The 144,179-nt window shown below is 48.0% G+C and overlaps 2 protein-coding genes across 4 annotated transcripts; one reads left to right on the top strand and one right to left on the bottom strand.

The window, feature by feature from the left end:
• Nucleotides 1–56,101: 56,101 nt before the first annotated feature.
• Nucleotides 56,102–103,537, bottom strand: LOC119460555 (T-complex protein 1 subunit alpha-like). The gene is made up of 12 exons (XM_037721488.2): nt 103,371–103,537; nt 100,237–100,322; nt 99,915–100,043; nt 95,976–96,073; nt 92,947–93,057; nt 91,119–91,300; nt 87,459–87,585; nt 84,776–84,951; nt 79,731–79,854; nt 71,678–71,870; nt 64,158–64,321; nt 56,102–56,447 (listed from the first exon to the last, which is right to left on the bottom strand). The coding sequence occupies exons 1-12, from the start codon at nt 103,438–103,440 to the stop codon at nt 56,258–56,260; spliced, it is 1,650 nt and encodes a 549-aa protein (XP_037577416.1). The 5' UTR covers nt 103,441–103,537; the 3' UTR covers nt 56,102–56,257.
• A 268-nt stretch (nt 103,538–103,805) lies between these two features.
• LOC119460554 (tRNA-uridine aminocarboxypropyltransferase 1) lies at nt 103,806–139,848 on the top strand. 3 transcript variants are annotated; one of them, XM_049655155.1, is made up of 6 exons: nt 103,806–104,206; nt 104,713–104,850; nt 106,453–106,598; nt 116,562–116,608; nt 117,895–118,085; nt 139,128–139,848. In XM_049655155.1, exons 1-6 carry the CDS (start codon nt 103,991–103,993, stop codon nt 139,146–139,148), a joined length of 759 nt encoding a protein of 252 aa, XP_049511112.1. In that variant the 5' UTR covers nt 103,806–103,990; the 3' UTR covers nt 139,149–139,848. The 3 variants fall into 3 exon arrangements, with proteins under 3 accessions (XP_049511112.1, XP_037577415.1, XP_049511113.1); XM_037721487.2 differs by having other exon boundaries at nt 103,808–104,206; nt 117,880–118,085; XM_049655156.1 differs by lacking the exon at nt 103,806–104,206 and adding an exon at nt 104,263–104,638 and having other exon boundaries at nt 117,880–118,085.
• The last annotated feature ends 4,331 nt before the right edge of the window (nt 139,849–144,179 follow it).

Genomic DNA, 144,179 nt, shown 5'->3' with positions numbered 1-144,179 from the left:
CTGCGCTTTGAGTAGCGCCGCCTGCGATGCAGTCGTGGAGTTGTCCTCGATACGTAGCCGCCGGAATCGTCGTCGTCGTCATCGATGGACCGCGACCTGGAATGCGATCTGGAACGCGATCTGGAACGGCGTCTTGCCCTGCTTCGCGTTGGCGAGCTAAGAGTGTTGTACATATCATCGATGGATCTTGCGAGGCGTTCCATGCTGTCGTGCAGAGCTCTTTTGCCCCTGCGCCCGGAAGAAGAGGAGCGGGACAGACGGGCGATGAGCGGCGTCACTGCCGCGGGTGTCGGAACTGGACTGGCCGTCACGTGAACAACCGGAGAGGAAGGTGGAGGCGGGGCGGCTTCATCTGCGGCTCTGTTGACCACGATCGTGGTCTTCGATATGACGGGTGGGCACGACCGCTGCGCTGAGGGCGCAGGCGCGTACTCGGGGTCATCTTCCATCGGCACGGCGGAAATTCCAATTTCATGCTGCGGCCTGACACGAGTGTCCAAGTAGTTTAGACCTCGTTCGAGCATAGCTAGTGGCACTACGGGCACGTAATTTGGTTTCAGCAGCTGGTACCCAGGAGGCGGAGAAACATCGCGGGCATTCTCGTAGACAGGTTCCTCGCACGTGTAGTGCTTGTACTCCTCCTTCACGACTGTCTGGTCATCCGACATAACGGCAGCGTCCATATATTTCAGAGCCTCTGGTGGATCCATCAGGGTCGACTTATCGGCGTACGTTTTCGTTTCTGTCCTTTCCCAGATAACCTCAGGCTTAATGTCCAGCGGAGCGCAAGGGTAGTTCAACTGTGGATGAGAGTAGGTGTACTGTGCGTTCGGACACACGGTCTGCGACATGGACCCTGCGGGAGCTGACGCCATGCAGCCGTAGGCCAGACACTGTTGGTATGCCGGACACGCATGGGCTGGGCAAGTCGTGGTGTTCGTCAAAGACGGTGACTGTATCGCGCCAGCGAATTCCTGCTCTAGCACAATTGTTTGCTTCTTGTCGCCGTCTTTCTTGCCAAGTTCCTTCCCAACGTCAAGGTCGGAAATCTTACCACCGGGGCCCACAAACTCTAAGATGATCTTCCGGTCCTTTTTTGACTTCTCCCCGTCACGCTTCCGCACGTGTTCAATGGTGCGCACTTCGCCAAAGCCCCCAGCAGGCGTAGCCCCTTCTCCAAGGATCTCGTCGATGAGCCTCATTTTGAGGTGATTGAGCTTCCGCAAGTTGGCTTTAATCTCATCTGCCATACTCGAACGTGAGCCCACAGGCTGGCTCTGAAGCGCTCTTCGTGTTGTTTCCAGCTGAGAAAGTAGGCGCATTTTGTTGTCCAAGTCCATTGCAACAGCACCGAATGCGCTTCCTGGAGTCTGGCTGCCGGGGATATCTGGCGGAAACGGCCCGTAGAATGCAGCCGGCATCATGGGTGGCATGGGTGACACGGGCGGTGTCATCATTTGTGGCAAGGGTGACATGGGCATCATTGGTGACAGCGGAGGCGCCATCATTGCGGGCATCTGAGCCGCGGCTGCGAGCAGGTGCTGCTGTTGCGCGATCACGTCGTGCGGCGACATACCATACGCGACTTGCGCCACATTCTCGGTGGCGGCCTTCTCGATATCGGCGAGATGCATAAGTTGCTGCTTGGCCAGCATCTGCGACGTCATGTTCGGGTCGGTCATGCTGACGCTCACCTTGGGTATGCGCTGCTCCATCTCCTCGCGCTGCTTCTTGACCTTGTCGAGGAGCTCCTTCTTCTTCTTCTCCTCGGCCTTCTTGGCCTGCTCCTTCTTGTCGAGCTCGTCGCGCATCTTGACCATGTCCTCGAGGCTGTCGCCGGGCCCAATCATTTTGGCCAGGTGGAACTCGTCGTCTCCCACCTTCTTAAAACGCCTGAGGCCCTCGACGCGCTTGTCGTGGTCCCTCGCGTTGGCAAGCTGGTCGAAGTAGTGTATCTTGAGGTCGATGAACTCCTTGAGCTTGTCCTTGGACATGTTTTTGGTGGCAAGCGCGATCTCATCCTCGCTGAGCCGCTTGAATGTCTCCAGTCCGAGCCTGCGGTCTTCCTCCTTCTCGGTGCCCATCATGCGGTCCCACACGAGCACCTTGCGGTCCATGATGTCTCGCAGCTTCTTGCGCTCGATGTCCTTCTCTGTTGGTGGCGACAGTTCGGCTAACGGCGTCGCGGGAGGAGCACCGCCGCCCCTTCCCGGGGAAGCGGCCCCTCCGCGGCCTCCACGGCCGGGCGAGCCACGGCCGGGGCTCGCCCGGCCCTTGCCCGGCGGCAGCGCCGGCGCCGAGCGGCCGGGCCCCTTCTTCGACATGGCCGCTTAGGCTGCGCGGTCCATGCGGCCGCGTGTAAACACGGCCTGGCACAGGCGCCCGCCGCCTATTCCATCAGGCTCCCAATGGGCGCTGCGCGAGCGCCCCCATGTGGTTTTCATTACGGCACACCAGGATCCCGTCTCGGATGATTATGAATACATTTATTCCCGCTTGTCAGACAAAATCATTCTTTCGAATATCTAGAGCTATATGTCTACACGTTCAGTGGTCTTAATTACTGACGAAGGTGGCCGAAAGTACTCTGCACTTTCATTCAATTCGTGCGTGTTTTTCTCAACGAACAGGGGGTCATTTCCCGTCACCTCTGCGTTGACAGGGGAAGGCTGATCCAGTTGTCTGATCGGGCACATTTCGCGTGTCCGAACTTACATCATAATAACTGTCATCCTCAAGGAAATGGGTGCAGACACACATTGTCAAGCCATCGTTGCGCTTTTAGGCATCACGGAAGTACTGCTAGATGCTCGAGCATGCATATGCGTTCAGAGGGTATGGACCATTTAAATAAAATTTCGTCGGTCCTTCCACTCCGTGAAGATGGTTAACCAGCGAAGCTGAAACGTGCGGCCCCGGTGTTTATCACTGGGTTAATTCCGAGGGTTCATTAAAGTATTTCTCAATTATGAGATTATACACACGTTCGGCTGCGAGGGAGAGAACGACGTCACTGACGGTATGCCTGCAGTCCGCCGTTGTCGCTTGCGTTAGATGTCTCGAGTTTGCTCGGCGGAGTGGTTAGCAGCATTCTTCCGCCATTGCCGCTTGCGATTCTGCGAAATTAAATTTCTTCAAAATTAAATCTGTCCGTTGCGTAAGACAATGAATGGCTCATACCCCCTTAAGCAATGGCTCATACCCCCGTTAACGCGGCCTCCACATTACGACGACAGAAGAAAAGTGAAATTCTACGCTGGAATGATGAGCGGCAACGCAGCCAGCTGTGGAAGAAGACGACGACGACGAACGCGGGAGGAGTGACACGAGCGCGTGCCGAGCACGAGCGCAACCCGAAGGGCGCCAACGAGCCAGCTGCGGAAGACGACGACGACGCTCGAGCCAATGCTGATGATGATTGTTTTCTGTGGACAGGTGATTTCGCCTAGCCATATGCAATTTCGCCTAGACATATAAAGCTTCGCTTTAAAACGCAAACCAACCACTCGATGTGTCACGCTCAGCAATTGCTGTTGTGGCCATATTAACAGAGCGGCTACCAGGTAACTAAATATTTTAGCTTGATCTAGTCCGACGAAAACGTTATGGCGGTTTAAAGAGGTATGCAAACCATCTTGAGGAACGGGAAACTCGCTCAGAATTCTACAATGCAAACAGCCAGAAATAACTTTCGTAGCGTTTGTTGCAGGTATCATCATCATCATCGTCGTCGTCATCATGTTTCTTGGTTAAGGAAGAAGTTGCCAATTATTACTCACTTGATATCCATGAGAGCTCTTTTAATTTCAAAAATTTCTGTTAATAATTTCCTCTCACCTTACTTTTCAGAAAAATATTTTTACTTTCGTGAAGCCGCCTAGTGTCCGATTCCCGACCAATCCCCCAACAATGGATTGTTCCATTTCACTAAGAAACAAACAACAAATCAACTTGTACCCGCATGGTATTTCATCTCGTGTCCGCAAAATGTGTTCATGCTGAGTCCCTGACACATGACACCATGAAGGGCACTTTGGCCACACAAAAATCAAATATAATTGCAAAGATGTCAAATACGGCAAAAATGGCAAAAAGGAAGTTGATATGAAGTCCCAGGAAATGTAGAAAAGAAGTAATACTTGAAAAGAACACGCAGCAAAGAAATCGCAACAGACGTGGCACCCATAGCAAAGTAACCTAGATGCTTCAATCCACTCGCGCTCTCTGGTCACAACGTATTTGCGTAAATGAACAAGAATTTGGCCCGACCACATCGATTAAACAGGCTGATCGACAGTGCAATAGGTAATTACGAAAACCAACTGGGGACAGCGTCTGCCTAGCACCCAACTCCTCAATGGCAAAGCAGTCTTACACCACTGCGGCATCTTCAATAATTACTGACAAGGTGCTCGCAAATGCTTTGTCAAAAGAAGCTCTTCAACTTGCTGTCTTATACTAAACAGTACTATTGGGACTGTTGTGCACAAAGACTGTTTCCTATAATTTTGCGACTTGCGAGAGGGTTTATCATATCACCACCAGCTGGGCGTCTCGTGATGCTGCTGCCTGTCGCAGCCGGTTACTACATTTAGCCCCAGTAGCAAACCGGACGCCCCTGCATTTCCTCTTCTTGCTTTTTCTATCACTTTGCAGCTGCAGCAAGCGCGGTCATCTTGGAGAGACATGAAGTGTAGAGACATGATGAGTTCAGAAGAACAGGAGAAGTTTGTATCCTGTGGTAGATACTACATAGGTCAGACCAGCAGGTGCATTAGTGAAGCTTGAGAGAACACAGAAACAGAGTTAAAGATGTATCAGGTGACGGTTTTCTAGTATTTCACTGGAAAACGGGTGCATGCCACCCCCTTCTTGAATATAACGCGAATACAGCAGGAGTAAATCTGAGACTGTAAGGTTAATCATAGAAACCGAGCGGATTTTATCTGCCGCGTACCAATGCGTCAGTCAACGTTCCTTGTCATTGTCTACTAAAGAACTGGAATACTTGCGCTTGCCTTGGGAGGGCTACATCCGCAATGCAGTACTCACGCTTGTTACGTAGCGATAACGCTGTGCAAAGCCATGCACACGCTCAAGTGCAGCAACATACGCCCCCTTGCTCGGGGCTATATAATCTACTGTTTTCTTCAATAAACGTTCTTTCCCACACCCGTCTCGAGCGTGCTACAACGCTTTAGTTTTTTTTTTAATTCTCTTCATGCTTCCTTGCAGTACAAGAGAGGAGCATTGAAATCGCTGTGCACGTGGTCCTGGTTTGGTAAAAGTACAGCAGGTTCTTGATACCACTTCGTTGTTGAAAGTTAGCGCCTGTGTGTGTTTGTGTACTTGTTCTTTCTGCAGTACACACTTCACGCCGCTGCAGATCCTCTTCCACTATGGGGGTGAAGAAAGAGTGCGGTCTACGTGCTAGACCGGAAGCTCAGTTCGCATGGATAGCTGAACATCTTCGTGAAAATGCATCTCTTTCATATATCCCACGCACCGTAAACTTTTGAAACTGATAGGTAGCCGCAGCTGCCAACACTCCATCATAAGCAAGACAGTGCACAGTCAGAGCGATGTAGCATACTGCGGAACTATAAAGAATTTTACATCGAAGCTGTTGAGGGGAATTCCAATACGGTTTACGTGGCAGCGGCATTGAAGGTCGGCGGTGTTGGTGGCATCAAACGTCGACCAATGAGCCGCCAGCAACGCACACAGCCTGCGTTAGAGTCCTGAAGTGGTCGTGCATGTATAAGCGACTAGGGCATCGGTAAGAACGCGCAGCTAGACGCCGGAGTCGTCCTGCAGTGGGCATAAAAATAGGCTGCTGCTGAGGATGATGATGATGATGATGATCAAACAATGACACACACACACAAAAAGAACATGCTCTTCTAATAGGTATGCCTTTCTATGAAACGGAGCCATATCAGAAGTAGTAATTTGATTTCCTTTCTGGTCGGTCATTGCACGGCCATCTATGCGAGTAATAAGTATACAAAGTTTAATTTGAATATCTTAAGTACAAAAAGAGTTATGCTTCTTGGCGTATGAAAAAAAAGGCACAGGCCTGCGCGGCACACACAGCACAGTCACAGCGTAAGCTGGTGGAGCTGCTCAAGAGTAGCTCCAATTTGGGCACCACGCACAACAGGGTCTTCGCGGCAGTCTGTTCGCCTCGTTTTGACGACAACAATCTGAACTGTCCGCCCGGCGTCGACGGCGAGCTGAGGCTTGTAATGCTCTCTGCACAGTAGTCTGCTGAGCCCGATCGAGCCTTACAACTGCAACTTACATGTCGGGCGCGCCGCGTTTGCAGGCACCTTAACTAGATGGCGCCACTATACTGGCGGAGGCTCGGCAGCTCGGGAGCACGTTGATTGCGTGCCTCGTCTGAATCACATATCGTCGTCTGCGCCTGCGGACGCTGCGTTTGCAGGCATCTTACCTAGATGGCGCCACCATACTGGCGGAGGCTCGAGTCGTCTCCCCCTGCTTGCTTGCATTAAGGCTATTTTCCGCGGCCCGATAGCAAGCGCATGCGTGGCTCAGTGGTAGAGTATCCGGCTCCCACGCAGCAGGGCGCGGGTTCGATCCCGCCTGGGATCGAACCCGAAAAAAGTACCCGGATCGGGTACTTTTTTTCGCGTTTCCGGCGATAGCGGTTACGCGGCGGACGCCGGCGGCGGCGGCATCATCGCGACCCGAAACGGCTATTGGAATGAGCCCATAACAGCTCACGCTGTAAAATTGTTCTGAGAAAGTCAACAAAAATGATTTTAAACACATGCTGCACTATTATTATTGATATTTATTAATTTCTGGGTTATACCTGCCAAAACCACGATCTAATGATGAGACACGCCGTAGTGGTGGACTCCTGATTAATTTGGCCACCAGGGGTTCTTTAACGTACCTCCAATGCACGGGACACGCGCGTTTTTGCATTTCGCCCCCATCGAAATGCGGCCGCCAACTCGTGCTTAGTAGCGCAACAACATAGCCGCTGAGCCACCGCGGCGGGTCGGCCCTGCAACGTCCATAAAAACATTTAGCATCGAGAGCTAAAATTCACAATAGCTTGTCTCCGCCTGATTCTTGTTTTTCCCTAATCTTACTTTTAGTTTTGCAGCATAAGCAGCGTAAAGAGAGGCCTTCACGTTGAGCGGCCAATGAATCGTGAGACAAGCTTTTGTTGTGAAAAGCGCGGGTACTAATATAGCTGGTTTCGGGAAATAAAGTGCGCCTCCTTTTTTTTTTTTCTTTTTCATTGCTGAAATGACAGAGCGCGTCAGATACAGCAAAACTTGACAGTCGGAAGGCTCGCATAGGTGTTCTTCGTTTCCATTCATCTTATTGTAGCACTCACTCAGGGCAAGAGAATGTTTTACAGAATGCCAAGACTGATTGTTTCCTTCCAGTGCAGAGCTTAATTTCATAATACTTCAATCACCCTCCACATTAATTACCGAGTTAAAACGCACTTCCTAATGGACTCCTGTCATCGGGTCTTTTGCACACAGTGACCTCTTTGTATTAATCCCTGGTTTCCATCGTATTTGCAGTCCGAAGTTAACCATACTGTATATCTGCTAGTATAAATAAGAAAACTACAGCGTATAAACACAACAAAGAAAGGCAATTCCATGTTCCTTGAAAGCGCAAAAATCCTGGAGAGAGTAAACAACACGTTTCAAACGTGGTTCGTCCCCCAACTGAGAGCTCATGTTAATCACAGATGAAAACAAGCTGCGAACGCGTTTAAGTGAGCATAACTTGTTTGAAGTTATTATAAATGTTGGTCAAAGATGAAAATACTGCACACTTGAAACATTTTATTGTTACACATGAAACCGGTACCTTCACTTTCGATTTTACAGACAATAAATAGTTATATAGGGTTACCAGTTTCGCTAATTCGAACCTCGTTATAACGAGGTGGCATTGGCCACAAAAAATACCTTCGCTATATTCGATATTTGTTATAAGCATACACGCAGACATAGTAGAAAAAAAATCGCCATCATATCTATGCAAAAGGAACGCGAGCTCCGATGGGTAAGCAAAATGCCTCTTGCGTGCTTTTATGACCCGTCGGCGTATTGCCGTCCCCAGATGCAACTGGAGGAACCATAAATACAGTATTTGCCGCGTATAACCCGCGCCCTCGTATAACTCGAGCGCTCAATCACAACACCCCGGAAGTCAGTCAGTCAAATAACTTTATTTAAAGGCCCTGCTAGTTTGTGGGACGGGTAAATAGTCCCGCCTAGGTGACGGCCAGGAGCTCTTGAGCCCTGGCGGCTTCCTCGGCCCGCTGGACAGCCCAAAGTTGATTGTCAAGGGCAGAGCTGAGCAACACAGTCTCCCAGCGCACGCGGAGGCGATCGCGAGAGGCTGCATCCCTATTATTATAGAAAAGAAAAATTCGCGCGATTAACTCGCAGAAATAACTGCACGCATCGCTCAAATCTTTACAAAAATGAATGCAGAAACACCCTAGAGGGACTCATCAGATAGTGCGCAAGCATTATTTCCAGTCACTCATCTTGTGCAACGAATGATTGATTGAGTGGCCCAGTTACGCACACCGCGGCTCACTGTGTCGAGGATGACGCAAAGTGCTGCAAGTATTGCCATGTTATTGCAAATATTACACAACATGTCCAGTGCATTTCTTCTCTTTGTCCCAGTCTTTGTGAACGCTGCACGAACCGAAAGATGTATTGCAATGACCTGTTGCAATTACCTAATTGGAGAGCCTAATTAGCCGTAATTAATCTCAATGGGCTACATTAGTGTGATTCTAATTAATATGAAATAGGGTTAAGTAATGTAATAATCATTATTCTTAATTACCAATAGTATTGATTGGACTTAAGTAACGTAATCGTGATTAATCTTAATTAGGCTTAATTCATCTTAATTACCCTGAATTATATTTACTTTAATGTTAATCCGTCTAAATCGCCAATAAACCGTTTTATTGGCGAGCAGGAACGTAACCTCGAACCAGCGCGCAGCGCCGCTCTCCACCTCGATGTTCACGGATGGTTCGGTCCTCCTCAACGGGTCAGCAGCAGAGGCGTGCGCAGTCCTAGCCCTTGCCCGTCACAACGCTTCCTTTTGCAGCGAGCTCCGCTGCAGCTGAGCTCGCGGGGCTGCCGACCTCCTTGCTGAGGAACCTCCCCAGCAGCCGGTGTTGTACGACTCTAAGCCAGCGCCCTGGTCAACCCTCGGCGTCCAGGACTTACAGGGGCGCTGCTGCTTGCCAAGCTAAAGGCTCTTGCCACCACCGGAATCACTATATCTTTCGACTGGCTGCTCTCGCACGCCGGGATAGCCGGTAACCTACGCCAAAGCTGCCCACCACGATGGAGTCCCGGTTACCAAAGCGGTAGCGGCCTGGGACACCAGACATCGGCTACGGTGCCTGCTCACTGACTCCATCCACCCGGACCCCGAGTGGTTAGTGGCAAGGCTCCCAAGCCGCTTCCAAAGAACGGCCTCCCAGAAGAGATCGCTCCACGCTCCTGCGCTTACGGACCGGCTGCTATACGCCAAGGGCCGCACCACGTCACCTGCCTGAAAGAGGTGCGGAGACCCCGAGACTCTGGAGCACCTTGTCTGTGCCCGCCCATCCTTGGCGCAGGAAAGCTCCATAGTCATCGCCACTCACAGACGCCACGGCCTTCCAACGGGCACAGCGACTGGCCTGCTATTCCCAGTGCGTCCCCAGCTCCCTGTGCTGCGAAGCCTGCTGGGGTTTGTGGATTCAACTGGAATCGCCACCTTGTGAGCGCTGGCCCCTTTGCCGAGGCCTGACCTGCCGCACATGGTGGAGTAGTATATCCCTCCCTCTATCCATTTTCACTTCCCCTGACGACGCTTCGCCGTGCTCCCTCAGGGGTTGCAGAATTCGTTAGATCATCATCATCTCTCCTCCTCGCACTGGTATGTGTGAATCGCCGTTTCCACCAGCAGCAGCTTGGAACCACGACCTACTGGAACTACAGACCTGCACAGATGTCCAGCTTCTATGGGAGCAGCTTGCGCCCACTTTCGTTCAACCGATGGCCATAGGTGGCGCTTTTATAACCTGTTCGTCTGCTACTCGGCGGGTGGCTGCCAACAACCGCGCTCGTCGTTCCTTCGACCGCACCGTCTCTTATCTCCACACGGCTCTGACCTTTATGCGCCGTGCATTCGCCGCTCAGTTTCCGTTGAAGCGATAGACCGCACGTACCTTCGCCCGCTGCGCGGCGTATGCGCTCGCTGCCAGCGTTTTGACAGTCGTTGGCTGCAGTCATTCAGTGTGATCTATTCATGTTTGTGCGCGCTCACATCGCGCTTGTTCATTCAGTTAGTAATAGTCGGGATACATTTTCCAACGCACGCTACACATGCAATGCTGCCCAGATCGGCAGTGCAGCACTACAGGTGTGTCCCTTCGCACGCGCTGCCCACGGTAAGCGCTTCTCATCAACACCACCGTTTCACACGCGCCTTCTCGTGGTCATCGAGTCTCTCTTCATGTCGGTCTACTTACGCCGCAGCACACCTGCTTACTTAATCAGCTCATGTTTACTACAATTCATATTGCTACCAAGGCCGCTCACCTTACTTCGTATGACATTGGTGTGTTGCTATCGCATTCATTGCTTCGCCCTTAGGGCGAAACTGTGACATTTTTTTTTCCTATACTGCGAAGGCAACGGGAGGAAATGTTATCGTCTGCCGGCTGTACTCGTTGTTTTCCTTTCTTGCACCGCTCTTCCTACTGTACCTCGTGATTGAAATGAGAAGCAATCATTCGCACATTTTGCTTTCTTTTTTATTTTCGTGAATTTATGCATTTACAAACAATGTAAACGATCTGTGGCTGCAGAAATAGCGGCACGAGCACTTGAACAGATTAAGACTTAGAGATTGACTCCAACCAAATAAGGAAATTTACTAGCCCGACGTTTCGGAAACAATTCGGCTCCTTCTTCAGGGGGTATTCTTCGAAGGTGGCGGTGTGCCGCTTTTAAAAGGTCCGTCGTAACAAAGGAGAGGAAGGGGGAGAGAGCGTAAGGTGCGGAGACACTTGGCAGGGCACCTGCTCTGCGTCGTTGACGAAGTCAACGACGGACCTTTTAAAAGCGGCACACCGCCACCTCCGAAGAATACCCCCTGAAGAAGGAGCCGAATTGGTTCCGAAACGTCGGGCTAGTAACTTTCCTTATTTGGTTGGAGTCAATCTCTAAGTCTTAATCAATTTTCCCAAGCAGACGGGTAATTCTGTCGAAATGTTTAGCTACGAGCACTGGAACAGTTCGCAGAAGCAGACAACAGCGAACAGGTTATAACTAGCGCCACTCTGCTCGTACTTTCTGTCCCTAGCGGCAAAAGGGGTGAACTAGACCAGGCGTGCTGGAGCAGGGAGATCTGTGCAGGTCTGTAGTTCAGTAAGTAGGTCGTGCTTGGAACGGTGTCGGTGTCATTGCGAATTAGAGCGATTCCGACGTGCTCCGTCTGATTGCTGCGTGTCACATGACTCAAGATTAACGGGCTACCACTGTGCTGTATTCGGCTGCAAAAGTAACATTAGGAAGCGAACGTGAAGTGCATCTTCAGCCGCGGCGACATCGTGGACTCCACCGCTGTGGGTGCAGACAAGCGTCCGCTTTGGATTGCCAGCATAAACAGAAAAGACTTGACGCCATCAGCTTCATCGCGCGTATGTTCAAAATATTTTGTTTCCAGTGAGCGGACGGCGACGAGCTCGGCACCCATGATGAAACTGGAATATCAACGAAAGGTGCGTATTCGAGCCTGTCAAATAGTGCATGCAAATGGACGAAGTCAACTATTTCATCGTGCACGTACATTAAAGTTATATAATAATAATAATAAAAATGTCACAGTTTCGCCCTAAGGGCGAAGCAATGAATGCAATAGCAACACAGCAATGTCATACGAAGTAAGGTGAGCGGCTTTGGTAGCAATGTGAATTGTAGTAAACATGAGCTGATTAAGTAAGCAGGTGTGCTGCGCCGTAAGTAGACCGACATGAAGAGAGACTCGATGACCACGAGAAGGCGCGTGTGAAACGGTGGTGTTGATAAGCGCTTCCCGTGGGCAGCGCGTGCGAAGGGACACACCTGTAGCGCTGCACTGCCGATCTGGGCAGCATTGCATGTGTAGCTTGCGTTGGAAAATGTGGCCCGACTATTACTAACTGAATGAACAAGCGTGGTGTGAGCGCGCACAAACAAACACGAATAGATCACACTGAATGACTGCAGACAACGACACTCAAAACGCTGGCAGCAAGCATACGCCGCCGCGGGCGAAGGTACGTGCTGTCTATCGCTTCAACGGAAACTGAGCGGCGAATGCACGGCGCATATAATTAAAGGTCAGAGCCGTGTGGAGATAAGAGACGGTGCGGACGAGCGACGAGCGCAGTTGTTGGCAGAGTCCCCCCCCCCCCCCCCCCCCCCCCCGCTCCCTCCGGCGCTGGCTTCCTGCTTCCTTGCTTGCGCGTGGGAGATGAGTGTGTTCGCTCTCCGTGATAGCGCGCGTCCCCGCACGCTTCCGCTCGGGCATACGGCGCGCGGTGAAGATTTTATCTATAAAGAACCTGACGGCGACGGCGACGCCGACGGCAGAAATCCGGTTGAAGTATCCATATAATTGCTATCGCAATAATAATAATAATAATAATAATAATAATAATAATAATAATAATAATAATAATAATAATAATAAAAATGTCACAGTTTCGCCCTAAGGGCGAAGCAATGAATGCGATAGCAACACAGCTATATGTCATACGATGTAAGGTGAGCGGCTTTGGTAGCAATATGAATTGTAGTAAACATGAGCTGATTAAGTAAGCAGGTGTGCTGCGGCGTAAGTAGACAGACATGAAGAGAGACTCGATGACCACGAGAAGGCGCGTGTGAAACGGTGGTGTTGATGAGAAGCGCTTCCCGTGGGCAGCGCGCGTGCGAAGGGACACACCTGTAGCGCTGCACTGCCGATCCGGGCAGCATTACATGTGTAGCGTGCGTTGGAAAATGTGGCCCGACTATTACTAACTGAATGAACAAGCGTGGTGTGAGCGCGCACAAACAAACATGAATAGATCCACACTGAATGACTGCAGACAACGACTGTCAAAACGCTGGCAGCAAGCAGCGGGCGAAGGTACGTGCGGTCTATCGCTTCAACAGAAACTGAGCGTGCATAAAGGTCAGAGCCGTGTGGAGATAAGAGACGGTGCGGCGAGCGACGAGCGCGGTTGCTGGCAGAGGAAAAGTGCGCCCCCCGCTCCCTCCGGCGCTGGCTGCCCGCTTCCTTGCTTGCGCGTGGGAGAGATAAGAGACCGTGCGGTCGAGCGACGAGCGCGGTTGTTGGCAGAGTAAAGTGCCCCCCCCCCCCCCCCCCCCGCTCCCTCCGGCGCTCGCTTCCCGCTTCGTTGCTTGCGCGTGGGAGATTGAGTGCGTTCGCTCTCCGTGATAGCGCGCGTCCCCGCACGCTTCCGCTCGGGCATACGGCGCGCGGTGACGATTTTATCTATACGGAACCTCACGGCGACGGCGACGGCGACGACGACGGCAGAAATCCGGTTGAAGTGTCCATATAATTGCTATCGCAATAATAATAATAATAATAATAATAATAATAATAATAATAATAATAATAATAATGTAGGAGGACGTGACGGCGGCTGACGAGCCGTGCCGTCGTTCCCTACTCAAAAGGGCGAAGGCGGCGAGCCGAGCGGCGGCTGCGACGAGCAGCGTGGCTGGCTTCTAGAACGACACTGCGCGTGCCGAGCTTGATCCTCGAGCACGCGCTGTGCTTCTTTATTTTTCACTTCGACAGTCGGTGCCAAGGCACCGGCTGAGAGCGCCGACCAAAGCGCCCCGCGTTGCGGTGTCGGTGGGCGCTACAGGGCCCTCCGCCCAGACGGAACGTCGAAATGGCAAGCCAATTGAATCGCGATTGAAAAATGTCCGTAGCCAGTCCGAGTTGTCAACGTGAAGGTATCGGGTCGCCACCACCACTCAGGCGGGCGGCACTGGGAGCTCCGCAACGGCGAATGGTGCGTCGACGGTACCAGCGTGAGCGTTGCCGAAGGCGTATCACTGACCGCACCGTTGCATGGCGTGTAGGGTGCGCGCACGAGCGATGGAGTTGAAGTGCTGGACGGGCCACGACGCGTGTCTTGGAGGTGGACGCGGCGCACCCTGTCGGAAGGCGAACACGATTCGGCGCAGCTAGCGACGGGGTGCACCGCGAGTAATCAACGGGCTGGCCAGGCAAAAGGGGATCAAGGTCCGCACGAGTGTCCGGTGGTTCCATCGGTCCATCGCAAAAGCAGGGAAAGGGACGACGCCGTGAGGCGCTCAGCGACAAGGCGCGAACGTCCGCGGAGGCAGCACAGGTGAAGACCCGGATGCGCTGGGCAGGTGGAGTGACCTGTGCCAACTGCGCTGAAGACTGCGCTGACCGCTGAAGCTGTGGCCCGTTCGATGTCGGGTGTCGCAGAAGGTTGTGGTGGCTACCCTGCCGGCGGTGGCGATAGCCGGCAGGGTCGGAGGCAGTGAGATCGGCACGATGCCGAGCTCGAGCCCGGCTCAGCGGACTGCGTGGACGGGTCGGGTGTCATTGTCGGAGGAGCGATGGCGTGCGGCACGGGAGCCGGCGTTGGGTCGGCGATGTCTCCACTGCCACGTGTCATCGTCGGTGGCAATAAAGGCGATGACGACGGGCGCAGACACGCTTGGTGCTGGCCGTGAGGGTGCTGCCGGAGATTGACCGTGTGGTCAACCTCTGGAAGAGGGCTGTAGGCAGCGCCGTAGAACCGACTGCCGCAGTTCGTCGCGGGCCAGGCGATGGAACGCCGAGCTGGAGAGCAAGCGGCAGGACGTCGAGGAGTACCGCGTGCTCCTGGATGTGGTTCATCTCCAGAACCGCCTCGAACTGGGCGAACCATGCGCCGACGTAGCTGGACGAGAACGGCGACAGTGGTGGGTCGAACTGTGGCTCCGGCCAGGTGGCGGCCCGTCGCTCGGTGCAAGGCGCGTTCTCCCGGGTCACCACTGTAGGAGGACGCGGCTGACGAGCCGTGCCATCGTTCCCTACTCGGAAGGGCGCAGGCGGCGAGCCGAGTGCCGGCTGCGACGACCAGCGTGGCTGACTTCTAGAACGACACTGCGCGTTGTTGTTGTTGTTGTTGTTGCCTCAAAACATGGCTCGTACCCACGAGGGGGATTGGCCACACTGGATAAAATAAAACATGCACCTAACAACGAACAAAATGGTAAATGTGAATAATCAAAATTAAGAATTTGGTAACTCCTTAACACAGATTTTAAGATGTCCTATACATAAATTAACTAAATAGAAATTAAGAGAAAACTAACTACAAAAATAAACATAAAATAACATGTCCCACGGTCGGTGCCCTAGCAGCGTAACCTTCCGGATGCTTCAATAAATTTGTCAACAGCAGTGATCATCGAACCCTGACTTGTGCCTAATTGACAGGCCCCAAAAGACAAAATGTTTGGCGTTGTAAGTGCCAAACCCAGATTACTGCTTGGAAATAACAGAAACATTCTACGGAGGGAGGAGAAGCGGTGGCAAGAAAGAAAGAAATGGTCAATAGTCTCCGGTTGATTACAAAACGAGCAGAGGTCAGTGATTGATAAACCGGATCTATGAAGATAAAAATTTAGGCGGGGAACTCTGCAGCGGAAAGTTGACAGCGTCACCTCACATTGGCGTGAAAGGCACTTGCTCGTGTTCCACCGAAATTTTAAATGTTGAAAATCGTCTGAAGAAAGTATGGACGAGTCATGGCAACTCAGCAATAAAAGGCGTTTAAATCTAGCTCCTGTTATAAAAGAGAAATCAGGAAGAATATTTATGACCGGACCATTTAGTGCGCGTGCCGAGCTTGGGCCTCGCGCACGTGCTGTGCTTCTTTATTTTTACTGAGAGCGCCGACCAAAGCGCCCCGCGTTGCGGCGTCGGTGGGCTCCATAATAATAATAATAATAATAATAATAATAATAATAATAATAATAATAATAATATAATAATAATAATAATAATAATAATAAATTTATTGCCACAACAGGTATTCAGAGTTATCATCAGGCCTGTCTAAGCCAACAAGGGCTTGTGGGACAGGGCCCTGCAGATTTAGCAAGGCAATACAAAAATAGGAGAACATTCAGATATCAAAGAAACGCTGTTACGTAAAGTGCGCGCAACATTACATTTGGAAGCGCAAATTTATTACAACAGTAAAAAGAGTTCAAGCTTTACCCATAACAAAAACCTATAAACTAAGAAACAGACACACAAACTGCAAAAACAATTGCCACATTTGTGCATTTGTAACCACACAGTGTGCATTTGTAACAGATTTAACCTAAAGAGTACGGATCATGTTTTTCAGTAATCTTTTCGAAGTTACCGAGTAAATATCCTCCGGTAAATTGTTAAATAGGTTAGGAACGTACACACATCATCGTGCCTCACGATATCTAGTTGAGGAACGAGGCACAGAAATAAAACGCAAAACCGAACGGAGCATGCGTGCAGGTTTATGCTCAACTTTGAAATCAGAGTCCCAAAAATGACGTAGCACCACTGTTTGAACAAACAACGAGCGGAAAGAAGGAAGACTTACGGCGGTAAATATATTTTCCGATGAAAGTGTTGTGCGGGACGCGAGCGTGGCTGGAAATCAGCAGACAGAAGCGAGTAGTGCGTCCCTGAAGAACAAGCAACAACTGACTTTTATTTTCTAATCGTACAGCCTCTACAGCTCGGTTGCGCACCCTCGCACCACTTCCCATTCCCGCACACAACGCGATAAGATTTCCCCGAGTCAAAGATGGGAAAGGGTGTCTGGCTGCTGCTGTGCGACCGTGAGGCCGCCACAAAAGTAACGGCGAGTTATACACTGCACTTTGGAGCATGTTTTTTAAAAGAGCGTCCAACCGGCTCTCCCAGCGCGCAGAACAGAAAGCCAAAATTGTGACGCCGTACCTTAATATTCCATACGCAAGAGTGTGCACAATTGTTTTTTTTTAAAGAAAAGGGAACTATACTTTTACAGTGATAAAGTACCCAGGCAACACTTCGGAGTTTACTACATACATACGCTAAATGAGTTTCCCACGACAGGTTTGAGTCCACCCATGTACTACTACTACTACTGCTACTGCTACTGCTACTGCTACTGCTACTACTACTACTACTGCTACTGCTACTGCTACTCCTCCTCCTCCTCCTCCTCCTCCTACTACTACTACTACTACTACTACTACTACTACTACTACTACTACTACTACTACTAAGAGTAACTGTTGCTTTTTCAGCTCACTCGTGTCGCGAGGTGCCCGTGCACAGGCACCACTCGAGACCTTAAGAGTGCGCATATACTGCCAACGCGTTGCGTGTGTCTGGTTGATAGTGGAATTTTAGCTGCCACTGTGATCAGGTAGTTTTATACATGTTAACGGCCCTTCAGGTCTATTTATTTTACTGTTGTTTATTTTGTGAAGCTTGGTGCCCGAATGCCAGATAAGCAATACTTAAAAAATCGTAGCCCGAAAACTTTAGCAACACGAAAGCTAGCGAAATAAGGGGCATATTCTGAAACGTTCTACTTGGGCGATAGTTCGCCTAGGCCACAATTTCGCCTTCAGGCGTATGCTGATTGGCTGGTTGAGCAAAACTGAATGAGCTGAATGGCTGGTTAAGCCCGACGTCATTTAAATTTTGCTGGAACGTATCAGAATACGTTCCTAAGTTTCCTCGGAGCTTCGCATTTACCGGTATTGGGATGTGCGCTGGTGCGGCACAAAGCGTGGCACACGGAAACTCCTCTGAGACCGGAAGAGAGCGGTGTGGATCAGAGCTGATATTCTAGTTGACGCTAAGAGAAAAAACAATTGAGTTGGGCAGGTCATGTAATGCGTAGGGCAGATAACCGGTGGAGCTACAGAATGGGTGCCAAGGGGGGGCGCTGTTGAGGACGACAGAATTGGGGTCATGAAATAGGAAATTTGCAGGCGCAAGTAGGAATGAGCTAGCGCAAGACAGGGGTAATTGGAGATCGCTGGGAGAGGCCTTCGTCCTGCAGTGGACGCAATAAATAGGCTGATGATGATGCGGAAGACGTACCCGATTATAGATATAGGTAAGACAAAAGCATTCAGTGGCACTTGCTATGCCAATGAATATGTGCCCAATTACACGACTTGGGTCACGGAGTAAGTCCATTTTTGACCAATGTCGCAAAATGAGTATAACAGTGCTCAGCGATTCAAACGCGATTGTCGACCCGCATGTGGAAAATGCAGTCACAATGCGTCACAAAGGCCCTCGCTTTCCTCGTATACCAAAATGCACCAGCTTGGTTTTCCCAGCGCTCCCCAGCGGCTCAAGAACCGCCGACCACTATGCGAGCCGATTGTCGCGTTTGAATCACCTAGGAAAAAATAAAATAAATTATGGAGTTTTACGTGCCAAAACCACAATCTGATTATGAGGCATGCCGTAGTGGGGGCGGATTCCGGAATAATATGGACCACCTGGCGTTCTTTAATGTGCACCTAAATCTAAGTACACGGGTGCTTTTGCCGAGGACTGTACCCGAACAAACGAGCGGGGTAATAGGCAAGAAGTCGGCAACAGAAAATTCAAGTCGACTACAAAGCATTGCATAAAAGTACATTCCATTTGCGTCCTTCTGTGCAAACAATTCCGTCATTAGCGTTTTGCATAGCATTTACATATAAAATATGCGCAAACATTAAAGCTTTGCTTAACACCTATACCCTCGTAAGCGTGGGTTCCGTGCAAACAGTAAGGAAACCGAAGCAACGTAAATCTCAGAATGACCGCTACAGATTGTTTTTAGTTTCATTGCATAATTTCAACCCATCTGTTTAACCGCCGGCTTCTTGGCCAATCCCCCGTGGTGGGTGTGCGCCATGGCATAGGAAGCAAGCAAGATTGTTTTTAAAGGTGTTTTCAGCAATACGGTGTCTCGTTACATTGCTTGAATGCTAACTGCATTTACGTCGACAGCCATCGTGAGATGAATTGCGCCGGGTTTTTCTTGTATCTTGCTGAGCATACGCACTGATGAGCATGCCTGTTCGCTAGTGCTTCATATCACCAGCATGCGAAGTGTTACGACAGACCTGAGAATGCAAGCAAGTAATGTTGACCATGTTATTGTTATGCGCACCATTAGGTGCGCACGTATTGCTGTTACGGTTGTCCTACATTAACGATGACCACTGAGGCGCCACTTTAAAGGAAAAAAGCATGATAGTGCGGACTAAAAGGTACGACCTTGGCGAGTTCTTTGGGTATATTACTGCCAACGGTAATTTACTAGCACTCGCAAAATCGCTTCGCAATTTTCTCGCCAGACTGTTCAGCAATTCTAAAGGAACGAGCGAAGGTGGACAGATAATGTTTTAGGGAGGCAACAAAGAGCTCGTTATTGCCTAGCCTCATCTAAGCGGTGCTGGGCAGGAGAGGCTGTGGATGAACACACAAAGCCATCGAGGTAAGATGAGCGGTTGACTCCCCCTTCGCTTCTAGCATAAATCGAAACCCTGTGCCCCAAGAAAAGGCACGTAACGGAAACCGAGCAATATCCGTGTGCATTGACCTGGTATGAAGGTTAATAAGTTAACTGCAAGCAATTTATGATGTGTAGCCTGTTGAACTCGAGGAGGGCGACAGAAGGCCGGTCGGCGTCGCGGACGTCGAAGTGCTGTAAACGTTTCCCGGAACCTTGTACATGGTTGTGCGCGTATAGGATGTCGCCTGAGGCATCTGCTGCGACATCTGGCGCCAAGCTCCAATCTCATTCGCCAGCTGCGTCTCAACCTGTATCAAGCGCCTGATCTTGTCTTCCGCCTGGATGAGGCTGTCAAAGTACGCCTTGTCGGACGTGGTGTCAAGTGTTCTGTACTGGGCCAGCTCGTTGGCCAGCTGGCCCTCGAGGTTGATCAGTTGCCACAATTTGTTTTCGGCTTCGAACACGTTCTGCATGGCGATCTGACCTTGCAGCCCACCCTGCTGGATCGCCTTGCGAGCCATGATGACCTCGTTGGAGGCCTGGATGACCCTCTGCACCAGTTCACGGATCCGGTTCGCCACTTGGACGATCTGCGAATCGTTCTGGTTCGCCCTAGACGGTGAGCCCTCCCTGATGGTACGGACGCTACGGCAGAGCCACCCCCAAAGTGAAGGACTCTCTTTATTACCGGCGCTGGTGCGACGCCTACCTGAAGACTTGGATCTTCGCCTCTGGCGGCGAGGAGGTGGGTCGTCGGACTCTGAGTAGTCATCGTACTCATCGTAAGATGCGTCGTCATCATAGTAGTCGTCATCGTAGCGGCCCTGACGCCGCCCTGCGCCCTGGGCGTATTCGGACGACAGAGAACTCAGTGAATTGAGGATGTCATCGACCGAGTTGGCAATCCTCTGTAGACTCTCCTCGCAGCTTTTGGCGAAGCGTGTGTCACTTGACGAGCTCTGCTTCACCTCAACAGTTTGCACGTGAATCTGTGGCGACGGAGTCGGCCGCGGTTCCGATGCAGCTGCCGTCTGTATTGCAGCCATCTGCAAAGGCTGTGGCGGCTGCACGGAAGCTTCCTGCCCTTGCATTTGCGACTGCTCCGCCGGCTGAACTATTTCGGTTTCCACGCCTTGCTCGGGCCGGTTAACGATGATGGTTGTCTTGGAGACCATCTGGGGCTTGCTAGATGGAGGCGGGAGCGGTGCTTCCTCGTTGTCGTCGTCGTCGTCATACAGGTCTTCTGGGAATAGATCCTCTGCCTCGACGCCCACGTCGATGGCCTCGGGAGCGAAACTGAAATTTCCTTGTGCGATTATGTCGAATTCCAAAGGCAAGCAAGGCGGCGGCGTGAAGCACTGCGACTGCAGCACGGAGTAGGTAGGGGTAGAGAATGCTGGCTGCGGGTAGTACACATCTTCAGGCGGCGGCGGCGGCATTTCTTCGTGGTAGTGCGGCGCATTGTCTGGGAAGAAGTCGATATGCCGTTCGTAATGAATGCAGTGTTGGCCCATGTCCGGCGGTGGCCCGTAGTCGTCACCGGGAGGACCGCCCATGCTCCTCCTATCAGGGGGCCTCTCCCAAAGGACTTCGGGACGGGACTCTTCTGGCAGGGGGCACAGGTCGGTAGTCCCCGTGCACATGCCCTGAGCGTCAAATCGAGATATCGAGGCGGTCACCACGTGTGTATCAGCTTCGCTGTAGTCAGGTAGCTCCACAATGATCTTTTTCGGCTCTTTCTTCCCCTTCTTCCCTTTCTTAGCATCTGTTGTCAGATCATCAACCTTTTCCCGCTCATGTTTTTCTGGCCGAAGGTCGGAAACAATTTCTGACGTCAGGTCCGCTTTGCTTCCAAGTATTTCGTCTATGACCTTCATCTGCAGCCGGTTTATCTTGCGCAGTCGGTTCCTCACTTCGTCGGCCATGCTCGTGCTTGAATCAGGCGGGTAATGGTTCTGCAAAACGCCCCTGGCCGATTCCAGCTGAGTAAGTAGCTTCAGTTTTTGATCAATATCGGAGACCTTGGAATCTTTTTCTTTGTCGGTGCCTCTTACATCCGCCATGGAAGACTTGGACGGAAGCCTGGATGGATACTGTCCAGGTGCCTTGGTGAACTTCATGGTGCCGTCAGCATCATAAAGAGCTGTCATTTCCTCCGCTGTGAGAGGTTTGTGTTCACTTCCAATGTGAGAGCCTTGAGGCATGGTGCCCATAAGGTCTTGCATTCCCTGCGTGCCTGAGGGGGAGAACATGCGACTCGTGGACGCCGCTTGGCCGCCCGAAGCCATCATCAGCGCTCGCATTTGCTCTGGAGTCATGGCGAGAGGCAAACCGCGGGGACGCATGCCAGGCATCATCCGAGGCATCATGGCTTGCATTCCGTACATGGCTTGCGCTTGGACGTCACGCTGATTCTGGGCTTCTTTCGCCGCTTTCTCTTCTTCCTCTTTTTTCTTTTCTTCTTCTCTTCTTCTTCTTTCGCCTTCTTGTCTTCTTCTTCTTTCGACTTCTTCTCTTCTTCTTCTTTCTTCTTCTTCTTCTTTTCTTCTTCCTCCTTTTTTTCGTCTTCCTCCGCTCGCTTCTTCTTTGCCAGCGCGGCTTCCGCTTCGGCCTCTTCGAGGAACACGTGCTGTGGTCCGACCGCTTTGGCCAACTCCAGTTCACTTTCGCACACCTGCCTGAACTTCTTGAGCCCCTCAGCCCTGTGCTTCGGGGTGGCCTCGCCAGCCAGCTGGTCGAAGTACTGAATCTTGAGGTCGATGAACTCCTTGAGCCTGTTCTTGGAGACTGTTCTCCTGGCCAGGTCGACTTCTTCGTCGCTCAGCTTGCGGAAATGTTCGAAGCTCAGGCCGCGTTCCTCGTCCTTGGTGGTGCCCATCATGCGATCCCACTCAGAAACCTTCTTAGCCATGAGGTCCTGGAACATCCTCTTCTGCTCGTTCACGGGTGGCGGAGGCGGCGGCGGCGGCGGCGGAGGCGGAACATCGGGTGGAGTCGCCGCGCCGCGTCCCGGCGACGCCCGTCCGGGCGTGCCGCGGCCTGGGCTGCCCCGGCCGCCACGGCCGGGGCTGGCGCCTCGCGGAGGTGGACCACGCGGCGGCGGGCCCCGAGGGGACGGGCCCCGGCCAGGCGGAGGTCTCGGCGGCATCCTTGCTCTCTGTCACGGCTGCGCGGGAACGCTCATGCTTGCCTCCGTGGACAAGTCCCGCGGCGACGGCGGCCGCTCATCTTGGCGACGGTGGGCGGCAACTAACAACGCCAACCCGGCTGTCGCTACCGGGCGGCCCTTGTTCCTCGCCAGGAAAGGCGGTGAATCAAGCCAAGGCTGCTGTCGATGACGGTCGTGCTTCGTGGAAAGAAACGCATGTGGACGAAGAAGGCGTGCTCTGCCGAGAGAAAAAGAAAACATCCCCCGCTGTGTGCGCGTGCCTTGAAGGCTCATCATCATTTGCCTTTCCCCCCACCACTTTGCGGGATCTGTATTGCCGAGTAGTAGAAAACGCTGGGTGTGTGCCAGTTTTGGCCTATTAAACCCCCACAATCGGTATGTGCCACTGGGCCCGAACCAGCAGAAAAGTGAACAGGTGCGCAGAAAGAAGTGCTGCAAACGAGCGAGGAGGGTTGACGTACAAAGAAGTGAAGTCGGAAACAAAAGCAGTGGAGCGTGCAGAAAGAAATAAAGTGAACAATCTTTTAGATACGATCCCCTTACATAAATAAGTTTTGAGTTCATAATAACTTTTAATAAGTGTAGCTCTTCTAACAGTTGTCGCGATTTTGCGGCATACCTAACCTGAGCTCATGAATAGAAACGGGACCAAGCGAGAGGAATACTCACGTCACGTGTAGTCATTCGGCAAAAACGCGTCAGGGTGTCGCCATCTCTGACTGCGAAAACAACGCTTTGCGCATGGCGCTTCCGATGAAAGTGAACAATCCAATAAGCGCACGTGGCTGCGTCCATTCAGGTGAATAAATTGAAGTCGCCACCTCTGCAATATTTACATAAGATGCAAGACGGTTCTCCTGCCAAGTCTGAGTTTGTTCTGTAAGAAAATATGCGAATTGAAGACATTGTTTTGTGCTATATGCCTGTCTCAGTTGTTTTTTAAACAAACTTACATATCTCACCCAGTGGATCTAATGGTGTGATAGTAATCTTGGATGTTCTTACCTCGCTTAGAAGTATTTTTAACTGCAGTTCGAATCTTCTTCTTCTGGCAAAAAATTCAGGCTGTAGGAGGTTTTAATATCCTTTTCAGTCACGAATTGTGATCGACTGTCGATAACTGTATGACATTTACACAATTTTATGCCAAGGTGCTGTAGACTCCATTAAGAGCAAGTCAAGGAGGTAAATGACTCTTTATGCATCTTATAAGTCACCCTAATTACAGAGTGACTAAGTATCTAATTATTGTGCACTTAGTGATGATGCGTTTCTTCAAAAAAGGAATTGAATCACTAGCGCGAATTACTTGCACAAGTTAATTATTGGTTGCAAGTATTTCTTTTAAGAAAAAGAATTCTTTCGCAATTGCTACAGAAACGTCCCACGTCACACCTTCCATCAAACACTGTAGTGCCTTCTCCAAAACGGTCTTCGGTAGCGATAGATTTTCCTTGGAAGTAAAATGAAGGTATATACTTGAGGTGAGCAGAAGGTTCAACTTACCCTCAGCTTAATTTTTGTGGCCTATTCCTTGCCACAACTGCACAGAAATGACAAAATTAAGTCGCGTCTGCAAATGTGTACACCGTGACTCAAGGGGTTATGAAGTTCTGCTGAGCTCATATTGAGTGCGGTCAATAGGATAACGAATACCTCGTGCTGAATATACGCAATAAACTTCTAATTATTTCAATACAGTTCATATTGCGATCATTCTATTTTCATAAAAACAGAAAATTTTTATTTTCTCCGGAAATTTTATTTCATTGCAGACTACAGGTATTATATATAATTCAAAATTATTTTTTTTCTGTTAGTGGCGAGGTTATTTTAATAGGATTGATCTCTTCAAGGTAATGTAATGATTTTGTCCTGCCTTCCATATCTTTATTGTCAGGAATACTATGAGCGTATTAATTTTTGTTCGTTTCTTTAACATTCTCAATTAAAACTTGTGTCCACCTTCACCAGCCACGTAAGTCTAAGTAAACAGATATCTTGCGTAAGGCCAATTAAGCTGAATTTCTGCAAAAGGTGCACCTGTTCACTGGGCCAGTCGAGTCACTCAGAGCATGGCTAGATACAGATATAAAGTGAATACTTTAATATTTGACGTAGTGCCGGGTGTATATCCTTTTCTGATGTGTTCTATGTAGCGTGGTTATCTATACTTGTATATATGGTCTCCAGACTGATCTTTCGGGGAATTTGATATTTCATGCTCCCTGAAAACTGCGTTCAGGAAGGGTGTAAAAGTTACACCAATAAAGGAGTGAAATATGTAAACTGAAGGGAGAAGTCATATTACAGTGAAGAAATCGAAAAATTCGGGAAAATAAAAGGCATTTTAGACGTGCCATATTTTTTGTGTTTCACAAAAAAATGCAATGTGTACTTTAGCAGACACCTAAATTAAACGAGATAGAACATATCAAGTTTACTGAATAGAGTTCTAATTGAAAGTCGTCTGAGCTTAAATTTAAATTCAGCGCCCAGCTTTATTACTCAAACTAAAAAAAAAAAGTTCAAGTAATGCTTAATTCTATCTGAATTCATTCTAGGAAGCAAGTGCAATTCGAACTTTATTAAAACGGTGCTAATATTTTTGCAAGTCTTGTTCATTCACCTTATCTTACTGCTCAATAACTCTTTTATTCCCGGTCATTTCTGTTCAAGTTCACTTTCCTGAAGTCTTTCTCGGCCTATGCCACTGTGGGTACGTGCCAGGTTTTGAATGCTCACCATGATCATGATCCTCATGATCAAAATTCCCATACATGCTGGGGATCATCCGACTTTCGTTTATTTTGTTTTAAATGTAAAAATGAAAACGAAGGTAGGCCTCCTTTGATGCCGGCTGAACCAAATTCATTACTTCGGCAAGAATAAAGAAGTCGAAGAAAAGAAGAAAACATAAAGAAGCCCTATACACACGAACATAAGTCAAAAGCATACAAGCAAGAAGAAGGGGAAATCGAAGGGCCCAATTTTTGTTGACCACGACAGTATAAAGCCAACAGACAGTGAAGCCAAGGCAAACAAAGGGGATATTATTACTGTGGTTAAAAGAGCCAGTGCCTCAAATCTGGCAGCATTGATGCCATTAGGTACCATACGAGGGTTTATTAGTCACGTGCCTGCGCCTAAGTTCACCTGTTACGTGACGCTGGCTAACACTCCCAAGTGTCAAGCCATAAAATAAGAACTGTCGAAGTGGGTGGAGAAAAATGATGTACTGGAGGAACTACAGAATGGGTGGGTTCAGTCCAGGCAGACGCTTAGAGGGTAATATGTTTGTACTAACTCAGTGCATAGAGATTTCAGTAGCTCAGAATAGACCTTCATCGATATCATTTCTAGATAACCCGTCGTGGTTGCTTAGTGGCTATGGTGTTGGGCTGCTAAGCACGAGGTCGCGGGATCGAATCCCGGCCAGGGCGGTCGCATTTCGATGGGCGCGAAATGCGAAAACACCCGTGTACTTAGATTAAGGTGCACGTTAAAGAACCCCCGGTGGTCGAAATTTTCCGGAGTCCCCCACTACGGTGTGCCTCATAATCAGATCGTGGTTTTGGCACGTAAAACCCCATAATTTAATAAATTTCTAGATATTAAAGGAGCCTATGACAACGAAGACAGAGAATTGTTATGGGATATTATTAAGCACGAAGGCATAGTAAATGACGATTAGGTGGAGCTGCTGAGTAAGATATATAGAGACGACCGAGTACAAGTTGTATGGGAAGGCCAAAAAGGTAATGAAATGGTGGAAATTCACCAAGGATTGAAGCAAGGATGTCCTCTGTCTCCGTTGTTGTTCACGCTTTATGTCAAGGGCATAGAAAGACGACTGGAAAACAGCGAATTAGGGTTTGATTTATCATACATGCGTAATGGAAAAATGATGCAACAGAAGGTCCCTGGACGATGTAGGCAGACGACACTGTGCTACTATAGCGGACAATAAAAAAGATTTACAGATACTTTCAAATATCCGTGGCAACGCAGTGACAAATCTAGGCCTTAAGTTTAGCATAGAGAAATCACGAATTATGATCGTTAATGAAGAGACGAGTAATTACGTGGAGTCAATTCAACAGCAAGTCATACCCATAGTCAAGCAATATAAGTACCTCGGCGTACACATAAACGAAGGAATCATTACTCAAGCAACCACCAAGATAATCTGAAAATAAAGGGGAAGCGGAATGCAGCAATAATGAAACACAGAACACTGTGAGGCCACAATAAGTATGAGGTGGTGCCTGGAATCTACAAAGGAGTAATGGTGTCAGCGCTAACGTTCGCAAATGCCGTTATATACTTAAAATCGGATATCTTGTCGGAGTTGGAAGTTAACCAAAGATCAGTTGGCCGGTTGGCTTTGGGAGCCCACGGTAGAACCACTAATGAGGCAGTGCAGGGTAACAAGGGTTGGGCCTCTTTTGAAGTCAGGGAAGCACAGAGCAAAATTAGTTTTGAGGAAAGACTATGGAACATGGATGAAAATAAATGGGTGGCTAAAGTGCACAAGCATCTGTACCTGAAAAGCGTGGACACAGAATGGAGGAAGAGGTCAAGAAAGTTGGCAACCAAGTACAGGATAATCGAAACTGTAAATAGACAACCAGGAGTCATCAGAAAGAAAGTCACAGAAATAGAGACAGTGAATTGGATGCAAAGAATGGAAACAAAAAGGACCATGAAAATTTACAAGAATGCGAAGAAAGAAATTAGAAGGGAAAACCTGTACGATAACACAAAGGGCAGTGCCTTGCTATTTGAGGCTCGAGCCGGTTGCCTAAGGACGAAAACATATCGGAACAAATATTCGGAACTAGATGAGACATGTGCATGCTGCAGTAGATCCAGAAACCACTCAGCACATCCTAATGGAATGCGACGGGATTCACCCCCCCCCCCCCCAAAAAAAAAAAAAAAAAAAAAAAAAAACACTCAGTGAGAACAGTTGGTAACGTACACTGGTAACGTAACGTGGTTGCGCTCCCGTGTGTCACTTCGTGTCCGCTTCATATCCAGTGTCCGTTTCATCCCTGTGGCGTCTTAGAGTACTTAGCACAAGAAAAAATGAATGCACCCCAACTAGACCAATTCATAGCTGTTCTAAACGTACACCTTCCCGAAGCGCTTGGGTTTAAAGTGGAAGGAAACATCAACCGGTCAGCAGTCGAGATAAGCAAGAGACGTTTAGAGTATTGGAAGGGGGGGGGGGGGGGGGGGGGGTGAAGCAGGGAACAGATTGATACGACCTGATTTGATCTCTTAGTCATAGATAGAGGTACAAGATATTGAGAAAAAAAAGATTGTTGAAATGTATACAAAAATGCTACATAAAAAACACGTATCAAATACCTGATTAAATCAGGAAGGCTAGGTGACTATTTGTCACCACCCCGTTTCAAAGGGGAGGCCATTAAATCATTATCATCAGGTGTAGATCTAGTACACATAAATACCCAAGACAGTGGCCGGATTAATAGTCGTAGCCGTTGGTAGTGCAGCGCACACGTAATGCGGTTAGGCTACCAGCGGTGGCAATTAAGTTATATTTTCGTCCACTTTCATTTCCTATCTCGTCATTATTTTCGACATTTCACTTTCAGCCACAGCTGATTTCCTTTCTGCATTGCCGTAAAGCCCACAAATCACCACTGGCGACGTTGGTAGGCTTAAAACATGCACACCCACGAGGGGGATTGGCCACGCAGTCCGAAATTAAATAAGACTACAGACAAATGTCCAAATTTGGAGACAACTGTGATAAGAACAACGCGAAGAAAAGCTATGTACATGCATTTTCGCCTCTGCTCTTGATTGGTCTTCCTTGCTCCGAAATTGTGACTTCATACTAGTATTACTGTATGAATTCCCAGCAGTTATATTTGGAAGTTGGAATACGCTAGCGCAAGTTGGAATACGCTAGCGCAAGACAGGGGTAATTGGAGATCGCAGGGAGAGGCCTTCGTCCTACAGTGGACATAAATATAGGCTGATGATGATGATGATATTACCCCTACGAAAACTAAGATATCCTATTGACAGATATTGATTGACACCGGTAAGTGGAAAGCCTTCAATGGCTCATAGGTCATGGGTGTTACGGCACCAAAATTCATGGTGCCACCATGCCACATGGTGCCACCGAGAAAGGTCATGGGTTCGAGTGCCTTAATTACCTCTACCTTAAGTATGACAGAGCTAATTAAGGCGCGTGAACCCACGAGCATTGGTGTTACTTAGGGCAAAGTTAATTAAGGCACCATTAATTATGATAGAGTTAATTAAGGCACTCGAACCCATGACCTTTGGTGGGAGTCGAACCCACGACCTTAGGTATTAATTAAGGCAAGATTAATTACGTCACAGTTAATTAAGGTAGAGTTAATAAAGGCACTCGAATCTACGACCTTTGGTGGGAGAAAGCAAGTAATAGGAAGTAACAAAGTATTCGAATGAAAATGTCAAGTAATTTAATGAATATCTCGTGCGTATCAGGCTTTCGCCTTTATCCTCTTTAGTGTATGCTAAAGCGACTGTCAACTTTTTATCCATATGTTCATAACTCGCTGCAAATAATGGTTCTCACATTTTAAGTACATGCCATTCGCTAGTACCTTATGAAACCCCATACACCATCATCATCTAGTACCTGCTCAATTGAAATTGATAAGACACGCATAGGTACCGGCATGGTGTACTTAACTAGGACCAGGTCATAAGTTACGAATGAAATGGCAGATAGACTGGCGAGAGCATTCTCTCGGCACTTCCCGCATCAGCGTACAGTCGCAATCGTTTTGAGGGTGAACACGGGAACGCGTGGCCTTCTGAGCTCACAGCGCGGTTCAGCGGCGGCAACGAGAAGCATTGCTCATGCGCAGTGTGTCCGGCGTGCCCAAATTCTCCCGCCGCGCGCATTGCGTCACGCAAGCAAGTGCATGTCTTCTGCTGCGCGCGTACCGCAATAAGGTAGCCGTACGGTTCGGGATTGGTGACGATGTTGAACTTCTCATTGCGCTCCCCACGATGCATCAATAAACTTGAAAATATATGTAATGTTTTGTGGGCGTTCTCAAGGTCATTGTTGATCTGTAGCCAGGCCACGCATGCTCATGACACTTGTGGGCGTATTTAAAAAACGGCTTCCGTCTTTGAGGAGCGTATATGTAAGTACTTGCACATTACCGCATATGTCAGAGCAGCAACTGAATCTCAGCATGGCCCGCGTTCCCGAAGAAGAGAGGTGGAAAATCGTACAATATTCGCTCAAGGGATATTCACAGCGCTCCATCGGTGCTCTCGTGCACAGGCCACTAAAGACCGTCAACAGGATTAATCAGGCATTCAGCAAGGAAGGACGACTCTGTGATGCCCCACACAGGCGTCGACCAAAGGCAACGACGGAGGATGAAGACGCGCTTAGGTAGCTGCTGTCGTCGAGAACCCGTTCCAGTCCACGAGGCAAGTGCGGGAGCAGCTAGATGTGGACGCTTCCCTTGCTACAATCCGGCGACGCCTCCGAAGTGCTGGACTGCGAAATTCTGTAGCTGCACGAAAGCCAGTCGTCACTGCTTCGAACAAGAAGTCACGTCTCCAGTTTTCCGAAGCACACGCCTCATGGATGGCAGATGAGTGGGGCCGAGTGATCTTCTCGGATGAGTCAACTTTTACAACTCGCCAAGACCAACGGATGCGAGTTTGGCGAACCAGAGGCACACGGTAAGAAACTTTTCTTAATGCACGCTTGATTTTGCGAAGGATGGCCAAAAATACGGTTTCCATGCAGTTACGAGCCAGCCAATGTGCAGGGAGTCGCCGCGAGTGGCCGAAACTGCGTGAACGTGTGGGGCGTGGTGTCAAGGCATGGTCTCGGGCCTCTGCATCGCATAGAAGGTGCCCTTACATCGCAGCGATACTGCACAGAAATTTTTGACAATGTGTTGCTGCTCTACGCCTACAGCGTCTTTCCCGATGCCGACTTTATGTTTCAACATGACCTGGCGCCGGTTCACACTGCAAAAATTGTCAAGGAACATACAGAAAATCACAGAATCAACATGCTTTCCTGGCCGTCCAAAGGCGCTGACATGAACATCTGCGAAAATATATGGGGGTACATCAAAGCAGCCATGGTGCGAAAACCTGTCCGCCAGACGACTGGGGACGAGCTGTGGGCAGCCGTTCGACAAGAATGGGAGGACCTTCGAGCGCATCATGACTTTGTGCCAGCGCTGTACGCGTCACTGCCCTCTAGGATGGCAGCAGTCGTTTCCGCAAAGGGTTGTATGACAAAATACTAACATCATCAAAGAGAAAATTATTGCTGCTTACTAATACTACTTCTAAACGGATCAATCTTTTGTTGATCTTGCACCAAATAAAAGTTCGGATGTTTGTGTTCCCTTGCCTGTTCGTTGTACTATGAGAACACAGAGGGAAAACTAAACAAAGTGAAAAGTTGAAGTAATTAAAATAACGCCAAGCATAAGAAGCACAACGTTCTGAATTAAAAGCATCAAAATCGTGGTTTCTGTCATAATTTGGTTTGTACTGAGGGAAAAAAACTGCTAGCAGACGACACACGCACGCTACGATGACGTAATGCGCACGAAAGGAGCCTACCCTCCTCGAGCATGCGCGCAGATATTGTAGCTGCCGTGTGACGGCGCTGGTGATACAGAAACCCTAAAGCCCCTATATAAAAAAGTAGCGTCACGCTTTGAAGAATGCCGCCGCCTCCTCGCACACCCTGTCCGAGGCCGACGCCGCGTTGGTATTGGCCTAATGGCATCACGTGGACCGCCGAGCCGCCGGACGCTGGCTGCGTTTGTTTACGATCATGCTCCGTCGCCATTTTCGCTTGGTAAGCGTCTACCGACTGGCGAGGAGCGCACGTTGGTACCGTTGCTCTTCCTTGTTGTTTAAGTTTGAGAATGCGTTAAACTAAGTTTTGTGGCAAGTGCGACGTCGCTTCAAGACATTTTCCATAACCATGGCTTGCTGCGCCTTTGGATGCCAAAATACTTCTAGCAAAGGCAAGCGACTCTTCTCGATACCGTCCGGTAAGCGCGACGGGTTAAGAAGAAAGACGTGGATTCATTGAATTGGCAGGAAGAACTTCAGACCAACACCCTCCGCACGACTATGCGAGGTAAGTTGCGAGTACGTGTACTTTGGTGTATTTGGACGTGCATTCGGCGCGCTTAATCGTTTTGTACGCCTACAGGCTTGCATGCGCGGGCACGCGAGCCTTCGCGCGTGCTTAGAAGATTGGCAAGCACGCATGTTGACGGCTTTGTATCTTGTAATGCCCTATCGAACCTTCAAAGCAGCGGTTGTTTGTGCCCTCTGCCAGCCTTTTTGTGTCATAGCTGATACGCGTCGCGAATTCACATGGTATGGACGGTGCGGATTATTTAGGTTACCGAGGGCTTGCTGGAGGCCAAGATGTTGACATTCGATCACAAACTTATTATTTACACCAATTCGCAACAAGATCTTGCGACACGCGCTTGACAAATGTTACGTACCTGATTGTAGCGCACGCGATACATTCGGAGTCGTCATCGTTTAGGCACTTAAAAGAAGTTTTCAAAACAGGAATAAACGAAAACCTGCCGTCACTGAATTTATATAACCCTACTTACAGAAATTCTATGCTGTACACGAAGTTACTCGAAGCTAGAAAGCAAACGCAAACGCTCAAACGCACCGCCTAGCTAAGCGCGCATTCACTCTGCGAAAGGTCGTCTGCTACGCTCGAGCGGTGTAGGCGGCGCCACGGTCGAGGAGCGAGCGCGAAAGAGAGGAGAATCGAGGAGGAGGGAAGGTGGAGGAGGAGAGTGTCGCTACTTTTTTATATAGGGGTTTTTAGAAACCCTAGAGTTACTGTATATGCTCCCTAGGGAGCATATACAGTAACTCTACGAAAGCCACGCGCTCCCGTGTTCACCCTCAAAAAGACTGCGACTGTACATAACCTATAAAGCCCCTAACAAGACGTACGCGTTGGAAAGCGTCCGCACGCGCCGCGCTCACTCAACGTCACGTCGCGTCCGACAGAGGAAGAGGGTGCGCACCCAAACGATGCATGAGTTGCCGCGCGTCCCTGCGGGTTTCGTCGCGGCTGCCATGTTCACCTACCAAACGCGCGGAACGACGAACACAAAGCACGCAGCTTGCATGCCCGGGCTTGCCTGCACGCCGCACGAAGAGTCGTTCCGGAAGTCACGCTGGGTTCACCGTGGTCACGTCATAGGCGTTATGTGGTCACGTGAGGAGCGCCGCGTGGGCGACGCGGTATCAGCTTACGGCGCGGGCGTAAAGATTCTAGCAGCGGTAGGTGTCCACGCCGCAACGCGTCCACACGCGACGCAGTCCCCGCGCCTGACGCCGTACGCGCCCAGGCGCGATGCGGCGCGCGCGGTCGCTTTCCAACGCGTATGTCTGGTTGGGGCTTAAGCTGTACAGCACTGCGGCGAAACGAACTGCTGTTGAGGGTGTCGTTCCGATCATTATAAGCCGTTATGGCTTATCAGCAGTTGGTGTCGCCGCTTCAGCGCCTTATCCATCCGCGTCGAACCATTATGCTCAATTGAAATTGATAAGACACGCATAGGTACCGGCATGGTGTACTTAACTAGGACCAGGTCATAAGTTACGAATGAAATGGCAGATAGACTGGCGAGAGCATTCTCTCGGCACTTCCCGCATCAGCGTACAGTCGCAATCGTTTTGAGGGTGAACACGGGAACGCGTGGCCTTCTGAGCTCAGGCGCGATGCGGCGCGCGCGGTCGCTTTCCAACGCGTATGTCTGGTTGGGGCTTAAGCTGTACAGCACTGCGGCGAAACGAACTGCTGTTGAGGGTGTCGTTCCGATCATTATAAGCCGTTATGGCTTATCAGCAGTTGGTGTCGCCGCTTCAGCGCCTTATCCATCCGCGTCGAACCATTATGCTCAATTGAAATTGATAAGACACGCATAGGTACATTATGAACCGTGATCAACCGCACCGCACTGCAGCTGCGCCTGGCGCGGCCGCTATTAGATATTAACCATCTTTATTGGCAGCTCATCGCGCCTTCCATGATGTTCATCATCCAAGGAGTAGAAAATAAATTGACCATGTACTACCTCTAGGCTAACTTCCTTACACTTCAGAAAATGCTACTAGAGAAGTACACATTTGTCTTCCCCGACGTGCCCACATCAAACGACAGCTCGATTGGCTTCGGCCTTCCGTACTTCGGTATATCAAGTTGACAAAAGTTATCCACAATGGCAGAGTTGTTTGAATTATTATAAGCCTCAATACTGACTGCCGAGAAATGGTTGCATGGGACTCGTCGGGGGTACGCACCTGAAGGGGAACTGAGGAGGCAGCTTCAATCTCGCGGCAGATGATGCGCACAATATTCTCGGATACAGCAGGAGCGGGTGGGAAACGAAGGCCCTCGCAGGAAGACGTCCCCGCCTTGGGCTGGCATTGTAGATGCAGCCCATTCAAGGAGCGTCCGCTGCGTAAATCCGTCTTGATACTTGAAAAACCCGCGCGCACCTCCACCAAAATGTTACGGGGAGAAAAGACACTTGACAATATATTTACAAAATATATTTCAGTGGGCCCGGCGAAAGCTTAGGGATAGGACGACTGAAAATGTCTCGTCTTCTTTCAGACCCTGTTGCTGTCAACCGCCGGATTATTATCGTCACCAACTTGGATGGTTCATCTGGACTGTTCATCAGCGCCATTGTGCAGTGCTTCACGTTTTTTCGTCGGTGCACGGCATGACTTGCTTATGCATCCGCCCTTCATCGGTAGAGTGACGTCATTGTGCAGTGCTTCAAGCCTTGATGGTGGTGGTGAAACTTTATTCCCGAAAAGGGTCCTCCTTCAGGACCCTTTGTACTGCCCCCACGACGAAGGCCTTGATAACATTTTATTACAAGCTGTTGCTGTTCCTCTGCACAAGTGGCACATACCCATCGTGGGGGATAGGACATAAACGTTCCTTTTTCTTCCTTAAAATGAATCAATGAAGAGCGTCATGAATTTATAGCGGCCTAGTAGAAAGCCTCGAACGACGTCGTTGGCGACAATGTTACCATATATCCAAATATACTCGACTGACTCCAGACGTGCTGCAACGTGAATAATTTTCTGTGAAGGTTGAAAGGCGCCGTCGTGGTGATGCCGTCGTGGACATGCCATATAGATATCGTTCTCCCATGGTCGTCGTCACCACGCTGCCTTTTAACCATCAGTTTCGTAACGTAACGTTTGTCGTACCACTTTCCTTAATCGACATCCTGATTCGTCGTCAGACAGTCGTTGCCATACCATCGTCATGCCTTTGTGGTCGTCATCCTGTTTTGTCATAGCATCGTTGTCGTTATACGAGCTTTGTCGTTCCATTGACGTCCTTCCATCGTCGTCACAGCGTAGGCGTCATACAACCGCAGTCATGCCGCCATGCTCATGAGATACCTTGGCAAATAAGTGCCATAGCAAAGTGGGACGTCTCAGAAGGACCACTACAGGTGTTAAATAAACGTCAATTCAGAAATTCCATGTGTCGCTACATTACTCGAATGCTAATCGCATCACTATCGGCAGTCATCGAGATATGAGCGCTGCTGTAAAATTGTTTTAACTCTGCCAGCGGTTCGTGTAGTTGTATTGTTCTTCGCGGCGAAATTGTCGTTTTTCTCATTATATGGGCATCTCTGACTGAAGTACCAGCACACCATATATAACTCGGATGCGGGCCGCTAAATATCTGCTCGGGGGTCGTATGTTGTGCATTCCTGGACTAGTTATTTGGTGCAGCCAACGCAGACCCAAACATTGTCATTACGTTTCACTTTTTCTCATTCGATCCCCATCAGTTACCGTTATTATGTGCTTCAATGCATTCCGTACGCGCCGCCCAATACTTGGAGAGATTGCCCGATACTTGGCCAATCTCCCAGAGTGAAGGGATGAGAGATTAAGTTACCTTGCTTACGTAACATTGTCAATAAGTATGGTCACAACGTGGAACCATGAGCCTCCACTTGCACGGCGGCATGTCAGGGAGTTTCGTCCACACTACAATGAGCCGTATCCAGTATACGCTGCTGTCAGTATATATATATATATATATATATATATATATATATATATATATATATATGCTGTCTTTGGTGTAATTGTTTGTTGGCTCATTATGATATGCTTATATATATATATATATATATATATATATATATATATATATATATATATATATAAGCATATCATAATGAGCCAACAAACAATTACACCAAAGACAGCATAGGGGAAAATTGCTTGTACCTAATAATTGAATTAAAGAAATGATAAATTAATGAAAATGAAAATGGATGAAAAAACAACTGTCCGCAGGTGGGGAACGAACCCACGTCTTCGCATTACGCGTGCGATGCTCTCACCATTGAGCTACCGCTGAACCGTTTTCCCATCCACTTTCTGGGGTATATATGTTTAATAACTAGAACTAACCCGGGCAGTGTTAGCCACTCACAAACCATAGGGCGGATGTGGAACATCCTTTCTGCCGCAGGCGTCACGAGCACGTGATCTTTTTGGGTGATGGCAACTGGTCAATAAACCCACATATGCTACCTGAAGGCATCATTGTTGCCGGATTCGAGCCCTCGTTATGTAGTGAACGAGAAGAAAGGGAACCGAGGGACCCGATTTTTAATAAGCATATCATAATGAGCCAACAAACAATAACACCAAGGACAGCATAGGGGAAAATTACTTGTACCTAATAATAGTTCTAGTTGTAAAACATAAATACCCCAGAAAGTGGATGGGAAAACGGTTCCGCGGTAGCTCAATGGTGAGAGCATCGCACGCGTAATGCGAAGACGTGGGTTCGTTCCCCACCTGCGGACAGTTGTTTTTTCATCCATTTTCATTTTCATTAATTTATCATTTCTTTAATTCAATTATTAGGTACAAGTAATTTTCCCCTATGCTGTCCTTAGTGTTATTGTTTGTTGGCTCATTATGATATGCTTATTAAAAGTCGGGTCCCTCGGTTCCCTTTCTTCTCGTTCACTATATATATATATATATATATATATATATATATATATATATATATATATATATATATATATATATATACAAAATAAGGCACACAAGCGCAAAAGGATGCATATAGACTTCAAGTCACAAAGACTCCACCACTTCCACACAACACATTAAGAAAATGTGCACGTTGGAATCTATGAGAAGCGAAGCCTTCGTGAAATGGTTAATTAAATTCTACATATCTGTTACCTGGCTAATAATCGTTCTGCTCTCTCTGTGCGGTGTAGTGGCTTTGGCGTTGCGCTGCTAAGCCAGAGGGCGCGGGATGGAATCCCGGCCGCGGCGGCCGAATTTTGATGGGGGCGAAATGCAAGAACGCCAGTGTATCATGCACTGGGTGCATGGTAGTACTCCAGGTGGTCAAAATTAATCCGGAGTCCTCCACTACGGCGTACCTCATAACCATATCGTGGTTTTGCTACGCAAAGCCCCAGAATTTAATTTTGATCCCTCTGATTTCCCATAAGGCTCTACTGCACAGCGTCTTGCGGAATAGGCTGCGCGCAACCACGCGAATAGATACGCTGGGTAGGTCCAGTTCACTAATGCACTACCTCCAGGATAAGCCCACCTTACTGGGCGAGAAAGTGACCGAGCAGACTCGCCGAACCTAGGGGAAGGAGGCATATAGTGAGTGAGTGAGTGAGTGAGTGAGTGAGTGAGTGAGTGAGTGAGTGAGTGAGTGAGTGAGTGAGTGAGTGAGTGAGATAACTTTATTGAGGTCCAGAGAAGACGCAGGGGACACCCCGCGCCACCCGGCTAGTCCCACGTAGGGACCGGCAAGCCGAGCTTGACGGCCCGATCGCGTGCACTCTGGACGGCCAGGGTTAAACAAAAGAATTATGGTCTTGAAAGGCTTATTTTTTGCAGTGAGGATATTTAGTTTGTAGTTTCATCACATACTGATTCCACAGAGAACGGAGCCTGCCACCGGCACGCGTATAGTACGTGTGCCAGGTCGGCCATGTCGATTCGTATCTATATAGTCCTGTGTGTGAGCGGCAATACGGCAGCAATACCGGCCAGCCAAGGTCAGCAAAAGGGAAGAAAGGCCACTTGGCTTCCCCGACCTATAATAAGGGGTTCTGCTTTGCAGGTGACGGAAGCATCCCCTCCTTATTTATCCGCGTGCAGAGACAAGCAAAGACGACGCCGTGTGCAATTTCAATCACCTCGAATGTTTATTACAGAGTCGTGCCGAAGAATATGACCAGGTTGGTACACCGTCAGAGCGACCACTGGCTTCTCGACTGGTAGCTCCCTCGGCTGGCGATGGGCCCGACGGAACGGAACCGTCTCCGGCGCCCGCCCTGGCGCGGAGGACTCCACCGGGAGCCGTGCGCATTGTCCGTGCCGTCCGACGTCATCAATGAGAGAGTGGCCGACATTAGGCCATCGTCATCGTCACCGCGGCGGCGGCGACCTCCCTTTCGGTGCACCCTGATGTCGTATCCCGGTGCACCTCTACGATCCGGAGAGCCGCCCCACCTGCCTTTCCGCGACCAGCTGCGTCCTCCTCTGCCGAGCACTTCGAGGCTGTCCCTGGGCCTCCGGACGGCACCGTGGGAGGCGCTCCGCTTGGTCTCGCGCATTTGTGGACCGCTGCCTGGTTTCGCCCTAACGTAGATGTACTTGCCCTTCTTCTTGGTCTCCCACTCGACGGGCGTCGTCTGCGAGCGGTCGATACTCGAGAGGAACTCCTTGCTCGGAGACTTCCAAGAGACGGCCGACGGCTTGGCGACCCCGTCGTCATCCATCTCACTCGAGATGACGATAGTGTTGGTAATGGTCACCGAGTCCGGATCGCTACCGACGCTCGTCGACGCGTTGCTCGACGACGTGTTCTCGGTCGAGGTCTGCTCCGTCGTGTAGTTTGACGTATTAGTCGTCGTGTTCGATGTGCTCGAAGACGCGCGGCGCGCGCGTGACTTGCTGCGCTTCTTAGTGGATTTATTGCTCGGTGATCCCGGAGATCCGGTTACGGCAGGCGACCTCCGCTTTCCTTTCTTTTTCTGTCGCCTGGAGCGTTTGGATTTCTTGGAAGCCTTGGACGCCTTTCGCTTCGGTTTCGCTGGCGGTGATGGTGACTGTGAGGGTGACGCAGAGCCAGATACCTCCTCGGTTTCGTCATCCCCGGGCGCCTGAGTGTTGGCAAAGCCTTCTTGGTTACCCATGCTGCCGCGACTGCCCGGACCGGCGTACATACTTGTCGTGTTTGCCTGACTGCTCGGGTTCGCATAGCTTCCAGGATTGTTGAAACCATTAGACTGACCATAATTTCCCTGAGGACCAAAATTTCCGTACTGCCCAGTGTAGGACATTCGAGTGTCCATGCCAGAGTTGTGAAGAGACCGCGTAGACGTCTTCCTCCAATCTCCCAAATCTTGCGCAAGTCTGGTTTGCACTCCAATGACCCTCCATATTTTTTCTTCGGCAGTGTTGAGCTTCATCTCTGCTTTGGGATCTTGCACGTCACCAGACCAACGGTAGCGGGCGAGCTCATTCACAAGGTCTACTTCAAGGTCTATGAGCTTCCAGAGCTTACTCTCCAAGTCCCCCATGCTCCTCACTGACGCTTCCACACTACCGTTATTACTCTGCAACTTCCTCTTGGCTTGAACGACTTCTTGAGACGTCGCCATTACATCGTCGACCAGCCGCTGAATGTTAGCCCCTCTCTTTGTTTTGCTACCGTTACCGTCCCTAGAAAACGGTAGCAGGCTGCAAATGCTTTTGCATATCCAATCCCAGAAGGGGACGCCGGGTACCTCCTCCGCCACGGTGCCAGCGCGGGAGGGCCGGTCCCGCCGAGCCGCTTTGCTCCTCTGCCTCCTCCGTCTTCGGGAAGGAGGAAGCCTGCCAAAGTCGTCATCGTAATTCCCGCGCCACCGGCGAGCGCGTGGGCTCCTTCTTCGAGAGCGGGAACGCGGTCGCGACCTGGTGCGCCGCCTCGGGCGCACCAAGTCCGAGTCATCGCCTTCGTCCTCGAAGCCCTCGCCGAAGTCACTGAAGCGACGCCTTCGAAACCTTGACGCAGACTGCCGAGGCCTGCGGGACCTCCGGCGACGACGAGGAGGCGTGACTACAGACTGGGCGTCAGTTGCAGAAATTGTCGTCGTCGTGGCCTGCATCTGCGGCGAGGCAGCCGCGGGTGCTGCGACAGACACAGCAATTGGCTGCTGCGCTTGCACCGCCGTCGCAGGGCTGGGAACGGCTGTCGCAGCAATGTTCGTCTGGCTGGGAAAGGTGATCTGAATTCCAGTTTCCAAACCTAGAACCCGACCGTTTTCCTGATCGAACTCGGTGTCGGTGACGGCTGCGGGATACATTGAGGAGGCGTCAATACCCACGTCGACGTTTGGCTGCGGCCTGTATCTCGGAAGTGCATACTCGTGGTCGTGGGCTTCCATTATCGGGTACGTTTGATACTGACTCATGTAGCTCGGCGGCATGCATGGCTTCGTTTCCCAAGTCTCTTTGCTGTAAAACGAGTTGTCCCCCAAGATAGTTCTTAGCTCATCGTCGCGACCATTCACAGGCTGGTCTGGCAGCAAGCCCTTATACCTTGTGGGAACGATGATCCGCGGCTCGGCCGGGGGCCGGTCATCCATCACTGGCGGACGATCATCTCCGCAGACGACGTTCCGCCTCACGTCTTCCTGGGGTGGATACATGTACGGCTGCATAAGAGGCGGCTGTGGAAAGTTGGGCGTGGCCATATAGGGAGCATACTGAGGGTACATGGAGTCGGTGGGCACTCCGGGATAAGGGGGAAACGCGGGCGGCGGGGGAAACGGTGCCGGCGGCATAAACGGCGGCGGAGGCCGGGTATTCGCAAGCACGTTGAAATCCCTCTCCTGACTTCCACGACCAAAGTTGTCACCGAAGCTCTTCCCCAGGTCATCGAGCCTTCCGCGGCGCTTATCTTTGCCGGTAAGCAGTTGCATCTCGTTTTCGGAGAGGTCGAGACTTTCGGGCGCCACCGGATGCGTGCTCCATGTTATCTTGGGCTTCCCGCGCGGATCCGAGTGGAGAGGACAAGGCTTGTCACCTTTGTCCTTCTTCGCGTGCTCCGGGCATGGCTTCGTGCGGCAGCCGTGGAGAGGGCAAGATTGACCGCTCTTCTGCTCGCCATCGCCTACCGTTGGCCGACTGTCCACTACACGAATCACGGGCGTCACTCCGCTGTCGTCACTATCGGAGAAAGATATCTCGACGACGGTCGCTGGCTTTTTAGATTTTTTCACAAACACGCGTTTAGGTTCGTCACCTACGGCGAGATCACGCTCCTGTTCCTTATCAACGCCACGACCTTTACCTTTGCCTGTTTTGGCCGCGAAAAGTTTGTCCATAAGCTTCACCTCGAGCTCATAGAGTTTCTTGATGCTTTGTTGAATTTTATTCGCATCTGGTTGAGAAACTGCCATGTTCTTCTGCAGCTCGTCAGCGAGGTTTAGCTTCATCTGCTGGAGCTTGTAAGCGCTCTCCTCTGCAGTGGTTGAGCGGAAAGGCCCTTTGGCGATTTCTTCGTCGGACACAAGCGCTTGGGTTAGCTCGTTCTCCATAGCAGCCACCGTTTTCAATTTGCTCAGCGCGTCGTCAGGGTTCATGTCGGGGTGGGAAACTAGAGTATGGGAGATTTCCCGGTACATCTTCGCGATAGCAGCCAGCTTTTCTTCAGTCATGTCCGGTTTCACACTTGTCGCCGACACGAGGGTCTCAGCAAGCGCATTCTCGAGTTCCACTACGTCCTTCAGTTGGTCCCTCGCTTGGTCCCGAGATATCCGCTTGGAAGCGATTTCTGCGGCCAGTTTCTCGACGAACTCGCTGACCAGGCGGCTCTTGTTGTGAACCTCGACTGTCCCGCCGCTGGGCGGTAGCCTTCGCTTGGGAAGGCGGCGCTGCATCTCCAAGGCGTCCTCCATCAATTGGCTCTGATCTTGCGCAAGCTGCCGCCCGGGCATCGGCCAGGGCGGTGGTTGCTGGCTCCCGCCGCCGCTGTACGCCGTACGGTCAGGTTGCGTACCGGGCATGCCTCCACCCACGTCACCATGCCGAGGGTACGCCCAGGACGTGCCTCTGTGCGCGTCACCAGGTTTGTGAGCGTCGGGAGAACGCCCTCCCGGCGACAGGTGAGCGGGTTCGGGCGCCATGCTTGACGGCGGCCCCTGGAGACTCACCGGAGGCTGCTCGCCCATCGTCACGTCACCGAAGACCCGCCGGGCGAGCGCGGGCGCTTCCATGGCGGCCAGCACACGCTCTTCTTCAGACACTTGCTTGAACCCCTGCAGGCCGACCAGCTTCTGTTCCTCCGCGTCGGACACACCGATCTGGACGAAGTAGTTGACCTTTTGGTCGATCAGCTCCTGGAGCTTTGTCTTGGAGATGTTACGAGCGATGATGCGCAGCTCTTCCTCGGCCATGTTTTTGTAGCTTTTAAGCCCTTCCTTACGGTCTTCGTCTTTGGGTGAGACGAGGATCTTCTGCCACACATTCATCTTGCGTTCCATGAGGTCCTTGAGTGCTTGTGTCTGCCGCTTCTGTTCCTCATTGCCGGGCGGTTCGGGCGGCGGCGCCGGAGGCGGCGGCGGCGGCGGCGGTGGCGGCGGAGCTTCTATGGGAGGCGGCGGGGCCTCTTCGGCGGCCGTCTTTTTCGGCGAGCTCTTGCCCTTAGGTGAGGGGGGCGCCTTGTCCTTCTTACCCTTCTTGCCACCTTTGCCCTTGGGACTGTCGCCCTTGCTGCCTTTCTTGCTCTTCTTCTTGGCCATGTCGGGGCCGGGAGCGCGCGCGGCCGCTGTGATCTGGTCGGCGCACCACCGCGGCCCAGCCCCTTAGCGGAGGACGGCGAGTCCCTAAGTGCAGTCAAGCTCCATACCTGCACGTCCGGCCACTTTCAGCCATGGGCTTCCCTCGCGCCTGGCTCGAAACTGGCTTCTTCTTTGTTTTCCTTCGTCGGATCGCCACTCCGAGCAAATTGTGCGCTTATCTGTTCTGACATCGAGTGCTGTACTCTTTGTCGTTTCCAAACTTATCGTCGCGTAATGCCACTCAGTTTGGATGGGGCCACTCGAAGCCTAGATACGCCGTTCGGGGATATACCAGCGTGATACGAGAATTTGCAGTGCCATGAAGCACGCGCTTGCACGACACACAGGATGTATTATAATTATTCGACTGGTTTTACGCATTTATGTTAGTGATCGCAAGGCTAGGACTTCAGTGTCTACCCGCTACCCAAGAAAAACATACTAGTTCATTATTTTTGCCCCTTGCCAGTTCCACACTTCTGTGAACCCCTCACGTCTTGTACCGGTACTCATATGTCTTATTTCAGTTCGCGGTTTATCTATCTATGTGCTCAAATCCGCGCCAACACACACACACACACACACACACACACACACACACACACACACACACACACACACACACACACACACACACACACACACACACACACACACACACACACACACACACACACACACACACACACACACACACACACACACACACACACACACACACACACACAAAAGAGCGCTGCGTAATTTTATGTTACGAAGTCAAAACAACAAAAGTATAAGAAGACAGGTTGTTGTTGCTGTCAAGGTGTTCGTGGCGCAAACGCACAGTGGATCGGTTGGTTAATGGGTCCCTGAAACGGTTCTTGTCGTACGCCTAGACACATACGGTATCTCTCAAGGAATGCTTTCTCACAAGAATTTCGGGTCAGTGCGCTATCATAACGCAGGTGCCAGTGGTTAAAAATTACCCTTCCCTCAAGCCGCGGCGTTCACCCTTAACTTTTACACCATGCGGCCATCGCTATGTCCCGCCTCCTTGAAGCAGTGACGCAAGTGATGCCCTGCTTCCGGTTTATTTGAACCGAGTAGGTTCCCGCGTCTTTTCCTACGCAGTTTTCATTGGGCCTCTTCGATTATCAGTCCCTGACAGTCCCAGACTGCTTGGGACAGCTGTACCGCATTCGATTTTGCTCGGACAGCTCCCGAAGCTGTGCCCACTAGTCCAAGAGTTGTCAGAACCGCGTTCGTTTTTTCACGGACGGGAAGTTCCGGACGGCATGACCGCGGACTGTTGGAGCTGTCAACATATGTTTGCTCGGACAAGCGCAAGTAGCTTGCAGGCGACGGCTATCTTAAAAATATGCGCGCGGTGTTTGAGGCCATGTTGTGAAAGTTGACGTGTGCTTCTGCGTACTTTACGCGCTCCAGACGGCAACTACTGTGCATTGAGTTATCGCTTCTGTTACGTCGGTGCTTTGCGTGCCATCAAGCAAGTTTTCACGAGCCGTCTAATTGCTGCAGCTTTAGTCTTGGTGCTTTTTAAGAAAGAAGCACAGCGATCAGGCGCACATGCTTGCTTTTCTTGATGTGTTTCGCGAAATCTGTCATGCTCATTGCTATATACGCAGTAAGCAGGTAAACTTTGCTTTTCAGGTAAGTGAAAATAGCGTGCGAGGAATCATATCATATTGCATGTGGCTTTTTCACGCCGGTAGCTGGGGTGGTGTACAATAGGAGCTTCGCGGATTGCTGTTGTCATATATGTCGATCCCTTCTGTTACCACATTCAAGCGTTTGATTTTTGACGTGCAGGATTAGTAGACGGTGTACACGCGCTCTCTCCTAGACACGCGTCGGGCTTTTAATTAGCAGACGGTCTCACGAGCTTTGAAGATGTCGGCGGGTGCTTTCTGCATGAACAGTGACGTGGCATGACCACAATTTTGCTTATGTCCGTGTGAAAATTCCGCTTAAATTTCTCAGGCAGTGACTAACTAGAGAGACGTAAACTGCGCTTTGCGAACACGTTCTATGCGCTCAAGCTACGATTCCACTGTGCAAGCTTTATGGTTGTGTCGGCCACGTGGCATTTGAGACTGCACCATTTCGGAGGTCACGCTCGGGGGTTCTACGAGTAGCTAAGAGCAGATGACGGCAGCCAGGAGATTGACTTCCGGTCACGGTGCTTTCGAACAAGACCTCGGACAGCCCCCGACAACTGGATCACGTGACTGTGACGCGCTCTTCTGTCAGCACTAGTCAGACCGGAAGCCGCGGACGGTTTGCGGGCAGTCCGGATAGAGTGCTCTAGTCCGGGATTGCATCATCTAAGAGGCCCATTGTTAGGCCTTGGGCCACATGAAGCGAAATTTAAAGAACTGCGCGCGGTGGATGGATACGCGGCGACACTACGGACAATTATTGCTGGCTTTCTTTTTTTTTTTCGAAAAAAAAGAGACGGATGCGAAAAAGAGACGGATGCCGCCGCGGGCGTTCGCCGCATATCTGCGAGCGTATATGCCATGCACAATCTACAATGTAGCTGCAGCTGCTTGAGGTATTTTTTCAGTTTGACAGTCACCTGATCGCATGGAAATATCTAATACGTATACGTTTACGATTGTCTCTATATTACGCTAATAAGATTTCTTTGTAGCCATCAGCGGAACAAGAAAGCGTGCCACTAACTTGTGAATGTGACGAATTGAGCTATAACGTTTTCGCTACTCTAGAACCTAAAAAAAAGAAAAAAAAGTACATTCATCAGGAATCAAACCCTCACTTTCTGTGGGTTAGCCGCCCTAGCTCATGATGGTGGCTTTCTGACAGTCGTTTATGAAACGTTCTAAAGCAGGATCGATTTCTTTCGCAATCCTTTTTTTTCTTTTTCAAGCGAAGCTTGCATTGCGTTACAGATTTCGGTGGCGGCGTAGTCACGCCAAAAGTCACGTGTGGCGCATACCCGCATGCGGGTATGAGCCAGGGACAAGGAAGAAAGGAAGAGCAGGTGCGGGGAAAGCTGCACCGAATCACGTGACACGCTCGACCAATCAGGGTCGTTGGTGTGTCGCGGGCAGGGAAAGGGAAGGAAAGGGGGTTGGCGCGCGCTCCTACGGGCTTCCCTCGCCTCAGATCAATTTCGGCGCCCGGATGGGAAGGCAGCGCGCGGTGCGTTCCGCCGAAGAGCAGGCTGCGTTTGAACAACGGCACCGCGAACTCGCTTGGGAAAGGGCTCATCGTCGACGTGCCGATTCTAGCGTGAGGGCTTCCGAAGCCCAGGCGAAACGACAGCGAAGAGCCACGGACCCCGAGTTGCGGGAGTGTGATGTTGAGGCCAAACGTCAGCGAAGAGCCGCCGACTCCGAGTTTGGGGCAAACGAAGCGGAACGCCTGCGACAGCGTCGTCTTGCCACAAGCTTCGTTTACCCCAATTTCCTCGACAGGGGAAGGGCTCTGAATATTTTTTTCGGATCGCAGCTTGTTAGGATATCTTTCTGTTACGATTCTGGGCAAATTATATACAACCCTTGGCTCTCTGACAAATGCGGAACCGACGGTTACCACGGAGAGCGCCTTTCCTTTAGCAATTGAGGATGACCGATGTGTTGACCAAGAATACAGCGAACTAGTACACTGTGCCAAGGAGGTTGGTAGTGACATCGACGTGCAGCGCTCGCGTCTTCTACAGCGTCATTAATCAAAATTTTGGGCAAGAAGGGCACCACACTATCATATGGTATCCGGCACACTAGGGACTGGCAGGGAATGCGAGGGCAGACCGTATTGCACGAGGATTAAACGTCCGAGCTACGGCAAGGCCCAGCGACGACCTTCCACCGAATTCTCGTGAGATCCTTTTACAGCAAAGGCAGCAGCGGAGACGTTTTGGACATCCGCAATCGAATTTAAAAAGCCAACAGGAGAGGGACTGGCGTCGTATTCAGACGAATACATACCCCAACCTGCACCACCTACACAGAATACGAGTGACCGTGGTGCACAGACATACCCACACTAAAACACATCACATGGGAGTGTCCCAAGAGCCTCCGCACATAGGCTGCCCAATAGTACTCAAACATCCACTCATGAGGAATAGGCAGTGGGAGGCATGGCTTGCGGACGAGGGCCGGGAGAGCCAATTGGTTCATCTGGACCAAGACCAGAGAGCCACTCGTGCCAGTGGAGCCCTGGAATAGGGGCCCCAACCAGCGTGCCTTCTTTTATTTATTTATTTTCAATAAAGTGTTTACTCACTCGAAAGGGAAACAGCGCGAGAAAACACGACAAGAAGACAAGAAGGGAGACACACACCAGCGCTGCTGGTGTGTGTCTCCCTTGTCTTCTTGTCGTGTTTTTTCGCGCTGTTTCCCTTTCGAGTATGTACCGACTAGCCCAAGCCTCTATGGTCTTGCAATTTTACTCACTCACTCGCTGCAGTTTACTCCCTGCACACACCTGCAGTGCAAGACGAGCGTAACACAGTGCTCGTAACACAGTACGATTGTACACAATCGTCAAAATCGTTCCAGGGCCCCTTTAAGAGAAACGGCCAAGGCGACAAGCAATCACACTTTGCAAGTTCTCACTTACGGATAAAATTCTAGAATGCCGGAATAAGCAGAATTTCAGAAAAAGATGTTCACACAACGCTGAAATAATGAGAGAGGAAAGAAGGGAAGAATAGTAAGTCTAGTAGGATAATCAATTGATTCAGCAAGATAATCTCGGACTGCCAAGCAAACGTTTCTGTTGCTAAACTAAAAAATGGAAGCTGCAAAAGACAGAATAAAAGGCAGACAACTTCTCGTATTGGACGCCAGGGGGCGAAAGCCGTGACATCGTTCACCCTCTGGCGTCCAGTTTTTACATCAGGAAGGCATTGTAAATCGAACCTCCACATAAAGAAAACGTACTTGCAGCGAAAGAAGTATGCAGATCCAACGGATATATTACAATCTACCGGGTGTTTTGATGCAACAGCATCAATCGGCTCATTGAGCGAAAAAGCCGGCGTCTGTAGAAGCAAAACGGCACCTAAATTTCCATTGGCTGCGACGCCACGTCACTTGCGCGCCTCGACGGAGCAGAGCAGGCGAAAGGGAACTTCTGCTGCCGAGCTGGCGCGCCAGGTGTTGCATGCGGGGAGAGGTTATCGCCGTGACGTACGTAACCCTCGCTCTCGGAAGTCTTTTTTATCCGCGCATTCCTTGTCCGCGCATGCTAATAGCCTCGGTAATGGGTATAAAGAAATTAAAGTATAAGAAAACAGAATATATTCGAAAGGTTAAAAAGTTGGCGGTAGTGAGTTTCGAACCTATGACCCACGCTCAGAGGCCGCGTGTATTACCCACTGGGCTAAACCGGCCAAGTTTTCTTATTGCATGAAATTAGGAGTGGTGTCAGTCGAAAATTAGTCCGTCTCAACGCGCTCGCTTGCCCGCCAGAAGTTCGCAACTCGAAGGACCGCTCAGCGGCGTTCAATTCGACATTAATGCTTTCGTATTCACTATTCGTAATAAGGGCTTAGGTGTCCTCGGATTTTCAAGCGAAGCTCGGATTGGCTCACAAGTCTCGGTGACATTGTAGTCACGCAAAAACTCACGTGTGGCGCATACCCGCATTGGGTATGCAGGTATGAGCCAGGGATATGCAGGTATGGGCCAGGAACAACAAAGAAGGAAGGAAAGAAATAAAGGAAGAATGAACAGGTGCGGGGAAAGCAGTGCTGGCGCGTGATCACGTGACGCGCGCGACCAATCAGGGTCGCTTGGTGTGTCGCTGGGAGGAAAAGGGAAGGAAATGGGGTTGGCTCGCACTTTGTCAGACTTCCCTCGCTCCAAATCAGTTTAAGCGCCTGGATGGGAAGGCCGGGCGTGGTGCGTTCCTCCGAGGAGCAGGCTACGTTTGAACGGCGCCGCGAACTCGCTCGGGAAAGGGCCTGTCGTCGACGTGCCGATTCTAGCGTGAGGGCTTCCGATGCCCAGGATAAATGTGAGCGTCGTCTTGCCCTCCAGGAACCCGACAACGGTGGTGCACACCTCGGCAACGCTAGTGCCAACTTCCCCAGTGCGACGGCCAGGTTTCAACGCGAGTTTCTCAACCGGACCTTCGGGGCCAGCTGCAGTGCGTGTGACCGGTTGTGGTTCGAGCACTGCGTGGTACTCGTCAGTGCATTTCGTTCCGAGGAACACCGAAGAAACATGACAAGCTTCGCTTACCCCCATTTCCTCGGCAGGTGAGGGGCTGCTGATTTTAACAGCGAAGCTGTTTAAGCCAACCGTAATTTTTGTACGTATCAAGAAACTGCCGCGCCGTAGCCGTGGCAATCAGGGGGGCGGCGACACCCTGGAGGGCGGCGCGGCGCATGCGGTCTCCTCCTCGCCAGCTCCCTCCCTTCCCGACCCTCACCTCTCTTCCCTCCGCGGCGCGCTGACCCAGGAGAAAAAAAAGGCGAAGGCTTGCACTAGGCTGCGCAAAGCTCAAGACACAGCGAAGCTGGCCGGTTGATATCGAGCGGCTAGCCTCCAGAGCGTTCGGCGTCGGCAAGCAACAGCGTTCTTGGCACTGTGCCAATCTTGGTTAGTCTGCCTGCGTTTGTGGCATACCAGGAATGCTGTCGCTCGTAGGCGCCGACACGTCCAGCGCTAGTCACGCGAAATGTCGCCAACGCGTTTGGCGTCGGCAAGCAACAGCGTTCTTGGCACTTTGCCAACTTTGGTTAGCCTGCCTGCGTTTGTGGCATGCCAGGAACGCTGTCGCTCGTAGGCGCCGACGCGTCTAGCGGTAGTCACACGAAAGGGAACGTATATCCGAAAATGATCGCTCGAGAATACATTTCTACATGCGTAGTTAAGTTAAACCAAGTTAAGACCTAGTAGCTACCAAATTAATACCTAGCAGTATCAGCCATTAAGACTTGAGGATCGACAGTTTCGCTGTGCCTAAGCTTAGCACGACCGACTGCAAACTTGCCCGTTTTTTTTTATTTAACTATACATAACTTTGGGAAAAAATTAGCGCAGCTTGCACTCGAGGCGCGATGCTAAAGAGAAAGCGGAGCTGATGGGCACCTAGCTAGTCCTGGCTTTTGGGCTAGGGTAAGCACTACCAAGTCATCCCCAGCATTTTCCAGAATTTATTGATTCTTGATCAATTAGCTATCGCAAGGTATTGGCCACGCATTTGGGCTACGCTAAGCACTACCAAGTCGTCCCTAACATTTTCCGGAATTTAATGATTATTGGTCGATTATCGATTAGCTACTGATTGGCTATCGATGACTGACTAAGCTTTAGTCTCAACTACGTCCCAACTATGCATATCTAGACTTAGACAGGCTCAGCTTCGCTAGTTCACAGGGGTATGTGCCATTGCGCTTGGACCTTTCCAGCACCACCATAATCGGCCCACATTTTCTGTTCGCGAATCACAGACTAACGGCCGGCTTAAACAGCTCCGCTGTTAAAAAGTGATTCCAAGCAAGATTTTATTGTCTTTTTCAAGTACGCGTTTAGGCTACACAGGCAACATAGTTTTAAAAAAAAATTCGTCGGCCCTTCCACTCCGTGAGCGAAGCTGAAACGTGCGGCCCCGGTGTTTATCACTGGGCTAATCGCGAGGGTTCATTTAAGTATTTATCAATTATGAGGTTACAAACACGTTCGGCTGCGACGGAGAGAACGACGTCACTGACGGTATGCCCGCGGTCCGCCGTTGTCGCTTGCGTTCGATGGCTCGAGTTTGCTCGGCGGCGTGGCTAGCAGCATTCGGCCGCCCCATTGCCGCTTGCGATTCTTCGAAATTAAATAGCTTGAAAATTAAATCTGTCTGTTACGTAAGACAATGGATGGCTCATAGGGCCCCCGTAAACGTGGCCTCCCTATTACGACGACAAAAGAGAAGTGAAATTCTACGCTGGAATATGATGAGCAGCAACGCAGCCAGCTGTGGAAAACGACGACGAACGCGGGAGCAGTGGCACTTGCGCAACCCGAGGGGCGCCAACGAGCCAGCTGCGAAGACGACGACGCTCGAGCCAATGCCGATGATCATAGTATTCTGTGGACAGGCGATTTCACCTAGCCATATACGATTTCGCCTAGACATATAAAGATTCGCTTTAAAACAGGCAAATAAGAGAAGTGGCAAGAGCGAGCGGTACTCGAGAACTCGGGCGCGCAGCGTTATCGACGGCACGGCTTGCCGATATCAGCTATTAATGTATGTTGTTTCCATATTGCGCTAATGTGCTTTTTCTCTACGTGTAATAAAGTGTCGACCGCAAACACGGACACTGTCGAGGTTCTCTATTGATACGGGCAAGCCAGAGGCTCAGGTGGAAAGAATCCTCGCTCTTTCACACTCTCGAGCAGACACTGCGCATACCAACCACCGGTTCTTTGTTCGGCAAGGAAATATTGCGCATATAAGCATTACTACGCACGAAACAAGAAATAGGGAGCGACGCGTGCACAGTAGGCCGTACCGCTTAGCATGGCTATCTAGTTCACTACCAAGCATGGCTGCCGGATCGAATGGCACCCAGTAATGTCGGTCACGGAAGCCACTAACCTTTTATTGCGATAGCAATTATATGGACACTCAAAAGCAGATTTCTGCCGTCGGCGTCGCCGTGAGGTTCCGTATGACGTCAATGGAGATGAAATCGTCGCCGCGCGCCGAACGCTGTATGTGCGAGTGAAAGGGCGCGAGGGACGCGCGCTTTCACGGGGAGTGAACGCACGGCGGAGAACAAACGCGCGTTCTACTCTGTGCTCCCTTAAGGGATGATGATAAGTGGTTCTTGAGGGAAAGGGAAAGGTTGACGCTATCTTCTGCAGCCCTTGAGGGAGCACGGCTCAGCGCCAAAAGGGCTGCAGAAGTAGGCGTCTCTTTCCTCCTCTACAATCACCATATATGTAGACCAAACGTGCCTTCTTCCGACGCACGAAAGGCTGTGGGGGGAGGGGGAGGGAAGGGAGGCGACGTTTAGCTGCGGCACCAAGTGCCTATTTATATCAGAGGCTCCGGCAACAGTCACCAACGCCGCACGCATTTTGAGCGAACGCGGCCAAAACGCCGACGGCGTCGACAACAGTTCTGCGTGTTGCCGGTGCTGCTGCATGTCCAAGTTTATACAGCTGATAAAGCTGCTATCATTACTCCGTATAGCTCTCTTCAAATTTGCTATCACAATTGATGCTTCATCTTTCAGGTGAAACTGCGACAACTTTTTTCAGCAAATTCAATCTCGGTGAACTTTCTTGCAGTAAAGCTAGCTTAATTCTGCTCTTTTCGTAAAAGACTTATAGAAACACTCTGGAGCGCTTGCATAAGCAATTTATGGCTAAGTCCGTAATTACACTTTGCAATCGTGCGCGCAGGCGAAAAATTCAACCAAGAGAAAAAGGAGAGCAAACCTAAAGGTGGTATATGCTTAATGCAAAAAGAAAAGGAACCAACAAATTAAATACACATTTTAGAATCTATATGAAGTGAAACTTTCATGAAGCGGGTGATTAGATTTTATAAAAATGTTGACCTTCTCGAACGCGTTTCGCAACATAGCGATTACGTGATTTTCGGCCCGGCAAATCAGGCATACGCGGAAACAACGCCCCGTGTCGCAGAAAATCTGGTGTCGGCGTCCCGTGAGCGAAAATTGCCGTATATCGTATTCTATACGGCACTAAAGTTCTTCTATCACGAAAGTTGCTCATACCTTGTCTTACATTCTTTACAAAGTTATTCCTCGGAATTTGAGAATTACAGCCCACAAACAAATGTCATGAAACAAAACACCGACCAGCGCATGCCTTTTAAGTTAAATCTGAGACTGAAATATTAAAAGTGCGAAACAATAACAGAAGATCGGCGCACTCAAGAGGCCGCGTTTCTACCAGAAAGCTCGCCTTCGCGCATAGCGTTCGCCGCCAGCGTTTGCCGGTAAACATTACGGTTATATAAACTGCACTTGCCGGGAATCGTGAGCAGCAGTCAGGGACCTTTGAATGCTATCGCCCTCCAATTTTTTTTTGCCCTCATAGCATCTTTGTATTTCTTTTTTTTTTTTTTTTTTGCTCAACTTCTCAAGCTACCTTGTACCGCTACCTATGCTTGTAACGGATCCGGTCCTCTTCTCTGCCACCAAGGCTCTGAAATGCTTATTTCGAGTGCTGACCCGTTGATGCTTCCGTCCAGTCTAAATCCCAGCGCTTCTGCCTACGGGTCTCACTGGGTGAGCCCGTTCGCAATCCATCGGGAAGTGGTCTCTCGATCTTTGCTGCAGCATACACATGCCTAATTTTGTTGCCAATATTTGCTCCGGTATGTTTTTGTCCTTAAACAACCAGCTAGAGCCTCAAATAGCCAGGCACTGCCCTTTGTGTTATCGTAAGATTTTCCCTTCTAATTTCTGTCTCCCATTCTCGTAAATCTCGATGGTCTTTTTTGTCTCCATTCGTTGAATCTAATTCGGTCTCTGTTTCTCTCTCTCTCTCTCTGATTACTCCTGGTTGCCTATTTACATTTTCAATTACCCTGTAATTGGTTGCCAACTTTCGTGACCTCTTCCTCCATTCTATGTCCACACTTTTTAGGTACAGATACTTGTGCACTTAATTTAGCCGCCCGTTTTATTTTGATGCGTGTTTCTGAGTGTTTCTCAACTAATTTTGCTCTGCGCTTCTCCGACTTGAAAAGTGAGCAAGCCAATGTCACCCTGCACTGCCTCATTTTCACCGTGGGCTCCCAAAGCCATGGGCCGGAGGAAGGAAAAAGGTTTTTCTTTCCTCTATGCCCAAAGCCAACCGGCCTGGATGGATGTTATGAGCGTCCCCTTTGAAACGGGGTGGTGGATTGCGCCACCAAGCTCTTATTATTTTGCCTAATGTCCTGGCTATATTTTAGAGAAAACGCCCCGATACAAAGAATGCCCAGCATCAAACTTTTTGAACCATTACTGGGAACTCTGTACGTCTCCGTTCTTTGTGGTCTCCCGACTTTTCTTCCACCAATCTTCCAATCGCCTCTTACTAATCTCTATAGCGGACATGTTCTCCTGCTCTCGCTGAACCCAAGGGTTTCAAGGATGCCAGAGGAACCTAAACTGACAGCTGGGTTCCTTCACAGATACCTTCACATTCCAATAAATTAGGTTCCACCGTTTCCCTAGCTTTCCCGCAGCAAGCACATGCATCTTTGTCCTTCGTGTATACTTCACTTTATAACTAAGTGTTTTAAGGCACCCTGATCTCGCTTGAAAAAGTAAGGAGCTTCCGTCTGTCTTATCATAAATTCGTTCTTGATTTTCTTTTCCTTTGAGGTAGTTAGTCATACCAGGCTTCTTTTCCATTGCCGCTACTCACGAAATTGTCTCAGCCTCTATCACTCTGCGTTTGACATTCTTTGTTGCCGTGTTGCTGACCATAGCGGTTGCATACTTGCTGGTAGGCTTCCTAGTTCTCTTCCTCCACTGTCAGTAAATGTTGTTCCTGTACAAATATCTGAACACTCTCGCACACCATTTAGTTTCTTCCATATTCCTCAGTCGTTCTTCAAAATCATATTTACTCTGCGCTTCCCTCACTTCAAAACTTGTCCAGCCCATATCACCCTGCACAGCTTCATTTGTAGCCTTCCCGTGAGCGCCCAATGCGAGGCGTCCCACTGACCTTTGGTTGCCATCGAGTCCTGATTGTACCCCTAACTTCAAGCAAACTGCATTTTCAAATGTAAGCCCTGGAACCATTAAAACTTTCCACATACCCCGGAGCACCTCGTACCTATTGTATCCCCATAGCGCTCCGTGTTTCATTATGGCCGCATTTCTCTTCCCTTTTGCTATTTCGGCTTTTCCTGTGTCTCCAGATATCTATCGCCTTCGTTTATCCATATACCAAGGTATTTCCTGGCCCTGTATCAACACTGTCCGTTCACTGTTTTCATTGAAAACCATAAAACCCGATTTTTTAATGCTAGATTTTAATCCTAAATTCTCACATTCTTCTCCACAGATATCACCCAGACGTTGCACATCACTTTGCTTGTTAGCAAGCAACACAATCTTGTCAGCATAAAATAAACCTGGAAGCTGCTGCTCAACTATTGTGCCAGCTTGTTTGCACGAGAGGTTAAAAGGGCACCCCTGTCTCAGTCCCTGGTCGAATTTAACATTATTGTCGCTCAACCTTCCCATTCAACACAAATGGTACCTTCTCGGTAAATCTCCCTGAATAGCTGTATACAGTCGTTGCCTATACCTTCCCCTTCCAAAATATCCACCAAAATGTTGCAGTCTACATTGTCATACGCTCCGGTAGTGTCTAAAAAATCCACATATAGCGCTCTCCTTTCTTCTCTGGAAACTTCAATACACTCAGTAAGGAAAAATAAGTTATCATCCAGACAACTACCGATTCTGAAGCCATTCTGAAGTTCTCCCAATATGCCATTATTCTCTGCCCATGCTTGCAGCTTCAATTTAATCGCCTGCATTGCTAACCTGTATATTACCGATGTAATGGTGAGTTGAGTTGAGGCGATGAATGAGCGAGTTCTTTATTTTCCCCCGTTACCTACATAAATTAATGCATTCTACTTTGTTGCCAACTGTCTGGTATTCATCTATCTTTTAAGGTTTTTTTGTACTGCTTTCAACCGAGCTTCCTTACTTTTTGGTCCTAGTTCATTAATCAGCCTAATGGGAACCTCGCCTAGCCTTGTCTTGCTGTGTGCGTAAGAATTTTCTCTTCGGCTTTCTTCCAGTTGAAATTTATCAGCACCAGCTCCTTTTCCACCTGGTTCTCTTTTTTTTTTCCCTCCAATACAACCTCGGCCTACCAATCTTTGGTAGCGTCGCCTGGCCGAGGTTGTGAGGACTATAGACCCCTTTCACGGCGACCCTTTTCAGGCTGATGCGCAACAACTTGACCTCGGCACGCTGATTGTATGTGCGCCTATCACAGGCTTGTAAATTTGCTTTCACTAACCCTTTTTGGTTAACATTGAATTCCAAGAAAAAAAAAAAAAAACTACTTTGTTCGGTTTATACAGAATACATGAACCTTTAGGTAACACCACTGGTAAATGCGCCTACATGGAAACTCAACTGAAATATGTGGCGCATTGGAGGTGTTTCAGCTAATGCCCCGTAAGGTGAGAAATGAATTATACATTAATTTTCTGAGCTATAACAATGAGGTTGATTTTCTACAATCTTCTTAGTACTGCATCATTTTACAGAGAATGGATTAAGTATAATATTGAGTTTTTCAGAAAAAAGCTAAAGATTTCGAAATTGGTTTGAGTTGTGTCTAAGTCATGCAGAAAAAGCCAACTTTGAACACCATGTAAAGAGAAAAATGTTTTATTCAATATCTGCCACCTGGCTTGTTCAGCACGGGCCAATGAGGTTGTAGATAACAAGTCATGCGAGCCTTGCTAATCGATGTTTACAAGCCTACAGCCCAGGGAGCAAGTGGCAAGTGTGAGTAAAATAATTTACATGCACTCGTCCCTGTCGTCATGACTTGAAGGGGTGGGCTCAAGCTTGATGAGGTCATCGATTCGCAAAATGGTGATGGCTGCTTCAGTAGCAAACTTCAGGGACTTGATCTTGGACACAGTTGGCTCAAGGACACCAGCCTTCTGGTTGTCACGAACTGTTCCCTCATACAAATCCAAGCCAACCCTGAAAGAATTGCCACTCTGTTTAGTCTGTCTACACAACACAGCTGCAAACCAATGCTAAAGGCTTGGCAGATACACTGGTACAGTGAGACATCTAGAGGTGCTCCAGATGTAACTAACATAAATGTGTCCTTATAATGGCAAAATGGGGATGTAAAACAAAGCCTTATGACCTATTACAGTAAGACATAAGCCTTTTTGAGGTGCATGCCAGAGCTCATGTTCAGCCGCACAGTGTTATGCTTAACAAAGCAAGGAAATGCTTTTGAGAAGCTTCATTCAGCTACCACCAATAGCAAAGTTTTTGTGGTTCCTTGGCCTCTGAATGTATGGGTGGGGCTTAATGCCTTAACTGCTCTATGCACTATTAATCTCGATGTTCATGTCACCTGATGAACAGTATGAACGCACTAGAATTGCTCCAACAAGCAGCACTGCACAACACTCGAGAAAGGTGGCTGCAATGGATGCTTATTGCAGAGAGCATGTATGGGCACGTATTGGCACAAATCTGACTTAAATATAATGGTACTATTTCCCAAAAGTTTTTTTGACCCACCCTGACAAGTGATACAAACTGTTCATCGGCAACTTTTGGTCTCTGCATTTTATGAATAACATAGATATTATTCACAGAAAGGAGCATTGACAAAAAGTTTGAAATTTGAGATGTTCATGTCGTTTGATTCACATGCATACATAGGCACTTCTGATTGAGTACTACTGACGAACATCGCCTTGAACATGTTTCAATGTGATTGAGTCAGCGTGAGCGGCTGGTTTGAAATTGTAGCACCTCGCAGCACCATCAGTATAACGCATTCTGTGGATCTTAGGCTCGCTGTGACGATTTGCTGGCTCCTCTGCAAAGTAATCGGCATGCTTAGAAACATTTAATAATGAAATTTCTTTCAACTTTAGGTTGTTTTTACTGCATGTGCACAATAATTCTCGTACTTAATGTGATTGATCTCCGCCAAAATTTAACAAATGCACATGGATGTGAGAACGCAGGTACAAATATTTTATTAAAATTTCTTTTTACGTGTACATTAGTACATTTTTTACATTAGTACACATATTAGATGAAGTTTACTACATATACTAATGACAAGAACACAAAGCATGCAGCTGAATTTTGTTAGAATCGGCACGTTGGTTAGAAAGTTGACCTTTCAGCCCTGCATTGACCTTAACATAGTTTCTACAGGCAGGTGGCGCTGCTGCCAGGAAGTCCAAATAATCATACAGGTCCGAAAAACAAGGCAAATGAAAAATTGGCTGGCAACCATATTTGACATGTTTGCCTATTTTAATACACAAAAGTTTGCTTCACCGTAATAGATACCGTGCTGGGTTTCGCATTTTTGGTTTCATTATAGCAGGAAAATGTGCCACTAAAGTAAAGCAGGACCAATCAAATTTCATATTTACTTAGTTGTATTTGCGTTGGTTATATCAAAGTCTGAGTATACATCTCCTTCTCCCTACGTCGTCACGAAGGTGCGGTAGAGCTGTCATCATTGACTTCTCTGCAGCAGGCATTCCACTGGCTCACTCAGACTCCATGCCTTAGTAGCCGTGGGGCTTTCATTCGCGGGTTTGGTGCGTGTATGGTTAGCAGCATTGCGAGGAAGGACACAGAAAAGGAGGATGTAGTTTTCATAGGTTTTCTGTTGATGAAAACTGCCGCAAGCAATGGAGGAGGACTATCTCATAGGCTTTGTATCAAGCCCAAACTTTGCACAAGCTATCACACTTTTTACCCACTTAGAGGTCACAGGAAAATAAGAAGAGACAGACTAAAAAAATTAAACATAGGAGATTGTATTCTATACAGTTGAATCTTTCGGCACCAACGTTCAGTGCATCGCCAAACTGCCACCGTATGATACGTTTTCTGGCCACTAGATCGCATGTAAACAAGACATTGCGCGAGGAGTGCACGCGATCGAGTAGAGTAGCCGCCCGCCGCGGCAGCTTTACCGGAATACTCGTCCACCCGTCTCACCTGAAAATGCCAGCGCGTACAGTGTAGACCGCTTATAACGTAAGTCACCGGAGTCGCGAATATCTGCACTATAAGCAGTACCACTATATCTGCACTATAACCAAAACAAGGATTTTCAAGCCCTGCACGTATGCAAAACATAAAGACCAAGCATGTAGACATGCTTTGTACTATCTCGCGCACATCGCGATTACGTTTTCGCCAGTGAGCTGGCGAAAACATAATCGCGATGTAGCCGGCGCTCTTCAAGTTCGACAGCTTTGCACCGAATCAAAACGAAACAACTCTTTGCCGCAACTGCTGCGGTGCTGAAGGCACGCGCCCGACGCACGCACCGACTCTGGAGGAATTACAGTAAAACTTTGGTAATTCGAAGGTCGCCGGATCGCGAAAATTCTTCGAATTAAGTGGATTTTCGAATTAACCGAAATGAATACTAACAAAAAAAGAAAACAAGCAAGGACTTGACGCAACAAGAAATCACCTTCATTTTCCATGTCCGAGAAAAATTACTCAAAGTAATCACCGATGCGGGATTACTTGGCGCGCTGGTTCGCCGCCCCTAGTGCCATGCTCTCCAGCTGGCTCAAAAAACGTAGCATACAAATATCACCCGCACTGCACTCAACAAAGTTGCGGACGATGTTCACGGAATCGATAACTGCCGCGAAAGCGGGCGTGGTGGTGCTTGACTCCAAAAATTTGAACTTGCTGGATATTCCGGACTTCAAAAATGCACCATCAGGGTTCCCATTGAGTTCATGCATTTTCGCACCCAATTTTTCGGACGAATTGAGATCCCAAAGTTTGATTTTGCGGACTAAATCGCTCTTTCCGAGCCGTGCTACCCAATCTTGGAGGCCGCCATGTTGGATTTTGCACTGGCTTGGATTCCAGTGGCTCGCCATATAGCCTCCAAGATTGGAACGCGCGCTATCAATAGAGAGCTCGTGCAATTCTCCAGTCTGGGAGGCCATGCCCGCTTTTCCTTGGCTGACAAAACGCTCCAGAGTACTGCACTTTTTCTTTTTTCTTAGTATATGCGCTCAGCACTATCATTGTAACCATTTATTGTGCGATGTTTTTTTATTGCGACAGCAATTATATGGACACTTCAAGCGGATTTTCGCCGTCGGCGTCGCCGCCCTGAGGATCCATACAAAGTCCAAGGGCGTAGCACTCAGAACGTATGAACGAGGTTCTACTGCATTCTGTGTAAATCTGATCCAGTTAGCTTATTACATACCTGCCAACCTCAAGACTTTCAAATTCGTAAACTCGCGACTGGGGGGGAGGGGGGTGCACGGGAATTCTGCCGAGTAGTACGACTTCAAACACACTTAGAAGTACTGATAGAGTCTAGTACTGACGAGGCTTCGAGCACGCCATCACACTTCGCAGCCACTACGGCTACGAAACACACCGGAGTGCCAGAGTCGCACCGCACCCGATGCAGCAGCACGTCGCACAAAAAACAGCGAGGCCCACAAAACAGGTCATACTCATGAAAAAAGCCTAGCGAAGGTGACAGATGAGACAAGCCACAGCCTCCAATACAGAAACTGTACTTGCCGCATCGACCTGAAGTTGCCGTCATCTCTGGGGGTGCCACTTACGTACAAGTGGGTCTCTATGTTGAGAATAACGGCAACCAGTGATGTCCGGACATCGTCAGGTCGTCCGACGACCCGATGACGAAGGCAACGTCACAGAGTCAAAAATGTCGTTACTCTGCAGACAATAAAGGTTACGGCGCACATCCATCTCTATGGGCCCCTATGTAAGTGGCGGCCCTACCCACCAGCAATATAACCACTTTTCCGTAAAAATTGAGCCGACATTCGTAAAATCGTAAAACGGGTCCAAATTCGTACATTTTACGGAAAATTCGGAAGAGTTAGCCGGTATGTTATTATTATCGAAAATGAATGCACAGAAAACAACTCCCCTTAATTGACCGGAGACTTGCTAAGAGGAAGGCACATATGTTGGCATGACAGTCAGTGCATTCATTACCAGCAATGGCAAGCCTTTACGCATATTTTGCTGATACTAGAACGACAAAAATCAGCTAGCTGATATTCATAGTTGATGCATGATCAATTGTCCTTAGAGTTAAAGGGGCCCTGAAGCATATTTCGAACATAGTAAAAAAAAAAAAAAAAAACGCTTTGCTGATCTGTTAATGAGGCTCCTGTGAATGTGTGAGCCAAATAAATATTGCACTGCACTGCAGGGAAGGTACAACCTCGTGTCAAAAGCAGGGAACGCTAGCTCTCGCATCCGCAATGTTGTCATCAAAAGCAGATTAAAAGCAGTTGGCCAACTAACAATTGGTTGATTCGTGATCGCAAGAACATTCTCAGTAATACATAATTGCTAATTTTGAGTTAAATAAATCAAAAATACAGTCGCCGACCGATTTTCAAGACTTTGCAGAGACTGAGAAATAGTCCGAAAAATCGAAGTCCGATAAACTCGTTCACCGCAAAGAATTTAATTTACTAGGCTTAGAGTGGCATAAAAAATCTTAAATAATGCCTGCCTCATACTACGCTTGGAGGTGATAAGATTTGCTTGGATTTATACAAGACTGACGTCTTCATATACAGTCGACAAGAGCGTCCGCTGCGTTGGTGATCACCGCATAGAAGAAACAAGCCGTTACTTCGCAGCACTTGGCTCTCACGAAGGCACAGCAGGTGGCGCCGATCACACAAATGCGAAGCCGCACAAACAGACACAAAGATACGTCTTCGAGACACACCTGCTCACCACGTGCAAAATAGCAACCGAAACGCAAAAAAAAAGGAAAAAAAAATTGACCTCGCATTAAGTGATTATGACGATAGTGCTGACCGAAAAAAGAAAGAGTACCGTCCCCTGGAGCTTTTTGTCAGCTAAGGAAGAGCAGGCATGGCCTCCAAGATGGGAGGATGGCGCGTGCTCTCTATTGATATTGTGCGCCTCCCAATCTTGGAGGCTACAGAGCGGGCCACTGGAAGCCAAGCCTGGCCAAGCCAGTGAAAAATCTAACATGGCGGCCTCCAAGGAACACCTGCTCAGTGTACACACCACGCTCAAAATAGCAACTGAAACTTAAAAGAAAAAACAGGCAGATCCCACAATAAATGACCATGACGATAGTACTGACTGCAAAAAGAAAGAGAAAAGAAACAGTGCTGTCCCTTGAAGCATTTTGTCAGCCAAGGAAGAGCGGGCATGGCCTCCGAGAATGGAGGATGGTGCGTGCTCTCTATTGATAGCGTGCGCCTCCCAATCTTGGAGGCTATAAAACGGGCCACTGGAAGCCATGCTAGTGGAATATCCAATGTGGCAGCCTCCAAGATCAGGTAGCGTGGTTCGGAATGAGTGATTTAGTCCGGAAAATCGAACTTTGGGGTCTCAATTCGTCGGAACATACAGCAGAAGTTCGAATTTTTGGAGTCAAGCACTCACGCACCCGCTTTAGCAGCAGTTATCGATTCCGTGAATATCGTCCGCAACTTTGTTGAGTGCAGCGGGGGTGATATGCTACGTGTTGTGAGCCAGCTGGAGAACATGGCACTTGGGGCAGCGAACTACCGCGCCAAGCAATCCTGGGGTGCATCAGTGATTACTTCGAGCGATCTTACTCGGACATGGAAAATAAAGGCGATTTCTTTTTGCGGCACGTTCTTGCTTGTTTTCTTTTTTTTCTTCATTTCAGTTAATTCGAAAATCTGCTTAATTCGAAGAGAGAGAGAAAGCACTTTATTTGCACCCGTCAGAGAGTATGGGTGATCGGGGTGAGACGCAGCTCCCCCTTTCACCGCCTACCTCCCCCCTAGACGTCGGCCGGAATCAGTTGGCTTCCGGCGGCGGCCTGGGCTTGACAGATGGCTTGTTTTTGGGCATGTTCTTCCTGGCTATGAAGGGAGGATTCCCATGACTCTTGGTTCCCATGTAGACCGTTTAGCGCTGGGCAAGCCCAGAGCATGTGATTTAGGGTCGCTATGCCTTCACAGTTTTTGCATTTCGAAGAGTGCACCTCAGGATGCCATTTATGTAGGATATACGGGTTTGGGAAGGTACCCGTCTGCAGTTTTCGCCAGATTACTTCTTCCTTCTTTGTGAGAGATCTATGGGGGGGAGGAAAAGTTCTCCTGCCCATTCTATAGTGTTGTAGAATTTCTCTGTAAGTGGTTAAGTCTCGCTTTTTGGACAGGGAGTAGTATGCCTGCGCTGGGGCCCGGTGTGTAAGTCCTCGGGCGACCTCGTTGGCGATCTCGTTCCCTGTGAGTCCACTATGAGCGGGCGCCCATATTATTCTAATTAGGTCATTGGGTACGTTCTCCTTGCCTGCTTGCAGAATTTTGGCGGCCTCTTTGGACACCTTACCAGTGTCATAGGCTTTGATTGCAGTTTTAGAATCGGTGATGATTATTCTGGTTGATGGGTTTGTGATTGCCAGGGCAATCGCCGCTATCTCTGCCTCCTCTGGTGAAGAGTGTCTCACGCTACAGCTCGAGATTAGCTCACCTTTGTCGCTCACTACCACTGCAGCGTAGTGCCCTTCTGGGTACTCTGCCGCATCGGTGTACACTACTCCTTGTTTTGGAGGAGGGAGCTTTGGAGTCTTTGTACTCTGCTTCTCCTGCGTTCGTCGTTGTATATTGGGTGCATGTTTCTTGGGATGGGGGGTATTCTTAACCTGTTGGCAATTTCTTTGGGGATGGCGGTTATCCCCTCTCGCGATTCTGGATTCCGGTAGCCCAGTTTCCTAAGAATGGATCTGCCCGTTTTGCTGCCGGTTAGTCTGACATATTGTGCCGTGAGTTTCGCCTCGCATATTCCATCTAGGGTGTTTGAGACTCCTAGGTTGAGGATCGTCTCGGTTGATGTGCACGCTGGTAAACCTAGGGCGGTTTTGACACCTTTCCTGATGAGGATGTCTACCTTGTCTCTCTCTGCTTTAGTTGTTTTAAGTACGGGATAGCGTAGGTGATTCTGCTAATGATGAAAGAGTGGACAAGTCTAAGTAGGTTCGCCTCCTTCATCCCCGCATTTTTGTTTGCTATCCTCCTGAGGAGCCTGCAAGTTTGGTTGGTCGTGGCTTCTAGTCTGTTTATTGTTTCAGTGTTCGAAGAATTTTCATGGTCCGGCGGCCTTCGAATTAGCGAGGTTTTACGTACATCAAAGACAGCGAAGCTGTATAAGCGAGTTCTCACACCCTTCATCGGAACTATCAGGTGTCTGTTTGCTGGGTGGTTTTAGTGACGATCCATGACTGACACCGCAAGTGCATTTGATGCCCTGGTCATATGGCCACTTCGGGGCTCCCCCGCAGGCTGTGTTGCTGGACCACGCTGTCAACTTTCACCGCTGAACTCCCATGTGGAGCCAGTAAAACATGACGTGCCAGAACAAAAATTACGGAGCGCTAAACTAAATAATAATAATAATGTGTATGAAATTGCCTATTTGAGTGAAGTATATGCGAGGTAACCTTTATTTTCTAATAATTGATAATTAGGTTTCAAAGCAAAAACTCAGCAACGTAACCTGGATCAATCCTGAGTTTTTGCTTTGAAACTTAATTATGTTATTTGACATTTGATACCATTGCACCGTTGCCGCATGAAAACAACTGTGGCAGTCCCCTTAACAGCTTTGCTTTGAAATGGTATGGATGGAGAGCCTCTCTTCAGCTCAACTCACCACTTGAGCTGTGCATGGTCCTGCTTCGTCTGGGAGCTGTTGTGGTACGCCCGGAGTTTGGAGACCAAGTCAGTGGCATCCTTGGCAGCATTCACGGCCAGGGTCTTGGGAATGACCAGCAGTGAGCGTGCATACTCAGCTATGGCCAGCTGCTCACGAGAGCTCTATCAAAGAAACACGAGGAAGAATCAATGAGCACATCATTCACCGTCAACATGGCACCTGAAGCACAAAGTACCCAAACTGGTTTCTGTGGAAAGAGAGCAGCTCCAAGTTTTGCGAGTGTGCAAACTAAAGCACGTACTTACCTCAATGCTTGCCTCACCGAGACTATTGCAAAATATATTTGCAGTAAACACACTTTCAAATCGCACAGAAAATTACTTCAGAAACTCCCAAGTGGCACTTGTCAGATAGTGTGTAAGCATTCTTTCCAGTCGTTCATCTTGCACACGTCTCCAATCGCATGTTTGCTCGTTTTCTTTTTTTTTTGTTTCTACCCATGTACATATACATATATACAGTCAAACCTCGATTTAACGAAATTCACGATGTAACAAACTATTTTTATTTCCCAACCTTAGTTTCACTGAAAACCGCGTATTTTTTTTTCGCGATTCCATGACACGGTTTTGATCTAACAAAGTTTTTGGCCATTTCAAGCATGTATTTGGAGCCTGTATGGTCAGTAAATCTAGCAAAAAACTTGAAAAATGTCGAATGAGAAACAAATGACTTATTTGCAAGCATTCTTCAACATAAATTAGAGTGGCAAAAACGCCGTCGAAGCGCACACGCCAGGACACGCTATGCAGGAAACAGCGCTGCTCTATTTGTCTCGTAACAACTTGTGAAGGCTGTGCAGCAGCTCGTAGTGCTCCAAGAAACACGAGAGCTTACGGTTCCTTCAGTGCAAAGGGGTGGAGAAGGGGTTAGCGGCACGGTAATGGGATCACAAGCACACGCTAGAGGGGGAGGGGGGCAGGGGAAGCGCACCTATCAGCCCTCTCCGCCTAGCCCGTGTGTCTCCTCTCTACCCTTGCTGTAGCTGCGAATGGCTGTCCATATGCAGGCCACGTGCCGTATCTTGGTGGTAATCGTCGGCAAGTGCAAAGGTAGAGCGTAGATGGTTGGTTCCTTTATGAGCATTTTGTTCCCGTGCGTTTAGTGTTCATGGTAGCCTAATCCGGAAAGTGTTCGTTTCCGGAAAGCGTTCGCTAGCACTGCGGCAGTGGGTGGTCGTTGCCTGAGCGCACGTGACACCGATAAAACGACCCTTACTTCGTGTAGCTGTCTCCTTGCTATCGCCATCAATGCTCCACCTTTCTGGCGAAACTGCAACATTTTTTTTTTCAGAATGAATATCCATACTTCTTTGCACTTTTATTTGTAATTTGAGGGCACTGTCTGATGACAGCTGTGGGCATTAAGCGCGGTCAGCCATGGCGTCAAGATTTATGGCACCGCGCGATGCAACATGCTAATCTCACATGCCATGAGCTACGCCAATGCACTGCTCTCGGCGTGATATGCACCGATATGCACCTTGTGCGCTGGCGCTTATAACCACGCTATTATGGCCCGACCTTCTTGCCATTTGTTTTCCATCTGTGCGTTCGCTTTCCATCTGTGCTTTTTGGGGGGGAACCGTTGACCATGTTCTTCAAAACTTTGACCTGACATTTCCATCCCGCCAACATAAAAATTTCACTGTAGCCAAAATTCTTCACTACTACGTGGGAATGCGTATGAAGCAGCACTACGCAAGCGAAGCACGAAACAGGTAGAAAACATCCCAGCAGAAGAAGCTGTCGAAGCTAGCAAATGACTGATGGATTTGCTAGGAAGAGTGGTTTTGGCGAGTTTTACGAGCGCGATACTTTTTTTTTTAATATTGCACCAAAGAACAAGATTAAGACAATAATTTTTGTCATCCAACCTCCTGTATAGAATTCATCCATACATTAAAAACCAATTGGAAGTTCAGCACGTGCGTGCAGCCTGTTTTGGCTGCGCGTGTTCATTATCATTTGAGTCTGTGCTTAAAATATCCTTAGCATGGAACAAACACTTCCGAATGGAAGCTGTGAAGCAGTTACCAAGAGGACTAGCAATAATTTGGTGCTGGAATTTTTCATACTTTGACCAGCAGGGTGGTAAGTGAGGCACCGGGAAGCTCCGGACAAACTCGCAGCCTTTTTGCAATGCTAATTAGATAGCAGCAGCAAAGAAAACGAATCGTTGTTTGAAAATTGTCTCACAGGATACGAATGTAGCCATAGTGCATTCCACACACTTTGCTTTTTACAGTCAAATCTCGTTAATTCAAACTTCCGATTAATTCGAACTGACGCTGTGGTCCCGTCAAAGTTATGTGTATTCCAATGGGCGAAAATGCTCGGTAATTCGAACGCGAAAGCATTTGCGATGGTTAATTTGAACATAACCGCGCACCGACAATGCTCTCGGCAGCACGCCAAATCACGTGGCGGCGCCTCCGACCCGCATTGCTCCGACACCGCCATAAAGCAAAAGCTTAGGAGAGACCCCTCAATGGCGCGTGGAGAAATAAAAAAAAAGGGAAAAAAAAAAAATACCGAGGCAGAAATTTCCTCTCTCAAATGGCAAGGTCACCGTCTCTGCATCGCGCCGGAACACCCGTGTACGTGCTGACGTCTCAGCCAACGCTGTGGCTGCGGCGCAGAGGGAAGAAACGCGGAGGCCCAGTCCAGCCAACGAAACTGTCCACGCCGGCCAACGCTCGCTTCGGGAATTCTGCCGGGAGTTCTGCCGAGGAGTACGACTTCACAATCACACTTGGAAGAACTGATGGAGTCTAGTACTGACGAGGCTTCGAGCACGCCATCACACTTCACAGCCGCTACGGCTATGAAACACTGGAGTATCGGAGTCGCACTGCGCCCGATGAAGCAGCACATCGCACAAAAAAAAAAAAAAAAAAAAAAAAAAAAAAGTGAGGCCCACAAAACAGGTCATACTAGGGAAAAAAGCCTAGCGAAGGTGACAGGCGAGACGACAAGCCACAGCCTCTGATACAGAAACTGTGCCTGCCACATCCACTCGAAATCGCCGTCGTCTCTGGGGGCGCACTTGTTGAGAGTAACGACAACCAGTGACGTCCGGCCGTCATCGAGTTGTCCAACGACCTGATGACGAAGGCAATGTCACGGAGTGAAAAATGTCCTTACTCTGCAGACAATAAAGGTTACAGCGCACACCCCCGTCTCTATGCGCCTCTATGTAAGTGGCACCCCTGCCCACCAGCAACGGTGTGACTTTATTAGGAATTCTAAAAAATAATTTCGTGAATATAACCACTTTTCCGTAAAAATTGAGCCGACATTCGTAAAATCGCAAGACGGGTCCAAATTCGTACATTTTACGGAAAATTCTGAAGAGTTGGCAGGTATGAATATGGAATTTTTTAAATATGCTAAGTAGTTCCAAAGTTAACATTATTTAGCATTATTTCCCGGAGCAATCGAGCAAAAACTATCAAAATCTTGCTTTAGGCACATAGCTGAATACTTGGAAACATAAGCTTCACCACGGAAGGAATAGTTTTTTGCTATAACAATTATTAATAATTATACTGCACATCAAAGCTTTCTGTTCAAAATGAGTTTAAAGTGGTTGTTTATTGTATGGACAATAAACAAATATTAAAATTGAAATACAAAAATCTGCTCCTACCACTGTGTGCATTATTCATGTAGCTTACTACTGCAACAATACTTACAATTCTAGGTGCCCGGATTACTGAGACATCGCTCCCGGAAAGATGCGAAGATTCAAAAATTCAGGTTTTGAGAAAATGTAGAAAAACAAACAAGCTCATTTTTATTCAGACATAACAAAAAGTATTGATATATCCACATATCTAAATGGTCAGTAGCCACTAGGGATTTTATCTGTCAGCCTTCAGCTACCTGAATGACGTTTTTTGAAGGCTTGTCACAGATTTTCTGCTGATGCACACTTGCGGGCTGATGCTGCTGCTTGCCGGTGATCTTTCTCGGCCATTGGCATGCTTGGCATGTTTGGTAGCCCTGGGTTCAACTAAAGCTCCTGGAGTATGGCAGATGAAGCTCTCTCGTTCCCCGAATTAAATTTCATTACTGCCTCATCCACAGCAGCTTCAACAGCAAAAAGCAAGGCATGCTGTTCCTTAGGTGCCAATGCCCAAATCATGCAATGCAAGCAATTTTTCTTCTGAGAGGCACTCATACACTTAGTATGTACAGTCGAAACCCACTTATAAACAATATATCTGTTATAACAATGAGAAGCTGCTGCACCGTCAACTTTTATATGTTTTCTATGGTGAAATCACCCGCTTATTACAATGCCCCCATGCCGCATTATCGGTTATAAGAATGAAGTCTGGCTACTGGGTGTCCGTGCCAAAAGGGACTGGAATGCGAACTTCTTGAAAATAAAAAAAGAAGAAATTTGAGCCGTTCCACGCCGCCGTGCGCTGTTTTCCATTCTTCTTCGCATCACCAGCCTTGCACGCCTCTGTCCCGTTGCCCTTCCACCCCTCCGAACACAAATGGGCTGCACCCATAACTCTGTGCCGTGCCACTCTCCGAAACAAGAATGGACCGCGCCAACTGTGCTGATAGTGCTGGGCTGGCGGAGCGCTGCAATCGTAGCCAAAACGGCGTTAGCGTACACCGAAAGACAGCGAACGGCGTTCGCATCGCCATAGTCATCAGTGAAAATCGTACTGGAATGGAAGCAACGCCAAAACGCTTCGTGTCCTTGCTCCATGGCTTTGTGCCTATTTGTGCTTTTAAACAGTTTAACGAGTTAACCCAATCAGCAGCCGGATGGAGGAAGGTGGTGGGGAGGGGCACTGGCCTCCCTGCCATTGTAGTTTTCTCACAACAGCTCCGCCATTTCCCCCCCCCCCCCCTTTTTTTTTCATGCAACCGGTTATAACAATGGAATTTTCGTGGCACTTCAATATTGTTATAAGTGGGTTCGACTGTATATACGTACGCCCCAAACGGCAAAACAGCGAACCAAACCAAAACCATCGTCCGGGAAGTCTTCGCGATGGCGTGGGGGCAAAGGTTGAGGCGTCCCGAAGGCGGTCAATAAAGTGTAAACTTCATGAGAGAATGCATTTCGCGCCGCTGTCACAGCATTTTTTGTACATTGCGGCCAACGCCTAACTCAACGTGCGTGCCCGGCCTATCATGAAACACTCATTTTGCGGCACATGCACGGTCACAATGAAGCGGTTTCAAGTATAACAATTTCATTACATATTTATGTCAAAGTCGGCAGGCTTGCGCTTACCGGAAGTTTATTTCCAGAAGTCGGTCAACCTGGATTTCTTACGCTTCACGGCAAGCAAAGGCGTTACGTGAGTCTCACAGTCCGTTAAAAGAGCCATCGCAATGTCATTGTCGTGGGCTCTGATAACCTTTAAGATGAAGTCAAAAGGATCCATTACTTTCAAAGCAGTTGCCGGAGTCAAGTATGCCTAGCGGGTTGTCATTTTCCACAGATTACGAGGCGTTGGCATCATGTTGACAACAGCGGCCGCGGCGCAGCCGCCGTATCTTGCAAGCAATCTGCGACGTGCACATCTCCAAAGCAATCTACGATGTGCGCAAAGTGCAACTAGTGCCGGTAAAGTCGTGTGCGCTGCGCTTTCGACGTTTAGTTCGTGTGGAAATGAGAGACAGCACGGAGGTCAATTGCACTCGCTGCTATTGCAGCGCCTTCTCACTCCAGTGTGTTGACACAGAGTTTCCAGTCATCAAGCGAGATGTGTTCCTGTTTACCTGTGCGCGCGTGACACCGTGCTTGGTAATTTAGTTAGTAAACGAATGTGTACAAGTTTATACGGCCGATAAAGTTTGTATAGAAATGCGAAATTTGTTTCCTTCCGCTTTCTGCCTCGGTGATCATACATGCCTACTCCTCGAGAGAGAGAAATTTACGCTTCTTTGTTGGTGTAGGCCGGACACATTTCGACCGGACACACGCCACAGAAAACGGTAGCGATTATGGTGATCCCGTGCAGTCTCGCGCAGGCGCGTGATGACTACGCGTGGCTATGGATTGCAGTGGCGTACGTAAATCGGTACTTTAAATTTGATTTTGTTCGCGAGAACCTCATTCAAGCGGACATACGATCGTCACAGCTTTAGAAGGGCCTTCTAATTTGACTACTTGGCAGTTCCAATTTCAATTCAGTCACAGTTTTGTTCTCGAAAAGTTTGTTAAAGCGGAAATACCAAATAAAACGTCTTCGTTATGAAGATACTTTTTTTTGTATTATTTTCTATGAGCAGCTGACGGGGAATCGGAAAATCTTCGTAGTGGCGGAAATTTTGTTGTAGCGGCGTTCGTTGTAGGGGGATTTGACTGTAACGAAGCCTTGCCATCTTTGTATAAATAGGCAAATCTTCGAAAAGTCAACGATGTATGTACCGTATTTACACGATTGTAAGTCGACTCGAATGTAGGTCGACCCCCCCAAAATTGCATGTCTCAAAAAAAAAAAAAAAAAAAAAAAAAATTGTGTGGGGAGAAAACCCACGCAAGTGCATTTCACACAAGGGAAATTTATTGATGGGGTTGCTAAGACTACTCATCGTCACTAGAGTTGACCTCAGCGGTACTGCTGCCGTCATAGCTGCTGCGGTCCCACAGCACGTTGTCATCAAAAGTGAGTCCACACTTCGCGAACTACCGCACCACGACATCGTGCGGTACAGCCCCCCACGCAGAGAGGACCCACCCGCACACAGTAGCCAGAGAGGCCAAATTTTCTCGCGCTGAAGCCGCCACTGCCGCACCACACGTTCACTGACTCCAGACTTGCGTCCCGCTGCGCAGTTGTTAGTTTCCTCAACATGGAGGATAGCAGCCCGTTTGAACGCTGCTGAGAACGAGCGCCGAAAGTTCTTGGCACTCATGACAGGCGCGACGATTCAGCACAACAGCAGAAGTGACAGATGCGCGCGGCCGTCGAAAACAATTGTATCTCAAAGAAAAGCTCTTCCGCCAACTACTAATACCCCCTAATACCAATACCAAATACCAATACCCCCTAAACGGCGGCTCTTCCATGATCGATGCTCCCACAAGAGTCGTGCGCTCGTGGTGCGCGCAATCAAAATGTATGCAATACAGTAAATTATTACGCTATGCTTCTACCGTAACCATAAAAACGTAGGTGCAAAGTTGTAACCACGCTGTAGCGCCCCCGATTTCTCATTTCTCTTGCCGTTACTAGCGGTACACGGTTCGGTTTCGATTCTAAGTCGACCCCCCAACATTGGATTGCCAAATCTGAAAAAATGGTTCGACCTACAATCGTGTAAATACGGTACGTATGTTTCTCTCTCATTTTGTCTCGTTGTTGTGCACAGCCAGTTATTCATGCAATATTGATGTTGAAAACTGGCGAACTACCCCAAAAACTGATTGCTTGAGTTTATTGCGATAACTGCAATGGCAAAAAAGGTCCCCCTCACCAGTGAAGTGGCAAAGTTTTCCAGGTAGATAGAGAGTGCAGCTTCTACGGCCCCACCTCCAGGCACCACAGTCTTGGACTCGAGCACTCGGCGGACCACACACAAGGCATCGTGGATTGACCGCTCTACTTCATCCAGGAAAAAGTCATTGGCACCACGTACTACGATGGAGCTGGCAGTCTGCACCTTGGGCCTGGTGACAATTGTGTAAAGCAGATTTTTTTTCTTCACACTGGTATCATGAAATAAAAGCTGCCCACAATGTGACACTTTATAGAGCACATGCAACATTATGGTATTCTTACCGAGTCTAAACAGCAACATGTAACTAACCTATTTATTCGAATATAAGGCAAGGTTTTTTTCCAGAATTTGTAGCCTCGAAGTCAGCCCCTGCCTTATACGTGAATTTTGCCTGTAGGAGTGGCTTCACGGCAGCTCAAATTTTGCCTTGCAGTGTGGATTTACGGCAGTGCACGTCGTGGTGCCGTGAAGCCACACTATAAGGAGAAATTCACGCTGCCGTGAAGCCACACCTAAAGACAAAATTCGCATATACAGTGCAGTCCACTTATAACAATACCACATATAACGATATATCGGTTATAACAATCAGTCGACTGAGTATCAACTTATGCATTAGGGCTATGAGAAAAAAGCCATATATGACGATATGTTATTCACCGCATATCAGATATAATGATCAAAATTTTGCTTCTGGGCGACGTTTTTTGATGCAGAATAATAGCGAAATTTGCGTTCCTAAGTTGCCTCAACCGAGATGGGGTGAAAAGCTTGCCTACGTGAGTTCGTATCTGCACACCATTACCGCGCAGCGCATCCAGCCCGAGCGCTGATTTCGAAAAGTGGCAGGATTCATCGCAAGTTGGCGCAGCGTGCACAAGATGGCGCCAGCTGCGTCGCGTCACCTGCGCTCCCTTTAAAGACTCCTTTCTCTCTCTCTCTCTCAGCGAGCATGGAAGTGCGCCGCAGAAGCAGTGGGAGGTGCGCTGAAAAAGCGCAAAGCTGTGTCGCTTGAGACAAAGCTGCAAATTTTGCAAGACTCGAAGAAGTACGAGCTCGTGCAGTCGATATTGGCGATTATGAAAACTGCGAACGCCATGATCATTGAGGCTAGAAGTAGTGGCCATGCCGTTAAACGAAAAAGGCGGGCTTTGTGCACCAGGACGAAACCCCCAAGGGTGAAACTAACACGGTGGAAGCCGCTGACATTACTAAACTCTGGGAGCACGTCGCTACTGACAGTGAAATAGGTGGTGCTTCGATGGAGGAGTTTCTGAGTAGAGATAGTGCTGCCTCGTTCTGCGAAGAGATCGTTGTGGCAACAGACGGTGGCGTTGTGCGACGGAGGTGACAACAGCATCAGCAGTGACGAGATTGACAATGGCCCGTATTTGACACCGACCCTGATGTTCAACCAAAGTGCAATGTCGCCGATCGAGTCACTCATTGATTTCATGCATGGTAAATTATAGCTGCCAGTGATCACACAGCAGCTGGACGCGATGCACACCGCGGTTGTGAACCTAAAACGTCCAGAAAGCAAGTGCGGAGACGCACTTGCTTTCCGCGATTAACGATTTCAGCGATTAACGATTGAAACGCTATTTAGAAGTATAAATAAACATTTTTGCCAGCCTACTTTCTACGTCATTTTTTATTGAAAGTGGCAAATTTGGTTTCGGAACTACAAAAGATATATTCAGCAGGTTTTTCTTTCTTTTCAACGGCAGTCCAGATATAGGGATCGGTTATAATGATCAGATTTTTCGTTCTTGATATCGTTATTAGTGGACTGCACTGTAACCCGCACTTCATGTGTTGAAGCCTCCCCCCTACTTCAAGGTCGGCATTTTGCATTTTGGCTGTGTTAGTAATGCAGTATTTCAGGCGATCCCCACCGAATCTCGATAATCCGTCGGCTACTCTGTATCGCCTTATGTTGGTGTGCACACTCAAATTTTTTTTCCTGAGTTGCACCCTCGCCTTATAATCATGATCGATACGTCACAAAGGCGAGCATCACAAAGGCAATACAAGGTTGTATTGTGCTTGCACATGGCATTGGCCTTGAGTAGTGTTGGTTTTCTTTGGGATTATCTAGTTGCATACTGCTGTTTGGACTTGGCCAATACACTGAAATCTCGTTCCTACGAACACCACAAAAACAAACATTTCAGAAATCCCCTGCTAACTGCTTACAGTTTCAATGTAAAAGTATTTCAGTACTACGAACTTCAGAATACTGAACTTTTCACAATAATGATTGTTATTCAGTTTCCTTGTCATGTTAACAACGCCTCGATACTAATTGATATTGCGAAATCTGGGGATTCTTCATGGCAATCGGAGCAGTAAACTAGCTGACCACACGACACCACAGTGCAGAAAGCACATGCTGTAGTGCATTGGCTCGGAAAACCTGAGACAGCGCAGGAGGAGAAAAAGGGACTTATGTTTCGGAGGCGACCAAGCATCAGGTTTTGCAAGCACGTGCTCTGCCCAGACAAGTGTCGCCTAGCAACACAGGCACGTCTCTTACTCCCTTCAGCGTGCGCCTCTTCTTTCTGCAGGCTTTACACATGCCGAGAAATGTAACCTCCGTGCCCACAAGATACCATATGGCCTGCCTTTTCTGGACGGTGTTGTTTACATGCGCTTGCGTTTTGGAATAGTTCTGGTGTTCTGGGGGGGTATTCTGTAAGAGCGCACCTAGTGGACTGCCCACTTCGGCTGTCGCGATTGGCTCCAGCAGCAGGAGTGAGAAGGAGGCAGCCAGTCTCCTTCTAGCTTGTGCTACTGAAGCCGAATTGGACAGTCCACTAGGTGGACTTTTACAGAATACCCCCCAGGCGTCCGCCTCCAGCAAGGCAGTTAAGATGTCCGTGACAAGAAATGCAGGAGGAAAAAAAAGAAGACCTTTGTGCTTAGTGAGCTTAGCACAGTCTCAATGCATTTACCTCATAGGTAGAAAAAAAAAATTATTAGCATAGCTAAAATAGAAAAGCCGTTTTTTTCTCAAATTACAAATATGTCAAAATTGTTGTTTTGAGAATTCAAGGAAAAACGTTTCAAGGCATCTGTATTGAAACAAAACCAATTAAATCTCGTTGGAGTGGGCACTTTGACCGTGATCCTTCTCCCTTGCCTTCTGGCAGCCACTGCTTGTTAGATCATATTTAGCTGCTGTAAATTTGCAGTGGATGCATGCAAATTCTCAGTGTTGAAATGTAGGATCGCTTCTGCAACAGTAGCTTGCACAGCAAAAAGTGAAGCATGCTGTTCTTTGGACACCGAACTCCAAATCACGGAGTGAAGGTTTTCGTTTCAGTTACGAGTCTTTCCTCGCTGGTATCGCTGGAGCAGACTTCTCTAGAACAGACGAGTGTAGACTGGCAGCATCGCTACTGCCACACCTTTGGCAAGTTGTAGTGGCATCTTTGGCTTGGGTTCGCCATTGACTTTTGCAGTGTTGTGGTGGCACCATAAAATTTCTCCAGTAGAACATAAGCTGTGATCGGAACATTCATCAGTGGATGTAACATGAGTGTAAATTGCCATTACTGCCTTCTCCATAGGTCATCGTCACCATCAATAGATTTTAGCGACCGGCCTTATAGGAGCTCAGCATCGCGTTGAGCTCCTTTCTTAGCTGGCTTCCCTCACCAAGGCTTCAGACGCCTAGGCACTCGCTGGCGCACTTGCTGTTCGTGGTTATTGAGTGAGATGTGTTTATGTTTGCCTGTGCGCAGGTGACAATGTCCTTGTTAATTTACTTAGTATGCGAATGTTTACAGCAACTTATGCAGCTGATAAAACGGCTAACCTTACTTTGTCTACAGTAAAACCTCATTCAGTCGGATTTCACAGGACCGACGAATATGTCCGAATTAACTGAATGTTGAATTATTGAGGCTATCCAGAAAAAAATCGGCAAATGCTTACTACGTCAACACGCTTTTATTTAGTGAATGAATGAGCAAATCATGTTGCTATTTTGCACAAAAGCAGTGCAGAAGCTGCAATTCTTATCCCGCGGCTTATTGGCTCTCGCAGCGGTGATCGGGGCCTCACGACTTCCTTCGCGGCAGGGTCGCGGTGCATGCCTTCATGCGTGACATGCTTTGTCCTACCCCGCAATTTTTTCACCCGTGAGCTGATCGGCAACAGATCGTCTGCCAATCACAATGTAGTCGATGCTCTTCATCCTTGACAGCTTTGCATCGAATCAAAACGAAACAACTGTTTGCTGCAACCGCTGCGGAGGAAACGGCGGCCGCTATCGACGGGATTACGAACACAGACTTTGCAGTGCTGAAGGCATGTGTCCGACGAACGCGAGTCGGAACGAAACTACCGTTCACTGTAAACACTACGGTGGAAACCGCAGTCGCTATCAGCGTGATCATGAATGGCGACTACGCAGTTTTTTAGGCACGCGGCCGACACGCGTACCGAGTCAAAAAGAAAATGCTGTTTGTCGCAACCGCTGCGAAGAAACCTTAGCCATCATCGACGCGATCGTGGATGGCGATTACGCAATTATGAAAGCATGCGGCCAACGTGGTGGTAAACACAAAAATAAAGGCTTTAACCCTTTGCAGTCAGAAACCTTTACCCACTTTCCGGCTGTCCCGGTCCGAAACTATTTTGCCAGTTTATAGCGCCGCGATGAAAACTACAAACTGTGGACGAAGAACTCATAGGATATTTATTTTTTCTTTTGCATTCTGCAGGCAACTCCTATACCGATATTTGAGCAGCCTATTTCCGCCTGGGAGCTTGTAGATGAATTGGCTCCTCCCATCTAGCCTTTCCTCGCAATCCTTCCGCGCAGACGGGCCCCGTTTTTTGGCTCTAGCCCTCACGTCACCCACCAGCTATTGGAAGAGGTTGCGGCGGTACTGCAGGTGTCGCTGTTCTTTATCACCATGATTCTGCAGCTGTGTGCTCCTCAAAATAAAGCCACTGAAAATGGAAACCTCTAAAAGCTTTCACTAAATGCGCCACCGTAAAACGCACGCGATGAAAAAGTGGTCATGCTTCTCAGCGAACCGCGCGAACGTGCTGTTCCGCGCGCAAGTGAGAACGCTCTGGTATCCAGAAGCTGTGCTGAACATTGTGCTGCAACCTAGTGCAAAGAGAAGTAAACTTCAACAAACAAAGTTTATTTATCCCTCAAGAGATGGCACATCATGTATACAAAGAATGCGCATGAATTGCAGTGAGAAAAACCGCGAACTTTAACGCCCGAACACCCTTGTCGGGCGGTGCCCTACAGCTGACCGCTACAGCCGTGTTGTGTTGTCGGGCAGGGTCCGACAACAGACCGCAAAGGGTTAAAGTCACAAATAGGCACAAAGCGTTCCGGTGTTGCTGTCATTCATATACGATTTCCGCTAATGACTTGGATGCATGTGCCATTTTTGCTCTTTTGCATCGCACATTTGTCGTGCTCCTCACTCGCCGAGCTCCGAAAATTGTCCGAATTAAATAACTAATGAGTTTGATTGCATTGAATAATGCATACGCCTGCCGGGACCAGAGGACAAGTCCGAATTATCCGATTTTCTGAATTAACAACGGTCGAATTAACGAGGTAGTACTGTAGCTATTTAATAATTCGCTATCACAATCAATGCTTAAACTGTTTGGCTAAACTTACTTTTTTTAATTTTTCGTGCGGGTAATAACAGCAACAATATAGTATGGCACAAGAGGTCTCAACTGTAATGTGCACTGTGTCCTTTGTCCCAAGGGCACACTTGAGACACCCCGCACACAAAAGATAAAATTAAGACATCTGTTTATTCTACTGACCATTCATCTGTGCGAACTATAGCTGATGTTTATGTCACTGGCAGCAGTGACGCGCTCAGGCTGAACAGCTGGCCACCCGGCTCCCTGCTGTTGTGGCAGCTGTTAATCTGGCCATTTAGCATATGCTCTAGTGGGGGGAAACTGCCATATTTTGGCAACCAGTGTCTGGAAAACGGCAGACAGCAAGGCTCACTGCTGCGTGGTCATACAATTAGTGTATAAAGCTCTTTGCCTATTATATGTTTTAGTTCCAATGTTTTCATTGTTCCTGCAATTGCCTTTGCGTGAGACAGTGGCATATGCAAAGTTCCAACTATTCCACAACATACCGCGGCTTTAATTCTGGATAGAACATACTTTAGATATAAGGACGTTTTTTGCTGGGTTCTTACACCCTGTTGCAACGAGTGTTGATTGTATTACAGTTAAACCTGGATATAACGAAAGTGAGAAATTCTCAAAAAACTTCTTTATAAAGAGGATTTCGTTATATGCAGGTTCGGCACGAAAATTCGAAAAAGAAAGGCTTACCGTATTTACTCGATTCTAACGCGTCCTCGATTGTAATGCGCACCCGTTTTCCATTTTCATCGAAGCACTCATCCTTGGAATGTCACACCAGGTACTGGATGCGTGGACGCGTGTCGTTTCGCACAAGCGCGGAGCATCGGAAACGAACAGCGAGCATCACGATGGCGCCGTGGCGTCGTATAGTGTTATAGTTAGCCTCGCTGTTACTTTCCCAGGTGCTGCGTTTTCGGCCGGTCCCGGCACAGCTCCCATAGAACACAATGCATTGGTAACCCCGCTGTTGCGTCGCAACTATGGGATCGTTCCCGCATCATACGTTGAAAACTGCCACCCGGTGCCGGCCCAAGCGGCTGTTTTGACTTTTCATGTCGCTTGGCTTGGTGGCTTGACTGCCCAATGTGCCGGGGGCGCCAACTATGACGTATTTTCAGTTTCCGCCAGCAAAAGTATAGCCCTTGAGATCCGTATTTGCTATCTAAAGATGGTGTCTATGACGCGTTGTGGCCCTAAAATTGGTTTTGGCTCATAGATGTTCTGTATGAAGTCCAAGGGGGATAACGCAGTCGCCGCGCGCTGTATGATGTATGTGCGACTGAAAACGTGCGAGGGGAGCAGACGACCGCGTCTAAATCTCGCGCGTGCAAGAAAGAAAAGCACGGAGGAAGCGCGCCTTTTTTCGTTGCACTAGAGGCACCGGCGAGGGAGCGAGGGGTGGGATAGCGGGCGGCGTTGTACTGTACTCTGGCATCAACTGCGTACTGCGTGGCGGCGCGCGGGCCGTATCTTGAAAGCGATTTGCGTTGGGGCAAAGTCTAGGCAGTATAGGTGCGTCAGCGGCTCGTAGCTTTATGTGTGCTGTGTGTTCTCGGCGCTCAGTTTGCGTTGAACCGATAGACAACAGCACGACTTCGCTCGCTTCTGCAGCAGCGCTTCCACACGCTGCCAGCGTTTGACAGCGCGTGTGCACGCTCATCGAGTGCGATGTGTCACAGCGTTTGCCAGCGCGTCGGCAACATCAACTGGAAAAGGAGAGTGCCAGCTTGGCGGGCTAGGCCAGCTGCAGCAAGCGCAGGATCAGGTTTGAATGAAGGGAGCAGGAGAGGTCATGCCCGCGGCGGCGAGATCGCCGGGTCGAGGGATGCCAGCCCGCCTCGCACACGCTCGCACGCACGCTTCGCATTCCGTCGCGGCGGAGAAGGTGCTTCCAGTTGCTGCTTGCACAAAAATGCCAAATTTGGGGCGAAATTTCTAGGCTGACGGCGGGGAAAATTTGTTATTTCGAGGGGGGTCTCCCGCTGCCACTTCGTTACGTAGAGGTCTCAAATACATGTGCTTCTATGGAGTAACGGCGGGGAATAGAAAAACTTCGTTATATCCAGGAATTCGTTATATGAAGGTTCGTTATAAGCACTTTTAACTGTATTTAAACTTGTAGTGGAAGTCCAATCAGAAAGTGTTTCAAGATGTATGCAGCATGTATTAAATACCATTATGTTTATCAGTGCTATTGCTTTTGATGCAGTATATATGTTGGCATGCACAATTGCGCGCACACATTGCCTGAAGGGGTTAACAACAACAATGAAATCAAGAAGATCCAACACAAACCAGCAGAGAGGCCAACAGTGGGAAAAAAGGAGCAGATTAATCTATCTATCCATGGCCAGTGCCACATACTCACTTCTTGATCAAAATCAGCTCGTCGTCGCAAATCTTCTCTTGAACCACTTCTTCCGCCTCTCCCAGCATACTCGCATCAAAGGACTCCTCACCTTCCATGTTGGCCAAGCTGACCAGCAGCTGAGCTGAACAATAGAAATAAGATTCAAAGTGCTGAATGCAGCAGCATGGAGCAAAGGTAGAGCATTAGGCTCCTTGGCTCAAATTGTCCTCTGACCACTGCATTATCCAGGACTGGAGTGAGGATCAGTGGGGCTATGCTAGTCACTATCAAACTATGGGTCTCATGGAGGTTGCAATTTTGCTGTTGTCAGTTGGCTCTGGGTAAATGTTCTGTGATGCATCCGTTAAGGGGTACACATAGCTCTCTTCCCAGAAATAAAGACATTGAAGGTAATGTCGTGTATGTATCTGTGTCGGGCACACATTGCCTAAAGCCTTTAGTATGAGGTACCAGCAAGCCCAATGTGCAACCATATAAAACTGCTTGTAGAACTCAACAGATTGCTCTTTAATTAGGTGCACGTTAAAGAACCCCAGGTGGTCAAAATTTCCGGAGTCCCCCACTACGGCGTGCCTCATAATTGGATCGTGGTTTTGGCACGTAAAACCCCATAATATATAGATTGCTTTTAAGTTATGGATACAGTCAAAGCCTGTTACAACAGATCCGCATTCAACATACTTTTGGATATAACCAACTATTCTTCTCACTTAAAAGGCCTTTGAAAACCGAAAAATTGCGAAAAAGTCTATTTTTGGAAAACCACATATTCGGGCAGTAGGTCTTAGAAACTACCATTTCTGTAAATATCAACGTCTAATTCATCGCGAAACTATTTCAAATAAAGTTTATAACAAGCCACGGCAGCCCTCGAGCTTGCCGGCAAGCGAGCGCTTAAAAATACCCCAACTTGGCACGAACGCCATTTCTCCACCGCTCCACCGAGCGTCGCTATTTTGGTGTTGTTTTGTTCATGCATTCTTGCACTTTTTTTTTCCTCACCGCCCATGGCAGCGGCGTGGTAGAGGCGCAAATCGCTCATTTTTGGAAGGCTCGCGAGAGCTTTCAAGTTTTCCGCAGCTGAAATTAGGAGAAGTGGTGGTCTCCTGCATAATGCATCCGGTCGTCGTCTGCTTCGGCTCCTCCATCGCCGGCGTGCTTTGTGTGTTCCGCTCGCTATCGTCTATCTTTGCAACCGTCCGCATATTCTACAAGTTTCTAGCGTCTTTACGAGACCATTTTCAACAGTCTTTACGAGACCGTTGTTGCGTTCAGCCTGCCGGTTGTTGTGCGGTCAGTCACGATGTCGGCCAATGAAACTCGAGACGCTTCAAGCGTTCGGTACACAGAAGCGTTCTATGAAGCTCGCCGCTCGCCTGCGCGCCGACGATGATCGCACCGATGGTTTCTGTGGGGCAAATTTTGCTATATCTATGCAAGAGAGTGGTTGCGTCGACGCTTCTAGCATCGTGACTCCTGCTCCACCGGCGCAAGAATTTGTTGCGACGAGTGCGCCTGGTGTCTCGTGCTCATCGACAGCGGCTTCCACATCCTATCTTTCATCTTCCTCTGACAGTGCGATCACGTCGTCCACTTTGCACTTGCAAACACGTTTCCCGACGTGTGAGGAGAAATAGGTGGCGGATAAAAAGCGCGCTGCTGTGCAACGAGGACTTGGCGCTATGCCAGCGACGGAGTGGGAATTTCAAGCAATGGAGCGCGATCCTGAAGGTGCCACCGCTGCAAGTGAAGGGGAAAAATGTTGAAAAAGGCCAAGAAGCAATCTCAAGAGAAGGTGGAAAGGCGGCAAAGGAAGAGAGTGCCTAAGGACACCTCCAGTTACGCTGCAGGGTCATTTTAGACCAATATATGTGCTCAAAACTTTCAGACCTCATTTTCTCAACATGACTTTTTTGGCTGGTGAGGCTGCTTATTCCAGCCATATCTCTGTAACCGCTCATCAGATTTCCAGGTGTTTTCTTTTATTGTGTATGTGAATAAATTTCTGAGGGCAAGACAAGCCCATTTATTTAAAAAATTTAATTATGGAGTTTTATGTGCCAAAAACATGATCCGATTATGAGGCACACCGTAGTGGAGGACTCCGGAAATTTGGACCACTTGGGGTTCTTTAACATGCACCTAAATCTAAGTACACGGGTGTTTTCGCATTTCGCCCCCATCGAAATGCGGCTGCCGTGGCCGGGATTCGATCCCGCGACCTCGTGCTCAGAAGCCCAACACCATAGCCACTGAGTAACCACGGCGGGTCATGTTTTTTTATATATTGTGTCTGTGATTTGTGATATTTAATCAAAATTTGATTGATAAAATTGTAATCACCAATACTAAATTCGGTGGTTTGCTAAAATTTTTCAGCAAGGAAATTTAAAAAAAGGGCTCTGTCTTGCCCTGAGGTATCCATCTGGGAATCATCATAGTGAAATGCACAGTTCCAGCACCTTTTGAAAATTCTCCAGGCATGGAATGAGAAAAGCATGTGCACCATTCTGACATATTGCTGTAACTTGAGAACCAGTGAACATAACTACATGAAATATTGAAGTTCTACTAATGCTTTTGCTATGAGTATATCCTGAAAATTTCATTAAGATAGCAAAATAAACAAAAAAGTTGGTATCCGAAGGTAGCCACCCCCTTTAATTCCGTCTGCCTATATTATCAATGTAACCAATTCCACTTTCAACTGACATGGCTATAACGGACTATCGGCTACAACAGACAAATTTTGGGGCAAATTTTGTCTAGATGGTGTAAATACAATGTACTTTGCTGCGGTGATGGGTGCATGCAGCAGTGCACTGCACGCAACTATTTTTGGCTACCTGCGGAATTTGAAAAAAAATTTTCTTAAGGAACAAATACACTAGCGGCAAGTTTCTTGCTCCACACAATACTCCGCCGGGAAAGTGTGTTTTTGTGTTGACTATGCAAGCGGATCGCTGCCACCGAAGGTGCCACTAAGCTTGACCAACTTCGAAGTGAAGCTGCACCATGCGGTGTTTCAAAAACAACTGTTGATGAATGCAAAATGCAACGTTTTGAGAAAGCTCAATTTCCCATCACAAAAAGCACACACAAAAAAAAGATATGCTGCTATTTGCGGCGTCCAGGCTACGAGATGCGTGATGCAGTTGAGCTGTCTCGCATGCCAGACGCAGGCTCCAAATTGAACTTGCCTCGTAGCATGGCTCTCATTCATACTATAGACAGATTTGGCAGTGGTCGTCGCTTGTCACGAAAGGTAAGATGAAGACATTGGCTCGTACTACTGGCCAATGTTTTGTATGAAGAACAAACTGTAGCCGTCGTTCACCGGTGGCGCCGATGCACTAGGGCCGAGTGGTTGGTCCAGCAAAGCTGGCCGGCCGGCTGGCTCCCCTCCACTGTGCTGGCCGTTAATCTTGCTGTTGTGCAGGTGTACTATGCCACGGTAAGGGGAAACTGCCATTAGTCAGCGTCCATAAAATGGGGGACAGAAAGACGCCGTGCCACTTGGCTGTACGATTACCACGGAAACTCGCCCATTAATCTAGTTATTTATTTCAAGTTACTTATTAATTTTTTCCCCCTCTTTTCGTTTGCTTACAGGTTAGACTGCGATATATGTGAAGTTTCGGATTTTCACAAGATACCGCGAGAATAATTTTGGATAGAATGAACTTCAGATATAACAGACTATTGCTGGATTATCGCAGCTCGTAACAAGCGACGATTCTACAGTCGCCGACCGTTAAATCAGACACTGATAATCCGGACAGCTTCACGGCACCGCCAATAGCCCGTGGACTCAATGTCTAAAGACAACCAATATTTCGGACAGCTGCCAGCTCTATATTCGATTATCCGGACTCCGTCCATGACTGTAGAGTACGCGGATTCTGCCGCCATCATCTCCTCTGGCTACCTCAATGAGACACAAACTGTGGCCTCAGAGATACGAGACATCAAGTATGGCCTCAGAGATTGCACATAAAACAGCAATCCCTGAGGCCTTGTCTCGGTCGCAGCACTACGCCTCAGATTAAATTACGAATGCTGATCTTGGAGGCTTTGCCTGAACTGTGAGGTCACATCATCATCGCAATCATCACATCCTATTCCGGCATCCCAGCGCATGGCCTGCTCTCACCATTCTGTTTGTTTAGTTGGCGTTCCAGACAGCATTCTGCTGGCTCCAAGAAGTCGTTCTCGTGAAGTTATCGCCAGGCCGCGTCAAATGACACGAACACTTACAGTCTGACTCCAAATGAGCCTCGAGTCGCAGTCCAAATGACCCTGACTCCGCAATTGTTGCGAAGAGCCTGAACTGCTGCCTACCACAATGAGCTCAAATGCGGACATCATTGATGACCTGCTAGGCTGCAGTGTGCCGATTCCTGCTGCCGTTACATTTGAAGACTTTGCAGAAGTTCTCCACCGTCAAACAGCGACTCCAACTTGGATGATGATGTGCCCTGCAGATCTGACTTGCCGTGCAAGGACTGCCTTTGAACTGCAAAGGCAGTTCTTGCATCAGCGTACGGCGACAACAGAAAACGGGCAGAAATATAGGCGTACTTGGTTGCACGTAAGTGGAAGTGTGTGCAGCAATGAATCGACTTCTTTCTTGCACAGGGGTATTAAAACGTAAATAAAATTATCTTTGTTTTTGGGCACATTCGTTATTTCGAACATTCGATAGTTCGGACTTATTTACGTTCCCCGTAAAGTCCAAATTATCGGTCCTTGACTGTATAGTATTCTGGCAATGCATTAAGTGGCAGCAGATGGAGAAGTCTAAACAAACAGACAAGAAATAAAACAGATTTTATGCTATACACCAATCCAAGCATTGTGCAGGATGCAGAGGTGTTGTGTGGCAAAGCGATACACTTTCCCCTAACATATATTATGCTAAGACAATACTGGCAATACTACCGATCACACTGCATTCCAAGTAAATCTTGTGTCTGTGCTCAAGACAGGAGGTAGAAAATGCAAGTTACTGAGCGCACGAAAATGCAGCTTGACTGCAGTACCTCCAGTGGCTTTTGCAATGCGTCGAAGATCCTGCTTCTTGCAACGGCGTACAGCCATGGCTCCAGCCTCCACAAAGTACTTGAGGCACAAGTCATCGATACCTCCTGTGACCAAGATTACATTGGCGCCAGCACCCAAGATCTTGGAGATACGTTCTTTGGTGATGTCCATTTCTCTGCAGAAATCGCAACAGACAAGCTTTGTTCAAGAGTGCCTATCTTCTCTCCTAGATATACAGCTGAATTTTTATATTTACTAACTCTTAACTGCAGCCAAACATTGTTTCACCAAAGGTGCCATCGTTTTAGCAGTATGAATAAATTAGCACATGTTGCATAAAAGTCCTTCTGGATAGCACAGCTAAAAAGCCTGGGCTATCATTTTCGGTAAAAAAATCTGTTTGATATTCAATATGACATTCAGCTTTTTTTTTCTTGATTCGATTTCATATTCAATTCGAAACCTACTATTTGGTTTTAGCACGCCCCTATTCAAAACGCTTATGCCCTACCCTCAACAGTTCCAAGAGAAAATGACAGCACATAATGATAATATAATTACCAGAATCCAATGTGCATAGTTTATTCGGTCAAAATGTGTCTGAAAACTGCTTGCAACACGTTACAATTGGATGCAAAACCGAAACTGTGTTCACAGCCTACTGTCAGTGTCAATGCTAGTGTCCTTACAAGATGGCAACAGAAGTTTTCGCTATTTTTTTTTAGCACAAGATGGTGACGTGTCACTTCCACGAAAAAAAAAAAAAAAAAAACTAATTCAAGAAGAAGCTATGCGCTAAGCTAGTGGCAATGAAACTGCGTCACATATTTTCAGCTTTTCACTGTTTCATTTCAAGCTGGTGAAGTGGTTGGCCTAGGCATGGGCCAAATACCATTCAGTGATTATTGCAGAGTCGTCATGGAATATCAAATGCACTCGACTGCACAAAGGACCCCACGTGGCCTGCAGCAATAAAGGACTATCTAAGAGTAATGACAATGAACATTAATTCCTACCACGATCACTGAAAATGATAAATTATAGGCGACCTACAAGCATCATGCTTTTATGAACTTTCTGCACAGTCTAGAATGCAGTTTAAGGAGTGACATTTCATACAGGACACCGTGGAGGTTGGCTGCTGCCAGTCCAGCAGGCTGTAGAGTTTTGCCCAATATTTTTTAGAAAAAGGATGTTTCTACTAAACAGAAAACATTTTCTTGCAGCCCATGCCCTTTAGAAGCTCTAACATTCGAACTTTCACACACTATAGACAATTAAAGTAGAAACATTCCATATATTTAAGAATTTGCTGCACTTTTCAGTAAACTGTTTCACATTATGTTACATATAACGGTCTAAGAGGTGTTCATGAAACATATCTTTAAAAGTATATTTTTTTAGCTTTCTACTGACATCCACAACCACGCTGGATCAGAGCACGATCTCCTTCATGAACTTCAGCAGAAATTTAGAAGCGACAAGCCCACTTCGTCGACGAGTGGCAAGGCGTACGACGGAGCAACAAACCCAGACCTTGATTGACCATTCACGCAAGCAGAGCTCCACGCAGCCTTAGCCAAACTCACTAGCAACACCAGTCCCGGCAAGGACAGAATCACTAATGAGCTTCTACGCAACCTCCCGCAATCGGCCGCAACAGCACTGCTCCAGTACTACAACGACTGCTGGGAAAAGGGGGACCTACCAGCAGCATGGAAGCATTCGGAGGTCCACCATGATCCCCAAACCCAACAAACCCCTTCGCATCGAAAACCTCCGTCCCATCTCCCTCATGTCCTGCATGGGCAAACTCCTCGAGCGCATGGTGCACGACCAGTGAACGCCATACCTCAAGGACAATGGATACTTGCCATGTTCAGATTCCAACAGCATTTTTCCACGCAGGACGTACTCCTGCTCCTCAAGGAAGACCTGCTCGACTACCTTGATCAAAGACACAAATCATCAATCCTGGCGATCGACGTAAAGGGCGCATTCGACAACGTAAGCCACGAAGCCATCCTCCGCAACCTTGAAGATACAGGCTGCGGAGCCCGGATCTGTTACTACATCAGCAGCTTTTTGACACACCGAACAGCAACAGCAGGCGTTTGCAACCTCCGCAGTGATTAATTTCGGCTACCCAACAAAGGAACGCCACAAGGATCAGTGGACCATATCAGGTGCGGTAATATATTTTTAAATGCCCATTGTTTTTCTCTGTGGATTCATAAAAACTGGGTGCACATTAGGTGCAGGGCCGTGTTCTTCTGTACACTTGGCTGTTTGCGTACCCGAATTTTAGGTATGCAATATTTAAAACTCCTTAATAACTACTGCCGATGCAATGTAGCGTTAGTATGATATAATGCAGTGTTAGTTTGATGAATGTTACTATTTATTTTTGTTTCTCCTCATTCTAATTGTCCTTGCTTTGCCAATGTTATTCCAATTATTTGTAGCTATAAGACTACTTTATTTACTATCCACCTCATGTATGCCCTCACAAGTGGGCCATTAGCAGTACTCTGAACTCAATAAGAACCTCTGCTGTAAACAAAATGCGCACAAAATGTCAACAATTATACAGACATGTAGAAAAGCAGGCAGAGGTCAAGTGCAAATAAAACACATCAGGGTGAGTGTAGTAATGCAGTGCACTTTAAAGCACCGACCCACCTCTGGCGGATGGCCTCAAGCTTCTCAGGGTCGGTGACCAGCACCTGAACACCCATGTGCATCTTGGCCTTCTGCAGGCTGAAGTCCAAGCAGGCTATCTTGGCATTGGCAACCTTCTTTGTCATAGCTGCAACAGAGAGGGCACCCATCACTGCTGGACAGACTCATAAGAACCCACGAATACAAAAAAAAAAAAAAAAATAATAAAAAATAAAACAAAGGCCTAATAGTACATCTGTCCTCTCAGCCAGACGAAAATTCTAGCTTGCAGATGTAATTTCTTGTCCATCCTAGTACAATAAAAGCTTGTTAAGTCACAAAGTCACACTTCATGAACTTCTGGATAATTCAAACTAAATGGCACAGTCCAGCCAAACTCCATAGAACTCTACGTAATTAGTAGCGTGTTAATTCTCACGCAAATCGGGTCAGGCATGGATAATTCGAACTGCGTGCCACCATGGCCAGCTCCTGGCTTGCTTAGCTTAGCTAGGAAAGTGGTCACTTTCCCAGCTAAGCGACTGGTGATACGACACGCTTATTACCACTGTCATTGATCCACGCCCCAGTGACAGCTCCCTCTGATCTCAAAGACTGTGTGTTTGTGGACTGCATACGCCGGAAAAGATGAATAAAGCCGGAATGACATCATGGCCAACATGTTCTTTCATTTATTTTTGCTAATGATTAGTCACATTAACATCAACAGTGGAGTGTGTGGCCCATGTGGTACTTTCGACAACGTTCCAGTCGCAAAAGTCAAGCAAGCTAGATAAGTGAAATAACATTCCAAAAGCCAGTGGAACTCATACTTCAACGTGTTATCACTCGCTTTACTCAATAAAATATAACAAAAACAAACTGACGATGCCACCCACATAGGTGGCTAGATGTCTATGCTTTTGTTATATTTTATTGTTGAGTAAAGCCAGTGATAACACGTTGAAGTACATGCTAGATAAGTTGCACCATATTTTATCCTCTTGGTTGTGTTAGTGCCTTGTAGTTCATGTTGAGGGACGTTTCTGTTGAGTGACCAGACGTTGCCTGTGCATGTACTGCCATATCTTCATCGCGTGGCAAATACTGTGCTTAAACTATGAAGGATAACATGGAAATTTAATGAGAGAAAGAGAAGCCAACAAAGTACGAAATGATCAAGAAGCATGACATACCAAGAAGCACACTGTCGATGTTTATCCGCAACAAGAGACCAATTGATAACGCCTAAAGAGGCTGAAAATTATGTGAACGACCGAAAAATTCGGTAGTAGCCATCTCACGATGACTGTCGACAGCATTGAATCAATATAGTGACACAATGTAGTGCCCCCATCAATGTTGCCACGTATCGCAAAGTAATTGAGAGCGTCGTCGTGCCTATTCCCTGATGGCCTTTTACTTTCAGCAGGACCACAGCCCCATCCATATGGCCAAATCAATAACATGCTTGCTGGAGCAGCAGAGAGTGATGCTGTTGGAGTGGCCTCCCCAAAGTGCCGACATGAACATATGCGTAAATATGTGGTGTGAAATGAAGAAGGCAGTCTCGCGGTGGCCTTTTGAGCGCAACTCCCAGGACGCGCTGCGGGTCGCCATACAAGAGGAGTGGGAGTGCCTACGGTTAACATTGCGACCCATCTATTCGACAGTCTTTCTCGAAGAATGGAAGCCGCTGGAGGTGACTTTACCAAGTACTAAACTTCAAATAGCAGCTAAAATTTTCTTGCGGAAACCATCGTGGCTTCACTTCGGCAAGGTCTTGACGAAGTTGATAAAGAAGCCCGATGTATATCTTTTGCAGATTCCTGCAGTCGCCTGCAATAAAGGCTTTTTTTTTTTTTTCATTTCGTCCTTTCCTCTTTTCTTTTCCTAATTATGATAACTTGGGCCTTTCCACTCACTTTGGTGCACAACTGTTTCAAGGTATGGCATAATTATAATGCGCATGGCTTCACTATAGCGCCAGCCTTACACGCCAGTTTATTTTAATGCACGTGACCATAACAAGTCACATTTATTAATTCTATATTTCGTGCCCACACGCCGGAAGCACTGCGACGCTGGAGTAAAAGCGAAGCGCTGCAGCTTTGGAAGTGAAACAGCCTAATGCGCTCAGCACACACACGCCGGCCACCGTCGCGGCTGCCAGCGATACTGCGCTGCACGTTGTGTACGCGACGGCACAACGTACTCGGGCATAGCAGCGTTCATAACGGCCACAAAGCCCAGCTCCTCAACAACACTGTAAGAATGCATCCCGCGCACTATGAATCCGGCAATGGCCTTTGTCATTTACTGTGCTTTTGGCGCCGTATGTTTCAGCTTCGTCTTGAACCGGTCAGCAACTGAAGGCTGTTGCACATGAGGCTTAGCGGTAGACTTCACGCTTTTCCGCGCACAACATTTATTTTCGTATGTTACGAAGACATCTAGGTGCCTCTTTAAATGTGTTGCCAGAGTCGTCGTAGTCCCCGTTGGCGTCTTCAGAATGGAGTGGAACTTCAGACACTGAGCTTCTTGGCCAGGCGGGACCTTTACAAAAAAGTTCCATATCGGGTTGGCACCCGTGGACGCATTGGCCATGTCACTTGACTGAAGTAACTGATGCACACTGAAGTTCACGCGTGGAGTGTGATCAACACCTGCTCACTGCACGCGTGCCACACGGTAACCAAACAATGAAACGGGAGCCTTGACGAACGTGCGTGTAAGATGGCTATGAGAACGCTCTGAATGTGGCTTAGCTTGTCTTGGCTCCAGATGTCGTCAAGATGTAGGCCTGATGTCAATGGCACTGCGGCTTGCCTAACGAAACCGAAACTCCTGATAGTACTTGCACGCAGTTTTGATATTCGTTCACCTCGAATACTTCGAAATATCGGCAATTTTAAATTCGGATCGAAGCGAATTCGAATACTGTAATATTCGTTCGAATATTCGAAGCGCTCGAATATTCGCACAAGCCTATTGCTATCGCAATGAAAGTAGGAGACACACTGTACGATTCGGCGTCCGATACAATTGTACCCGCTGGACCCCAAATCGTACCGTGTCTCTCCTACTTCAGGGCAGCAAGTTCAGGATGCGATCATTATGCGAGGAAAAGAAAAAACAGACTTCTTGATTCGAAAAGTGGGGGGTTCGTTCATTATGCAAATAAATACGGTCGTAGATATTCCATTCTCGAATCGAATTATTCAAACATTCACTCTTTAATTTTATTCGGTGATATTAAAGTATTTGCACCACACTGCTTTCTGGAGCTTTCTCTTTAGTGCTGAGAATCTTTTGACAAGCTTTCTTCATGTGTATTGCTGCCATTCACTGTACACCTCAGTATACACAATGTGTGCAGAGGTCGCTGCCAGGATTCTGCAAGGCTAAGATTTCATAACCCAAACATTGAAGCTGTACCTCGTTGTCAGCGCTGCCTCGGCTGAGACAGCAGTTCAGGGATTTGCATTATTCTCCGCGAACTAGACTAGTGTTCCAGTCAACCATAAATTTAAAGCATTGCACTCGGTGTAGTCTAGATGGGACTTTTCAAAATTGCGATCAAGCGTGAGTGTACCATTCAGATTTGTCTGTACAGGCACTGTAAGCACAGGTGTTACTCCTACAGGCCTGACCGTAAAAGAAAACAGCCAGAAAACATACCTTGGGATGCAACAGTGCAGTTCAAGGCATAGCCATGAACAAGCATGCTCTCACGAGCACTGCGGCCATGTGCCTTCAGAACATTGACAGCCTTAATGGGGTAGCGGAAGCCCCCCTTGCCATCGGACACCTTGATGGCATTGGCCGCATCCACAACCATGTTTGCAAAGAAGTCCGAATCTCTGAGACACACAGTCAAGGAAGTATGCACACGAGTGAGGTGCACATGATCTTAAATACGAGTCACTGCCTACACCTCGACTGCTCAAAATCAGGGCTACCAATGTCTTGGAAATACTGATTGGCACTGATGACCTAGAATGCAGCCATAAATACATCCTAAAGGGAATGAAAATGTACACAACCAGTCGATTATTTTAGCTGATTGTTCCTTTTATTCATCTTGGTACTGAAATCTCTGACTTTAGTAAGCTGTTATGGCATCAGCCTGTTATCTAATAAGCTTAGTGTTTTGACATTTGGATAAAATCCATGGATGGTATTGTTGAAAGATGTACTAGTAATCAAATGCAGAGCCTTTACCCAAGCAACTAGAGTGTGCACTTGAGTTTTTCCAAGAGTGGTTTTCTCTTTCAGTGGATTCTGATCAGCTAAGCCAGTGGACAGAACACCCAATGGTCCAGTCAGGTGTTGCACCAGATGTCGCATTGTGCAAAAGTGTTTCACTCAAAGTGATTGACCAAGAATGCAGCCCGTTTACACTGAGTAAAATATTTTCTGTGAGATCTGTGCAAGGTGCCCAAAGGCAACTGTATGCGTCAATACCATCTCTTCCTTTGGCTCAATGAGAAAAAAGAAGAAAAGGTTTAAGTTTCCAATTAGCAATTCAGGGTGAGACAGTGCAAGCATTTCGATTTCTGAATGTTTGCTCGTGCGTTTGTGAGTCGCCAGCACCGTGCTTTCGTCAGCATAGCGAGGCAGGAGCACAAATTGAATCCCGCCTACTCAGTGATGCAAGAGCTGAAACGAATGTAGGAAAAGCAAGATGCTTGCGTGACACCTCCACCACAGGAAATTAACCTGAGCAGGATGAACTGTGCTATGTGCTCTACGTGATTTTTTTTAAAAATCTGCTCAAACTCGAAAAAAATGCCACTGGACAAATTTATTAAAGGCTGACATTTCACTGTTCCTGCAGAGCACATATTTTTCATACTCTACATGTTAGGTAGCAGAATAAGCTCTGCCACAGTGGAAAGTGCAGTATGAGGCTAAGTGACATCCCCAGAAATAAAGCGTGCAAAACAATACAGCCAGCAAACACGCCGACAAAAATATTCGTCACACTATAAACCAGGAAGCCCTTCAAGCAAGACATGCCTGCCCCCTCATTGATGTAGCATGGACAGTTTTTCTTCACAGCACAGGTTCAGGCCACTACTCTTGTAATCATTGGGGACAGGTTGAGGCAAGGGCTTGTAAGCATAGACAGAGGATGTGCGAGACCAGGCAATGCACAAGAGCAATGTACCTGGAAATGGTCTTGACAAGAGTAATAATTGTACATGTAATTACTCGCTCATGAATTGATTCAAAAGCGAAGAGTCACAAATGAATGTACCGTCACTCAGTGGCAGGAATGTTTAAAATGCTTGTGCTGAATTATTTTTGCGCCATATTTTTACAGCATAGCAGATAATCCCAGTAATAAGTGATGCTCATTATCTACAGGGACACCTAGTTGCAAGTTATCAGTATTTGGTGTGTAAATTTATGCTCGTCTTTGTAGTGATGCATTTTGATTATCCTGCTGGACTAATTGCCACAAAGCCGAAGACCCACGGGTGTGGCCCACAAGCAAGGATACGGCCCGATCAGCTTGGAGGACATGGCTGTCTTGGCAGCATTCACCACACTCTCGTGGCCCAGTTCTTCGACTGACGTGGTCAGGTGCTCCTGGATGTACCGGCAAGCCTCTCTGAGGGATTACAAGAATGGCACATCGTGCCATGCGAGATGTTATGATCCAATGTAAAACCCACAACAGCAGGCACCCGGTTGTGCATTGCACACTTTTTCCAGGTAAGAATAGTGTATGGTGTAATAGTTCAGCGGAAATCCGCTAGGTGGAGATAAGTAATTAAAGAGAAACTGAGACGTCCACCCAAATGTAGCAATTCGCTACTATGGAAACCCAACCGGGTTCCTCGAAAGAAAGCCTCGCAGTTGAAGAAAAATTCGTCCTGGTCCGGGACTCGAACCCGGGACCACCGCCTTTCCGTTCGACTTCGCCCTGCCATCTGCTAGCCGCCTGGTTAGCTCAGATGGTAGAGCGGCTGCCCCGGAAAGGCGGTGGTCCCGGGTTCGAGTCCCGGACCAGGACGAATTTTTCTTCAACTGCGAGGCTTTCTTTCGAGGAACCCGGTTGGGTTTCCATAGTAGCGAATTGCTACATTTGGGTGGACGTCTCAGTTTCTCTTTAAGAATAGTGTATGCAAGCTTAAAACACTTCCTTAATGCTAACAAGGGATAACAGGTGGTGCGTGCAGTTATCTCTTGCACCATAAAATACAGCTACTTCCAGGCAATTTCTACGTGGCAAATATTGATAACACTCCATGCACTCTCAAGCAGCTAGTATATTCGTTTCTATTTTAATACTGCAATATACCACTCTAAAAAAGCAACGTTTGACCCATGGAGGAAGGAAACCCCAGGAGAGGCCCTGGCCAGCACGAGCGTATTGGAGAAGGTGTGGCGGAAGTCACGTGCTGTTTTTCGCAAAGGAGCACTGGGATGGGTACCCCAAATGTCAACGTTGCCATGACAACCGCGCTCCTTAAGCTTTGCTGCCCTCAGTCTCTGAAAAGTGCGATAAGATTTTTCCGCCGGTGTCTTTCCCGCAGCACCTCTTGTTCGCGAGAAAAGCGGACTTTGGGGTTTGGTGTGTAAGCTTGAAAGTTGTGTTGTGTGAAAGTTGGGTCTGTGAGTGTGAGTGTCGGCCAGCAACAAATATACCGTATTTATTCGAATCTAGGCCGATAGTTTTTTTCAAATAATCACATACGAAACTCTAGGGCCGGCTTAGATTCGAGGATTTTAAAAAACGCGCCAGTTTTTAACTGAAACTGATAAATATGGTGCATAGTTAGCGCCATCTAGAAAAGTCAGTATCGCAGCCGCTACTAGCCGCGCCAGTAGCCAGCTGAAGTACACGAGCGACGTCGCCTTTTTGACCTGCGTCGTATCGGTAGTATCGGTATGGTGCAGCATCGGCGCGCGGTGTGGCGTTATCGTAATGGCACCAAATAGGCGACGCCACTATAGTGCCGCTTTCTAAACGAATACTGTATTTACTCGAATCTAACGCGCACTTTCAACACGACCCTAAATCTGCGTCGGTATTTCAAAATGGCCGCCTCGCACGCGCGTCGTGCCTAGCTACCGTGGCATGCGGAAGCTTCCTCCGTGTGCTGCAGAACACGTGCTTAGGCAATAGTCTACCGTCTGTCTTCACGTTCTCAGCGTCTGCTCTATCTATCAGCATGAAGTACCGAGTTCATCATGATGCCGCGTTTAAAAGGAAAGTGATCATCTGTGCGGAGACGGACGGAAATCGGGCCGCATCACGGGCGTTCGGAGAATCCGAAACTTGCGAGCGGGACTGGCGCCAACAGGAGAGGATTTTCGCCAGCAAAGCAATGCGGAACGGTTTCAGTGGCCCGAAGCAGGACGTAATCTGCGACGATCCACTCCGGCGATACGATCAGGCTTGGCCCTATCTTGAAAGCAATCTGCGACTGGTAAAGTCCGCCGCGCGCCGTGTTCTCGCCGCGTTGAAGCGAGAGGCATGCTAGCACGAAGGCGCGCTTCGTCTCCAGTGTTTTGACAGTTCGTTTCCGCGGTCAACGACCGAGGTGTGTTCATGTTTGCTTGAGCGCGCGTGACACCGTGCTTGTTAATAGCAGTCTACTAATTTGCTACCGCATTCGATGCATCGCCTTTCGGGCGAAACTGCGACTGTTTTATTCATCGCAACATCAGTGCATCGGGTGGAAATCTATTTTTCCAATTTTTCCTCACGGAAAACGGGCGCGCGTTACAATCGAGGAAGCGTGAGAATCGAGTAAATACGGTAGTTGTGCTAGCCGTAGAGGCATCGTCAAACGTTCAAACCGGGCAGAACTTCGGCATCGGTCTGTCGTTGGAGGGGCCACAGGAGATGTTGCGTGCGCCGCAACGTGCGCTCCTTCCAAAAATGCAGCATCTCTAATGCGCTGGATGGTACTGAATATAGCGCACTGTTTGAAGATGTCAGCAGTAAGGAAGATAGCGACGAGGCTAGCAGCGATGGTGACATAGAATGAGCTCGGCATGTTCAAATTTAATAATGCTGTTTCATTTGCGAATGCTGTTCTCGCTTTTTCGTTCGGCCTACATTCGAGGTAAGTTTTTTTTTTTTTTTTTCGGACTCAAACTTTTGGGGGGTCGGCTTAGAATCGGAGTCGGCCTAGATTCGAGTAAATACGGTACTCAAGCAAACACGGCGCGGGTCTTCTTCGTCTTCTTCAACGTGCAACGGAAAAACACACGAGCGCGTCTGCTTCACTAAACCTGCTACAGAAGTGTCGTAAGATTTGGTTTGACGCGCGTCGGCAGCACACACTTCCGGCCGCTCGTAACAATGCAAGTTCAAAGTTCGCGCCCATCTGCTCTGGCGAGCTGCAGAACCCCTGATTGGAGGCGCAAAGAGAGGTGGCACACCAACATGGCTGCACTTCCGGCTTCAAAAAAGTGACGTCCGGGCCTCTCCTGTTTTGTTTCCTTCCTCCATGGTTTGACCCAAGTTTCCAGCTGCCCTTTTTAAAGCAGACTTCCCCACATAGCTTTACTCACTTGCAAGCCAGACGGTAGCCACTGATGATGGATGTCGGGTGGATTTTACACTTGACGAGCTCATCTGCATTTTTCAGCAACTCGGCAGCAATCAGAACCTGGTGCAGTAATATACCACAAAAATGAAATACCAATGGAAATTGTTATATGCAACTATGAAACACTTGTAAACTGAGCGTGAGTAATGATTACAACCAAGGCCCATACAAATATTTGCCACAACAACCAGCCCCTCGTGGTTGCAGCATAAAACTTTTCCCGCAAGGACAAGGTAGGATGCCGATTAATTAACCAATGGCGACAGCAGAAAGTTACCAACATTCACATTTATTGAATTGTTTCTAAGCACTCACGTCCACCAAATGTCCAACTAATACTCGTGCCACAGGGGCCTAGGAAATAACATAATCTTGCTCATGCCTGAAATTTTAAAGCCTTGTGTGATACCACACAGATAAACCTTATGTCAGTCACTATTTAATGCGCTCGCCAGCAGTGCTGCCAACTCAAAAATAAGAAACCCGCAGCAACAGGAACCTCCAAAACCCGCTAAATTCAATATTTGTACCCAAGACGCCGAGAATTCCTACCCAAGACGAAATTATTTCTTTATTGACTAGAAACTATAGATTCAACTTTAACAAAACACTTCTTTCTTTCCTTACTAGAAACTGCTGATGACTGCAGGCACTTTCATTCACAGAAAGATGTCTGCTTCGTATTTGTCGAGCACTCAACGGGCGATTGTCCACTTGTGCCGCTGGTTCCAGGCAGGCTTTCAGTGCCGCGGCCGACGTACAGCCGACCAAATTTGTAACTAGCGTGCGCGAACAGCGACTTTCTGTGCAACAGCACCTTAAATTAGGAAGAAACTTACAAATGACTATGCTATCTTCACGAGCTTTGTGAGCATTAGTTAACCTCTACCGTTTCGCAAGTTCGTTCCATCGTAACGCACTGGACAGCATAAAAAAATTAACGCATTTACATAAGCTAGCTAAAGATTTGGCCCGCTATAAATCTCCATTGCGCCGATCTTTTGCACTACATCTGCGAACAGTTCGTAGTTTGAGCAGCATTTACTCAGCCTTCGGAGTCCGGCTCGAACAGTTCAGATGGCATTTGTCATCTCTGTTGACATTCTGTTCGTCTGTTTGCATTTGATAATGTTCAGCTGACTCAACACACGTTTGACCACTGCGTTTGACAAGGGAAGCACCAGCATGGATATAGATGGTCCGCTAGAGGGGCGCACTACTGGAAAACGGCCCCTTCAATGTGCTGGGCGTGTTCCGATGTTCAGCACCATGACACCTCAGTGACGTCATATGCGCACAGCGACATTTTTTTGCAGAAAAGAGTATAATTTTACGACTCTTAAGAAATAAAAATGAACCACCAAGAACCGCCGCAAAAAAAGCTAACAAGACTTAAAATACTGCCGAAAATCCCACCTCCCAGTATACAAGCCCACTAAGCAGTGCAAAAATCCGCTAAATTTAGTGGGAGAACTGCTGATTTGGTAACACTGCTCACCAGAACTCATTTGACTAAGAAATGCATACTCTCGACAGCATCGCTTGCACAGTGTACTGTAATTTGAAGCCTTTGAAACAGCTTCTATCACGTAAAGAATAATTTATACATGACTTTCAACTACAATGCTTTTGTCAGGGGTTGTACTTGGCAACTTCTTCAGGTCGACAATGCAATGACTTTGACGTAGCAGGTGCCATTTTGCTTCCGGGATTTGTATTTAACATGCAATGATGGCCAAAGTTGCTGTGGTCGGTTGCAATGTTGTAAAAGACAATAACAACAAACTGAAGCCCCATAGTGGTATGCCTATTTTTGTTTCACTATTCATGAAGGCAGACTAAACTTGTAAACGCCATGGACTCAGGGGCATGGTTTCTGAGCCTGACAACCGGCTGAGAGACGACACCGAACAGGGAGCACCGCCTTTACTGAGCTGCATCCAGGCTTCAAGTACAGTGGCATGCAGCTCCCCAAACTGAGCACCATAATGACAACGGCTGCAAACGGTGCACCCCACAACGCAAATTTCATTTTTATTTAGTGCTCTAAAATTGCTCACTTTGGACGCTGTAATCAGCATCAACGTGTCAAATTTAATTAAATTTACATGCCTGACAGGTCTCCCCAACAAATGACATGAGGGAGCCTTATTTTCCTGTGCAAAGCCCTATGTTTATTTAGCCCCATGAGCTCTTTAGTCATGCCTCCTCTTAATGTACAATGCACTTTCCCAAAACGTTTGATATTAGTAGTATGTCATTCAAGAAGGCTTTCCCCGATGCTTTAGCGGCGGTGTCTGAGACAAGAAGCAAACTGAAGCAGAAGCTTCAATACTGGAAGGGCACATATAATGCGTGAATTTTCAAGGCATTCGTTTTACTATCGAAAAGAACCCTCCTGATGAAGTTTGTGCTTTCAGTACAAGCATGGTGTTGCAGTTGTGTAGGAAAGTCAACCTGCTGTAGCGGTTGATGGACAGAGTCCCTAGGCTCATGGTTCCTTGTGGTTCACAAAATGCAGGGCTCAAAGGGACACTAAAGTCGACATGGACTGTTTAAATACCATTCCAGAAACCTCGCAACACTTGTTTCGTGCAAGTAAATGACTTAGCTTACGAAAAAATTGCAAATGAAGGGTCCGAATATCTTTATGGCAATTCAGCTCTCCCGCCAAGCCAACCGGGGAGTGGTGACGCTGCATATGCCATTACCCCCCCTTTGTTGCTGTCGGTGAGTAAAACGGCGCACGACAGAACGCAGCTTTTTTCCTGTTTTCTCCTTCACATCATGTACTATCGGCCAAAAAAGTTTACAGACCATGGGATCTCAGAAAACACTAAATATCCGAGCAGCCTTTAAAAGTAAGCAATAAAATCGTACATCACAATGTTGTTCGCATATACCAGTAGAGGCAGGAATTGGGAATACCAGGCTGCGTTTTGAGGCTACGGAGATATTCATCTTTTTTCCAGATCCCTTGGTCCATAAACTTTTTATGTCGATAGTACATGGGTGTACATGTTCGTGAGAAATCAAAAATTAAAAATCAGGAAGCCTCTAACAGAGATGATAAGTGATGCCTCGTCCACTGAGGCACGGATGCAATTTTTTTTTATTTTCTCCCCTACGATAATCCTTTGCAAGTGAACAGTCAAGGCTTTCGTGTTTTCGTATCTAGCAGTGAAAATCTTGTGTGCATTACTATCGAGGGCAGCTTAGAATAGACTAAATAGGATACCTCTATCCTCTTATTTCACCAAAAAGCAGGCCTAAGTGCCATCCTTGCTAAATAAATGTTTTGTCATCATCAATATGACTCCTTCGTGGCATTTCCTGTTATGTATGAAACCGAGCACAGAATGAAATAGTTTGTGACCTTCCTTGGCCGGCAGAAAGAACACTATCTCTGACTTCCTGTCCCAACTCCAGTGAGGCTCCATGCAAGAGAAGAGCCACGTGCTAAGTGGCTCAAGAGTGGGCATCTCCTAATCCACCTCAATGCAGCTGAGCAAATGTAATGGCATCAGCTGAAGGCATTGTGCAGCTGTACTACAGTAGTATGCCTAGCACTTAGCCCGCAGTTCTTACCAACCAGGTTCTCACATTTTTCGAGAAACATGCACTTAATAAGCATAGAACCAGCAGAATATGGCACTGGGCACCTGGGTCTTACTTTTCGAAAGCAAAGGAAGCACGTATTATATAAAATTTTCTTTACTGTCCCTTTCCTTTTGTCCTAGTGCAGTAACTAATAATACCTGCCCATTTTATGACCATTTCTTTTTCCTTTGTGCCCATAAATCGGGAGCCTACCATAGAAAAGAACAGGAGAATACACAGCCAATAGTGCTGTTTTAAACAATAAGTTGTGCCAAAGGGAAACGTAAAATAAAAGCCATACCACAGATGTGGTCCCATCACCAACTTCTTGGTCCTGCAAGTCTGCAAGCTCAACCAGAACTTTGGCTGCAGGATGCTCAACCTCCAGCAGCTTCAGTATAGTTGCTCCATCATTGGTGATGGTCACGTCCTGAAAGACGACAGCTTAGAGTTATGTGATGAGCTGCATCATCACATGCCCTAAGGCTGAAGCTAAATTCATTTATAGAGCAGTTCCAGTCCAGAAACCTCACATCCCATTAACATTTTCAATACAAGCAGGATATTAAGCGAACACATTCGTGTCAAGAAATGTCAGCAGTTGCTACTAGAAAACGCCTCACCCCTATGTCATCGACGAGCATCTTGTCAAGGCCTAGAGGCCCCAAAGAGCTCTTCACAATGTTGGCAATGGAGCAAGCCGCCATCACTGTAAGAAAAGAAAATTAAAAGTAATGCATAAGACTATCGACGCAGCACATTTGTTGACTGCAGAATTTAATAGATATCGATTTAGTTGTTAAAGGGGCCTCGAAACACTTTTTATCCACGTAGAAGAATGCATTTAGAAGTTAAAATATACAATTTCAGAGATACCTTGCAGCATAAAGTACTTCAATGCATTTAATAGATGCAGAGTTATTGGCAATTAAAGATCGCCTATGATCCCCCTCGTGGTGCCCCCGCTCCTTATGTGCCTTGCACCGCGAAGGCTACGGCGGAGCAGGAAGTGGCCACAACGCTACACCTTCTGAACGTCACCAGTGCGCACAGTTCAAATTTGATTTTGGACGTTCACGGAGGCGCCATTTTTTCAAATTTTGGCATCTACAACGCACCAAACTTGGAGGCTATCCCTGAATTTACGGCAGAGTTCTTGGACACGTCGTCTTTATGTTTGCTTGTAACGAGTTTCGACCATGATGGCAACACACCTTGAAGGTATGTAACTGGGGAAGCAGACGTTGCAGTCGGATTTTTGCGCTCGGGCAGGCTCACCATGCGCCTGGAGCCACGTCTTCCACAGAGCCACAGAGACCACAGAGCAGGCGGTTGCCTCATCGTGAGTTGCCTCATACTGCGGCCTCCCTCGCGACGGCCGCAGTATCTACGTAGCATAGCAGGTGTAGCTACATGCAGCTGTAGTGCGTTTGCTATGTGAACTACAGGGCTGGAGTGCACATTCGCATTCATGTGCTCCAGTCTGGTCATGCTACATGGTGCAGACTGGCTCTATCGTGCACCAGCTTGACCCAAAAATAGCAGCCACATTCAAACGACACATTTAGAAGCGCTGTCAATAACTTAATACGAAGCAATTTCTGTAAATGCATCTAGCCAAAAGTGAGTGCGTGCTGGCAAGTGTATGTGTGGTCTGACCTTAAGTTTTAAGTGGTTCGGGGCTAGTTGAGTGTTCAAAATTTATAGAAATTAGCGAGAGCCAATGGCTATGACATCAATAAGCAGTGTGGCCCAAGTTTAGTTTCTACCGCAACTGAGTGTGAGCAGACGATGGGCTTCTTCCAGAAGTATGTCATTCTTACTGCAATTCGAAATGACAATTTTCGCTCACTTCAACCTGTTCAGTAAAGTGCGTCAATAAATATGCACAATAACAGCAGGAAGAAGTGCACTGATCCAAACAACATTTTTTATTGAAGTCAGTTATCAGTGTATCGCAGTGCTCTGCGAAAATCTGCGCGTCAAGGAGCTGCTGTTGGCAGCCCTGAAAGGGTGAGAAGGCCTCTGTTGAAAACGGGGTGTTTTGAGAAAGAGGTGACTTCATGCTCTGCTTCCAAGCCCCAGGCGCCGCACACTAGTGAGAAATTTAGCAGAAAGACTCTCAGCAGCATATGCTATCTGCAGAATGTGGTTTTTTCACCAAGCCCGAGGGGTGGTTCAGGACCTCTTTAAAGGGTTGCCAAGAGAAACACTGAATTGGTTTAGAGTGATAACATATACTTTAAATACTCTACTTTCATTAATTAGCCTGTAACGGGTTGATCATTGAAAGAGAAAATGAAGGCCAAACTTCTATTTCTTGAATTTTGCACTGATTACCACAGCGCCGGTGCGTCAGTGACGTCACGGATTTAAAAATATATGCGCGCATATGGGCCATTGTGGCTTAGTAAACGTTCCCGAAAGTTGTTTTCGGCTCTTTTAGAACACAATATAGTCCATCTTTATCGATAGCAAGTTTACTAGGCCCGAGTAGATGCCGTCAAAATCCATGACGTCATGGCGAGCTGACGCGAGAACTTCACGGTGGCGTTGCACTCGTCTGTAGTTCTTGCCTCTTTTCTGGCTTACCAAGCCTCCTCTAACGATAACAGTGACTTTACTTTTCATCGATACAACTCCTGTTTTCGGTTTAGAGAGAGCCGTCCACACTTGTCTATGGTCGGTGACAAACCAATGGAGAAGCAAACACACCACTGTAGAAAGTTTGCATAGATGAAGCCAATTACGTTCGCTCATTTCCGCGGTGTCATAGGTTGGAGGCATCCCTTAAGAATTAGATTTTGAAGCATGGAGAGAAGGTTTACAGTGATAACAGTGCAGCTTTGAGGTCATATCTTGAACTGATTTCCGAGGTTGTTGAGCCCCAAGTCGGTGTGCTGCAACATAAAGAAATCTTTTTGGCGTTTTACATGCCAAAACCAGTTCTGATTATGAGGCACGCCGTAGTGGAGGGCTCCGGATTAGTTTTGACCACCTGGGGTTCATTAACGTGCACTACAACGCAAGCACACTGGTGTTCTTGCATTTCGCCTCCATCTAAATGAAATCGATGCCTATGCGTTACCGTCTGGTCTGAGAAAACGCTGGCGAAAAGCTAAATCTGCGTGAACGTGTAGGCTACACACTGTTCGGGCCGGTAAGTTGAACCTAGTAGCTGTTGTGTTCATTGCTCGAGCACTTTAGGCAGAAGAATGGACGTCCGCACGCAGGATTTTTCATATACATGCACTACTAGTGTACATGGCAAGGTCTTAAGACGTGCTTGAGGCGTACGAGACTTGTGAGCCCTGCCGCTCCTCCCACAACATTCTTAAACTTGTCGACAGAAAGGCGTGGCGTTCCACCTGTTCTGCAACTCCTTAATCGCAGACTAGTAAAGGATCGAACATATCTACATCGCCCAAATATATGCATCGCAAAAGAACGTTACAGATTTTGCGCTGGTATGCGAAAACCCCTAATTACATGACGCGTGGGTGCGGGTTGGGCAGTGGTGCTGCCATATATGGAAGTTCGCAAATATGACACAGTGGAAGGAATGTTTCAACACGTTTAGCGAGGCAAACAAAAGGCAACGCACGTCGATCGGCACAGAATGGAGTCATTTTTGAACAGCTGCAACACCTACTATACACAAAATTAGCGTTTTTTCACACAATTGTTCGACCGCACACGTGATGGCTAGTATACAAGCACGAGTTTGACGACCGGCACACGAATACGAGGAACATACCATTCTGAGTTCGCACCGAGGCGCCAGAGGATCGTTTCCCTGATACTGAAAGTCCTGTGCCAACAGACATTATTGACTATTGTTGCTGTTAGGAATAATCCTAACTACCGGTAAACCACACTACAAAGACGGCTCACGCCAGTGCACTCGATGTAAGGCCTGGTCTTTTCTCGAGTGTTCCACACAAAATTAGTGGTGCTAGAGGGCAATGGTAGTTGGTTGTAAAATAATTTCAACAAAAACTGTTACAAGTATTTATTTTAATGTTTTTTATAAACAATTGTTTTTTTGCATTAAATCTGATGATGTATGAGGACCACGGTTTAAGACCAATGAAGGAGACTGATAGCTCATCGTAGCGTAGTCGCTGTAGTAGCCTGCCCTGTAGTAGACGCGAGTAAATCCTATGTGGCGCGCGTGGCGCGGTGCGGTGTGATGTAATGGAAGGTGCTTGGCGCGTTAAATGCATGCTCATACACTCTAGCACTCTAGTCCTCACGTAACGTTATGAAGTTGCTCTTTATTCTATGACGTTATATTGAGAGAGATGTGGCAAAGTTACGACATGTTCTGTCATTCTACAACTTGTGATTAATCGAGGCTTTTTTCGTTGTAGGGGCATGACTCACGAGTGGCGACCGCTCATTACGCGAAGCTGCCTATTTGAACTCGGGCATGAAAACCCGTTCTCCCATCTTCGTATAGCGTCGTCGGAGTTTTTGGAAGAAATAAACGAGCGCGGCGTTTGTCCGAAATGTCACAAGTCGCGCATGTACTTTTGCTACACGTGCCTTACTGCAGTCGACAGCATTCGCGACAGAATTCCATACTTAAAGGTAAAAGAAAGAAAAAAGCTTGGTGTATTTCTGTCCCTATCATGCATGCCAATGTAAAAACAGGTAAACTGAGAAACTTCGATGAAGGTGTTATGTTTGGTAGCTACAAAGTATTTAAGTTCACCAACATGGTGCAACGGTGAATAGTACAGAGCATTACATGAAGCTAGATGTGAGAGCGACGTGTTTTGAGAATGGGCTACTACTGGCTAGGCGTTAGTACTCACCAACAAATGCAGTGCTTTATCCTTCATATTGGGCATTAAAGCCAAATGTGAACGCTTCATTCCCTTTGCATCTGTCACAACAATGTTTTGTAAATTGTGTAATGCACATATTTTTTAAAACGTCACAGAAGTGATGTCTGTTGGTGCCGTATTACATGCATCTTTCTGTTTTCTGTATCATTCGAGTATGAATGAGGGAACTAAGGTCAGCTCCTTAGTTCATGTTTTACTTGCTCCAACGAGTTGAGGTGTGCTAACTGGAATGAATGTGTTTTCCAGTTGCCCATACAGATTGCTATTCTGAAGCATGCTGGCGAAGTTGATGGCAAAAGTACTGCAGCTCACTTAGCTGTCCTTGCTCCGGACCACGTGAAGATGTACACATTTCCCAATATCCCAGCTTTCGACCCAAGTGATGTGAGCATTACACTGTTTATCATTATAAACTCAGTGCTTCCGTAACAGGCAAACATTCTAATTTTTAACTCATGCCCTTTGCCAATTGTTTCTTATGGCTTCTCTGTGGCAAAATGATAAAAACAAAATTGGCTAAATCTGGTTGTTTCTTAATAATGATTCACTTGATTAATCACAAATGTGCCATTGTACACACGCGCTGATATTTCATCAAGTTTTGTATTCTACAAATCACTGAACTATGTTCTTCGAAGCTACTATGCATGTATAACATGTACTCTAACATGTATTATGTTGACAACATAACAATGTTATGTTGTCAACAAATGTTTATGTATAATGTACGACAGCACATTCCATAGTGTCTACTTTCATGCCACACTGTCTTCAGCAGGCAGTCGCTATCAGGCAATATGCCGTGCTATAACAATATTCTTAATTCCAGTAATATTTATTTGGAGGAGACATTGCAGGAAACACTGATAAGCGCACTTCATCTGCTGATAGTGTTTAACCATTTTAGTAACTGAGTGGCTAAGTGTGATTTATACAGGCATGAATGTTTTTTACATGTTTAGCTGACTATATGAATGAATTTCTGATGGTTCACCGATGTGTTGATGCACCAATTGCGATAATGTGTTCTTTTGAAGTAAATTACAAACTATTGGACCATCATTATGCTGTTTATCATTATGAAATCGAATGAGTGCACTTGTTGTTTTTCTTCCATGGAAGGGGTAGTGACATTATTGCGTGTAAATTGATGCAACCTAACTTCTAGATTTGCTCTATATGTATGCTCTCGTGTGGTTCTCACGAGACCAACTGGTGCAGGGTGGCATTGAATCTGCAAAAAAAAAAAAAAAAAGGAGTTTTTTGCCCTGCCTCTGTTCTTTGTGATGTTTTAATTCTTTGTTGTGAAACAAAATAAATGTGTCACATTTCATATTTCTCTTGGTGAGCAAAACCGGCATTAACCTCATGTAGACATAAAAGGAAACTGCCTGTCAATCATGATGAGTAGTGATTGTGCAACAGCCTTGTAAGGAGCGTCGTGCTCATGGGCTGTTTGAACCTACGGACTTGAGTCAAGCTTGGCCTTACTTGAGACCATGAGAGCAAGGAGCCCAGTATTTTGTTAATTACAACTACTTGAGGCCAGTGTTTTATGCCTTTGAGACACACTGCTTATTCAAAACTACAGTGAAGTTGCATCACTGGTTGAGGAATAGTGAATTCTGTGTACATAGTGTACATAGGTCAAATGTCTCTCTGTTTTACGACTATGCTGTTAGTTTTATTATTTTATTTATAGCTTAAAGTCAGCTTTTATAGTTGGTTTATAGATAGTTACTATAGGTTGTAGCTATACCTCAATGTTTATTAGTTTAATATTTGATTCTGTGGTACCAGAGTTAACATCAAACTGGAGGTGTTTTTTAAGCATTGGGGGCAAACCTGAGCTGTCTTATCAGAAAAGTACGAATTTTGTCTAATGCTCTGTGATGGTTAAGGTATGTTGCAAGTGATTACAAGCTTTCAAAACAACTCCACGACCTGGAGCAGCCTGTGCACTGTGCATTCTTGTTTGTGAAATAGGTGTTGCTGCTTTTTCCTGGAGAGAATGCCCAGCCCTTTGAGAAGCTGTGGGAGAGCAGGCAGAATGGCCAGACAGCTGGCCCATGTGTCATTTGTGCAAAGGAGCATTTCAACATTCCTTGGAAGACGTTAATATTTATCGACAGGTATTTGTCCCTGCTGTGCATTTTTATTCTGGCATCAAAGTTTTTTTTCTTTTCAAGCATACAGTGGTATTAACAAGTATGTTAACTACATAGCACTCCTTACTAGTACATAGCTCCTTATTTTCGTATATGATAGATGCTTACTGAGGATGACGGAAATTTTTAGTGTGGGCTGTTTTTGTAATGATGGTTTTCTTTTGTTCCTGTTAATCTCAGGAGGCTTTTTGGTTGTAGAGATCTTATGTCACAGAGGTGCGGCATTGCTGATGTTTTTCTGAGCAAAATATGTGGCCCTATCCATAATACAGTCGACTTCTGTTAAAACGACTCTGATGGGACAGCCGAAAGTGATCGAATTATCTGGCGGGGTTGAATTAAACAAAATGCAGGAAAAATGCCAAAACATACTGCTGATTCATTTGGCAGTAATTTGGCATTTGGCAATGATTAATTTGGCAGTCAAATACGCCCCCCAAAACCATACGTGTGTCTACTTTCTGTGTCCAAAGTAGAAATCTAACACACACATCATTTTTTAGCAAGATATGTTGTTGGACAAGGGCGGCCAGTTTCCTAAAGTCAGCTTCGCAACACATTTTTTTTAAAGTCAGCTCTGCCGCAATACATCCAGGTTATGTGGTAAAACATACGACTGTTGCGAAGGTGGTTTTGGTTTCGGGTACAATTGCACCGCGCTGGCTATATTCGGCCCAATTTTCTTTTAAAAACATGAAGGCGCGCATTAGAACCTGGTGAAAACCGTAATCAGACATTGTGAGTTACGGTTATTGCTTAGAAATTTTCCTAGGGGGGGCTCGAAATAGGCATTTTCGAGAGATGACCTGTGTTCAATGCATTCACTCTCCCCTAAGCCCCTCTGAGACAGACGCTGGCACTAAAGAAGCCGCTATCGGGGCCCCTATAGGGATCAGGTGCATGCGTAGTGACTGGTCAAGTTCAAATTATCTGGCGAAGGCCAATTGTAGGATCAAAATAACGAAAGTTCGGGCCCATAGAAATGCATGAACGCCGGCCGGGATCTTTGGTTTTTCTCGAATTAACTGAAAAGTTGAATTAACTGATTTCGAAATAGCGGACGTCTACTCTATTACTACATGTAGATGAGCTTGTGTATGTCAACACAAGATGGTCGCCATTGGAGCTCAAGTTTCTTCACTACGTTCATTGTAAAGGTTCATGCTGACTTCAGCTCTAGCAGTTCCAGCCACAATGTAGTGTGTAGCCACAACTGTTATATTGAGACTATGTAAATGTTCATGCCGCTGCTCAAGATGAGCTCTGATTGCTGTACGTTTCTACATTGTTTAATTAAAACTCCCAATTACAATGGACTCTCTTTAAGCGGAACTTCAGGGGACCAGTGAAATTGGTTCTGCTTATCAGGAGTTCCATTTACTGAGAGGCAAAACCTGAGCATTGCATGAATACAGAACCAACCAACCATGAGGATGATGTTCCGTTTAAGTGGCAGTTCCGTTGAAGCGATTTCTGTTTATTGTGATTCCACTGTACATTCCATTTTGCGCATAAGAGGACTTAAATGTGTAAAGAGTGCATTTATGTTTTTTGCAAATGTTTGGACTTTTTCTCCTAACTTGCATATTTCAGCCAAACAGAAACAAAAGTTTGCTTTGTTGAAACCATTACCAAGTCAGGCCTCTCATTTTAGCAGTAGGATTGATGTTACGTTTACTTCATTGTCTCTGATTATTTGTTATATCAGTGTTCATTACACAGGGTGTTTCTTTTTAAGACCGTGCAGAATTTAAAAAAAAACTAAAAAAAAACATCCCCTGTGGCAGTTAGTGTAATTGTACTCCTTGAGCTGGATGACTCAAAGCGGCCTACATTACTCGCATGAGAAATCAAAATGCATAATTAATTATTTAACAAAAATTCACTAATTATATTTTTTATTAAATTGCATTATGGCACATACTGCAATGCATTAATCGTAGCCGGGGAACTTGCAAGGCATATCTACTTGGAACAAATTTTCAGGATGACACAAGTTTTGAGATATTCATTCTCCATGTCCGTGTTGAAATATACGGGCATTCCAGTTGCTTTTATGCTTCAATGCATACAACGGCATTTTGTTAGAAAGGTAAGTGGAATGACTGTACATTTTTACTGCAACTTTTATGGCGTATATCTTGAAACCTGTGCCACCCTCAGAACTCGTTCAAGGTGCATATGCCTTGCAAACTCACTGGATAAAATTTGTTAATTGCAATATGTGCTGTAAAGTAATTAATTAAACATTGATTAGTGATTTTGCAATTTGTTGATTTTTCATATGCCAATGATTTCTCGTTCAAGTAATGACTGCTTCTTTTAGTAATTCAGCTCAGTGACTAGAATTATGCTATTTGCCACAGGTAATTAAAAAAAATTCTGTATGATATAAAAAAAAACAGTATACCGTCAATTTTTGGTATTTCGACCTTGAGGTGATTGACAGAATTGATCGAATTATTTGGCAGGTCGAATTAAAGAAGCAGAAATATTTCCCTAATACACCGCTGCTTCATTTGACAATATTTGCCAGGTTCTAACACGTACTTGCTTTTTATGGGTTCATAGAAAACAATGTGCGCCCAAATATACTGCGCACCGGATTTTTATTTTTGCGTTAATGTAGCATGCCACGGGTTCTGGCAATCAGAAACATGAGATGTTTTGGAGTTTTATTTATGCTTATTGCCCATCGTCGTAAATATTGGTCGCTGTCCATGGACCACAGCGTGACTCTACATGCGGTCCGCATTCCTCAAGTCACTCCTCTCCAACGCAAATAGAATGGTGGCCCACACCTGGACTGAACCACTTTGCCAGTTAGTCTTGCGGCGATGCAAGTTTCAAGAGTGGCGAAAACACTTGTTGCGACTCTGTAGCCACTAGCTTATTGTGTAAAATACTGACTGGTATTTTAACTAAAACATGTTGGCGGGCTCTTGGTTGGGATTCATGATAGCAGAGATGCTGCACGGCAGGATGAGGACCGAGAAGACACCCACACAGCTCTACTTTCAACTTTATTGAAAGGATTGGGGTGGCCGAAGGCACCCCAATCAAGTTGCTGGCTCTGCCTATGATGGAACTGTCAACTACAAATTTTTATTTTCGCATGCGCAAGAATCAACATTGAGAGGCGCACACCAAGGAACCGACACGTGCCAAACAGCTTAATCGCAATCCGCTTGCACTTATGCATGGCTATCTCGATAACTCGAAAAACCGCATATCTTTTTCCGATAACACCACTGAAGGCATGCTCACACACTTTTCTTTAATTTTTTTTTTAACACGAAAGTGTTTTATGCCGGGGTCCACCAAGACTTCACTGACGTATTTCCGTCACGGAAATACGTCATAGAACATAATACAAAGAAAGAAACCAGAAGAAAAAGTTCCACAAACATGCAAAATTTGGAAATCGAACCCACGACCTCTCGGTCCGCGACGATAGATCGCCGAGCGTTTAACCCATTGCGCCACAAACGCATTTGCAGAGAGCTACACAGACGCGCCTTATATATCTAACACTCCTCCGTGTACCCGCGCTCTTGCTCGGGGCGGTGCCGCCGCCTACGAGCAGAAAAGAGAAGTACTGCATTATGACACTAACGCGCACCGACAGTGAACGCTTCGGTGGTCTCAGCACTACGACGCCTCGATGCCAGCATTCGAAGGGACGCTGGCATCAAGAAGCACTACCAACGCCACCTAGGTGGCGTTGGTAGTGGCGTTCACCGTACTCAGCACAGCGGAGCGTGGCCTCCGCAATTAGCTCTGAAAATGTTTCTGAAGTTGATCGCGGAGGCTGCAATTACGACGCGCTGTACGCGCTGATTTGACTCGGTGACGATTCAGTTACGTGCTTTGTCTTGCGCGTTGTATTAGTGTGTCAGTTACGTGCTTCGTCTTTCGCGTTGTGCTAGCGTGTGCAGCGTAGTGCAGCTTCCATATGCACGACGGTTGCTCATGGTCATCGACGTTGGTAGTCGTGATGGAGGAGACGTGCCACCAGGCGTCAGCGTGGGTGCATCAACGCCTAAGGGCGCTTTAGCCACAAAACACCAATAGACATTATATATCAATGTGCAATAAACATTACACTACTTCTGTGAAGACACGTTTCACTTTCTTGTTCTATACCGATTCCTATATAAGAGGGATCAACCACATTTTTTTTTTCAATTTCATAAGCCTCAAGAATTTCACTTGTCATTCTGCTTTGGGTCCGATTCAAAATAGCATTTTTTTCAAGGACCTGCACGCAGCTGCACTCCCAGCAATGCATGCCTAAACGGCCTGAAATAACTTTTGTGGCATTATAATTATGCTCTTTTTATCATCGTCAGAGGGGGGGTGGGGGGGGCTGATGGGGCTTCAGCCCCCCCCCCCCCCTCCTCCGGAATTTTTTCGTGCTGGCATGCACCGCCGACCAAAACAACCACTGGTGCTGGGAGTCATTTTCGATTTTGTCTACAATGTCTTTTTCACGCTCGAAAAGACATTCCGGCACGAACATTGGGAACTCGGGCTGGATTTCGTGGCAATGCCTTGCATCTGGAGTCATATAACGTAAGGAGCCCCATTCGAGCACAAACTTTCAAAGGCTTCTCGATAGCGAGCGGGTGCGTTGCGGCATCTCGCAGCGGTTGCGGAACCTACAGAGCACATAGATTTCAATTCCAAAACTTTATGGGTCTCATAAACTTTTGATGTGAAAGGTGCACTGACATTTCCAAAGGCGTGCTTTAGTTTCTCTATTCTGGAACTTTATGGGTTTAATGTTCTTATAAACTTGGGCCAACATGTGCGCACTGGAGCCATCAGGTCCAAGCCATTCCAGAAATGGAAGCACACACTCGCAATCTTCCACACACATGAAAATAATAAATATCACCGTGGACTGTCAGCTCGCAGCTAATAATTTTCTCCAAACATATTCAGGAAGTGCGCCCAATGTAAAGAGTGAGCGTTGTTCTTTGTTTCTGCTCCTGAACGCTTGCAGAGGGTCTACAAGAAAGTAAACTCGGACAAGGAAGAGACCTACCTGTACTACAAGGTACCGTACGCAATTTGTGCATTGCATACAGAATGTTGTTTATTTAATATCCTTGTCGTGCAAACGTCCATATGTGTGCAACAAGCCGTTGTATTAATCACAGGCTAAAAGAGCATCATTATAATGCCACAAAAGTTATTTCAGGCCCTTTAGGTATGCATTGTTGGGAGTGCGGCTACGTCCCGTTCCTTGAAAAAGCTACTATTTTGAATCGAGCCCAAAGCAGACTGACAAGAGAAATTCTTGAGGCTTATGAAATTGAAAAAAAAAAAAAAGACAGAAAAGGTGTGTGAACATGCTTTTGGTGGCGTTATCAGAAAAAGAGATGCGGTTTGTCGAGTTATCAAGATAGCCATGCAAAAAGACAAGAAAGTTGCGATTTAGCTGTTTGACATGTATCGGTTCGTCGGTGTGTGCCTCTCAATGTTGACATTCTTGCGCATGCAAAAATAAAAATTTGTAGTTGAAATTAGCCCTGTGTGTACATCCAAGTTCTTCTCTGTCCTTGTCCTGTCGCGCTGCTCCGTGTTATGATGATAATTGAAATGAGCCTGAAAGCGTTGTACAACTGCCGACGCCCTATGCGATAACCATCGTTATAGGGTGGCTAGGACTAGCCACCCTACCACTGTGGCGGTAACTCGTTTTGCAGCCAAATGACCTGATGACATTGTCGATGGCGCTGACAGTTGGTTTTGCCTAAACGTGGTTTCGATTCTACGCAACAAGTTCTAGCCACCCTACCACCGTGGCGGTAACTCGTTTTGCAGCCAAATGACCTGATGACAATGTCGATGGCGCTGACAGTTGGTTCTGCCTAAACGCGGTTTCGATTCTACGCAACATTCTACAGGTAATTGTTGGCATGCTGTGTCGACATCCTCTGTAGAGTCGCAATTTGAACATTCAACTGTGCGCTGAAAATAAAAACGGCAGAATGATATCTGACCGGAAATGAGGTTCCCGGCCCAGCTTCTAAATTTCCTCCAACATTATATTGCACCATGCGTTGTTATTACTTCTCTTTTTTTCTCCCTTACGTATTCGAACGCACTGGTTTCTCGCCTGGTAAAGTCCAGGCAAGAATTCAAGCATTGCTATAAATGAAATACTCGTTTAGTGCGAAGGCGAAAGCATGCCGCTTTGGTTAATTTGACCCCCACCAGAGTTGCCTCGCGCCCGCACTAGTTACTAAAACTTGAAGAGACAAGAAATTGAGCAGATGGCGTTGCTCCTTCCCTATAGGTGTGAAGCTGCTTTACTTTACTGTTACTTTAATTTTGAAAACATAGATTTTCCTTTCACTCCAATGCTGATCAGTCAGTGTTTAAGCATGTCGGAGCTCATCGCCGCATGACGGTCAAGTCGCTCTTCGAAAGCAAGAAGCAGAAATACACGACAGACCAATAGCGGCACCCAGGATCTCTGCCAGGGGGGGGGAGGGGGGGAGGGTTGACAGTTTGCTTTAGTTTGCCAATACCATCTAAACAGCACTAATTTCAATTTCTTCACGGGAAATTGTCAAAAAATGCGCTTTTTGCACAAGTTTGCGAGTGTGCAGACGATTGCGCGTCTTACATCTTAGTTGCAGAACTCAAAGGCGCAAGGAAAGAAAGGGGGTTAAACAAAAGGGGAGGTTAATTCGGCCTCAGGGGCGAGAGGTTACAACCCCCTCCCCCCCCCTCTGTCGGTGCGCCACTGCGACGGACTACTTTGAGCAATACAAATGATGTGAAATCGTTTTTTTTTTTTTCTTGTAGAAGGCTACAGCGCGGAACTGACGAAGACAGGAGAGGCACACAAAATAACAGACACAGCGCTGACTTTCAACAATAATGTTAATTTTGACAGTGCAAAGCTAGTTTTATACTGAACACTTGACAAAAGAAAAAAAAAAACTAGAAGATCACACATGCACACAGAACCTGCTGCATAATGCTATCGCACCCTGGCATTTGAATCTAGGAAGGTCAGCTCGTTTTTTACACAAGGCTATCAACGGACAGCTGATGCACTTATTTCCTGCACATGCAATTGCGGCAGCCTCAGTAATTTCTCTAGTAAGGCTGTATTTGCTTCTAGGTAGATTTTTTCATTTTTTGAAGACAGGTCTGCACCCACAGTCGCGACAGTGCACAACCAGATGACCTTGAATTGTGTTGTAAACATTGTTGTGGTGTTCTCTTAGCCGATCTATGGTGGCTAGAAGGGGCAGTGTGACGGGCGCGTTATGCGCGCCTTGGGAGAGGAACGCACGAAACGTGGTGCAAATTTTCAGTGCCTCAAGGGGCACTGTTGTTGTCAGGAGCGCGAAGAATCTCCAATGCAGCGGCCATCAGAGTGTTGACCTTGTGCTCCGGCTGCTACACGTGCAATCCTGCTGACGTGATATGCCGGCGTGCGCGTTTAGTGAACGCGCTTGGTTGCTGTGTAAATGAAAGTAAATTTAGCTTTCACACTTTTCAGTGAAGAAGTGCGCAAAGGCATGTTTCTGTTTAGATCAGATGTACATCAGTGCTCAAATTCAGTGTCTGCGACAGAACATCTTGTGAGATGCCTGAGCCTGCTTATAGTTATAATGAAGTCAAGGTACCCAAAACGTAGACTTAGACCATCATCGGAAGATCCTGCAGAACTTGAGGCATTTCTTGTATTTTTCAACGAATAGGAACAAGCTTCAAAAAAATGCAGAGGTGAGTTCCTAAGCAAAAGTACTGCTGCCAGTGCTGTGGTCCTTGCTTAAAGCAGATTGAATGGCAGAGGCAGCACCATCAGTGTTTCCGACCTCTAGCGTATGCCCGACAATGTCTTGTATGCCAAATACAACACTGTTGTTTGTGCCTGCTGACGAAGTGTGGAGCAGAGCATTGACAACCTGTGCCGGGCAGTTTCCAGATTTTGGGGATCACGCGAGGTTGTAAAAACTTAGAAAATTTACTGTTATAAGAAATTGCCCTGGGCTTGGATGGTCATTAGTACCTGAATATTGCCTTATTATGCCGAAAAAGTTTTCGAGCTTGTACTGACTTAGTCTTGACGTCAACAGGTACTTGAACCACACCGAAGATGTGAGATACTGCATAAGTGAGAGTGTGCTGTGTATGGTAACATGCATGCCTTCAGCTATGCAGTAAAAGAAAGGGATAGCCGTCTGGTTTTTTACGTGGCTGGCTATGTAGCTAGAAAGGTTAAAATAAAAAGTTCTTGTGGCATGTGTGCATCAACACTAGCCACAAAACAGCAAGGCGTAGTGGACAATGAACATAATCAGCTTATAAACGTTTCGACTGTAGAGGTTTGTTGTGCACTGGGGATAACTTGGCGTGCTTGTAATGACATTAGAAGAAGCGTTAACTTTTTTTTTTCTACTGAGAAGCGGCAGGCTTTCAGCTTGCATGATTTTATGTTCCTGAATACTGTAAAGCTTCATCAAGTTGGATGTCAAAACCATTGCAAAGAACTAACAGCACAAATATTTCAGTTTTTATGTGCTGACACGCTTGCATTTTTGCACCAAATTACTCAGCAAAGATTGAGCTGTACAGAGGGAAAAACAGAAGCTCCTTAAGCTGAGAAGGTGCCTGTAGGTCGAGACGAGTGCAATTTACACGCTGGAAAAAGTGCAATTACCGATACAATCGCAAATGATTAAACGCTCTAGTCCATGCTGTCCATGACTTACGCCAAATAAGGTCATAGCGTACTGTGTTCTTTATGACTAGCCTTGCAATGTAAACATATATTGACGCTAAAAGCCATGCTGGAACTTAATTTCTATTGAGTAATGAACTGCTAACCACATCTCGAATGTCATTTTCTGCCGGGTGGTGAACCGAGGTATGATAATGGTGACAGAATGTTTCAGCAAAACCAACTGGATGCGTCCAGCTTTATTATTATGATTATTATTATTATTACTACTACTAATGGCGACAAGCGGTTGCTGGTTATTTATGCTTCGCAGTAGCATGCAGTACCGCCAGAGTAAAGGCACATCGTTATCTTGCTGCACCCTTGTGAAGCACACGATTCAGTTTGTAATGTATAAATGTAGACCACTCTTCGGAACTTTTTCGAGTTCCAGGCCCCGCAATTGGAATAAGTTTCAGTGGGAACAGCAGCGTGTTTTTAAAAATCAAATGCGGTGTATGACCGAAGAAAAATAATGCGATGCGCAGCATGAATTAAAATTTTATGCTGAATTGGAAAACTGTTGTTGACATGACAAATATTAGCCGACCTAGATTATCGTTGCGCTGAATTTAGTGCATCATATCATGGCCCGGATAACTTGGCAAATAAATAAAACCACTGAGGTGCACCATATATGCGAACATTAACACGCAACATCTGCATGCGTCGCAGAAAATGCAGAATTATAGCCACGCTGCTAAACGCGCTCCCAACGTGCGCAGCGCCACCTGAGCCGGCTGCCATGTTGCATTGCAATCTTGTCCACCTCTTCGCTCCCGCCCGTCGCACTGCCCCTTCTAGCCACCATAGCCGATCATTAATGCATCGACCGGTTTGCCCGATGTAGACTTTACCACATGATTATTACATTATTGTTGAAATTCAGTGCTGTCTCTGTGTTTTTTTGTGTGATTCTCCTGTCTTCGTCGATTCCGCACTGTAGCCTTCTACGATCTACAACCAACAAGCCCAACGGGTTACTTTGCTCGTTCTTTTTGCCGCCGTTTGTTGATTGAACCTTTCGGATAATTCGTCTAAATCTTGCGGTCCCGCAAGGGTCGAATTAACGGGAGTCGACTGTAGCATGATCCACGGAGAGTCCGTCCTAGAGTGGCTTTGCTTTTCTTGCACGCCGCTTCCTTGTGCTCGCACGGTCGTCATCTCCGCTGAAGTACGTGGAAGCAGACCAAGAGGATCTACCTTGACGCCAAGATTAAAGGTAATCCCCTATACGTTTAATGAAGCCACAGACATACAGTGCATGCTGAGGCGAATGTGGATTTCGCGTTGTGATGAGTGTCTCCTTTGAGGAGGCATTACGAGCACAAGCTGGAGCAGTACATGCGCCATGTGGCATCCGTATCTGCAGTGTGCAGTTGGCTGGAACACCAAGGCATCGCGTTTTGCCGATCAGCTATAACTAGTGTGGCTTTGTTGCGAGTAGTCCGTGCGTTGGATACAGTTCCTTTCGAGCAGCGGGAGAAAAAAGGCAATATGTGCTAGCGGTTAAAAAAGAAATGTGTATTTAGCTTTTGCATCTACAAGCTTGTAGATGCTTTGTACCAAGCCGAATTGCCATGACTCGAGTGATATTTTGTCAGTGCTCACCACAAACTGAAAAGCCGAGGCGCATGAAAAAGCTCTGAGTGCTGTGAAAAACTCCACCGATGTGGCCCGTGTAGCGCAACACAGTGACTATACGGAGCTCAAGCACAGGATGAAGTGCACCGAAAGCTGTGTAACCTGAGATACACCTGTTGCCACCACCCGCGGCTGCATGCACTGATGGCATATCTGCCGGCCGGAGCTTTCTGTCGCGGGAGCGCATTCGCTGTATGTGTGCATGCCGATGACTCGAGATCACATGTTTAGCTCAAGCGTCTTCCTAAAGCACGACAGTTTGTCACAGAACGAGTAAACAGCGACGGCGGTGGTCGCACAGTGACCCGTGGGGAAACACAGCTGAGGTCGGGGAGTCTCTCGAGGAGCATGCGTCGTGCACACATGCGGGATGTACGGTCGTGCCTATTGAGCATTAATGCCACTGGCAGACAACTAGTCGGCCACACTATATCGCTTACAATTACAGCCGCTTTGAGTGCTCCGTATGTAGTACACCCTAAACGCGGAATTCTTATAAAGCGGAACCGGCGCTCTTTGCCTTCTATGACATCAGCCGCGCGGGGTTGTATGTCATGGTTGTTTTTGTTAGTGTCGCAGAACACGTGTATAGTAGCGATCTTGTTTAATTTTTACTATTCAAAGATAGTAAACATGATAGGATCGCCAAGCGCCGCACTTACCAATTGTTCAGTTCTGTAAACTTTGATTTTACTAACGTCAACCCTGACGAAAAATACTCTAACATCCGAACTTGGGTGGATGCATTACACCAAGTATGAAGAACCTATAAAATGTGTGCACGCATGTATAGATTTTAGACGCGTGGCGGCCGTTTGCTCCAATGCCGTGCATGGCTGGCGTGTGCAGGCCTCCCGTGCGCAGTGCTGGAGGGCGGCCGTTCGGCGTTCTGGCGCCCTCAGCGGGGCAAGCCGTCCAGCTGGCTGGCCACGGCCGAAGCCGTCCACCTGGCCATCACTCGGTTGTTGGCATTGCAGGGTTGCGCCGGACACGTTGACGACCTGCTGTTCTTCTTCAAGTTCTTCTATGCCAAGATACGGTCGCGCTACAGCCAGGTAGGTATACACTGCGAGTCTCAGCTGCTGGCTGCGTGCCCGTTCTGGAAGATCGAATGCACTCCCGAAGGAGCCATTTGCACTGGCGAGCGTGCGCTGCTCTCAGTCCAGAAGAGTTGGCAGCTTCCCTGCCCTGCCGTGTAGACAGTGGCCTTAGCAGTATCACATTCGCTCAGGTCCGTGCTGGCGAAGCAGCTAAAGGCTGGTAGGGACAGAACGTTCAAAGCAAATACTGAAGTGGCCTTCCCCAACTTGAGCACTGAAACGCCACCTCAAATGCAAGTGGAAATCCCTATTCCTTGCATATTGCATGTGACTAAGTGCCGACAACGAAGACCGCGCCAGCGTGCAACGTCAGAGTCTTGTGCTCGAGGGACCCAGTGGCGTGCTGCTGCTGTGCATGTGGCTTGAATCCTGGCCGCCGCCTCCTGATGAGGGCGCAATGCAAGTACGCGTGTGTACCACGCCTTTAGGTGCGCGTTAGAGGATGCCACTTGCTAGAAATTGATCCGGAGCCCGCTATCGCGTGCATTGCTTTTGGACGCTAATGTTAATTCCATCAGGCTTTACAAATATCTAATGTTATGAAATAATGTTTCCCACATGTTGTCCTTGGTATCATTGTTTGTTGGCTTCTTATGATATGATTAATAAAAATCGGCTGGCTAACACTCCCAGGGTTAGTTCTAGTTGTAAAACATAAATACCCCAGAAAGTGGATGGGAAAACGACTCCGCGGTAGCTCAATGGTGAGAGCATCGCACACGTAATGCGAAGACGTGGGTTCGTTCCCTACCTGCGAACAGTTGTTTTTTCATCCCTTTTCATTTCCATTCATTTATCATTGCTTTAATTCAATTAGTAAGTACAAGTAATTTCCCCTATGTTGTCCTTGGTGTCATTGTTTGTTGGCTTCTTATGATGTTTTTAATAAAAATCGGGCCCCTCAGTTCCCTTTCTTCTGAGTTGGAAAGATGTGATTAATGTTTAAAGGGCAATCACGGAGATGTTTGATATGGCTAATGGAAGTAGGAACGTGTCTTCCATTTTTCTTTTAACAGCAGAGCTGTTTAAGCCCGCCGTTAGTCCGTTAGTCGTCCACAAAAAATGTGGGCCGATCATGGCGGCAGTGCAGAAAAGGTCCAAGCGCAATGGCACATATCCCTGTGAACTAGCGAAGCTCAGCCTGGCTAAGTCTAGCTAAGCATGGTTGGGACTACTTAAGCTTAGTCAGTCATCGATAGCCAATCAATAGCTAATCGATAATTGATCAATAATTAATAAATTCCGGAAAATGCTGGGGATACATGGCCAATACCTTGCAATAGCCGATCAATAGCCAATTGATAGCCAATCAATGGCTAATCGATAATCGATCAATAATCAATGAATTTCAGAAAATCTTGGGGATGACTTGGTAGTGCTTAGCTTAGCCCAAAAGCCAAGACTAGCTAGGTGCCCATCAGCTCTGCTGTCTCTTTAGCATTGCGCCTCCACTGTAAGCTACGCTAACTTTTTTTTTTCGTTTCGTGAAATGGTGTTGCGTTCATCTCACAATGGCTGGGATAACCTGACACGTGGGTGACATTGCCACAACGCGCATGTGATGGTAGCAGGGAAATGGCAGTGACGAGGTCAGTTCGTGAAGGCTCTCTCTATTTTTTTTTTTTTTACTGGCGGGTAGAGCAAGAGGTTGGCGACTCCTACACAGAGTAGATCCTTCTTGGTCGCAGGGCTTAGGAAAAAGATGAGGCAAGGCAAATCTCGCTAGTACTCGGGACCAGTGAAGAAGTTCCCGGGCTCCGAAAGAATTTTGGGTGCCATCACGCAAACAGGCCCTGTCGCCTGATGCCACGTTTTCAATTGTAAGTGGCGAGAAGTACAACTTGACCGTACTTCTGCGCATATAACTCGCACCAACATCTCAAGAGATTGAACAGTTAATTCGGGATGGGGTCTGTACACTTGTATACGAATTTCGCCTTGACGTGTGGCTTCGCGGCATCGCGGCACATGGTCGGCTGCTGTGAAGCCACACTTTCAGGCAAAAGTTTCCGCCATTCAGTTTCGATATCTTGCAGGGAAGCCCACCCTCAGCCCCGTGTGCGGTGATTGAGCTCCCTCTGTCATAGTTGGACCATTCTTTTCGGGCCTTTCGGCTGCAGTTAGTGCACGCAGCGAATAAGAACTCGACTCGCGATGAGCGTCGCTCGACGGCAGTCTCTTTATGGCGCAGGAGAAGCAGAGCGTTGTCAGTGTCGCCAAAGAAATGGGGGAACAGAGCCGCTGGACGAAGACACGAGGCGTGCAATCCACGAATGGAGTCTGTTTTTACAGGGACTTGAGCGTTGCTGTATACAGGTGTTTCCCCGGGTTATGCGCGCAGATTCTCTTTTTTCTTAATTTTGTTTGTATTTTTGTTATTGGGGGTGTTAATTATATTCGGAGGTGAGTTATATGCGTAAAAATACGGTATGTGGCGCACTCCTTTATTCTTTATTCATACATGACCCGCAGCGCCGTTAAGGCATTATTGAGGGGGACAAACGTATCAACATTCGCGCGGTACACCACATCTGCAATTAGTGTATTCATAGCGACAATGGTACGTGGAAAAAGAGAATATTTAAAAAGATCTGCCATGGAAAGGTACGTCCTAACCTTAAATGAATGGTCTTTATGGGATAAAACATAATGCGAGGGCGTCAGCTAGTGTTATCAGAAGATTCCCGTATAATTATGGAAAATTGAACAAAACACCGTAAGACGCAGCGTTCTCCGCCATTCAGACAAAAAGATCCAACGAAGTTCTTTTTCCGTTGCCGTTACTCTTGTCGTTTGGCCATATATCGCTCAGGCCAAACCTTGCCGCGACAGACTGGATTTATTCTAATGAATTAATGTCGGATCCCATACAGAGCAGGCATACTCCAAAACTGGTAAAACATGTTTTATAAGCTGCTTCTCTTACGCTTGCATGTTTTAAACTTCGTTGCAAGAAACCAAGGGCATGCTCTAACTACTGTCCTAACAATTTCTGACCAAGAGTCATCCTCTGACAGCATAAAACCTAGATATTTGATTGGGGAATAATTTTTTTTTCTCGGTCACTAACAAGTACATATATCTGATTTTGTTAATCTTTCTTTCAAAGCTAAAGTGCACACATTTGTTTATGCTAAGGGACATGCTATTAATGACACACCATTTTCTGTGCACTTCAGGTCGGTGGTCAGTCGAAAACAATTTGTCTGGTCAGATACCCTTGCATACTATACATAATCATCCGAAAATAATCGTATTTGGGGTTCGATACCATCACAAATATCATTAATGACAACAAGAAAGAGAAGGGGCCCCAGCAATGGAGCTCTGTGGTACACCAGACCGGCAGCATCATCCGAGCATCTTCCACTTAAAGCAACTCTTTGCTTGCTAGACAACAAATAATATGTTTGTTGTCTAGCAGTTGTGTTAATAACAGTTGTGTTAGTGTTAATGTTAGCAAATTTCTGTAACAAGAGTGAGTAAGACACCACGTCGTACGCTTTTCTGAAACCCAGAAATATGCAATCTAATTCATCTCTGTTATCCAGCCAATGAGTAATTTCATGAAAAAGAAAATTAAGTAGTTGTGTGGTGCAAGAAAGGCATTTTCTAAATTTATGCTGCCGTTTGGTTGAATACCCAACGAAGATTAAATGACGAAATAAAGTCCCATTCAAAATATGCTCGAGTAGTTTGTAACATGTAGGAGTGAATGGGTCTTTACTTGAGACGTTGTTCTTGGAACTGCTCTTGAATATGGGTACAGCATTAGCAACTTTCCAATAATAAGGAAGGTTAATGTCTAAGAGGGATTTGCTATAAATTACATAGAGGTGCATCGCTACTGCGCAAGCACAACTTTTAATGCCCCCAGGGAATTTATCGCCTTTGAGATGTGAGCCTTGCTCTTTTTTGGGCAATGAGAGTGTTGCTCCATAAATTTACTTTGCACCTTGACTTGCTGGGCTGGATGGAAGTGTAGGTGGTGGAGGAGGAGGTGAAACTTTATTAATAGAGTAAGCTATGCGCGGCTTATTCCTGGGTGGTTCCCTCTGACAGGGCTCCACTGGCAATCGTGGCTCGCCGGGCCTGGTCGAGGGTTGCCAGTTGGCTTCCCAGGTCCAATTCGGAGAGTCTTGCCTCCCAAGACCACGTAGTGAGCGTGTGTGACGTGACTCGTGACGAGATTGCCTCGTCCGGTCTGTCTGTGCATTGGTGTGTTATGTGCACGAGTGTCGCTGTGTGTGTGCTACACCAGGGACATGTCCGGGACGTATATCTGTCTGGGGAGATGGCGTGTAGGTGGGACAAGTGTGGGTATGTGTTTGTTTGCAGGCGGCGCCAGTCCCTAGCCTAGAGTCCATTGAGAGCTTTGTGCGGGGGAGCGTATTGTCTTCTTGCAAGACGTTGGTCCTCCAGTATTTTTTGACTTGTGGTTGACTCATGGGTCGCTACTCGGTCTGTCGGGGGCTAAAGGATGGTGTGGTCTGCCGCTCGGCTAATGAGACCTCGAGCTGCCAGTCCCAGGCGCGGATCCAGGGGGGATGTCCGGATGTCCTGACCCCCCCCTCAGATTTCTGCATCGCCCCCTCGCTGACAGGGGGATGGCCCTGTCGCAAAAAAAAAAGAAATATGGCCACCAGCATTCTTCAAAAGTATTTTTCGCGAGTACCAGGGGTTGCAGCCATGTAGAAGAAAAGCTAGCTCGCTCACAATCTTAGTTGTATTCCGTAGGGGTGTGTGTTGTCGCGGCGTTGCCGTAGTTATTTATTCTCATGAACACCTTGGACCTCCTGGCGCCGGCCGTGCCTTACTTGTCCCGTCGGTGGTGTTGAATGAACGAGGGAACGTCCATTTTGCCAAGCACGCCGATGTGCGCGCGACCGCTTTCGTGCCTGATTAACTTAGTTCCCCCTCGGGGTGTCATCGGTTGCCTCATTGGCTGTCATCGGTTCCGCGACTAACCTGCTTAATTAAAGAGATCTCTCGCTGAAGTGTTCATATATAAATAGTAACTAACAGCTAAACTAAGAACTATGCATAGGCAATTTTTTTTTAACAGTAGCACTCATTGTGATCACAGTTACACGTTGACAATATCCAGTACGAGTACAGTACCATTCGTACGCTACAAGTTTTTCATTGTAACTTCGCAGTTTTATTGTCGTACATTAAGCATAGGAGGCTCAAACCCGCCGGATCCGTTTATCTGAGTGGGCGCTCTCGCGGAGCGGGGCGAAGCCTCGAGCCGTGGCTGCGAAGTGGGGGAGCGTGACGTCGCATGGTTAGAGAAAGGGGAGCAGATGCGCGCCTTGTGTAAAAGGATGACGTCGAGTGGGAAACAAAACACGATGACGCTGGCTCGCGCTCTCGGCTAACACGCCACATCGTTGTTCTTGTAGGTGGCGTCGTGAGTCTTCATACGCGGTGATTCGCATATCGTAAACACCCAGCGTAGTGGTTGCCGCGTTGGAGCGGGGCGTTATCCTCCAAAGCAAATGAAGGTGTCTCAGCCGAACACAAAGAATATTCTTAAGGAAATCAAGGTGTCCCAACAGAACTCCAAAGGCGGACGCGTGCTTACACATTTATAACGAGCCTGCAACAGATCATCCCAAATTTTATTTTAAGAAACCATACCGGCTAGTAGAGCACTTCACGGGCCGATTTTTGCGGCCCGGGCCCGGCCCGGGCCCGTTTTTACATTGGGCGGCCCGCCCGAGCCCAATCAAAACATTTATGGTGAGACCCGGGCCCGGCCCGGGCCCGGAAATATTCTACGTTACCCGCCCGGCCCGGCCCGCCACCCCTTTACCTTAAGCCCGAGCCCGGCCCGAGCCCGACTCGAAACCGGCCCGAGACCGAAAAATACATGTTTTTCAGAGTTGAGAAGCCCGAGAATAACTTGCAGAAAGCCCAGCCCGGCCCGGGCCCGCGTCAAAAAACTCGAGCCCGGCCCGGGCCCGGGTCAAAAAGCACACGCCGTGCCCGAGCCCGGCCCGAGCCCGTGAAAAAGCTCCTCTACCCGGCCCGGGCTTTCGAGTAAGCCCGAGCCCGTGCAGTGCTCTACCGGCTAGATATACCGGGTGTTCAGAATAAAGCTTTATGGTTTTCTTAAAATTAGGCACTGGGAGGCACGTGAAGACCACCTGCGCAAATAAGTCATCTGGCCAGGGGGACACAAAGTGAGATGATAATTATCGCTGTTAGCAGCCGAATTAACTAAAATTGAATAATTAACTTTTTATAAACTGCAGTAAGTGTGTATGTTTGTATTCAAAAGTTAGAAGCAGTCGCGTTTTTACACAGTTTCAGTTGGAAGAATTATTCTAGCATGTCTGTGCTCCGAGATATCCAACTTAAAATTTTAATTGTCGTTCGCCTGATTACGAATGCAACTTGCAAGAGAGTAAGGATCAGCGCAAAGCTCCTCCCTGATGTGACGCGGCTGTTGCGTGCGCCGTTTAGTCCGACAACGGGGCGGAGGCATTGGCAAAGATAACTGTCCCCCTTCCCCTCACGGCTGGTGAAATGAAAAAAAAAAAAATCGAAGAACCCGTAACCCCTGTCGTAACACGCGACTGCGCAGCCTGTAAAGATGGCGGCAGCTACCATGCCGAGATAATGGCGCGAGCGGACAAGCCGGAGGGCAGTGCGCGTGCGTAATGGTGACTAGACGACCGGGCATGGTCCTTGCCTGGGCTACGCAAATAGAGTGACTGCTGATTTCCAAGTATTGTAAGTTTTATTGAAATCAAGAGCAACAACTGCACCATCAACAGCAGAACCCTTTTTAGCTATGCTAACGAATATTTCATACTGCCGCTTTAAGTTTGGTGTTGTCATGCACAAATCTCATGACAACACTTCACCCATCAAGATGTCAATGCCCTAAAAATGTTCAAAATGCCTCCCTTCCACAGCAACGCAAAGTATAAACCGCTCTCGCGTCGACTCGATAACTCTGCGCAGTACAATTGAATGTAGTCAGATATCTCGGAGCACGGACACGCTAGAATAATTCTTCCGACTGATACTGTGTAGAAACACGACTGCCTCTAAGTTTTCAATACAAACATACGCACTTACTGCAGTCGACAAAAAATAATTGTTCAATTTTAGTTAATTGGGCTGCTCACAGCGATAATTATCATCTCACTTTATGCCCCCCTGGCCACATATATCTTATTTGTAGAGGTGGTATTCGCGTGCCTCCCAGTGCCTAATTAAAAAAAAAACCATAAAGCTTAGTTTTGAACACCCTGTATACAGCCGCCAAGCACATGGCTGTATTGGGTAATGTCCTTTTCCTATAAGGTCGGAGAAACCGATACCTGGCTTCCGCTACAGGTCTTCTTCCTCTTTCTGGGGTTTTACGTGCCAAAACCAGTTCTGATTATGAGACACGCCGTAGTGGAAGGTTCCGGATTAATTTTGACCACCTGGGTTTCTTTGACGTGCATTACAACGCAAGCACACGGGCGTTTTTGCATTTTGCCTCCATCGAAGTGCAGCCGCCAGGGGCCGGGATTCGATCCCGCGATCTCGTGCTCAGCAGCGCAACGGCTTAGCTGACTGAGCCACTGCCGCGGGCTACAGGTGTCGCTCTAGCCGTATAAAACGCGGGTTTATCGTGAGCAGAAACTGGTGAATTTCGGTAAATAAGAAAGGCTACTATCATCATCATCATCACTGACAGAAGCTGATCCCCCCCCTCAGAAAAAACCTGGATCCGCCCCTGGCCAGTCCGCCTCTTCGTTGCCCCGCAGGCCTTCGTGCCCGGGACACCAGACGGTGCCCCCTCTAGTGAGCGGCCCAGGATTTGAATGGCTTGTATAGGGAGTGTTCCATACAGGTATAAACGACACGCCGCTTGTGAGTCCGTAAGGACGCGAGCGGATCTTTGCTTGCTCTCGGCGTCATGAAGTGCGAGAGCGATCGCTGCTGCTTCTGCTGCTGCGCTGCATGTGGCGCGGATGGAGGCAGAGGCAATGAGGTTCCCCTGATTGACAGCGGTGATTGTGTATTTTGTCTCGTGTCGTGGCGACGAGGGATACGGGCTAGCGTCCGTGTAGTATACATCTGGGTCTCTGAAACAGCGTTTGTGCAACATGCGGGCACGCGCTGCTCTGCTGCCTTGATTTTGAATTGGGTGCATGTTCTTGGGGATAGGGTCTACTATAATGTTTTCTCTAATTTGGTTAGGGAGGAGTTGTGTTTTTTCTTCGCAGTACTGGGGTGTTAGCGGGTGTTAGTTGTAGTGCAAGTTTCCTAAGCCCGATGTTGAAGAGGAAAGGAGATAGTATAGATCCTTGCGGAGTACCCTTCTGTGGTAGATCATATATGCCTGATTGTATGCTTGCTATGCCGATGCGGGCTTTGCGGTGACTGAGAAAGGCGACGTGGTGTATCACAATACACTAGAGAAGTCTAAACAAGACGCTGGCACATAGTTATATGTAGAGGGGTGGAAATTACCATGCATTCAGAGATATGAAGTATGTAGACAGGACGCGAGCGTCGCTATATACCAAAATTGTTTTAACGCGATAGCGTTTAGGGCCCCGTGTCGCAGAAAATCCGGCGTCAGCAACCGGCGTGTGATTGCGGGTGGCGGAGAAAATCATCCAACCACATCGACCGCGCAGGTCCGGCATCGGCGCGACGTGCGATGTCGGCGGGTGGCGGAGAAAATCATCCCCAACCACCCTGACCGCGCAGGCCCTCCACGTGGTGCAAGGTTTTGGTGAACAAAAATTGAATTTCTCATAGTGAAATCCGTCAGAAAAATGGTAAAGTACGAATTTACCATTTGGTGTCGGATTCGCCTTCGGATTGTTTACCAATCGGCGTCTGATTGTAATTTGAATGTACGAGAAAACCTAATTCTGCTACGAGGAAACACAAATCCCTTTTCTAGCATTTCTACCAGACCTGTGCGCATGGGGGCAATAGCAAACAATTAATAAAATCATAACAAAGGTGCAAGGGCCTTCACATTTTAATATAAGACCACTTATATTGCCCCTGGAAAAACGTCTTTCCAGCAATGCATTTCAGTTTAAATGTGAAGCCGACTTTAAATGGATCGGTGTAAGCTTGGTCTTTGTAAGCTGGCTTTCCCACGTTCAGTGTTGCAGTGAATGAAGCCTACTTGCCGTATGCGAACAATGCGATGCGAACGGGTCCTGTAACGCTATCGCGTTCTACTCTTAAGGGCGAAGCTTAAGCGTCCTCCAATTTTTATTAGGTCTTCGAGGATGAACTTCCGGCTCGGATGCGGGCGCACGTCTGTTCCTGGTGCTCTGGCTCTCTCCGACTGTTATCGCGCTGTTCGCGTTTCACTTTCTTTTGTCGCGCATCCTGTTCTTCGCTTTTGGTCATCCACGCGCCGAGACAAGCCTTAAGAAGGTGCGTTAATTGCTTGTTGGTGGCCGCTTTTTGGCACCGGTGGCCTTGTTAAGCCTAATGCGTAACAATGGCATCATCGACGCCCGAGCCCGGTGCATCGAAGTTACCGCCATCTGTCGACCATGAACAACAACGCCCTGCACAATCAGCTTTTGACGACGTCGTACGACGATTGGGTCGCACCGCAAGTAGACGCCACCAGTCGTCCTTCGCAACAGGAAGCAGGCATCCTTCCTTTCACCTGATCCCTTACCCCCCTTCTTAGGCCAATAATAAAGTTTCAATCAATTTGGCGGCGCCAGCCCAAGACTGGTGCGAAGAAACGGCTACGCAGCGTCTCAAAGGCGTTCCAGGAGTGTCTACCACCACAAGTTCTGCTGGCATCCACGAAGAACGCTGTGAGCATGCTACCGCTGACCAACAATATAGACGCCAAAGACGAAAGAACAAACAGGAACCGAACTAACGCAGCCGCCACCGCAATCGTCGTGACAGCGACCGCTCTGCAAACCCGTCAACGACGGCCAGCACGGTATCGAAAGAACGCGGCACGACTCTTTCACATCATCGGTCTACGAAGACGCGGCCGTCCCTTTCAGCAGCACCGACATCCTCAAGCCAACAATCTGAAGCCATGACAAATAGACTGTGCTGCCCGCGTCTCAAGAACTACGCATTCTGGGCTGACAAGCTATAGAAACAAGTCGAGACGCCGGAGTCACAGAGTTTCTCACTATATTTCCTAGAGGGAAATCTGGCGCTGCTGCGCTGTGGTAGGCTTGGGCAATCCACGAAGAAGCCTCCTTTATTGTTACATCGGATTGCCATTGTTCTTGGAGAGCCAAAACGCCTTGAAGATGCACCTGGCTTGCACCATTCCGTCTGTCACAGTGATTAATTCCCTGCTGAAACAACACGTAAAAAGCTGTTTTAGCTTTGTTATTACACAAAAACATGTTTTGTTTAAATTTAAGGACTTATTATTGTATGTACAATTATATGAATTGTAAAAAGTATCAGCTCACTGCTAAAGTTGGAGGACAGACACCAAAATTCTCGCTCGCTATGGAACAATTAACTTGTCTGTTCTTGCTTTTCTTCTCTTTATTCTGCATTGAAGGGGAGTAAACTTTATTGAGAGATGTAATATGGGTGAATGAAAGCCTTTTATGTAGATTTTATTTTAAAAACGCAGTATTTGTGGAGCCATATCCACGTTTTAGACGAAGCCTTGTACAACACCAGCCAACACAAGCCTCGCGGACACATATCCCGTCATTCCCATGACGGCACAGCGCCCTTTACGAAACTCGCATAGACGGTGGTGCCAGATTACCCTCTAGGTGTAATAGTGAGAAGCTCTATGGCCGGAGTCTTCTGACAGGACGCGTTCGAAAATGACGGAGGAGCCTGGGAACAGCGCAGCCGAACACGGCCCTAGATAAGGAAACACCGCTTGAAACTTTCGTGCTAGTTCTGAAACCGCGGGTAAACGTGGCGCTCACGACTATACCAAGCAAGGACCTCCACCGCATCTTCGTGACGGCCACATCCGCTGCCATCAACTCCAAACCTTTGACGTACACGTCGTAGCAACCAGCATCTATTGCTCGTTTATATGACAAGAGGCAAGCAGACGGGCTTTTCAAGCTTTCGCACCTAGACCTGAAACGCGGACCGTCTATCAGGCACCTGGATGAGGCGTGTGCCGAGGCGGGACATACAATGTTGACTGCAATGGAACGAAGTCTCAACTTCGGGCAGCTCTTACCTGTCAGCACCAACGTATCGCGTGCCTTGTGGGAAACAGTGGGGCATGCCTGCTGACATTTGAAGGACGCCGCCCCCCTAACACCGTCATTTGCTGCGGCCACATCACCAGAGTTTTCGCTTTACGAACTTAAAAACATCGTGGGACTGGCTGTCATCGCGTTGGTCATGAAAAGGATGTCTGTCCCAACGAAGCGGTGAGTCCTACGTGTGGCAAGACACGTGGAGGCAGTTGTGCCGACGATGAATGCAAACAGACAACGCCCAAGTGCCGCAACTGTGAAGAAGAAGGTGACCGACCCGAAGTGTCCAGCAAAACTCAAGTCTGACGCAAAACTCACTCAGGAACTGCGATCACGACCCCGCTCTCGCCGTATGAACGGCACGGCACGCATTGATCAAGAAGCCGCAGAACTGTCCAGCCCCATTACGCACTGGAATCGACGCGGTAGCAACTATAGTTGAGCGCGAAAATCTCTCAACGCAACCACATGCCACTAACGAACCAGCGAACGAGATTGTTTCTAAAAACCGTGCACACCGACACCGGGAGGAAGCGGTTGCAACCTCAGCTACGCAGCAGCGCTCCTGCAAACTCGACCTTGCCAGCCGGCGAACGCTTCGCTCATACCACACCGATGCCACCTTCACCATAGCAGCTGGTCGTTCCATCGAAAGCCGAAGCTGAGGTCGCACGACAGTTCGACGAACTGCGGCAGAAACTAGAAGAGCATGCAGTTCTGCGCGAACGCCTTCGTGCCAAGCGACAGCAGGAGCCACGTAATCTGCAGGAGCTCACTAAAAATTGGAGGACGCTTATGCTTCGCCTTCGTTCGGATCGTATTTTTCTTTATGAGTAAGCTTCACTGCAACACAACGTTGAAAAGCCAGCTTACAAAGACCAAGCTTACACCGATCCCTTTGAAGTCGGCTTCACTATTAAAGAGAAATGCATTGCTGGGAAGACGTTTTTCCAGGGTCAATATAAGTCGTCTCATATTAAAATCTGAAGGCACGTGCTGCGCACGTGTTGTCTTTTTCGTCCTCCTTTGTCCCTGTTTCTAGCGCAGTTAAAATCTTTCCAATAGCAACTTCAACCAACTAGCCCAACTTGGTGCACTACTGCAGTAACGCCCTAGGACCTTTTTTATTGTATTAATTGTTTGCTATTTCCCCGACGGGCGCGCGTGTCCAAAACGCATTAGGCAGGCTAAGTCCCAATTTAACCTGCCGAGGATGCGAGCGCCATCTGGATATGATTTTCGCAAGTACCATACCCGAGCGCGCCGATGTTGGTATGATAGAAATGGTGGAAAAGGGGTTTGGTGTTTGAGTTTCCTCGCAACAGAATTATGTTTTCTCGTACATTCAAATTACAATCCGATGCCGCCATGTCTGTAGGTTGTGGTTAAGTCGTACTTTACCTTTTTTTCTGACCGATTTCACTGTGAGAAATTCAATTTTTGCTCACTAATATCTTGCACCACGCGGAGGGCCTGCGCGGTCGGGGTGGTTGGGGATGATTTACTCCACCGAGAGTTCAGTGGTTATAATCAATCGTGAGCAGCACATCGAAGCAGGAAACGGCGCCGAAAGCGGCAGCCCAATGGCGTCGCCATTACAGCCGACGAATTGGTGATCCGAGGACAAGCGGCTGTCTTTGTCCGCACAGACATTCCGGAAACGCAGATTGACGCGTCTAAGTATTCGACTGCCGTGCAGGAAGTGGTAGCTGTCAGTTGCAAGATTGGAAAGCGGAATGCGCCCGGAAGTGAGCTCTTGCACACGCAGTTCGTCCACATGGATTCGCGCTTTGCGCAGATGTTACCCGAACGACGACTTCCTGATAGGTGGCGATTTCATTGGCAGGCATCCGCAGTAAGGCTACAAGTATCACACGCCCTGTGGAACGGCTCTCGTAGATGCCAGGAAGGCTCGCAAATGACACTGACTACCCAACCCGCGCACCGCTGCATATATAGAGTAGATATATATATATAGAGAGTATAAACACGACGCCGGACCTGACGTTGACCACACACGCCCACGTGAAAGACTGGCGATTCGATCCGGACGCCTCGGGCAGCGGCCACTATTCACTGTGGATTACATTTGGGACGGAAACGGGCCGCCGGGCGCACTGTGCGCACGATCAGATGGGACGCCTGCTGAACATTTGCGGAACAACCGTCCGTACGAGAGCGGGCGTCGCGCACCCTGCGCATGGCCTCTGATGAGACTGATGCTCCGGCGTACACATGCTAAACCTTTCCGATGCACGCAAGCGAGCACTGCTGACGTACGCGGAGAATGACCGACGACATCGCGACCTTGTGCGACGTCGCACTGCTGTTGCTAGAAGATACGCCAAGCGCCTGTATCGGGAGCGTTGGAGCCAGCAATGCTTAGCATTCAACGAAAGGACTGAACTCCATAAGGTGTGGTACACGTTCAAGGCTATGGCAGGTCAACGCAAAGCACGGAGTGCTATTTCAAACATCTTGCTCAGAATTGGCCAGTCAGGCAGCCAGCTCCAAGATGATGCCGCGAAAACGTTTTTCCCACAATCGTCGAGACCCCGAACCCCGACATTTATCGAAAACGTGGTCAGTGACCGACGAGGGCATCCAGGTTCCGTTGTCACTCTTCGAGCTCGAACAGGCACTTTCTTCTATCAGCGCCCGTAGCGCACCAGGCCATGACGGCGTAACCTGGGCGGCCCTGTAGAATCTCGAAGAATACACAAAAAAGCAACTTCTTGATGAGATTAACGCAGTGGGTAAATGGTGAAATCTGAGCAGGATGGAAGCATTCGATAGTCGCACCCATACCGAAACCAAACAAATAGTCAAATGTACTGTCGAACGTGCGCCCTGTATCGCTCACACTCACTATACGTGTAAGCTGGCGAAGCAAATGGTCCTTATACGCACATATCTCACTTTCTAGAAACAGAGAGTCGTTTCCATCCGGCAAAGACTTTCGACCAAATCTGGACACTTATGATAGCCTCCTACTGGTGAAGGAAGGTGCACTGCGTCGAAAGAAGGTCAGTCGAGGAAACCGCAACCCGGGTATCCTCGTGGCGGTGGACCTCCGAAAAGCCTGACAGTGTGACGCATCGAGGAACGGAATCGCAGGCTGCCTACTCAAAATTGCGCGCTCCTTCCTTCAAAAAATCGCACTTTTTCCGTACGGGTAGGTTTACTCAAACATGTTGGGGAGTCTCACAAGGCTCCATACTATCACCCCTGCTCTTTAATTTGACTATGATATGCCTGGCACAGCGACTAGAGGCTATTCCCGAACTGAGCTTCACAATTTACGCAGATTACGTCCCGTTATGGATTGCGTCACGACGATCATCGAGAGACCCTGCAGGTGGCACTTGACGTTATTGACCTGCCACAAACTGGTAGAAGACAACGTGCGTCGTGATCCGAGGCTGAGCGCGAGATAAAGCTGCCCTCCGAATCACTCTCGGTCCGGGACCCTGGACTGAAGGCTCCACCCACCACGGAGATCGACGCTTCTCCGTGTCCCATCAAAATAACGTTTTCTCGGAGGCGAAACACTGCAGTGACGAGTAGGGAAACTAGTGCGTATTCTGGGGATAGCAATTGTTTGACCGCGCGGGCGCAGCGGATTCGTGGTGGATCGCTGACCTTCGCACGTGGCACAAGACTGTGCACCTCATAAAACGGATCTGCTTCCGTATGGGTCATGCTAGTAACGACGTATGCTGACAACGTTTGAGTGCTTTGCTGACATCCCGAGCGTTATTGACCCTTTTCGCGGAGCAGTTTGTTCTAGAGAAACGTATACCCTCAGCGACCGCGCACGAATACGAAACCATTAACGCTTCTACCTTGCTTGTGTGCGATCAGCTGTCGGACATGCAACTGAGTTTTCGCTAACGCACTGTGCTTCAATCATGCTGGATTGAATCATGTGGATTGTAGTTGGCAGCAAAAACAGTGACTGACATATTAAGGAATGTAATGAATCTGTGTGGCCAAGTTTACGGACCGCTGCTGCAACTGTCCGTACGTGTTTCCGGCACTTCGAGATGTGCGGCATTCTTCGAGGATACAGAAATTTGCTCATCCGCCAGTGTTGTATCGCTAACCTTCAAAGGAAGAGCTTCAGCCCCAATACGTCGGCAAGAGTGAGTACCGCCCGTTAAACAATGCAAAGGGAGTAGCGCCGCTTCCTGTCATAGTAGGTTTCGCGCACAGTATCTACAGACATCTACTCCTCCTGGCACGGAAACTTAGGCCCACTCTTTTGCCAACGTGTCAAGAATAAGTGCATGGGCGCACACTTCAATATATGTTCACTATATACGCACAATAAATGATGGTACTACACCGATAGCGCACGAATGGTCGAAGATTAATGTTTCGTGATGGTCCACAAGAGTAAGCGAGTTACTAGCGACAGTACGTCTTTGCTACAAGGTAGTGCAATGTACAGGACAGCTACATTTCAAGCCTTGTGCGCAGCAAGAACAAATCTAATGGAACTGAACACACCCGCGACCGATCAGGCAGAAAATAATCAGATAGTGACCGTACCGAGGAACTTTACTGATTCAGAAACGTAACAAGCCGCTGCTTCAAAATATTTGCCAAATAAAGAACGAAGAGCAAGACATGCTAATCCTGATTCAATTCATGAGCGGAAAGTTTGGCTAGCTTGGAATACATATTTAGCCCCGCTTTTAGAGCAAGCACTATATACGCAGCTCGCGCCGTTTGGACGTCGCTTAATCAGCTCCTAAAGCGCTTTTGCATGTTCTATGAAACTGCGGCCAAAGCTTCGTGTCGTTCACCCAGTCACTGTCTATGATATCTCCCGAAACAAGGGTTTGCTAAGCCGCACCGGCGTCATACACATCCATTGTAAACACGGAGGCAGTTGAGGCAAGCAATGGACGCGTCACTACGTGATCAAACATGGCAGCGCCCACGAGATCGCCACGAAAAGGGTCAGTACGGAACACGCTGTTGCAATCTGCTTGCACGGCACTAGACCCAACTAGAGGTACTTCACAGAGCTCCCGAAACACGCACGCGTCGAAGAGCCTCGTTGATATGTCAAGTTGTCCACCCTCCATGCAACTATTGAAGCATCGAAGGCAGAACACGAGGAACGCCCGAGGCACGCCAGACTAGGCACGACGCTACTGGCCTACATGGTAAAGGATGCATCAACTTTACTGCCATCGGAAATTCCACTGTGGGATGACATTGCTGTCGCAGGCACGACGTCAACGCCCCGAAACCTGGGCGCCCAACATGCGCACCGCCGGGCAGCATTCGCTGCGCGCCACGCGCAGTGATTGGCGAACGCAGCACCGGACCAAGAACAAGTGTATACTGATGCAGCTTTCGACCCACGCAGCAGCAGTGAGGGGGCAGTCGCCTACCACGCAGTCTGTTCTCGTTCGACGCATTCTACCTTTCCAACTGCCGATGACCCGGAAGTCCGGGTGATAGTCTAGGCCGTAGACATGGCCTCAGGCAGCACGCAGGTAAAACACATCGATATCTACTCTGACTGCCAATGTGTGCTGCACGCCTGCAAGTTTTGCCACACAGCCTCATCAGAAGTACGCCTTGTCAAGCAAGCCTTCAGGCATGTGGAGACCCGCGGGGTCACTGCTACAATGCATTGGATCTCTGGGGCGGTATTCTGTAAGAGTCTACATAGTGGACTGTCCATTTCGGCTGTCGCTGATTGGCTGCTGCTTGACGTGCAGGAAGGAGACTGGCTGGCACCTCCCTGTACATCAAGTAGCAGCCAATCAGCGACAGCCGAAATGGACAGTCCACTATGTAGACTCTTAGAGAATACCGCCCCTGGTCACCAGGATATCGAGGGAAACGAGAAAGCCCACGAGGCGGCGCCCGCCCTTCTTTCCAGCCGTGTTGTCTCCCGGGATCATTCAGTATCCCTCAGCACAAGCAGCATGGCAAAAGGACCACCGTGTGACATGGACAGCTCTGAGAGCGGCAGCCAACTCCTCCGTGCGAGTGTCTCCCCAGACATGCGGGTCTTGCCAGGTCGGGGCAGCTGACTCTGCGCAGGCACCGGACGTGCTGGAGCGGCACCGGCCACGCCGGGAGAGACGCCCTCCTTTCCCGTCTCCATTTGGTCGCAGCACTCAACAGCCTCCGCGGACCAAGAAGCACCCGAGGAGCCAGACAGCACTGTGGCACACCGCCTGTTTTGGGAGCGCTGCGCTCAGCACCGGGACTGCCACCCGAGGGCGGTGCGAGTTTCGTCCTACGCGAGGAGTGGATTAGGCCGGAGGCCGGATCGGCGGATTCTGACAGGGTCATTCAGGGCCGCGATTTTGTGGCGAGGCATTATGACTTATTCTACTCTATAGTCTTATCATCCACCGCTCACGGCCGGCTGATCCCGTTGATAAAGTGAGCGGACCGTCGCTCCGACCACTGACAAAGTGCGATAAGCGCGAAAAGGCGTTATTACATGAGAGGCATCGCTACAAAATACCGGCCCTGCTCGCTCTTGAGTTTCTCCAAAGACGCGTAGCTCGTAGGGCGGCTCTGAATACGCCTCCCCCTTTCCTATTCCACATAATGGGCCATCGAGTCATCCCTTAAAACATTTTTGTCATCATCATCATTAGGCCTTCAAAATTCGCCTATGTGTTGTACATGATGCCTGGAAGACATGCGCAGAGCCGCAAGGCAACACTGAAACAACTGAAAGGAAACAGATAAATGGGTTTCTGCTTTCATGTGACAAATTCCAACTAGGCTCTTTCTCACCGCGTTACTATAGCGTGTCACTCCCGTCTCCGTGCTTCTCGATGTGGTATAGGCATAGCTTCTAGAATTCCCCTCGCTGGTTCTGTTCATGCTATTTCCCGACAATTTCTATGTCCGAGAAGTGCGGCTCACATCTGCAGGAACCACAGTGCCCGCCTTGATTATTTTTAACAGCTCACGCATGTTCCCGTGCTCGGTCGTTCACGCAAGCGGCCAGCCATCCGTGTGTAGTATTCGCAGTGGAAGTTGGGTCATGTCGGCGGAGCTTTAGGCTGGCAAAGTCGGTGTCAAAAAGCAGCGTAGGAAAGGCGCACGCGTGTTGCTATATAGCTCGCCGCGATCGCCGTCTGGATGTCGTGTTCGTCGGGCACTGATGTCACTTCCTCGGTGTCTATTCACGGCGCATTTTGTCACCAGGTTCAACATTGTCTTTCATGCAAGACACACTTCCGGTGTTCACCTCGAGTGTTCGTAATCATCCGTTATTGTCATCAATAAATGCTCGAAGATCTTCTGCCCTCGCAGAACATCCCTTAGGACGCCAGGCGTGCTGGCGCATTTTTTTTCTTTGTCATTTTTCCGCATAGTGAAGTTGCCCTTTGGATAAATTTGCATATCCTCTACAATTTTAAATGATTTAAGCCTGTTTCCGCATTCTCGCACATACGGCCTTTTCATTTCCGTTTACTTTGACCACGAAAGAAGGAAAAAAAAAGTCCGGCAGAATCCATCTCAGGATGATTGTTAATGCGAGAGAGAGAGAGAGAGAGAGAGAAATTTATTTAGACTATCGAGATCGTTGATCTTGAGGACGAGTGGGTGGTGTCCTTATTCCAGGACTCCACTGGTCATGGCTGCTCGACGTACTTGCTGGACGAGAGCTTCTTGTCCCGCCAAGGTATCGCCGGTCAGCTGTACTTCCCACCGCTCAAATGACGTGTTAGGCGTCTTTAAATGTTGAAGTTTTTTCCCCGCACCCCCACGAGATGTGAAAGAGTGTAGGGCGTGTGTCGCCGCACCAGGGGCAGATGCCGCGATATGTTTGTGGGTATATTTTGCTGTATCTGTGTAGGTTTGGGAATGTGTTTGTTTGGATAAGTCTGAGGGCTATTGCCTCTTCAGTGCTGAGCTTTTTGTCAGGGGGAGGATAACTCCTGCGGTTGAGTCGCTGGATCTCGAGTCGGTCGCAGTAATTTGATGGCAGGGGCACAAAGGTAAAGGGTGGGGATTGATGAGACGATTGGTTTTGCCCCGCTCGGTTAATTAGCGCTCGAGCTAAGGCGTTCGCCCTTTCGTTCCCCTCCAGTCCCGCGTGACCCGGCGTCCACGTGATTTGATGGGATTCTTGCAGCCTCGGGCCTAGAATCTGAGCCGCCAGCACCGGTGTTCGTCCGTTGGTAAAATTGCGGCAGGCCTGTAGCGAGTCGGTTACGACATGAACTTCCCTGCCCACCCTGTCATGTTGCTTTATTACTAGCGCCGCGGCTATGGTCTCAGCCGCAGCTGTGGTCTCTGCCCTGACGGAGGCCGCGAGGGTTAAGGAGTTGTCTCCCGTTCACGGCGGCTACCGCGAAGAGGCCCCCTGCAGGGTACGCCGCCACGTCCACGTACGTTACGTACGGGTCACCCTTGAATTGTCGGCGCTGTCTGTCGACCCGCGCCTTGCGTCGTCCTTCGTGGAGTTCATGACTCATGTGCTTTGGTATGGGGTTCGCCGTGATCTTGCTTCTGACCTCGGGCGGGAGTTGCTCCGTTGTCGTGCCGGTCCGGTGGAGTATGGCTCTGCCCGTCGCCGTGTTCTGAAGTCTGACTTTTTGCGAAGCCATAACCGCGTCCGACAGCTCAGCGAAGGTGTTGTGGATCCCGAGAGCCGCTAACTTCTCGTTTGAGGTGGTAACAGGGAGACCCAGGGCCGTTTTGTACGCGCCTCTGATGATGGCATCGACTTGTTCTTGGTCGCGTTTGTTTTGTTTGCGCGCGTGTATGCGTTCGTTGTCGTCATTGCGCTGTTCTAAGAATGCTTCGAGCCTGCAATTTTAGTTTTCATTTCATTTTATTTTATTGAAAAATGTGAGAGGAACTCGTTTTATCGCTTCCTCTTGGCGACCATTGCTGGCAGCCGAGAGGCACTATTGTCTCGGGAACGGTTTGTCTTCACATAATTGGTGTTGTTGAATGTTCCGAAGGTGGTATCGCTACTGACCTGATTCTGCCTATTTCTTGCTTATTTGTTTAACCTGTACCCGAGCCTTGAATGCGTGTTTTCGCGTTCCATTCCCAAATATCAATGAGGCGCAGCCACTGCCAGGAACCGAAACCTCATGCTCGGCAGCTGGACACCAAAAATCCACTAAACCAACGCGGGAAGTCGAGGGAAAAAGAAGAAGAAGAAGAAACCCTAGGGCGGTGTACGAAGGCAAGGCACCCTCGAGCGCCCGTCGTTTCTCAAGTTAAGCGTGGGGTTGTGTCCACTTTTATCATTCAAGTATAAGGGTTTGTGCAAGAGTAAAAACAGAGAGGACTCACAATGAACTGGGATAAAATGGACGAACCGTGAGGTGAAATAACGACGTCCATAAAGAGAGAAGGACCGTGCGCAAACAATCTCCCGACACGCGCTAGAAACTGAGCTGACGCCAAGCTGTCCCGCAGAGACAGTCCCGACGGGGCGACGAGCAAAGACAACAGCCGCCTTTATGGCGAGGGGGGCCAAGTGTCGCGGGAGATGATTGGTTGCGTTCACGAGCTGTCAGGCGGGAAAAGAATTTCTGAACGGCTTGGCGATTTTTCATTTATTTCTCCTCGAAGACCCGATCCGAAGCAATAAAATAAAATGAAAACTAAAATGGCAGGCATTCTGAGAACAGCGCAATGACGACAACGCAAGCATACACGCGCGCAAACAAAACAGACGCGCTGAAAAGGTGGTGGTGGATTGGAGGGCGCCGGTGAAGCAGTCGTCGATTAAGGCACCGGTGTTCACGAGTGCTTTGTTTCTTCTTCTCTGCAGGAGTTGGGAGTGACGGAGTGAGCGCTCCCAGCGGGGCTCGAGCAGTCGGCATCAGCGACGGAGCGGACGATCGCTGCACGCTTGCCGGGTTGCGCACCCAGTGTTGGCAGCGCCCACGGGAAGGGCTGCGAGTTTTGCAAACTGCCGAATCGACGTCGACGTATGTAGCGAGTGTGAAATTACAGCGGCCACGAAAACGAAAAAAAAAAAATAAAATAAATAATAATAATGGCGTCCAGCGCACAGCACTCACTGACGCTGACGAGCTCGGCTCGTGCACACGCAGCAAGCTTGCCTCCATTTGGCTTTGATTCGGTCGTGCGCCACACCCGTGCTACATTGTTGTCTCGGAAATGGTCATGCGATGTGGAGAGTAGCTCACGACTGGCAACCGAGATCTCACGAGTCACGTCGTGCGCAAATGGTTTGTGTAGCGGAGACAGCGGCCGAGGAAGGTGTTCTTACTGAGAAGTGCGAGACATCTTCTTCGGCCGTCAATCAAATAAGAGTGACTCGTCATCACTGTGGACGGAAATAGCTCCTACTCGGCGATTTCACTTTGGCGTTGTGCCTTTGGTTACAGGGGAACCTACTGCGGTATTTTACTAGAGCTCAAGTGTTGGCACAGGAGCCTTGCAGTGAAGGGGTCATGCAACTGTACCTTGAATATAGAAAAAAAAAAAAAAAAGAAGAGTGTGCCCAATAAAACGTGGTTTTCCGAACAAGACGCAAGTTTCTTTTCTGTCTGTTTGCATCATCATCATCAGCCTATTTCTTCATCTCCGCTGCAGCACGAAGATTGTGCTAGGAGATTCCAACTCGCGCCTGCAAATATTTTTCCTTCCATCGGTCTCTCCTTAACTTTTGTTAACCTCCAACAAATTTCTGCCCCATATGTGAGCGCCGGTAGAATGCAATGATTGTGCACTTTTGAATGACAGTGGTAATCTCCCAGTCAGAGTTTGGTAATGCTTGCCGTATGCACTCCAACCCAATTTTATTATTCTGTAAATTTCCTTCTCATGATCAGGGCCCCATGTGAGTAATCGACCTAGATAAACGTACTCCTTCACAGACTCTAGAGGCTGACTGGTGATCATGAATCTTTTGTTCCCTTGCCAGGCTATCCAACATCACATTTGTCTTCTGCATATTAATCTTACACTTTCTTGTTTAATATTCTCAATCATTTGGTGCAATTCATCCCCAGTATTTCTGAACAGGACAATGTCATCTGCAAACCGGAGGTTGAGATATTCGCCGTTGATCCTCACTCCTAAGCCTTCCCAGTCTATAGCTTGAATACTTCTAAGCATGCAGTGAATAGCATTGGGAAGATTGTGTCTCCTTGCCTGACCCCTTTCTTGATAGGTAATTTTATATTTTTCCTGTGAAGAACCAATACAGCTGTGGAATCTTTGCAGGTATTTCCCAAGATATTCACGTATGCCTCCAGTACCCCTTGATTGCACAATGCCTCCATGAATGCTGGTATACTGAATGAAATACCTTTTCATAATCTATGAAAGCCGTATAAAGAGGTTGGTTGTATTCCGTATATATACACATGCGTGCGTGCATGTGTGTGGAGTACAACCAGCCTCTTTATACGGCTTTCATTGAGCTGGTATAGTTAAATGCGATGCGCAACCGTTTCCATGTCGCACAACAGGTTTCGTGCAAACTTTGCGGCGCGTCGTGTCACTCGTAGAAAACAGGCCCACTTTGCATGTTTCCAGCGAACGTCTGGCTTCGTTTCTCTGGTCGCATTTGCATAAATGAGACGCTAGCTCGTCACTCTGCTGGCACAGCGTGTTCGTGTGTGCAGGGAAGCGCTGTCACTGCGCTGCTATACGAGAAAAAGGGGTATACCGCCGTTTATGCCTGTTTATTCATTATTTACTCCTAAACACTTCTTTCAGAAAATAAAAGTAAAAGAGAGAGGGTAGGAGTATATTGCAGAAATAAGCATCATGACCCAGAAGCTGACGTATCTGAACAAAAGATGTAACAGGAATATGACATAAGGAGAGCGAAATGACAAGTTGACAAAATAAAAGGAGGTAGAAAATTTTAAAAATACAGCAGTCAACTACAATTTATTAAATTCATCAACGTAAACAAGAAAGAAAGAGCACATGTCAAAAACATGTCGGCAGTCGGTACAACATGACGCAGTGATTGTCTCTGGAAGCGCATTGTTCAGCGGCCAAAAAAAAAAAAAAAACGGCCTGCGCATGCCGCTGCAAGTGCGAGATGTCAGCAGCCGCTGGCCGCCTGCAGAAAACGAGGCGCCGAAACCGCCGCCCGAGATTTGAGGCACGGCTCAAAGAGGCGCGCGGCCTTATTTATGTTAGGCCGACCGTGCTATGGAAGCCAGAGAAAGTAAACATATAGGACGTGTCGACTACGTATGTGCAACTGGTGTCGATTAAAAACAACAGGGCATAAGTCAATAATTCTAGTATAGGATGAAAAAAGACAAAATGTGAGCGGTATAGCGTTCTTGTGTGAACCTGAAGCCTATCACGCAATCCCGTGATCCACGGCAAACCTCGTGGGCATAGCAGACCCTAATGCCAAACCCGTCGGTGCCTCGGCCTCGCGCGATACCAGCCACAATGGCCCCCGCGGCGTTCGAAGTTTCACTCAGCCTCGCGGCCGGCTCCACCGCAACCGATATGCGTGCACACTCGCAGCACAGCAGCGGTCGAAATCGTTTCTGGGGCACGGCGTCTCCGGAGTGGCCGCTCATCCTTTTCCTCCGCTCTCATGGCGGGCTTCTTTGGGCTCACGCCGTGCAAGATCGTCCATACGAAGCGAGTCAAGTAGTTAAAGCGAGTTTCGCTTTACAAGTGTTATCTCTGTCTGCAAGACTCCCCCCCATATCACACTGTTCAAGTGCTTCCGCAACCGTTAGCTGTCCTTTGTCTCTTACAGCAAAGTTGTTGAAGGGGACTTTGACGAGCGTTTTCGTGCGACGACGTGTTCGGTATCGAAGAAGAGACAGCAACGCAGCCTGCACCAGTGCCCCAAATCTGCTTTGAAACGTAATTATCAAGAGTTACAGAATAAAGGTGCCTTGTGATTGTGGAGGTCTTCCCCACACCCGTAGCGCGTATAATCGCAGCTACGTAGGGTTCAGGCGAATAAGGCAACAAGCGAGTCAACTCAACAACGTTTATTGCTGTGGGCAATAAAACAATAAAACACACTTGCAGGGGGAAGTCCGCTCTGTATAATAAGTAATAAAATAGGCTTGCCTGGTCGCGTGTGGTAGTCACGCAAACGAGGTTTACACGAGGTTTACAACGTGTGCTCCCCACAGGATATACTTCACTTAAAAGAAACATTCTTGGATTTTACGTGCCAAAACCAAGTTCTGATTATGAGCGCGCCGTAGTGGGGGGCTCCGGATTAATTTTGACCACCTGGGGTTGTTAAGACCTTTGCTGACAATCGTGAAGACGCTACTGAGAAGCGAGAGCGGAGGCGGGGGCGCCTAACAAGACTCTCGATGACAACCGTGAAGACGCTACCGAGAAGCTAAAGTCCCTAGATTTCATGCTCTTTTAAATCAAAAATATATAGGGACTTTAGGAGAAGCGAGAGCCGAGGGGGGCCTCTAACAAAGCCGCCCGAGCAAGTTAATTGTGAATACCACCGTGTCACCGACCGGACAGTGGCGACCAGCCCCCGGAAAGTAAAGCTAGTTTCGGTTTCAATAAAATCCCTATATAGTAAAAGTACCGCCATCTACTCTTTCCTCCGCTGTCTCCTCTCCTAAAGCACTTTACTTTTTGCTTGCGCAAGCAAGTCGACGGTGGCGCACCTAAAAAGTCCACGTTGAAGCTTTCAGGCCGGGTGCGCGCCACCGCCGGCGACTGCGGCTGCGCAGAGGACTTTCAACATTACTCTGAGGCGGAAAAAATATATATAAAGAAGTGAAAGCGCGCGCTATCATCGTCCAATCGAAGTTATTTTTCTTTTTGTGAATTTTAAATCGGGCGAAGCGCGGGAAGTGGTCGCCATCGTGCGTCCGCGTCGAGCTTGCCTCCGCTCACCCTTGCCACTCACTAAGCGATATCACAAGTCATATCGCGCTTGGTCGTCGGCTTGGGTTGTCGTCCCAAGTGTGGAGATGGGAAAGACAAGACAGAGAAGCTTGAGCAGGCGTGCAGCGAACAGAAGACGCAGGAAACCAGGGGCGCGATCTTGTATGCGTTCCAAAATGGAACGGAGGCGTTCCGTTCAGTCGAGCCGCACACGATTGGCCAATTTCAACCGCGATTACGCCACCCAAGCTACCCATCAACGATCATAAAATCATCCTCCGTCCCCGTGGCGACCTCAACCTTCGGACCGTGAACGGCGTTGCGCTTCGCGATGGGATTCTTCAAGCAGCCCGCCTCGGACACCAAGAGGCCAAGCCAGACGCCGTAATCATCAACACCCTCCAACACGTCGTCCTCATCAACACTCCCGACCCACAACGCCGACACCACTACCTCGAACAAGACTTTTCGAACAAGACTGGGTGCCCAAGCACCTCTACTACTCCTCTGTACTATATAGGTGCTACATCTGAAACAGCCTGAAACCGTAGCCATCTCCTGAAACAGCCCTCCAACCGTACCAAGCCTATGGCCTGATCCCAGTCCTGGACCGGACTCAGGCAACCCCCACTTCCAGTCCCCCAAAAAACCACCTGCACAGGAATCCGGCCGCCACACCACTGAGGTGAGCTGGGCAGACGTAGTTTGCCAGGACTCCGCCAACCCCCTCTAGAAAATGTTGCATGTCCGCGCACAGCTCGCCTCCCTCCACAACACCAACCAACGCCTTCAGTCGCAGCTGCATGCCTTCCTGCAGGTCCTTACCCCTACCCCGGCGACAATGATCTCGGCCGCTCATAAACTCCCTACCCTACTACCTCCTCCTCCTACTCGCGGTCAGCCGGCCAAGAAGAGGGCTGCAACTCCCACTACCTCCTCGGCCACACCAACATCGGCGGCGGCAACCCCGGCCCTATCCCCACAATTCGAACAACTC

Source organism: Dermacentor silvarum, chromosome 8, assembly GCF_013339745.2.
Source record: "Dermacentor silvarum isolate Dsil-2018 chromosome 8, BIME_Dsil_1.4, whole genome shotgun sequence".
Classification (NCBI taxonomy): domain Eukaryota; kingdom Metazoa; phylum Arthropoda; class Arachnida; order Ixodida; family Ixodidae; genus Dermacentor; species Dermacentor silvarum.
This window is presented reverse-complemented; position numbering and strand designations above follow the sequence as displayed.

Bases quoted from the DNA above. Each gene is read 5' to 3' on its own strand.
- LOC119460555 (XM_037721488.2), bottom strand. From the start codon at position 103,440: ATGTCTGTTGGCACAGGACTTTCAGTATCAGGGAAACGATCCTCTGGC. The intron at 79,855-84,775 runs GTACTGCAGTCA...TCTATTGTTCAG, and splicing joins CATTGCAAAAGCCACTGGAG to CTCAGCTGCTGGTCAGCTTG. The intron at 71,871-79,730 runs GTGAGTATGTGG...AATTGTCACCAG, and splicing joins GAGCTGATTTTGATCAAGAA to GCCCAAGGTGCAGACTGCCA.
- LOC119460554 (XM_037721487.2), top strand. From the start codon at position 103,991: ATGACTCACGAGTGGCGACCGCTCATTACGCGAAGCTGCCTATTTGAA. The intron at 104,207-104,712 runs GTAAAAGAAAGA...TGTGTTTTCCAG, and splicing joins ACAGAATTCCATACTTAAAG to TTGCCCATACAGATTGCTAT. The intron at 116,609-117,879 runs GTAATCCCCTAT...TGGCGTGTGCAG, and splicing joins CCTTGACGCCAAGATTAAAG to GCCTCCCGTGCGCAGTGCTG.